The sequence below is a fragment of the Tamandua tetradactyla genome, chromosome 6 (genome assembly GCF_023851605.1).
Source record: "Tamandua tetradactyla isolate mTamTet1 chromosome 6, mTamTet1.pri, whole genome shotgun sequence".
Classification (NCBI taxonomy): domain Eukaryota; kingdom Metazoa; phylum Chordata; class Mammalia; order Pilosa; family Myrmecophagidae; genus Tamandua; species Tamandua tetradactyla.
Genome location: NC_135332.1, coordinates 168,821,732 through 168,965,910, shown reverse-complemented (window position 1 = coordinate 168,965,910; position 144,179 = coordinate 168,821,732). Strand labels below are relative to the sequence as shown.

At 36.5% G+C, this 144,179-nt stretch overlaps 1 protein-coding gene, 1 long non-coding RNA gene and 1 pseudogene across 5 annotated transcripts; 2 read left to right on the top strand and 1 right to left on the bottom strand.

Moving 5' to 3' along the window:
* Positions 1 to 6,892: 6,892 nt before the first annotated feature.
* On the bottom strand, positions 6,893 to 11,985 carry LOC143686495 (uncharacterized). The gene is made up of 3 exons (XR_013177197.1): positions 11,916 to 11,985; positions 11,613 to 11,712; positions 6,893 to 7,043 (listed from the first exon to the last, which is right to left on the bottom strand). It is a non-coding gene; the product is annotated as an uncharacterized LOC143686495 (long non-coding RNA).
* Positions 11,986 to 41,989: 30,004 nt separating this feature from the next.
* TMEM65 (transmembrane protein 65) lies at positions 41,990 to 110,185 on the top strand. Of its 4 annotated transcripts, XM_077167601.1 has the most exons (9): positions 42,044 to 42,221; positions 43,118 to 43,471; positions 74,905 to 74,985; positions 90,765 to 90,809; positions 93,870 to 93,937; positions 98,521 to 98,575; positions 100,100 to 100,142; positions 102,007 to 102,112; positions 108,237 to 110,185. In XM_077167601.1, exons 2-9 carry the CDS (start codon positions 43,174 to 43,176, stop codon positions 108,336 to 108,338), a joined length of 798 nt encoding a protein of 265 aa, XP_077023716.1. In that variant the 5' UTR covers positions 42,044 to 42,221; positions 43,118 to 43,173; the 3' UTR covers positions 108,339 to 110,185. The 4 variants fall into 4 exon arrangements, with proteins under 4 accessions (XP_077023718.1, XP_077023720.1, XP_077023716.1 ...); XM_077167603.1 differs by lacking the exon at positions 43,118 to 43,471 and having other exon boundaries at positions 41,990 to 42,221; XM_077167602.1 differs by lacking the exon at positions 74,905 to 74,985 and having other exon boundaries at positions 42,052 to 42,221.
* An 8,601-nt stretch (positions 110,186 to 118,786) lies between these two features.
* On the top strand, positions 118,787 to 122,765 carry LOC143686494 (axin interactor, dorsalization-associated protein pseudogene; annotated as a pseudogene).
* The last annotated feature ends 21,414 nt before the right edge of the window (positions 122,766 to 144,179 follow it).

The following is a 144,179-nucleotide window of genomic DNA, read 5'->3' as shown; positions in this document are numbered from 1 at the left end:
AAGTTAGTCAAGGTTAAACAGGAGGAGTACTTTCTAAACAATAAGGGGTGTTGGCAATGCTGGGGCAGCAAGCTGGTTCTATTCTACGGCCCCTTTTCAGGGCAATGAGTCTTAGAAGAAAGGAAGAGAGTCTTAAGTTCCCTACAAATAAGCCCATCATACATTGCATGGCTGAACACTTGAGGGGCTGTGACATCAGTTACCTTCACTTGAAGGAGTGCTTCCAGGAGTTTTGATGGCCCTAGCTTCCTGGGCCACCTGGAGAAAGCAGCAGAAGGGCTGGCAAAGTGGAAAGCTGTTGTCCAGGACAGCATGGCTGCCCACAGAAGGACTCTAACTTGGTAACTCAGAACTTCTAATGCAAAGCCTTTTCATCTCTGTTTCTGATGTAACAGGCAGCTAGAGCCATGGAGGCGATAGCAAGGGATCTAGCTGGGCACCTGCAGGGCAGGTAAAGGTCCACTAGTTCCTTGCTTTACTATCAGATGAGTTTCAGACATAATTCACCTTATACACAACCAACAATCACCTTTCTTTTATAGGGGAAAGCTTGAACAAAACCTTAAACCTTTCATACTTCTGTGATAGCTTAAACAGTGTTCCAGGAAGGAAAAGACAAAAGTAAACAGTTTATTTTTTAAACAACCCTAAGATGCCTCCTTCAGATCCCAATCTACTTATCATATGCAAAATGATACACTGTTCCTAACCTTTATAACTTATGTAAACTGCTGTGCCCCAAGAAAATTCTAACCACCTCACTTTTCCCTGGGTGGGAGGAGGGGGGAACCACTGGTGCTGGAGCACTACAGGAAATTCTAACTAAATAGAGCCTGGCCATTTACACAGGCAGGCTGAAAACTTTGCAGTTCCTGGATTTCACTTATCTTCTTTATGAGAAATTGGGCATTTTCCCATCCTTGTTATATGTTTTGGTTTACTGTTTTTCATATTTTCCTGAATGCTTCAATTGATGTTGCTGACATGACCACCTCCACAATTTAGAGAATGTTTTAATTTTCTAGGTTATACTTCATTTATTTTAAATACCTATCTACAACTTGCAGGATTTTATGTCTCCATCCAGGTTCCCTTCCTCGGCAAAGAAAACTAAATTACAGTTCATATGAATTGTAAAACACATACCAGCAACAAACATTCTTAAAGTGTTCTGAAGAATGCCCTTTAAAATATGTTGTACCATCTTCTGTAAAATAGAAAGTGTCCTTGACATCGTGCATGCATCCATTCATACCTGCGTCCACCCAACTGGCGTACCTGTGTGTCTAGGTGTGGGGGGCACTAACCTCGGCTTGGAGAACACCTGGATTACAGAGGCAGTTCTGTCATCGGTGTCCTGAGCAGACACACTAGGATCAGGGCTCTGCAGGGTCCAGCAATCTGTGCAGTCCCACTTGGCACAGGCTGAGAAGGCCCTGCCTTGGCTTAATGCTCTGCTGTTGCTGTTTTGAAATTCTTCATACCTTTTGAGTAAGTGTCTTTTCATATTCAATTTATGCTATGCCCTGCACATTATGTCCTCACTAGAATAATTCCAGAATTGTAATGTGATAAAGGGGTTAGAAAGGAGAACCCACAATCTGGATAAAGTTTCACTAGGCAGTGAGGTTGGATAAGCTCTTCAAAGGAGGAGCTCGCTCGTGGGAAAGATTCCCTTGCCAGATGGCCATTCGGGCAGAGGGAACAACATGCGCCTAGACACAGAGCGGAGAGCTGGGGTGGTTGGACTTCAGACAGCTCAATTAGGGGGTGGTCAGGAGAACAGACAGGTGTGGGTCAGATGGCGAAAAGCCGGTAAGCAATAGAAAGCTTGGCACTTCAGACCAGAAGGTGATGAGGAACCATGGAAGATATTGATCAACAAGTGACAGGACCAGATTCCCCAGGTTCCTTCAGGATCCTGGTTCAGCCACACAGACCTGCACAACTCTTCCCATGTGGTTCCACCAGGAAAGGATTAGAGAGGACGGGGGTAAGGATATATCACTCCTCCTTCCAGCAGTCCCTGCTTTCCCTTCTGAGTACTAACAAATTATGTGAACAATAACATGTAGAGTCTGTGGGGGCTTTTTAACCTGGCCAAGGATGGTCCAGGAGGCTTTTCTGGTGAAACACCAGCCTGGCCCCTGGGTGCCCCTTGGGTTTAGCCTCTCAGGGATCTCCAGATCTGTCATCTCCAAAGTAAGTTTGATGAAACACAGGAGATTTTCCGGAAAGAAACATTAGACGTTGTGCTAGGCTGAGTAATGTTCCCCTAAGATGTCCATGCCCATCCCCAGACCCTGTGAATATGCACCTTCCACAGCAAAAGGGACTTTGATTAAATGGAGGATCTCAGCATGGGAGGATTATCCTGGGTTATCCGGATGGGCTCAATGTAATCACAAGGGTTCTTAGAAAAAGGACAAAGGAGGAGCAGAGTCAAGTAGCAGATGTGAGGACGGAAGCAAGAGGTTGGAGTGATGCTTGGAAGAGGCCTTGAGATGCTGGAAGAGGCAAAGACACTCATTCTCTCCCGAAGCCTGTAGAAGGAATGCGCCTCTGCAAATACCTTGATTTTAGACTTCTGCTCTCCAGAACTCTAAGATAATATATTCTTATTTATTATGCCATTAAGTTTGTGGTGATTTGTTACAGCCGCAAGAGGAAACAAATACAGACCCTTAAAAAATATTTGAATTCAATCTTTTTGAAGTTCTACTTTTGGTTATACTTATAATATGCATAAAGTACTAGTATAATAGTGGGTGCATATACTGTTTAAAAATAAGAGTATACAAACATTGAGGATCTTTTCAATCTTAAGACAGATGCATGCATGCTCAACAATTTTTAGACCTCTGGAATAAAATGAATAAAATAATAGTAAAAGAAATCTCCAATATGAGCCCTAGAACGTGACTCTACATATTCTCAATAATCACAAAAGAAAGAGAATATTGCAGTCAGGCAGCTGGGAATATTTTCCACAATTTGGTGGTTGCCTTAAAGTAGCTCAGAAAAGTAAAAATTCAGAAAAAGAAACTTTCTATTCTAGTCTGTTCTGCTCATTTGGTTAGCAGGCTGTTTGGACAGGGGCAGAACTACTATAATCTCATGGAGCTTTGATTGGACATCAATGTAGGTCTACAGGAAACTATTTCCATTAAAAATCTGTTTTTATTTACACCCAAGGATGTTGTAGTTGTTTGAAATATTGTTGAATGCAAACTCATTTCATTAATGATCACTAAATATAAAGTGAAAAATTAATTTTTCTGGGATGTAGCTTGGCAAAATCTATTACATTTTAATCCATGTGCATGGCCTGGTTTGATTTTAAGGAGAAATGTATGAAAATGGTCATATGCATGCAAAGAAATTATTCCATAACCTTAAAATAATTTAACTTTTTAAAAAAGTGGACAGTATTAGTTATCAAGATCAGAAATCAAAGAAAATAGTAGCAACAAAAAGAAATAATTGTTTAATATTTATTATAACAAAGGCACTGTTATACTATTCTGCATATATCAACTCAATTAATCCTCACAACAAACCTGTCAAGGAAGCATTACTAGTATATCCATTTTTATAGATGAGAAACAAGACTCAGGAAGATTAAGGGACTTGCCCAAGATCACTCAGCTGGGATGAGATAGAGCTGGAATTTACATCCAGGCAGTCTGGCTCTGTAGCTTATATTCTTAACCACTGTACTAAGATACACAGCAAACTGACAGAAAAATTAATGATGTAAGCTATTATTTGAAATTTTGATTGTATCTTAGAATGTGTCCTGTGTTTGTGGCCTTACATTCAGGAAATACACATATGATCAACAAATATAAATAGGCTATACCTCTGAAGGGCCGGTAAGTAGATAGAATAATGATTCAGGACTTGCAAACCTTCAAAACTGGTTCCTTTTATAATTGATTTTGATTCTAAATTTCCTCTGCATAGAGCCAATAAAATAAGCATCAGACAACAGTAAAAAATGCTCAATGATTAGACATTTGCACTTATTTTTCATTCTATTTTCACAATTAAATGTAATTTATATTGCAGGCATACAGCAGGTTTCCATGGTAACATTTTAATCTATAATAACCCACTCAGAAACTGGTTTTAGGAAGTTAACAAGTGAAAACAAGTGGATAGATAATCTTTATGAAATTAGTTTTTACATTGATTTCTTGGATAATCTTTATGAAATTAGTTTTTACATTGATTTTTTGGATTTGAAGAAAAACTTCCAAGTATAATGGCCTAGAGGAAGGAAAGTCAGAAAAATGCATAGAGCTCCATTGGAAGTCACCCTTGTTTTGGAGTGCCAAATTTAGGGAAAAGATATAGAAGTTAGAGTGGTTGCATTAGGAGGTGAGTTTCTTGACCAAGATTCTAATACTGAACGCTTTGCAGAAATTACCATAAATGCCAAGTTTAATCAGAGCAAACTTCCCAATACGCATGTCTGGCTATTTTGTTTTCCGGCTTAAATCCTTCAATGACTGCCCATTACTTATATAATAAGGACAAAATTCTTTGTGTTTGAGGTTTTTATGCTGCAGACCTTATTGGTTTCTCTTCCAATAGCTGGCCCCTCTCCAAATGCTTCAGATGCTGCAGCTGTTTCATCTGTCCAAGCAGCACAAACAGCCTTATTTAGTAACCTTTTAAAATCTGGCTCAAATGCTAGTGCCCCCTCTGAGATGTCATCCCTGGCTGCATCCCCTTCTCCCCAGCTCAAACTGAGCCCAAGTGAAGAGCATTTTTTTCCCCTGAAAATTATTGCTTCTTTATGAGTCCATGGTATTATGTGCCCACGACTCTCTTATAATTATTTCTTTACAGGTCTGCCTCATCCATCAAACTGAACCCCTGGAGAGCAATGGCCTGCTTCTGTTCCTCTGCCTCTGGCAGATATGGACATTCTGAATCTGCCCTTTTTACCTTTCAAAGTACGAATACCAGGATTCTGTACTTGAATGTTCATTTAATGGAAAGCCAGGGACAACTACTATTGGTACTACATTGCATGAATGTAAGATGTTTCCAAGTTTAATTTCTGTCATGCCTGAGAGTTATGAGCACATTTAAGTACCTGTCTCCTGCACAAGATAGGCTTCTTATATTTCTTAAAGTTTAAAAAACTTTTCAGTATAGGAATTCTAATGGTATGCCTCAATAAAGCCCAAATTTAAATTCACCAGGGGAGCTTATTATTGTATAAAGAAAACTAACAATTACAGAAGTGTATCTTTTGTGTAATGACAGACTGTGGCATGTTGGATTTTAACAAGAAATCTATCATGCTTAAAAATTAGAATTGGATTAATGCCTTAAACCAGATACTCTCTGGAAGAAACAAGTCCGAATAATTTTTTGCACTGATATGAACAATTAAAACCATTTATTTATTTAAATTGAAGTGGCTTCCATTTATTGTATTTAGTGTTGCCTCTTAGAAAGAGAACTGCTCAAACTGCACTTACATGAATTGAATAGGTCTTATATTTCCTGGCAGAGGTTGCCCAAGTCAATATTTTATAGAGCAATAATTCTCAGCGAAAAAAAATGCTCTCATTTCAGCTACTCCATAGGGTTTCATAAAAAAGCTAGATGACCACCAAGGTGACTGAAAAACTGCTAGAAGCAATGTTGAGGATTGAATCATGTGCCTCACAAAAGACATGTTCAAGTCTTAATCTGCATTTCTGTGGGTATGAACCCATTTGTAAATAGGACCTCTGAAGAAATTGTTATTGGTTAATGTGTGGACTCATCTTCGAAGATCTTATTTAGGTAAGACCAAATTTAAGCAGGGTGATCCTTAATTCAGATGGCTAAAGTCCTTATAAGGAGAGGAAATCTCAACAGACACAGATGACTGAGCAGGAGAAATAGAATCCATAAACCAGAAGAAGCCAAAAAAATGAGGCAGGGTACTATGTGACAGAGGCAGAGATGCAACACAAAGAACCCCAAGTACTGCTGTCAAGATATCACCAGAATATTGTAGACTCCAGGAGAAAGTATGGCCTGCTCAGAAAATTTTGGATTTCTAGCCTCCAAAACCACGAGATAATAAATTCCTGTTGGATAAGCCAAACCATTGTGTGGTATTTGTCATAGCAACCCTAGCAAACTAAGACAAGCCATTTCTGGTTCTACCACCAGTTCTCTTTTCTCTGTGATGTCCCGTAACTTAGAAAGCTCAGGGATTGTGTTAGTGGATCATAAAGTGAAGCCTAAGCAGTAATTTGGAAACTTTTATATGCCACTGGCAATTTATGACTTGATTTACCATCCCTTCCCTTCAGTTATGATCTTCTTCTATGCACAATTATCACTGAATTTCCTATTTACACCTAGTGAGGCAAAATTTCTCCAGGATGATCACTGAATTACTCACACGAGAGTCATTCGGGGACTTCTGTTAAGGGTGAGTTTCTTGGGCTACTACACAAAATCAGTGAGTCAGAAACCTTGGTGGTGAGGGCACCTCACCCCCCATCATCTTTTGATGAAGCTTTATTAGCTTTGAAAACCAAAATATATTTGAAAAATCATATCTCCAATGTTATAAAGGCTATCAGTGGAATAAAGATTGATCTGTTGGATTTTGCTTTATATTTGAAATAAAAATGTCATATAAGAATACAGCTAGTTATTCTGAATTATATCTTATCATTGATAGCTATTATAAAATCAACTATATTCTTATGTAAAATATTCTGGATAAATATTTAACAAAAAAATTATGGTCATATTATAAGGGTTAGTATTTTCATTTGTTCTCTGTGTAAATATTTTTTTCCTCCTGTACTGCTGTAATCTTGGACCACTTTCAAGCTTTAAGAAAGTCTATAGGACTGGGAATTTCTTTTCATGGATTTTATTTATTCACCTATAGTTGAATAGTACTTAAAAAAATTATAGCAGTTCTGGCCAAAATGGTGCAGTCCCTTCTGGCCAAAATGGTGCAGTCCCATTCCTCCCAGGTCCTTCGAGGTTCTCTCTATTGCAGCTAAAGCACACTGGACATAACACAAAAAAACAAAAGAAATCTTTAAAAGGTAGAAATGAAACCTAAAACAGACAAGTGGCACAGACAAAAACAAATATATATATACTCCAAGTAAAGAAAGTTCCTCCTACCCAAAGGACTGGAAAAAGGCGGGCCCAATAGAACATTAAACCTTTTTGACAATACTCACTCTATTCCAGTCAAACACCAATAGAAACTATCCACCCATGATCTCACTGGGATTACATGGGGAGCTGATCTTTCACCTTCCTTGCACCGCAGAAGCAGGTGGCAGCATTCCTGTTCTCTCCCTGGATGATGTCTATGGGTGTGAGTGGGAAATAATCTTCTATTCCCTATGCAGTGGAATTAGGTGGTTCTCTGAATCCACTGCCAGGGTACTGTCGATAGGGTCCAGTGGGGAATTGAGTCCCCACCCAACCTGGCAACAAAGAAACCTAATGATGCAGTAGGGAAGTAGGCTAGTTTGCACTCCACTTTCCTCTACCCCTGTTGCCAGCTGAACCTCCACCTCAACATAGCACCAATGAGGTGGAATGAGGTGGCAGGAGGCAGGGCAGGCCAACATTCTGCTTCACCTACTCCCCAATGTCAGTGGGGCCTAAGAGGGAGCTAAGTTGCCCCCATCCTCCAGCAAGGAGGCAGTTCAAGTTGGCCCTTTGCTTCCCTTCTCTGATGTCAGGAGAGTCCAGTGGGAAATTGAGCTTATACTCCCACTGGGGTGAGGGTGGGGGAGAAGAATTAGTGTTGTGTTTTCACTGGGAAGGTGTCAGCAAAATCAACAGGTTGCTGAACTTTCAGCCCACATATCTGTGGTAGTGTGGATCAGTGTTCCACTTTTGTTAAGATGGAAAGAATGGACCCCAAAGGGGAAGTGAATATCCACTCCTACTTTTCCCTACATGCCACACCTAAACAGGGTGGTTGTCTACTAAAAAAGTAGATTAGATAGGATTCAGAGTCTCACAACATGATACCCAAAATGTCCATGGTACAATGGAAAAAATGCTTGTCATACCAAGTACCCAGACAATCTTAATGTGAATGAGAAAGACAATCAACAGATGTTAACACTAATATTGGAATTAGCTGACAAGAATATAAAAGTAGGCTTTAACAGAAGTTAGGGACAAAAAAGAAATGAGATTTACAAAGGTCAAATGGCAAAATGGCAGAAGAAAGGACTGTATTATCAGTAGTGACTTCAAATGTAAATGGATTAAACTCTCCAGTCAAAAGGCAGAGATTGGCAGAATAGATAAAAAAAACATGACCAGCTATATGCTGCCTGCAAGAGACTCACCTTAAAGTAAAAGATACAAGTAGGTTGATGGTGAAAGGATGGGAAAAAATATACCAGGCAAGTAGTAACCAAAAAGGAGCTGGGGTGGATATACTAATATTGGATAAAATAAACTTTAAGTCAAAAACAGCTATAGCGACAAAGACAGTCATTACATATTGATAAATGGGACCTCATCAAAACAAAAAAACTTTTGCACCTCAAAGGTCTTTAACATGAAAGTGAAAAGACAACCTACATAATGGGAGAAAACATTTGGAAACCACATATCCAAGAAAGGATTAATATCAGTATATACAAAGAAATAGTTCAACCTAGCGACAAAAAGACAAACAACCCAATGAAAAAATGGACAAAAGACTTAAGCAGATATCTTTCCAAAGAAGATATACAAATAACACATGAAAAGATGCTCAACATAATTAGCCACAAGGAAATGCAAATCAAAACCACATCAAGATAACATTTCACACCCATGAGAATGGTTGCTATTAAAAATTGGAAAATAACAACTGTTAGGATGTGGAGAAATAGGAACACTCATTCATTGCTAGTGGCAATATAAATCATGCAGCTGCTTGGAAGATAGTTTGGTAGTTCCTTAGAAAGTTAAGTATAGAACTACCATTTGATGCAGAAATCCCACTACTAGGTATATACCTCAAAGAATTGAAAGCAGGAGTTTGAACAGATATTTGCACACCGATGTTCATAGCAGCATTATCCACAATTGCCAAAAGATTATGGAAGCAACCTAAGTATCTATCAACCTATGAATGGATAAATAAAATGTGGTATGTACACATAATGGAATATTATTCAGCCATAAAAAGAAATAAAGTCCTGATACATGGGAAAACATGGATGAACCTTGAAGGCATTATATTGAGTGAAATAAGCCCAACAAAAAAGGATAAATATTGTGTGATCTCACTGAAACAATTAGAATAAGTAAATTCATCAAATAAGAATCTAAAATATGGGTTATCAGGGGATTGGGTGGGGACAGGAAATGTAAGTTAAGGCTTAAAATATACAGGGACCCTGTTTGACAGGATGGGAATGTTTTGGTAGTAGATGGTGATGATGGTAGCACAACATTTTAAATGCAATTAACAGCACTGAATTATAAATCTGAACATGGTTAAAAGGGGAAATGTTAGAGTGCATATATGATAGCAGAAGAAAAAAAATTTTTTTAATCCGTGAAACCACACTACAAAACAGTGAACCCTAAATTAAACCATGTATTTAATTAATGGTACAATTATTTAAAAAATTTTTTTTCATCAATTGTAGCAGGTGTTTCACCTCAGTGCAAGTGTTATTTGTGGGTTGATATATGGGAATCCTATATTTTATGCATGATTGTTCTGTAAACCCACAAATTATCTAATAAAAAAAAATTTTTAAGACAATAGAAGAAATAAAATGAAATACTAAAAAAACTTGATTAATTCAAAAGAAGGAAAAAAGGAACAAATAAAAATAGGATAAATAGAAAACAAATAGCAAGATGGCACACTTAAATGCAAATATATCAATGATTATATTAAATATCAATGGACTAAATTTTCCAAGTAAAAGTCAGAAATGGTCAGACAGAAAAACAGACAAACTCTTTGCAAGAAACAACATTTAAATATAAAGACACAAGTACAAAATAAGAACATGGAAAAATATATAAGTGCATATACTCTCACTCTAAGAAATCTGAAGTGGCTATATTAATGTCAGAAAACATAGAAATCAAGATAACAAGTATAGCCAGAGATTTAGAGGGACCTTTCATAATAATTAAATGGTCAAAACATGGCCTCTCTGGCTTTCAGGTCTTATCTGGCCTAGGATAGTCCGGATAAGTCTGATTTGTTTTTCAATTTCTTTAACAGTTGTTGTATGTGGCAATGCTGACTTTCAGAACTGCAGAACTACTTTTATCTGGCTCTTTTTCTAATTATTCTATTCCCTTTCTAACTACTGTGGTAGTGAAAAGTATTATATATTGATCATTACTTGTATTTTCATCTAGAGGTTGTAGGTTTCTGGAAAGTAATTACAGTGCATGGAACCTCTATAGAATCTCAGATATAGCCCTAGGTATTCTTTAGTGTTGGCAGGAATGGTTTTGATTAGGGTTTGGCAAACTATGATAAGTAGCAGTTTCTAACTAAAGCTTGTGTAAGAGTAGCCTACAGAGTAGCCTTTCCATTCTATTTGACTGTCTCAGCCACTGACAGTTAATTTGTTACAGTTCTTTTCCCCCTTTTGTTCAGGAAGGCATTGTCCATTCCACAGTGACAGGGCCAGATTCATCGCTGAGAGTCACATTCCACATTGCCAGGGAGACTTTCACCCCTGGATGTCATGTCCCATGTAGTGGGGAGGGTACTGATTTTACTCAGAGGGTTGGGCTTAGAGAGAGAGAGAAGCAACATCTGAGCAACAAAAGACATCCTCTGGAAGTAACTCTTAAGCACACCTATAGGTAGGTTTAGGTTCTCTGCTACATAATTAAGTTTCACAAGAGCAAGCCTCAAGATCAAGGTCTTAGCCTATTGACTTGGGAGTCCCTAATGTTTGAGATAGTATCAGGGGATTCCCCTGTGGTAAAATTTAATAGTTCCATATTTTTTCTTCCATCCCTCAAAAGACTTTGCCAATACTTTTCAAATGTCTGCTCAATGTATTCTGGGTTATATAGGGGCATTACATTAAGCTATACAGAATTACAAGCCCTCATTTCCATTCTGGGCTCCCTGTGTTTGGGTTGTTTAAATTATCAAGCCAGCCTGGTTGTGTTAGATTACATGCTACAAAAAATTTAGGTTTGGGACAGAATAAATGCCTTATCTTTGAGTCTCTTATAGTAAGTGAAGTTCTAAAATACAAGGTTCTCCTTACTCCTGTATTCTGATTTATCATAGTTCCGACCCAATCAGTTTCATTCCCATCTCTAATTGAAGTCTGATTTGTTTTTCAATTTCTTTAACAGTTGTTGTATATGGCAATGCTGACTTTCAGAATTGCAGAACTACTTTTATCTGGCTCTTTTTCTAATTATTCTATTCCCCATCTAACTACTGTGGTAGTGAAAAGTATTATATATTGTTTATTAATTTTATTTTCATCCTTATGGTAGTATATCAAAATCAGATACAAAGTGCTTATTGAGTCCCTACTATGTACACTCAGGTGAGTGATGTGTATAAAGCATAAGATCCATGAAACAGCACATATGTCTAGCCAACTTACAGTTTTATGTGTTTATCCCAGCTTTGACAGCTTCACACCCCATGAGGCTATGAGCTTCTTGAGGGAATGACTGTGCCTTATTCAGGCATTTCTTTGTTCCCTGAGGTTAAAAATTGTAGCATTATCATTTTTCATGTTTCTCCCATTCCTTCAATTCTACTTGAACTCCCCTTTCTCCTTCTACATCCTCTCACAATGCAACTTTGTGGAAATCCCCTCCATCTTCTCCTTCATTCTCTCTTGTCCTCTCCTCTCCAGCCAGGTGTCCTGTTTGCTTTTCCCATGCAGTTGGCTCCCACTTACCTGGGTAGCTGGCTAGTGGACATTGTAGGGTCACTACTGGTTTCTCATGGCCCCTTATTGAGGGAGTGGGGTTCTGAAGTAATAATCCTTGTAGTACTTACCTCACCAAGTCATTGTGGGAGCAAATGAGCCTATGTCTCTTGGGTTCTTAATTTCTTAGGGTCACAGAACACTTTGAGAATAACCCTCTCTGGAAAAAGTACATACTATCAAAACTTTGTGTAGAATTTTGAGAAAGTCACAGAATTCCAGAACTTCCACAGATTTACTAGAAATTCCACAGACTCCAGGTTACAAATACATGATGTATCTGAAAATGCACCATAAATCATACATGCTAAATTTGGCAGAGGCTACTATCAATCTCATTTCCTGGGAGCCTAATAAATGCAAACTAAAATCCCTTAGTTCCCTTTCCTTTGCCAACAGAGTGTCACTTATTAAAATTCCCTTTTCCTTCTATGTCTTTTCCCTCAATCAAGTCTCAGCATCCTGTTTGGGAATTTAGACAATGGTTGTAGATCAAAGATCAGGGACATGGAGGAAATATGGTTTAGTGATTATGCTTAAGAATCTTGTCATATGTTAAAATATATGTCAACAACGAAATTCAAAAGAAAGCAGCAGTCTGGTTACTTATCTATTATGTGCTGAACTGGAGTTCATGAACCATTTTGAAAACTTAATAGATTATATAGCTAATGTATATTAATATTATTAATATATTTATATTATCATTTCCATGTATTGTTTCTAAAGAAATACAACACACATATATTTTTATAGAAAACTGTTAAGAAAAGGAAAACTTTTCTAAAATAACTTGCTTGTAAGTTAGGGTTTTCTTATTTAAATCCTTGAAGAGATGTCACTGAACTAGAGTTAAACATTCCAGATAATTTGTGATCCACATAGGGGAGGAATGAAAAATACATGGCCCCTGCCCTCTTTGGACTTACAGAAAAGAAGGACTCTTGATAAGTACCTGTTGATTCATAATGCAGTGATTTTTGAGGGCTGGATAACAGCCATTTATGTCACACCTTCCTAGGGTCAAATAGACACCCAAAGGGTAATGATTTCAAAGGTGCCTAATTAACATCTAGAAGCTAGTTTGGACATTGGCAGAACACGGTTCATTAAGTACAGTTTAATCATTAAGACAATATTTATGGTGCTGCTTTAAGGGAAAGATACCCTATCTCTTTACTCGTCTTAATCACCATCTTAAGTATAATTATATTTGAACTTAGGTCACTCAAAGGAAAGGGAGTAATGCTATAAATAGAAACAATAAATTATTTATGCAAGCTATTTAGAAAATACTAGTCAAAACTGAAACCAGGCTTCCAAACACACTGTTGGTATTTGATATTTCAAGGTCAAAGTCAGATCATGCAACTGGTGTTAGGTATTTTTAGCATAGCTACAATTAAGATTAAACAACATTGGTCAGGTCTGGAAAGTTTCGTATGCTAATTACCTAAAATTCATTAAGAGATCTACAATCATAAGAGTTTTGAGACAAAAGATGGAAATATAATATTTTGTTGGGTGCCTACTATTAACCTGTGCTGTACAGCTCTTTACATAGATTCTCTTAGTTAATTCTTAAAACAACTCTGTGACGTGGATTTTTTATCCCCATTTTTTTTTTTTTTTTTTTTTTTAAAGACAGAGAGAAGGAAGGAAGGATAGAAGGAAGGAAGGAAGGAAGAAAGGGAAACATTTTCTTGTTTTTATTGTATTCTGTTTCTCCGTTTTTGTTACATGGGCTGGGGCCGGGAATCGAACCGAGGTCCTCCGGCATAGCAGGCAAGCACTTTGCCCGCTGAGCCACCGCGGCCCTATCCCCATTTTATAGGTGAGTAAACAAGGGGAAATAATTTGCTCTAGATCACATAGCCAGTAAGTTGGCAGAACTGCTTTTTTTTTCAATGCATAAAATAAAATACACAGAATTACAAAGGGAACCAGTTATATTGAATGAAAGTAAAATGTGGTAGTGGTTTCTGCAGCAGGGTGAATAATGGCTCCCAAAGCTGTCCATATCTGATCCTTGGAACCTTGGAACAATCCTTGATTATTACTTTACATGGCAAAAGGGGCTTTGTAGAGGTGACGAAGTTAAGAGTCTTGAGATGGGTGTCCACTAACCATTATCTATATTCATGGTGGGCCCACTAACTTCTACACACTGAAGAAAGGTTCAGAATGAACAATATTCTGAGATATCTAGAAAAATCATATGTGATATAAAGTATCTGTGATTACTACTGGGTAGTCGATGCTAATGCTACTGTGGTTGGTTGCCTCTAGCCATAGTTGAAGGTATTGCTAAATTTCAATTCGAAGTTAGTGGAAGTAAAGATGCAATTTTTTTCCCATTCAAGTTTATGGACTTTCTGAATTTCATCCACGGACTCTTGGGGGATCTGTAAACTCCAGGTAAACCTCTGCACTAAACCAATAAGGAAAATTCTTCAAGGGTCAGTTTTGAGTCTTCATACTATGTATTTAGTTAAATTCAAGGATACAATACTTATTTTAGGGATCAAATCAAATTAGTACTTTAAGCTAAGGGGGTCTCATTTATTAAACATATATTTACTGAGAATCTACCATGTGTCAAATACTGAATTAAGGTCCAGGGTTTCAGAGATGAGCAAATAGACATAGTCTCTGTTCTCCTGGAATCATAATAGAGTACTGAATTAAATTACAGAGTATTGAATTTAGAGTATACATTCCATTGAAAGTAGAACTCAGTCATTGTAATAAAACAACCACTGGGCTCCCTGTGCCAAGACTGTTTCTTCTGTTTCCTACGGGGATGGGCAGTCACAGGGAGCTAGGAGCCCTGGGGACAAACTGTGCTTCTGCCACCGTAATCTTGGATAAGTTATCTAACCTCTACATATCAAACTCCTCTAGTGAAAAATAAAAGGATTGTATTATATGATCATCACAGTCACTCTCAACTCCAACAATACATTCATGCACATAATATTTATTGGAAAATATTGTTTATTTTAATGTTTCTTAGAAGTTCTTACCACAATTTATGAAGTCAATTCTGCCTTTCAGCCTGAGATTTAGATCACTGTTTACTGGAATGTCTGGTAAAAATGTCAGGTTCTTTACTGAAATTGAGTACATTCAAGAAACTACAAGGCAGCCCAAATGTTCTATGTTTTATGCTCTGCTCGGTTTACAGAAACTTTATCCAGTTTATTTTGGCCTATTTAATATTGTGGCAAGGAAGAAAAGATAAGAACCTGAGATTTTTCAAAAACTAAATCCTTAAGTATTGGGGCCACAGAGGATGGTGTAGGGAAGGGGAAGGGATGCTTCTCAGAGATAACTTTCTGGATTTTTCCAACAGAGGCCATGTGAGTCACTGGGACCTGATTTATTAGTTCAGTAATTCAGGTGTGGAGGGGTTTTCCTAGATTTTTTTTTTTTTTTTTTTTTTTTTTGCCTAGTCATGTCAACATCAAGAAGAACTATTTGTTTGAAAAATACACCCCAGGCGTGCCTCATTTACTTAATTAATTTTTAGATTAGTAACAGCCAATGTCAAGTTACAGATTGCCAAAAAAGTGAATATTCACTAGAGAATAATGTTTAGCAGTTCAATGTGAATAGATGGCACTCCTCTAAGCCATTCCCTACGTATTTATAAAGGTTGATATTTTGAATACCTAGTGAATATAATAATTTCAAGTGATATAATTGCAAGACCTAATCCATTCACTTTGGTAATTTGTTCTTTTGTTTTGTTTTGTTTTTAGGGTGCATGGTCCGGTAATCAAACCTGGGTTTTCCACTTGGAAGGTGAGCATTCTACCACTGATGGTGATTTGTTCTTAAAGCTCAAGTAACTTCTTTTGTTTTTAATTTCTTTCCAAAAATATTTTCATATTTGGGGACCTACTATCTTGATTATGTAAAAAAGATCAGTGGGCCAAGCACCTGCCTTCCCAGGTGACAGAGGAGTCCTAGATGCCAGGGGCCTTTCTTAGAACTATAAATTTGTAACTTAATGAATCCCCTTTGAAAAAGTCAACCCACTTCTGGCATATTGCATTCCAGCAGCTTTAGCAAACTGAAACAGATGATGTGTCTAAGGCCACACAAATAGCACAGGCAGATCTAGGACTTGACCAATTCTGACTCAAGAATCAGTGTTCTTTCTATTCCAGTACTTGGTGTTGCCATTTTAGGCTGCTGCTAATGAGGAAGACTTTACAGATTTCTTTTGAGTCTTTTTGGAAAACTGTTCCTAAGCCACAAGACTATTAACAGGAATGCTGTAGTCATCATGCTTTCAAAACAAGTAGTGCAAAGTCCTGCAAAAAGCCCTAGGAAAAGTCAATACTCCTATCAGGTGTCAACTGCACCAGTGCCCCATGAACTCAAATAATTCTCAGTAAGTTCTTATACCTGCTATTCCAAACATGTACATATCATCTTGAATCAGAATTTTATAGCAAAAGGGATCTTTGGGTTCATTTAGTCTCATCTCTTTAGCAACATGGAAATTGATTTTACCTGTATTCCTCTCCAAAGACTCTTTTTAAAATACTCTCTTCTTATTTACATATTTAAAGTGCAAATCTGAGTCTGGAACCCTCAGGATATTTGTTGTTGATGGTAGGAGCATTACAGTCGAACTGTTACCTTAAATCTGAACTGGTTCACTCATTAGGAAAGTATTTAATGATCACTTAGCATCAGCCTATAGTCAGCCTTAGGGGTACAGCAGTGCACAAGACAGACCATGTCAATACAATCATGGAGCATGTGCTCTTTTCCATCGAGTTTCTCAGTTAAACAACCTATGAGAGAATAACGATAAAGAGAACAGAAATGTCAGAAGCTTTCCCAGCCATCTGGATTACCCTCAAACAGCCAGGAATAAAAAAATGCCCTAAGCTGTAGCCATTATGGTGATTGCTATTGGCTCAAAGTTGGATCCCTAAAGTTCTCATGTGTCTGCAGTAAAAATAGTAAAATTTGCCAATTTTATAGTCATTTTACAGTTTATGAAGAGCTTAGACTTATCTTACTTTTCATTAATTTGACAAGCACTTACTGTGCATCCAATGTGCACTGCTAGGCATGGGAGACCCAAAGCTGAAAAAACAGACCCAGTTGCAGCCTTCATGAAGCACAAGCATACCTGGAAATCAGATGCTAATCAAGTAATTAAAACAGTAAAGAGAGCTGGAGGTGGGAGGTAGGTGACAGAGACACCTGGTAGGATATATAATCTTGCTTGAGAGAAGGGAGGACCAGGGAAAGCTCTTCTGAGGAAATGCTGATGATTCAGCTGAGGCTTGGGGGTATGGAAAGAATGAACTGGCCAAAGGAACAGAAGGGTAGGAAAAGAGAGGGGTGTGGTGGGGCTCCAGACATAGTGAAGAGGATATGAGTCTAAGGCAGGATAGAGCATTGGTGGACTCCAGGAGGTGACAAAAAACTAGTGTGCCTGAAGCTTAGCCCAGTAGGAATGACAGGTGAAGAGGAAGAGGGAACTCGGCCAGGTAATGCAGACTCATGGGTGTCATAGCAAGGATTGTGCACCATATCCTGATAGCAATGAGAAGCTATTGATAAGTTTAAGGAAGTGAATGACATAATTATCTTTTATATAAATGACATACTCATGACATATATAAATGACATACTTTTTATATAAATGACATACTCATCTTTTATATAAATAATTGCGGCTGCTGTGGAGAATGGATCGAAGTGTTGGGAGATAAAATAGGAGACCCATATTGTATATCAGTTAGGAAATGACTGTTTAAATTAGAGAAATAGCAGGAAAATGGAAAGAAGTGGACCTGGATAAGAGTAGTTTTGGCTTTGGGGCTGCAGAAGCAAGATCTGGAGAAATTTAAAGAAGAGCCCCTTAGGTTTCTGGCTGGAGCAGCTGGATGAATGGTAATAGAGCCATTCAATGAGATAAAGCAAAAGGTGTGAAAGGATGCCTTTTTCTTAAATTTTCATTGCAACTATCCAGTAAGGCAGGTACTATTTTGAAGACTCTAAAGTCAAGGAATTTAAGGCTCAGAAACCTGAGGTAATTTGCTTGAGGTCATGCAAAGAATTAAGTGATGGGGCTTTTGATACTAAATCCCATGATTTTTCCACTATACCATATCTTGATTATTCTTAAATTCAATGGTCTGAATTCCTCTGTGGTAGAGTGAGGAGAGTGTAGCAAGAAAAGTGGGTTTTTGAGACCAAAGCTGGAGGAGGGCATTTTTGCCCCAGGATTCAGAAGAGAGGACAGTAAGGGTTGTGCAGAGGACTAGGCCAAATCTGAAGGGACATTTCAGTATACCACAAAAGTCAAGACTCGTGGGTACAGAGGCTGTAATCTGAAAGCTAAGAACAAGGAACATGCATTGTGAAGAAAAGGGAATTGGTTTGGGGATACTGGCCAGAGAAGCCACAGCTCTCTGAACTTGCTTTTGCGTCTTAGTGGAGGTCAACCAACTAAAATGAAAAAATTATGCACTACAGGCCTCACTATTCCATTTGGTCATCCCAGTTGCTCAAGTGGTAGAGGTTGGAATAGAAAGTTTTCCCCAACAGCTTCTCATCATAGCATGGCTGTCAAATTTGATCAGGGAAAAGACCGTTTGTTCTATTTATATACAGGCAGTTGATATTCTGCTCTGCATGGCTGTTTATTGTTTATACCCACAGACTGTAAGTTTCTTAAGGGCAAAAGGTAGTGGTTTATGATTTGGATCTTTCATTTATTCATTTATACAATTTTTATTGAGCATCTCTTTTTCAGGCTCTATTGTAAGAGTTAGGATTTAGCAGTGAACAAGACAAGCAAGGTCCCTACTCTCATAGAGCTTACATTTTAGTAGAGAGAAATAGACTATAAAGTATACAAAAAAATGAGAAAGATAATTTCAGATAACAAAAATTATAAAACAGTAAAATAAAGTGACATGATTAAGAGTAAATGGGGGAGGGTCAACTTTACACAGGGTGGTCAGAAAAAGTTTTAAGATCTGAATGATAAGAAGAAGCCAGCCATGGGGAAGTCCAGAAGCAGAGTATTGTATGCAGAAGGAACAGAAAGGGGCAAAGGCCCAGAGACAGGGGCAAGTTCGCCCATTCCAAGAGCATAGAGGACATTTCTGTGGTTGCAGTGTTGATAGTAGAGGAAAGCGTGTAAAGAGATGAGGTCTCAGCTGTGTGTAAAGCCCACTAGGGCTTGGTGAGGAGTTTGAATTTTATTCTAAGTGCAGAGGGCAGCCATCTGGGGGGGTTAACATGATCTGGTTTATGTTTTAAGATCACCATTTTGGCTACTTTAAGGAGTGGAGATTTGAATAAGGCTTGAGTGGAGTTCTAGGGAGGATCTAATGGGGCCTGGACTAAGATGGTGGCAGTAGAGGTGAAGAGAAGTGGTCAGATTTGAGACATATTTTGGATGAGAACCTAAAAGACTTGCTGGCAGACTTAGATGTGAGTACAAAGGAAAGAGAGGGTTAAAAGGCAACTTCTAGGGGCTTTATTTTAACAGCTTTATTGGCATTATTTTAGTATATTTGCAGAATTGAACTATCACCATAATCTCATTTTTGAATATTTTCATTACTTCATAAAGAAACCCATACCCAACTGCTGTTACTCCCCATTCCCCCTCACCCTTCCAGCCTAGGCAACCACTAATCTACTTTCTTTCTCTCAATATCTGCCTATTCTAGACATTTAACTCCTAGAGTTTTGACTCAAGAGTTTGGTAGATGGCATCCCTTTTACCTAATTAGGCTAGGTTGGGGATGAATGGAGTAGAATCAGTTCTTTCCCTATGTCATACTTGAGATGCATATTAGTCACCAAGCAGAGATGTCAAGTATGCAATGTGACACATGAGTCTGGACAAATTATTTGGATATGGAGATTTGGGAGTTGTTCTAGTTTGCTAGCTGCCATAATGCAGCACACCAGAGACAGACTGGCTTTCAATAAAAGGGGGCTTATTTAGTTAACGTATAGTTCTTCAGAGGAAAGGCAGCTAACTTTCAACTGATATTCCTTCTTACGTGGGAAGGCACAGGGCGATCTCTGCTGGTCTTCTCTCCAGGCTTCTGGGTTCCAACAACTTTCCCTAGGGTGATTCCTTTCCGCATATCCAAAGGCCTGGGCTGAGCTGCGAGTGTTGAGATGAGGTGTGCTGAGCGGCTTGGGCTGTGCTACATTGAGCTCTCTCATTTAAGCACCAGCCAAATAAATCAGACATCATTTATTGCAGCAGGCGCACTCCTAACAGACTGCAGATGTAATCAGCAACAGATGAGGTTCACATGCCATTGGCTCATGTCCATAGCAGTAGAACCTTCACCTAGCCAAGTTGACACCTGAACCTAACTAACTAGCACAGGAGTCATTGGCATATAGATGGTATTTATAGTTGTGGGACTGCACGAGATCCCCTAAGGTAAAAGTATAGGTAGAAAGAGAAGGCTGAGGATCCATTCCTGAACATGGCAATATTTACAGGTAACACAGAAGAACCTTTAAAGAAGGCATAGAAGAAACAGCCACTGAGACCAGAGGAAAACCAGAATAATGTTTTCCCAGATGTCAAGAAGAGAGTGTTTCCAGAACAAGGGAGTAGTTCACTATTTCACATACTATAAAGATTTGGAGGAAAATCAGAAGAGGTAAGTGAAAATCAGGCAACATGACCTATGTTAATAACCTGATAAAAGCACTTTTGGGGGAAGTGGTGAGGGTGGAACTCCAGTTGAGTGGGTTAAAGATTAAATGGGAAATGAGAAAGTGGAGGTGCTGACCATGAACATCTCTTCCTAGAAGTTTTATCCTGAAGAGAAAAAAAAAATGGGGCTGTAGTTATAAGTGATATATATTCACAAGATTTGTATTGTTTTGTTTTAGAAATGGAAGATAAGGGAAGGTGTTTTATGTTGGTAGGACTTATCCAGTAGAGAGAAACTGAAGATGTAGGGGATGAAGGTTAATACTAGGAGTACTCTCCCTGAGCAGGCATGATGATTGAGAGCCAAGGAACAACTGATAAGAGTAGGGACGCTATGTCTGCTGTAAAGGGAGTGAAGGCCCAGAGGTGGGAAGGATTGCAGTTTTCTAGCCACATTCTACTGTTCAGATACAGTTGTGATTATCTGGCCAATATGTGGGTTTAGCCAGCATTGACTTATTGCCAAACAAGTAAGATGGAGGGAAGGGAGTGTCAAGTAAGTTAAGAGTGTTTCAAAGGGAGAAATTATAACAGTAGTTCATGGAATTTAGGCTGGGGGTTCAAAGGGAAGGGAAGACAGATGATTGATGGATAAAGTAAAAGTATTATAGTCATTGGATTAGAGATCCCAGTAAGATCCAACAATTGTGGGTATGGAGGATTAGGGATAAATTATCTACAAGGAACGGAAGTGATGGTTGGAAAGTAGAGTGCCTATAAGTGGATTTTAAGGTGTTGAAGTTATTCATGGTGACCAGGTCAGGTCTGATCATGGGGATGGGTGGCTGAAGTGAGGGGAAGTAAAAGATCCTTTCTAACATTTATTATGTTTTGGTTGGTTTTAAGGGACTATGTATTTAATTATATATATAATTTTTCCTTCAAATGATAAATTTTCTAATGTCTTAGAGACAACATTACGTGAAGAAATCATTTGGGATAATATAAAAAGGAAATGATAAGGGGAAATTCAGCTGGAGATTAATAAAGTTATTGAATAAAGAAATTATTCAGTCAACAGATAATTTAATGAAGTAAGTACCAGTGTCTATCAAAAGGGAACACAGACTTCTGATTCTGAGAAAACTTGAAACATGGTTGCAATGGCTCAATGTCTCTCAGATCTGAGGCCAACATGTCAGTGCCTGAGCTCGGCTGCGCCTTTGAAGGGAAAACCTCGAATTCTGGGAGTCACAGAGACCAGAGGCTTGAATCCTATCCATCATCTATTAGCTGTTTATACATTGGGTAAGGTAATTAACCTGCCCATACCTCCAATTTCTCATGTTTAAAATGAGGGTTAAAAATAGGTCTGACAAGGGTGCACAGGTGGTTCAGTGGCATAATGCTCACCTCCCATGTGGGAGACCCAGGACCATGCACCCCCCCAAAAAAAAAAAAATCAACAAGGTCTGACATATAGGGTTATTAGTGAAAATAAAGAGAGGTAATCTATATGAAGGCCTTAGGACAGTACCTGTACTATGTAAGCACTTGATAATGGTGTGCTATAATCATTATCATTTATAAACTGGAAATAACGAAAGATACCTTGCAGGGTTAGAAGGATTAAATGAGATGAAATATACAAAGTATCTAGGACAGTATCTGCCATGGGTGAATACTAATAATGGTTAGCTATTACTATGAAATTAATCAACAGACCTAATTACTTAATTTTTTAGTGCAAATGGGAAGTGATGAGGGAGAGAATAGAGCTTTCCCTCTCCTGAACTCCATGTTGGTTAGTGCTAGTCCTTAAAACTTCTTTCCCAATGGTGGCACAGAGACGCTCATGTAAATGATTTCAGGAAATAGGGAAGAGGAATTTGAGGTTTAAGGAGAGGTTTATACTCCATTATCTATTTGCCAGTCCCTAATGACACACAAAACTTGGAGGAGGAGAAGAGTTAGATTTTATTGTGAATGAAATAGCCTAATGAATGGACAACACCAAAATTCTTTTTCTCTTGCTTGTAGGATCCATATGAGATATGGAAGCAGAAATAGAATGAGGAAGAGGCAGAAACAATAGAAATAAGTGGAGAAAATCTTCATGTTAGTGAAAGGAAACATTCAATTAAATTATACGAACATGCTGAGCCTACCATGTGCCTGGAACTACCCAGGCATTGTGAATTCCAAGAGGAACAAGTAGCTTGCTCAAGGTCATATTGCCAGTAAGTAGTAAAGCCAGGATTTGAACCCACGTATCTTGCTTTCACATTTTGTTTTCTCAACTGATACACTATAAGTTTATACACATCTCTTTTTTTTATTAATTAACGGAAAAAAAGAAATTAACTCAACATTTAAATCATACCATTCTACATATGCAATCAGTAATTCTTAACATCATCACATAGATGCACGATCATCGTTTCTTAGTACATTTGCATTGGTTTAGAAGAACTAGCAACACAACAGAAAAAGATATAGAATGTTAATATAGAGAAAAGAAATAAAAGTAATAATAATAGTAAAAAACAAACAAACAAACAAAAAAAACCTATAGCTCAGATGCAGCTTCATTCAGTGTTTTAACATGATTTCTTTTCAATTAGGTATTATTGTGCTGTCCATTTCTGAGTTTTTGTATCTAGTCCTGTTGCACAGTCTGTATCCCTTCAGCTCCAATTACCCATTATCTTACCCTGTTTCTAACTCCTGCTGGACTCTGATACCAGTGACATATTCCAAGTTTATTCTCGAATGTCCGTTCACATCAGTGGGACCATACAGTATTTGTCCTTTAGTTTTTGGCTGGACCCACTCAGCATAATGTTCTCTAGGTCCATCCATGTTATTACATGCTTCATAATTTTATCCTGTCTTAAAGCTGCATAATATTCCATCATATGTATATACCACAGTTTGTTTAGCCATTCTTCTGTTGATGGACATTTTGGCTGTTTCCATCTCTTTGCAATTGTAAATAACGCTGCTATAAACATTGGTGTGCAAATGTCCGTTTGTGTCTTTGCCTTTAAGTCCTTTGAGTAGATACCCAGCAATGGTATTGCTGGGTCGTATGGCAATTCTATATTCAGCTTTTTGAGGAACCGCCAAACTGCCTTCCACAGTGGTTGCACCATTTGACATTCCCACCAACAGTGGATAAGTGTGCCTCTTTCTCCGCATCCTCTCCAGCACTTGTCATTTTCTGTTTTGTTGATAATGGCCATTCTGGTGGGTGTGAGAAGATAACTCATTGTGGTTTTGATTTGCATTTCTCTAATGGCCAGGGACATTGAGCATCTCTTCATGTGCCTTTTGGCCATTTGTATTTCCTCTTCTGGTAGGTGTCTGTTCAAGTCTTTTTCCCATTTTGTAATTGGGTTGGCTGTCTTTTTGTTGCTGAGTTGAACAATCTCTTTATAAATTCTGGATACTAGACCTTTATCTGATATGTCATTTCCAAATATTATCTCCCATTGTGTAGGTTGTCTTTCTACTTTCTTGATGAAGTTCTTTGATGCACAAAAGTGTTTAATTTTGAGGAGCTCCCATTTATTTATTTCCTTCTTCAGTGCTCTTGCTTTAGGTTTAAAGTCCATAAAACTGCCTCCAATTGTAAGTTTCATAAGATATTTCCCTACATTTTCCTCTAACTGTTTTATGGTCTTAGACCTAATGTTTAGATCTTTGATCCATTTTGAGTTAACTTTTGTATAGGGTGTGAGACATGGGTCTTCTTTCATTCTTTTGCATATGGATATCCAGTTCTCTAGGCACCATTTATTGAAGAGACTGTTCTGTCCCAGGTGAGTTGGCTTGACTGCCTTATCAAAGATCAAATGTCCATAGATGAGAGGGTCTATATCTGAGCACTCTATTCGATTCCATTGGTCAATATATCTATCTTTATGCCAATACCATGCTGTTTTGACCACTGTGGCTTCATAATATGCCTTCAAGTCCGGCAGCGTGAGAACTCCAGCTTCGTTTTTTTTCCTCAAGATGTTTTTTGCAATTCGGGGCACCCTGCCCTTCCAGATAAATTTGCTTATTGGTTTTTCTATTTCTGAAAAATAAGTTGTTGGGATTTTGATTGGTATTGCATTGAATCTGTAGATCAATTTAGGTAGGATTGACATCTTAACTATATTTAGTCTTCCAATCCATGAACACGGTATGCCCTTCCATCTATTTAGGTCTTCTGTGATTTCTTTTAGCAGTTTTTTGTAGTTTTCTTTATATAGGTTTTTTTGTCTCTTTAGTTAAATTTATTCCTAGGTATTTTATTCTTTTAGTTGCAATTGTAAATGGGATTCGTTTCTTGATTTCCCCCTCAGCTTGTTCATTACTAGGGTATAGAAATGCTACAGATTTTTGAATGTTGATCTTGTAACCTGCTACTTTGCTGTACTCATTTATTAGCTCTAGTAGTTTTGTTGTGGATTTTTCTGGGTTTTCGACGTATAGTATCATATCGTCTGCAAACAGTGATAGTTTTACTTCTTCCTTTCCAATTTTGATGCCTTGTATTTCTTTTTCTTGTCTAATTGCTCTGGCTAGAACCTCCAACACAATGTTGAATAATAGTGGTGATAGTGGACATCCTTGTCTTGTTCCTGATCTTAGGGGGAAAGTTTTCAATTTTTCCCCATTGAGGATGATATTAGCTGTGGGTTTTTCATATGTTCCTGTATCATTTTAAGGAAGTTCCCTTGTATTCCTATCTTTTGAAGTGTTTTCAACAGGAAAGGATGTTGAATCTTGTCAAATGCCTTCTCTGCATCAATTGAGATGATCATGTGATTTTTCTGCTTTGATTTGTTGATATGGTGTATTACATTAATTGATTTTCTTATGTTGAACCATCCTTGCATACCTGGGATGAATCCTACTTGGTCATGATGTATAATTCTTTTAATGTGTTGTTGGATATGATTTGCTAGTATTTTGTTGAGGATTTTTGCATCTATATTCATTAGAGAGATTGGTCTGTAGTTTTCTTTTTTTGTAATATCTTTGCCTGGTTTTGGTATGAGGGTGATGTTGGCTTTGTAGAATGAATTAGGTAGTTTTCCCTCCACTTCGATTTTTTTGAAGAGTTTGAGGAGAGTTGGTACTAATTCTTTCTGGAATGTTTGGTAGAATTCAGATGTGAAGCCGTCTGGTCCTGGACTTTTCTTTTTAGGAAGCTTTTGAATGACTAATTCAATTTCTTTACTTGTGATTAGTTTGTTGAGGTCATCTATGTCTTCTTGAGTCAAAGTTGGTTGTTCATGTCTTTCCAGGAACCCGTCCATTTCCTCTAAATTGTTGTATTTATTAGCGTAAAGTTGTTCATAGTATCCTGTCATTACCTCCTTTATTTCTGTGAGGTCAGTAGTTATGTCTCCTCTTCCATTTCTGATCTTATTTATTTGCATCCTCTCTCTTCTTCTTTTTGTCAATCTTGATAAGGGCCCATCAATCTTATTGATTTTCTCATAGAACCAAATTCTGGTCTTATTGATTTTCTCTATTGTTTTCATGTTTTCAATTTCATTTATTTCTGCTCTGATCTTTGTTATTTCTTTCCTTTTGGTTGCTTTGGGATTAGTTTGCTGTTCTTTCTCCAGTTCTTCCAAGTGGACAGTTAATTCCTGCATTTTTGCCTTTTCTTCTTTTCTGATATAGGCATTTAGGGCAATAAATTTCCCTCTTAGCACTGCCTTTGCTGCGTCCCATAAGTTTTGATATGTTGTTTTTCATTTTCATTCGCCTCGAGGTATTTACTAATTTCTCTTGCAATTTCTTCTTTGACCCACTTGTTGTTTAAGAGTGTGTTGTTGAGCCTCCACGTATTTGTGAATTTTCTGGCACTCCGCCTATTATTGATTTCCAACTTCATTCCTTTATGATCCGAGAAAGTGTTGTGTATGATTTCAATCTTTTTAAATTTGTTAAGACTTGCTTTGTGACCCAGCATATGGTCTATCTTTGAGAATGATCCATGAGCACTTGAAAAAAAGGTGTATCCTGCTGTTGTGGGATGCAATGTCCTATAGATGTCTGTTAAGTCTAGCTCATTTATAGTAATATTCAGATTCTCTATTTCTTTATTGATCCTCTGTCTAAATGTTCTGTCCATTGATGAGAGTGGTGAATTGAAGTCTCCAACTATTATGGTATATGTGTCTATTTCCCTTTTCAGTGTTTGCAGTGTATTCCTCACGTATTTTGGGGCATTCTGGTTCGGTGCGTAAATATTTATGATTGTTATGTCTTCTTGTTTAATTGTTCCTTTTATTAGTATATAGTGTCCTTCTTTGTCTCTTTTAACTGTTTTACATTTGAAGTCTAATTTGTTGGATATTAGTATAGCCACTCCTGCTCTTTTCTGGTTGTTATTTGCATGAAATATCTTTTCCCAACCTTTCACTTTCAACCTATGTTTATCTTTGGGTCTAAGATGTGTTTCCTGTAGATAGCATATAGAAGGATCCTGTTTTTTTAATCCATTCTGCCAGTCTATGTCTTTTGATTGGGGAATTCAGTCCATTAACATTTAGTGTTATTACTGTTTGGATAATATTTTCCTCTACCATTTTGCCTTTTGTATTATATATATCATATCTGATTTTCCTTCTTTCTACACTCTTCTCCATACCTCTCTCTTCTGTCTTTTCGTATCTGACTCTAGTGCTCCCTTTAATATTTCTTGCGGAGCTGGTCTCTTGGTCACAAATTCTCTCAGTGACTTTTTGTCTGAGAATGTTTTAATTTCTCCCTCATTTTTGAAGGACAATTTTGCTGGATATAGGAGTCTTGGTTGGCAGTTTTTCTCTTTTAGTAATTTAAATATATCATCCCACTGTCTTCTAGCCTCCATGGTTTCTGCTGAGAAATCTACACATAGTCTTATTGGGTTTCCCTTGTATGTGATGGATTGTTTTTCTCTTGCTGCTTTCAAGATCCTCTCTTTCTCTTTGACCTCTGACATTCTAACTAGTAAGTGTCTTGGAGAACGCCTGTTTGGGTCTAATCTCTTTGGGGTGCGCTGCACTTCTTGGATCTGTAATTTTAGGTCTTTCATAAGAGTTGGGAAATTTTCAGTGAAAATTTCTTCCATTAGTTTTTCTCCTCCTTTTCCCTTCTCTTCTCCTTCTGGGACACCCACAACACGTATATTTGTGTGGTTCATATTGTCCTTGAGTTCCCTGATACCCTGTTCAAATTTTTCCATTCTTTTCCTGATAGTTTCTGTTTCTTTTTGGAATTCAGATGTTCCATCCTCCAAATCGCTAATTCTATCTTCTGTCTCTTTAAATCTATCATTGTAGGTATCCATTGTTTTTTCCATCTTTTCTACTTTATCCTTCACTTCCATAGGCTCTGTGATTTGCTTTTTCAGTTTTTCTATTTCTTCTTTTTGTTCAGCCCATGTCTTCTTCATGTCCTCCCTCAATTTATCGATTTCGTTTTTGAAGAGGTTTTCCATTTCTGTTCGTATATTCAGCATTAGTTGTTTCAGCTCCTGTATTTCATTTGAACTATTGGTTTGTTCCTTTGATTGGGCCATATTTTCAATTTTCTGAGCGTGATCCGTTATCTTCTGCTGGCGTCTGGGCAGTTAGTCAGATTTCCCTGGGTGTTGGACCCAACAGGTTGAAAGATTGTTCTGTGAAATCTCTGGGTTCTGTTTTTCTTATCCTGCCCAGTAGGTGGCGCTCGTGGCACACGTTTGTCTGCGGGTTCCACCAGTAAAAGGTGGTGTGGGTCCGTTAACTTTGGAAAACTCTCACCATGGGGGAGGTTCGCCAGCCTAAGCGGCTTGGAAGAGTGCCAGCCGGCCCGGGGTTCCGAACGCGGGGAGGATCGCCGGCCGCCGCAGCCCGGGAGAGTGCACCGTTCCAGCCGGACCGGGGAGTCACGTGTTTGGAAGGGACCCCCCGGTTACCATTCTCCGCGGTCTGGGGATTTCCGACCCAACTCTCTCAGTTGGTCCGGGGGCCTCGCGTAGTGGGGGTGCCAGCCGCCGTGGCCCGAGGGGACCGCCTGCCCAATTCTGCCAGCTGGCCTGGGAAGGAGGAAGGGAGGGTCTCTGGCCACTTGCCATCCCGCCCGGGAAAGCCCGCGCCCCTCGGCGATCTCACCGGAGCTGGTCCTCCCAGACAGTCAGCCGTTCCAGGATGGGGTACGCCGTCCCTTTGATCTCCATCGTGGCTCCGGGAGCTGCTCTGTATCATCTCCACTCCCCCAGTAGCTGTTCTGGAGGAGGAAAGGTGAGGGTGGCAAGGCTGTCGAGGCTGGTGGCGGCGGAGCCGGTGAAGGCGGAAGAGGGCACAGTGGTGGTTGGAGAGCCACCGGAGCAGGAGGAGAAAGGGCTACACATATCTCTTTTTATATATATACGTGCACATGTATGTGATTAGTTACCAATTGTCTTAGTTTTCCTAGGCTGCTGAGAGCCAATAGCATGAAATGGGTCGGATTAAAGAAGGGGAATTTATTTGCTCACAATTTTGAGGGCAGGAAGATGTCCAAATCAAGGCATCAATTAAGTCATGCTTTCTTACTAAAGACAGGCTGCTGGCCATCCTTGGTATATCAGTCACATATCACGGCACATGACAACATCTGCTGATTTCACCCTTCTGTTCTGGGTTTCACTGATTTCAGTTTCTTGTTTCCATGGCTTTCTTTCTCTCTGTCTGAACTGCATTCTCTTATAAAGGACTCCAGTAATAGGATTAAGACTCACCCTGATTGAAGTGGGATACACCTTAACCTCATTAAAACTTAATTACAATGGATTTACACCGACAGGAATGGATGAGATTTAAGAACATGTTTAGCTTCAAAACCACCACACCAATATAATAGGGCAGTACAGGGCTAGGCAGGAGATTATGGATTTGAGAAATATTTAAAAGGCAAAATTTGCAGGGTTTGGTTCTCAAATCCATCACAGTCCAAACAAGATACAGATAAACAGATAGTACATTCAAAATGAGTAATTTGAGGAGAGTTAAGCATGGGAACTATTTATAAAGGTATGGCAGCACTGAAGGAAACCAACGAGGAATAACGCAGTCCCAGCAAGAAGCTGTGACCACCCCTAGTCCTACCGGAGCAGGGGAGGAAGTGGTTACTGGAATATGGGGATGGTAGATTGTGGAGAGGGCCACCTGGTTGGCAGCAGCTGTAGCCTTTTTAGAGGGATGCACACAACCCATGGTGACACCATGGGAAGAAAGAGTGGGGAATAAAATACTTCAACCGCAAACACCTCCCTCCCTCCCATATCCTGGTAGTGCCTCCCACTGGCTGAGACTAACCTGAAGTCAGCGACCAAAAAGCCCATTGTTAAGTTCAAATAAGCCAATCTCCTGAGGCACAGAGCAGAATGGAGAAGTGTGGGGAGTGGTTCCAAAGGGGCAAATGAGAGAGATCCAGTATACTTATTTGTTGGATAGAGGAAATAAGGAAAAAATATATCAAGAATGACTTCAGATTGCTATCTTGTGTGATCTGGATATTAGCAAATAAATTAGAGAATACAGGAAAAGGACATAATTTGGGGGCAGAAGATGAATTCAGATAGTGGTCTGGTGAATTTGAGGTGGACATTCAGGTAGAGATGAGTGAATTTCTATTCACTGAATGTAAGTGAATGCTGCATGTATGAATTTGAAACTGAGAAGCTGGTTTGAGTTGGAAATACAGATTTGGGAATTATCATCATAGAAGTGATAGCTGACACTACTGTAGTTGTAAGCTCACTCAAGGAAAAGCTATAGAGTGAGAATAGCAGTGTGGCAAATGTGAGCCCTGGACTACTAGCAATTAAGTACCAGGGGGTGGAAGACAAGTCCGTGACAGCATCAAAGGGAGCAATTAGGTAGTAGGAGAGATGAGAGGGAGGTTGATCAAATATCAAAGCAGAAACCTCCAGTATAAAAGTTACAGTTCTTTTACAATACTACAGGACAATGTGGTACTAAATAAGGAATAGACACATAAAACAATAGAACAGAAATGAGAGTCCAGGAATAAACCCATATATTTATGATCAATTGATTTATGACAAGGGTATTAAGATCATTAAGTGGGGAAAGAACAGTCTTTTCAACAAGAGGTACAAGGACAACTAGTTAACCACATGGAAAAGGATGCATGTGGACGCCTACTTCATACCATATACCAAAATTAACTCAAAATGGACCACAGACCTAAATGTAAGAGCTAAAGCTATAAAACTCTTAGGAGGAAACAGGTGAAAATCTGTGTGAGCTTGGATTGTGCAACAGTTATTTAGGTATGACGCCAAAAGCACAAGCATTCAAAGAAAAAAAAACATAAATTGAACATCATCAAAATTAAAAGCTTTTGTGCTTTAAATTATGCAGAAAATCAAGAAAGTGAAAAGACAACCCACAGAATGGAAGAAATATCTCAAATCATATATCTGATAAAAGTTTATAGACTCTAGAATTAGTACTAAGAATGCCTACAACTCAACAATAAAAAAGTAAATAACAATTAAAAATGGTCAAAACATTTGAACAGTGTGCTGGTTTGAAAGGATTATGTGCCCCAGAAAAGCCATGTTTTAATCCTGATCCATCGTGTGGAGCCAGCTGTTTCTTTTAATCCCTATTCAGCACTATAGGTTGGAAATTTGATTAGATTACCTCCATAGAAATGTGACACGCCCAGTTGTGGGTATTAACCTTTGATTAGACTCTACTCATTCCAGGTGAGTCTTGATTAGTTTACTGGGATCCTTTTAAAAGAAGAAACATTTTGGAAAAAGCTTCAGAGCCATGAGAACCACAAGAGCTCACCAACCAGCGACCTTTGGAAATGAAAAAGGAAAACGCTCCCAGGGAAGCATCATGAAACAAGAAGCCTGGAGAGAAAGCTAGTAGACGTTGCCATTTTTGACACGTACCTCTCCAGTTAAGAGGGAAACCCTGAACTTCATCGGACTTTCTTGAGTGAAGGTAACCTCTTCTTGGTGCCTTAATTTGGACATTTTTATAAACTTGCTTTAATTTGGACATTTTTATGGCCTTTGAACTGTGAACTTACAACTTAATAAATTCTCCCTTATAAAAGCCATTCTTTTTCTGGTATATTGCATTCCGGGAGCTTGCAAACTAGAACAATAGACATTTCTCCAAAGAAGATACACAAATGGTCAATAAGCACATAAAAAGATGCTCAACATCATTAGTCATTAGGGAAATGGAAATCAAAACCATTAGATACCATTTCATACTTACTACTGTGACTACTATAGATAAATAAAGAAAATAAAGGTTGGTGAGGATGTAGAGAAATTGGGACCTTCCCATGTTGCTGGTGGGTAGGTAATATGGTGCAGCCTTTGTGGAAAAGAGTTCAGCAGTTCCTCAGAAAGTTAAACATAGAACTATCACATGGTCATATATTTTCAATTTCTTGCCCCACAACACATATACACAACTTCCCCTCCTCCATCCACTCAGTTTATGTATATCATAATTTTTGGTTAAATTATATTCTGCGTTATCATGGTCCTGTAAATATTAGTTACAGGCATTTTAGTTTCCTGGCTGCTAAAACAAATACCATACAATGGGTTGACTTAACAGAAATTTGTTTGCTCATGGTTTCAGAGGTGAGAAGGCTTGCTTCCTCCTGCAGTTGGTATCTTCTGGCTGGCCGGCAATCTCTGGAATTCCTTGGCTTTTTATCACATGGCAATAAACATGGTGGCCTCTTCTTTCTCTTCAAGATTCCACTGACTTCCAGTTTCTGACTGCTTCCCATGACTTCTTTTTCTGTGCCCAATTTTCTTTGCTTATAAGGACTTCAACTAGATTGAATTAAGGCCCATCCTCATTTAGTTTGGGTATATCTTATCTAAGAACATTTTTAAAGGTCTTATTTACAAATGGGTTCACATCACAGGACCAGGAGTTGGGACCCGAACATGACTTGTGTGGGGGATATGATTCAATTCCCAACAAAAGGGAGCCTTATAATTACTATATTTTCTTTATAATGTTATTTTTATTTACTTGAATTAATAATTGCTTCATTTTTTGTTTGCTTCATTTTCTTATTATCACTAGTACATTTCCAAATTCTCCACCAGAAGTGTAATCCTCCTTTTGACACTTTCAAACACATCAGAAAAATCAATTCAGTTAATCTCTTTCTTAGAGGCACTCCTCCCCAAACCCTCCATTGCCTCTCACCTGGATTGGTTGCTCCTGATCAACAACTGACCGAGTTGTTGTCCTGGAACTTCCCTTTGCCACTCTTTCCCTTTTCCTCCATTCTGGGTAGGATTGCAATTCCTGGATCTCTTGATTTATCGTCTCAATTTGATGGAACACATCTTCCAGTTTCTTCCTGATATAATTGTAGGACATAAGTATTGGGACCTTGAAGTCTGAAAATGTTGTAATTACCTTCATACTCACTTGACAGATGTACATTTCTAAGTTGAAAATAATTTTCCTCAAAATTTTGAAGTTATTGCTCCATTGTCTTCTTGCTTCCAGCATTGCTACTGAGATATCTGACACTATTCTGAACTGGGATCCTTTTTCATTTGAATTGCTTCCTTCACATACACCTTCCTCCCACCATTGACTTTGGTGCTGGAAAGCTTTAGGGTCTTCTCTTTGTCCCTAATGATCTGGCATGTCATAATGACATGCTTTAGAGTGAGACTTTTTTCATCTAGTTCTGAGCCCTCAATGAACCCTCTTAATCTGGGAACAAATGATCTTCACTTTTGGGAACTTTCCTTTAATCGTTTGAAAGTTTCTCCTTTGCATTTTCAAAACTGTTTTCTCTTTTTAAAATCTCTTGCACCTCCTGATCTGATTCTCCAGTTTTATCATTTGTCTTCTATTTTATATTTTCTTATATTATCTATTACCTACTTTTTTATCACATCCTTGGCAATACTTTTTTCTGTTTTTTTTTAATTGTGAAAAAACATACCTAGAAAAGAGCAATAAATTTCAAAGCACCCTGTAACAATCAGTTATAGTATTATCTACTTTTAAGGGAATTTTTACCAATGTTATCTTCTAATTCCTTCACTATTTTTTTCATTTTGATAGTCGTATTTTTAATTTTATTCTCTGGATGTTCTTATTTTTATAGACTCCTGTTTTTTTCATAGATGAAATAGCTTCTTATATTTGGAAAAGATGTGTAATGTTATGCATTTTTAAAAATTTTCATTTTTGTTCTCTGTGTCCTCAGAGTTCATTTTTTTAAATGGTGACTGTTTAGGCTTAGTATTTCCATGTTAAGGGCGTTCTTGATTTGACTAGTGATTTTTTTGTTGGGGGTCCATATTTTGTATTTAAGAGGGAGACAATAAAAAGCCGTTTCAAAACCCTGTTGTTGGCAGGGCTGGTTAATTGGTGGGCTTCATTGTAGAATGGTCTGGTTGAGCTCTTTTATTGCACACGCAGGGAAGAATTCTCCAATAGCATGGCTACCAGTGTTGCTGAAGTGGAGGGGGAGAAGACTGCCAGGGGTCTCCTCAGTCAGAAATGGCCTTCTCTTAATCCCCTTATTTTTGGTATGGGTATATACACCCTACACTCTCAGGTGTCCTTGGGGCCCCAAGCCCATTTCTCTCCACTAGTAAACATCTAGACTTCTGCTAGGGTGAGGAAGGGGCAATCTCCCAACCGCATAGGGATAGGGTGTATGTGTGAGTGTGTGTGTGTCTGGGTTTATAACTTCTCCTTTTATATTTATTTTCAACTAGTTCTGTCTTTAGCTCAATTGTATCTACAGCTTCAGAGGTACCTGAAGTCTCAAATATCCTATGCCTTCTTGAGGTTCTGATGCTCAATTAACCTTCTGCTAGCTTACTACACTTTCAGCTTAGTTTTCACTCTTCTCTGGTCCACTAAGTTAACATTTCATCTGCTTTCAATCTTGTATCATCGTGTTGCTGTCATCTATTCTCCCATTAATTCTGAGCGTGTGAAGTTATGTTTTTTAGCCCACTTACATTCATTTTAATGTACTCTTATTAAAGTGACTATAATTATACATGTTCAACCCATCATTTTGAAATGATGTGCTTTTCTAAAAGGCACTTTCTTATTCTTATATTTACTGGATTTTTGCTGCTGTATTTGAAACTACAGAAACTTTCTCATCCTCTGGCTTCTATGGCCACAGTTCCTTTTCCTCTCCAACCTCTCTTGTCATATCATCTCATTTTCTTTCCTCAATTTTTTCTTCTTCCACTGCTTATCCTTTCAATGTTGCTGTTTCTCAGGGCTCCATTCCAGTCTCCTTATCTTTTCTTTTAGAGTCTTTTCTTTTTACTTGCAAGGATGTAACCACTTCCTAAATACTGTTGCCTTCCAAATTTATCTCTAGCTCTAGACTCACTGAAAGCTCACTAATCAGATGGAGGTAAAGAGAACCCTGTCTCCCTATATTTTAATGAGGCAAAACAAATATCCTGGACCCAAAACAGGATGAGTACTTAGATAAAGGAAATAGAAGTGAAGGAAGGCATTCAACTTCATAAAAGTAACAAATAGAAAGGGAGGAAGTCTATTGCTCACAACATGCTAACTTTTGCTGCCATTAATAAACAATCCCTAAATAACACTGACTTAAAAAGTTTATTTTTCTGTTATGCAAATTCTGCTATGGATTAGAGCAAATCTCCAAGAAAGCTCTCCTCCAATACTGGCTCACTATTCCATTCCAGGCCTCTTCAATTTCATGGAACTTCCAGTGGTAGGAGAGATGAAACTGCATAGTTGAGCACAGGCAATTAAATGGGTGCACCTAGAGGTGAAATAGGTCAGTTCTCCATTTCATTGGCCAAAGCATGTGTTCTAGTTTGCTAGCTGCTGGAATGCAATATACCAGAAACGGAATGGCTTTTAAAAAAGGGAAATTTAATGAGTTGCTAGTTTACAGATCTAAGGCCGAGAAAATGTCCCAATTAAAACAAGTCTATAGAAATGTCCAATCAAAGGCATCCGGGGAAAGATACCTTGGTTCAAGAAGGCCGATGAAGTTCAGGGTTTCTCTCTCATCTGGAAAGGCACATGGCGAACGCAGTCAGGGCTTCTCTCTCAGCTGGAAGGGCACATGGCAGACACAGCGTCATCTGCTAGCTTACTCTCCTGGCTTCTGGTTTCATGAAGCTCCCCGGGAGGCATTTCCCTTCTTCATCTCCAAAGGTCGCTGGCTGGTGGACTCTCTGCTTCGTGGTGCTGCAGCATTCTCTGCTCTCTCCGAGTCTCTCATTCTCCAAAATGTTTCCTCTTTTATAGGACTCCAGTAAACCAATCAAGACCCACTCAAATGGGTGGAGACATGTCATCCTCTAATCCAGTTAAACAACCATTCTTGACTAAATCTCATCAACCAGGGAGATGATCCCATCACAGTCCCAAATACACAGCATTGAATAGAGACTATTCTACCTTTAAGAAATGGGATTTATATTAAAACATGACTTTTCTTAGGGGGCATACTTCCTTTCAAACCAGCACAGCATGTCATACAATCACCTCTGATTTCAAGAGGTAAGAAAGTGCAATCCTCTCGGGCCTGTGGAATGCATACTGTTGAACAGTAGTAATGTACAGCATCGAAAATATTAGGCCTTAAATTAAAAATTTGGCCTTAAACAAAGGGTCTTTTTTTATTTGTATACTCCCAGTCCCTAGCTCAGTGGCTGCAACAGAATGTCAATGTATGTTGAATTCAGGTATTTGTTAGGAGATGATCTGATAAGTCTCTTTGAAAAAGGTGTTCAGAGACTCTGAATTAATGCTTTATTTTCATTCCAAAACAAACAGGCATCTTCAAAAATCTTTCCACTGACCTTCCTCCTGGGATCAAAGATGGAGTCATTTTTCAAAAATAGTTCTTGCTACATCTATATCTTTGGAAGCCTCACTAGGACTCAGAGTTTAAAATTTGAAGAGAAGGCATTTCACAGCCTTTTTATTTATCTTGACTAACATCTCTCCTCAACTTCAAACACTAAGGACAACCTGAAAGGGGAAAAATTTACAAAATATCACCCTTAGGGAGTTGTAGGGTGTGTGTGTGTGTGTGTATGTGTGTGTGTGTCCATGTGCACTTTTTACATTGGGTGTTGGACAATCACCATCTTGCTGCCTCTGGGTGTGTTAACGGGAAGATAAATATGAGCTTCATGGAGCGTGAAATTGAGTCCAGGTATTTTTTGCCCCAATTAATAGCTCCTTTCTTCTATTTTCCATCATGCTGCTACGGGATCTTATTTCTTGCTTGTGACGGACACTTTCCAACAGGTAGGTTAAATCTTCTAGTAACAAAGTGCAGCAGGGGTAAAGATGACAGGCAGTACTGAATGATCTGTGTGGAGGGATGTAAAGGCTCTCAAAGAGGGGATTGTCCATTTTGGGTTTATTTAAGATTTCTCAGCTGTTTTTTATACCAAAAGTGTTCCATAGTTCCTTTCTTTAGAGGCTGTGTTTTTGTTAAAATTACAAATCCTTATAAACAATTCAAGCAACACAGACAAGGGCAAAGAAGAAAGTTTTTAAAAAATCATCCAATATCCCCAAAATAAAAATGATCATATTACATCAGATTATTGTCATTACAGGCACCTCCATGGATGCATACAGAGAGAAGGACAGTAAACACCACCACCTCGCTCTGGTTGTCTTCCTACCTCCCTGGCTCCCCTGCCTTTTACAACCTCTCAGTGATGAACAGTGCCAGAGTCAAGCCCAAACCCTCCCCTCATCTCCACGTTTTACTTTATCGCAATGGGAATCCAGCCAGTCCCATAACTTTAAATGATACCTGGATGCTGATGGCTCCCAAATTTATATCTCCAGCCTTGTCCTTTGGAAACTGGACAGCTAGATTGCAGGGAGTGGGGGTGTGAAGGAATAATGAGAAAACAGAGACCCTAGTTGGACATCTAGGCATCCCATATACTGCTAACCCTGACTTTCTAATAGTAATGCCTTTAATACTACCTATCATTTGTTGTGCACCTACTATATGTTACTATTGTGCCATGAATTTTACACGTACTGTCTCATTTTGCTCTCATAATTCTGTGGGGGTAGATTTTAAGGAACCTAAACAAAACCCAAAATCCAAGGCTTAGAGCGATAACTTGTCCAAGTTGATACAGATAGTTGGGTTTTGAACTCAGGGTTGTCCATGCTTTTTCTATTAGAATACACTGCCTCATTGTATTTCAATATGAATTTTAGTATCGGTTTGACAATTTCCAAACAGAAACACAGACCCAGCTGGGACTTTGATTGTGATTTGTACTAAGTTTATAGATTACTTTGGGGAGAATTGACATAACATTGAATATCCAAACTTTATTTGATATTTCTCTCCATTTATTTAAGTTTTCTTTAATTTCTCTAATAAGATTTTGTGGTTTCCAATGTGACACAACAATTTATTTACCTCAACTCTGATGGGACAGGAGATTTCCAGGTGTCAGAATACTAAGGCAGGAACTTGACAGGTAAAAAGGGAACTGCAAACAAGGTGGGCAGAAGGAGTCATTTAAGGTCTCATTGACTAAAGCAATACTTTCACGAATTTTAAAGTGGACATCAGTAGCTGGGTCTGTAATACATCATAAATGGTAGAGAGAAAATAGCCTTTCATCCCCACCAGCAGCAATGATGCCAAGAACTCTGAGAGGAATTACCTAATGCAGCCTACTGTGGACTGATGCTTCACAAGAATTTATTATGAGTTGGAGACTGATTACAAACTGAGGCATGGTATTTGTCATCTTTTTAAAAGTGAAGAGCAGCCCCGGCTGGACTCAGGCCAAGTTTGTGTTCTGGGCCCTCTCACCCTCTCTTTTCCACTTCTGTAACACTCTCAAATCTACTGGCACTATCTCTTCAGCACCCTCACATTTCCTCTGAAAATCTCTTTCCCAGCCACATCTAGCCCTATCCAATGCTTATCCACAGCTCCATAAGTGGTTCCCATATGCCCCCTTATATCCATCTCCTCCATTTATTAGTATTTAGGGTATTCATGTTTTCTGAGAATACCTGAATTTCGGTTTATTCAGGTGATTAAAAGATGTTGTTTTAGTTTCCTGGTTGCTAAAACAAATACCATACAATGGATTGGCTTAACAACAGGAAATTTATGGGCTCATATTTTCTGGGGCAAGATGGCTTGATTCCTTCCAGTGTTGGTATCTTCGGCAGGCTGGCAACCTTTGGGGTTCCTTAGCTTTTCCATTACATAGTGATGCACATGGTGGCATCTACTCCTTTGTCTCCTGGGTTCCATTGACTTCCAGCTTCTGGCTGCTACCTCATGATTCTCTCTCTCTCTCAATTTCATTCTTCTTCTAAAGGACTCTAGTAATCTGGACTAAAACCGATCTGACTGTGAGGCTACACCTTAACTGCAGTAACACCTTCAAGAGATCCAATTTACTATGCGTCCACATCCACAGGACCAGGGATTGGGATTTGAATATGCCTTTTGTGAGGGGCATGATTTAATCAACATATGTCAATGTATTAATTGACAGATAGCTGGGTAGGTATTTCTCAAATTAAGGTTCAAAGACATAATTTTGGAGGCTTGATAGGATCAATGAGAATTTATAGTTTCCTTCAAATAATGGTAGCTAATATTTATTAAGCATTTAGCATGTGCCAGGTGCTGTGTGAAATGCTTTAAACATACTAACTCATTTTGTTCCACTATACCTCTATAAAGCAGATACTCTTATTCCCATTTAACAGATGAGCAATTTTTTTACATGAAAAGTTTGAGTTATTAGCCCAAGAGTATTTATTCAGCTAATAAATGGTAGGGTAGGGACTCAAACCCAGGCACTCTGGCTCCAAAGCTAATACTCTCAACCACTCAACTACAATGTCATCTGGGGCTTGACCGGGACTGGATGGTCCAAATGGCCTCATGAATGTGTCTAGCAGTTTGCTGGGACATTAGCTGAGGTCTCCTCCTTCATATGGCCTTTCTAGCGGGACAGCTCAGACTTCTTCATATGGTAGATGATTTCAAAGTGACATGCAGAAAATTGCTAAGTATACCTCCAGACAGATCATTGCATATATAGGCATATAGACCAAATTAAGAAGCTTGAATTACATTGTTTATGTTGCTGCTTTAAAACATATTCTTCAATTTTTGGCATTTCTCCCACTGAGAGGTGGGGTTTGTATCCCCTTCAATTGAATTTGAGCTGGCCTTGGTGGCTTGCTTGTATGTAGCCAACAGAAGGATGCTTTGTAACTTCTGAGGATAGGTCAGAGAAGGTCATGAGCTACTTATGGTTCTCTTGAGACACTTGCTCTGAGGGAAGCCATCTGCCCTGTGAGAAGTCCAACTACCCTGAGACTGCTATGCTGTAGGGGTTGTGTGGAGGAGCTCTGATTCACAGCCCAAGTTTCCAGCTGACAGCCAGCATCACCTGTCACCCACGTGAGCAAGCCGTGTTGGATGTCCAGCCCAGTAGAGCCCTCAGATGACAGCAGTTGCAACTGACGTTTGATTGCCATTACATGAGAGATCCGAAGTGAGAAGTGCCCAAGCAAGCAAGCTCTCCCTGAATTTCTGAGTCACAAAATCATGAGCAAAATAAACTGGCTTCCTCAATCACCAAGTTTTGGTGTAATGTGTTATGTAGCAATAGTAACCAGAACAGCTTACTAACCAGTTTAAAACACAGTGAGAAGCAAGGGGAAAGAGATGGGGTAAATTAACTAATTTAGGATAGGATCTGATCAAGGTGGAAGGACCCCAGCACTTAAATTCTGTTTTATGCAATGTCCACATGTCCTGTCTCTCTCTGTTGTGTCAGTCTCTGTAGACAATGTGGTTATGAGGACCAGGGAGAAGAAGCTGTTCAGCAGATTGAAAAGGCCTGAAACCAAAACACAGGGCAAGTGCGTCTGCTCATATCTGTACTTGCCTTAAGCCTACTGAATAGCTAAGGTTATCTGCTTTTCTTGGGCAGAGAAACATGAAGCCATAATGGGGCTATAATGGGTGCCATTAATATGTTGCCAATTTAGGGATATCATAGCCACAGGCAGTATGAGTCATGTTTTATTAATCTTTAAAGTTTACCTGGTCTTTCTTCCCCTTTCTATCTCAAACAGCACTCTAATTTGTCTATGTTCAACCGAGATCCACTAATTGTATGTGTACCATGTCTCATGAATGACTTGCTTCTACATTTTAGTTTTTCTTAATTTTTACAGCAGAATTGAATATTCTTAAATACAGAAAATGCATTACACCAAGCCCCAATGAGCAAGCACTTACCAGGTTAAATTTGCTGATGTCCCATTCACTGGCTAAAGCAAGTCACATGGCCAAGCCCACAGTGAACGTGGGAGGGGGCTAGACAACGGAGTGGCTGCCAGAAGGTTTGATTCACTGGGAACCATTATTGAAACAATCAATCACTAACACACAGGTAGGAAATGGTTGACTCAGGGAACAAACTTCCTCTATAGCTCCTCACACAAAACTGCTGTCCTACAAACTGCTGGGGATGGGTTTCTACTGAGAAGCTTTTTCAAACCTCACTTCCCACATCCCAACCCAAATCATTAAATTATAAATGGGGGGTGGTGGTGGTGGTGAAGATTGGTGTGCAATCAAGAGCACCCGAGACTGGGTTTCAAAGATGAGAAAGACAGTTTCTGCACATAAAGAGCTTGCATTTTTCCAGAGAACATTCTTAGTTGTCATATATGACAGAAGCATTGCCCTGAAATTAAAAAAATATATATTTCCATCTTTCTTTACATTAAACCAACGATTTTCAAACTTTTGTGTGCATCAGAATCAACTGGAAGGCTTGTTAAAAGCAGACTGCTGCCCACCTCGCTCACCCCAAGTTTCTGATTCAGCAGGTGTGGGGTATGGGGGTAGGAGTCCATGAATTTACATTTCTAACAAGTAGCCAAGTGATGCTGATGATACCAGTCCAGGGACCACACTTTGAGAACCAATGAATTAGAGAAGTTGAAAGTTTTAGTAATAACATTCCTCCTTTACTCACATTTACATATCGTACTTACATACAAAGTTCTGGACTAGGTTCAGCAGTGAATCTGGTAAGAGTGGGATTAGATCTCGCTTGCAAAGAGATTACATTTGAGCAGAAGATTTTTTATAAGTGGACCTATTCTCTAAACCAGGTTACTTAAATGTCATTAGACAGGCTCAGATAAAGCCGCTATCTCCCTTAGCGAGAGATAAGAGAAAGCTTTATCTGGAGATGGGCAGAAAATCGTGGGCAACTGCAGAATTCTTTCCGCCTTGGCATAAAAAAAAAAAATCGTAAGCAATCACCAAGAAAAGGTCTGACATGCTTGCCTCCAGCTCCAGCATCAACAGTCTGCAGCTATTGGCACCAGAAGTGAAAGCGTGTTATCCGTGCCAAGGTCTCGGTCTCAAACTCTCTTTGGGGAGGGACAGAACTGGCCTCGCCTTTTCTTCGGAGCACCCAGAACCGCACCGGGTCTGTCCTGTCCAGGCCGCAGGAAGCGCTGACTTGGCAAAGGGTGAGGCTCCGGCGCGTCTTTCCTTCAAGGCTTATGCAGGGCGCTGGAAGGCAGGGCCGCTCTCCCGAGCCGCCGGGGTGGTCCTCCCACGGTCCCGGCGGGCGAGGGGGGACCGCAAACTGAGGCACCTTTCAGGACGAGCCCTAGATTTAAGCATGACCCTGGGGCAGGCTGGGTGGCAATTGCACAACTCGGCCGGGCGAAGGGTTCAAAGTTCTTCCTTCCTGTTCCCGTGGCTGGATTTGAAGGTGGCGGATGGCAGGACTTGGGGCGCGCAGCGGGCCGGAGCCGGTAGGGAAGCCGCTGGGTTTTTCTCACCCGCGCGCGAGCGCGGCCCGCGAGCCTACGGACTGCGCCTGCGCGGCTCCGGCCCGCCCCTTTCCCCCGCTTTCCGTCTACCATCCCTAATACCGCCGCTAGGGGCAGCGGCGGCTGCGGCCTGAGAGTGCAGCTGCTTTGGGGGCACCGGAGCCCTACCGAGTGGGGACGCGGGGAAGCAAGAGGGTGGGAAAGCCGGCGGAGAGAGAGAGGGCGGCGCCGGAGGAGGGCGGCGTGTGGCTGACTCATCCCTCTGGAAGATCAGACTGACGGACACACACCGAACCCGCCCGCCCGCCCGCGCCGCCCGCGCCGCCCCTCCTCACCCGGGAGGTGCCGGTCCGCACCGCCCGCCCGCCCGCCCGCTGTAGGAGCTTCTCGGGCCCCGCCATCTCCGAGAAAGTTTTCTCGTCAGAGGGGCCGGAACCGCCGCGGGCCTTTGGGAAGGGAAGTGGGGACGAGAGGGGAGGTGGCAGCCGAGCGGCTGGGGGAGTGCATGGTGCTGGGCGCCTCGGCTGCCCGTCAGGAGGACATCGGGGCGGGGTCGGGCTGAGCCCAGAACCGCCTTCTCCCCTCAGCCTCGCCAGAAATCGCCCTCCCGGACGGCCGTGGGGGGCCCGCTCCTCGGCCCGCCATGTCTCGGCTGCTGCCGCTGCTGAGGAGTCGGACCGCGAACAGCCTGAGGCCAGGCCCGGCCGCCGCGCCCCGCCCGCCGTCTTGGTGCTGCTGCGGGCGGGGTCTGCTGGCGCTCGCGGCCCCCGGCGCCCTCCCCGCCGCCCCCCGGGGACTGGGCACCCACCCCAAGAAGGAGCCCATGGAGGCGCTGAACACGGCACAGGGCGCGCGCGACTTCATCTACAGCCTGCACTCCACGGAGAGGAGCTGCCTGCTCAAGGAGCTGCACCGCTTCGAGTCTATAGCCATCGCCCAGGGTAAGGGGAGCGGGTGGGGGGCGGGCCCGCGGGCCTCGACGCTCTCGCCTTGCGTTCCCGCCCCCCGGGAGCCGTGCGTGGCTCTCGGCCCCTCTCGCTCGCCGGGCCCCGCGCCTGGACGGCGGAGGGGAGAACTTCCCGCCTCCTGAGCGTCCCCGGGGCAGGTAGAACAGGCGCGGGTCGTGCGGAGCAGCCAGGGCTGACGCTAGGCTGTGTCCTCCCCAGTCTCAGAATCGCGAGCTTCTGCCTCCAACGCCACCCGATACCGTTTTGATTTTGTTTTGATTTGCCGGGCGCTTCCCTTCCCAGTCTCCTGCCCCTAACCGAGCCATTGCTGCTTTCCTGCCACCGTGCAGCCTCCTGCAAAGTGCTGCGAACCCGACGGGCAGGCAGAAACTTTTCTTGAATGGGTAGCAAACGAACATCTACTGGTGTCCAAAAGAAGGGGTGTTGCTTTATAAGTCAGGGATGCGCCCAGGTGCTTCCCACTCACCCACCCCCACCCCCGCACACATCGACCTGTATTAGTTTAAGCAGCTGTGGGAAACATTTTCCTGGGAAATGGAAAGAATGGATCAAACCAGCAACTCTAGATGCATACCGCAAGCCCATATAGATTAGGTACTGCACAAGTTAAGCTCCAGTTCTTGTTTTCATTTTCCCAAGGCTTGAGAGAATGGTAAATTCCGAAGGCATTTTTACTGGGAATCTGTGGCTCGACAATAAAAAGCAGACTTCTGCTCAACAGTAATTTAGAAGATGAAAGCCAAGCTATTTTTAAGTCAACATGTTAAAATAGGATATTTTTAAAATGAGAGCAGAATGTGGTAGGTCAGAATTGAGGTCTGGGTGAAAAGGCTAAAAGTTCACAAAATCAAAAGGGTAGAAGAAGGCAAATGACTAAAATGATTCCTAAATCTTAAAGTATTTGTCTTAAAATGTATTTGTCATTTAAATGCTACAATATAGACAATACACGTTGCTGCTCTTTTGTATTAAAGTATGACGTGTTTGAAAGTTTTTTTTTAAGTTTACTTTTTATTCTTTATGCTAACTTTTGTTGGTAGGTACAGGAATATCCCATAGATTCTTACACTTAGAGCACATTGATTTGGAACATGGCATTAGATTTGCCAGACACTTGTTTGTATCTTTGGCCTGTGCTTAATAATGGAGGAAAAAAATGTCTATCTCATAAGGTGAACTTTTTTTATAAACATGACTTGATCTATGCTACTTCTTCTTTAGAAACTCTTTATTGGTTGTGCCTTTTAACCATTTTCCCTCCACCCCTTTCAGTTCAGATTGGAAACTGGTATATTATATTGGATGATTCCAGTCATTGCTTACCCACAATGATTTTACAGGAAAAATATAACATCCCAGTCAACTCAGCCGTTGTGTGTGTTAAAGCATCATGATGTTATATGTAGTCATAATCAGGTACTAACATATTTGCAAGCTGTATGTGCACAGAGTACAATTTTAAAATAATCAATTCTGAAAATAAGCTCCTTGGAAAACAATATAGCTAATCATATACTAGACTATTCGTTTTCTCAGTATTTCTTCATGGGCAAAACTTGGCACACACATTTGGTCTTTTCTAAGTAATTTCTTGGAAATTCTGCATTGTCAACCTTGTTGCAAGATATGAGGGCCCTGTAGATACAATTTTGTGGCCATTCTTGAAAAGCATGCCCTGCGATGCATCCAGATAATTTTCTCTCATACATTGCTGTTTTAATACAAGACTGCAATATTGCAGTAGGGATGCAGTTGTTTTCCAGTGAATATAATATTTTTAAATATTCTGGAAAAAACCTAAAAACTTCAGTTAGTGGAGACTAATGTACATCAGTTAAACTTTACTAATTGTATAAGTTATTTGAGAGAGAAGTTAATAATTTGTTTTCTTTGTTCAAGAGAAACAGGCAAGGATATAGGAAACCATATGGTAGTCAAATGCTTATCTTCTCTTTACATGCAAAATGACTTCAGAGTTTAAATCAGCTGTTTCTGTCAAAGTTTATGACTGAATTATTGCCCTTTGAAGCCAATAGCATAGATGATGTCACTTTAATTTGTAGTGCAGTATTAGTGTTCATGTATTCTTTTCAATATCATATTTATTTTTTGTGGAGATAATTGGAATTATCACTTAGCAAATTATTCATTGATCATTTCAGGTAAGAAATAGCTCATTCTTTTGTTGAAGTCAGCATTTTCCCCCCCAGTTTTCTTAATAATATTTTAAAATAACCAACTGGTACACAAAGTATGTGTGTCCTAAATGCACTTTCTATTGAAATAAATTCCCTGTTAAAAAGGCTATTTCTTGTAAGTGATCTTATGTGTCCTTGGAAAGGGTGCTTCTGTGATTTAATGAAGTGTATTTGATTGGTGTGGAAACATTACAGAAAAACAGTCATTCATGCTTTGACATGGCAATGTAATCTTCTGGTGAAATTTGGTATATTTGCCCTTATCATTCTCATGTGTTTATCTGTATAATCTATCACAAGATAAAGCTGTAGAATCCTTTTTGTAACAGATAAGGCAGACTTTATGGAATGTCTTATCATAGTTAAATAGTGTATTGTAATTTTTAAATTACAAACTGATTTCTTTCCCAATTTTAAAAACGTTGATGTTCCATTCTCAACTTACCTGTTCAACCTGATCTCTCTTCTTTCATAAACAGCCCATATTCTGCTGAGATCACATTTTGGGTCATTGCTTTTACAAGTAGGGCTGGCAAGCTGACACTATTACACTAGTCTTTTGATATTTAGCCAAGATTTTAAAAACAGATTGGGTTCCCAAGTTGTGCAGTTCACACTTGTACATATAATTATTTTTTAAAACTTTTGTAACATAGTAGTTTAGTTTTTTAAGAATGGGCAGTGCAAGTTGTTTCAGTTATCCGTTCCTGCATAACAAATTACTCTCAAACTCAGTGGCATAACACAAACATTTTACTTCATAATGGCTGAGGATGGGGGCCCTGGGGACTGTTTCTTGGTCAGGATCTCTCATGAAGTTGTAGTCAAGCTGTTGTCTGAGGCTTCATCTTCTGAAGTCTTGATGGAGACCAGAGGATCTACTTCCAAAAAGGCTCACTCACATGGCTGTTGGGTGGAAGTATCAGTTCCTTGACCTATGTGCCTCTCCCCACAGCTCCCTGAGTATTCTCAAAACATGGCAGCTGGTTCCCTCCAGAAGGAGTGATGAAAGAGAGAGATAGAGAGCATAAACTGGAAGCCACAGAGTTTTACAACTTAATATTAGGTGTAGCATTCCATTATTTACTCACCAGTACAGTTTGTAAAGAAGGGTGTGAATACCAGGAGGGTGGGAATCATTGGGAGCCATCATTGACAGCCTTCAGGCTGCCTATCCCACTTACTTAAGAGGTTGTAATTAAAGTTCATCGGAGAGTTAAAGAACCAAAGCTGGTTATTGGGGAGGCATTATAAGAAATACAATGTGGAAATAAGGAGCTTCTTAGGGAATACTTTTGTTAAATGTGTACGTAAGGTTTTTAAAAATGGATTTTTTTTTGTTTTTTTTACATATAATAAAGTAGAGGTGATTAATAGTATTGAGAGAAGAACAGTTTTTCAATGTGAGGTCTTAATCAGCTTGCTTGCCTTTTTTTTTGTACATGTTGTACCTGTGCACTTTTCACATTTGTTTTACCATTTATCTATATCCACATAAGTTAACCATCTAATTCTAACCTTAAACTTGTAGTTTCTTCCCTTTTGTGATTGTTTATTTAGGGAAGAATGAGAAGTATCATTTTGAGAACTTGCCATATAGCCTAGAGGCCTTTGGCAAAATGAAGGCGAGAGGATAAAAGCTGATTTTAAGGTGGATTTTAGAATACTTAAATATAAAAAAGATTTGTCATAGAGTACTGGTCCAATAGGGATCTCGAACCTTTGACAAGCGAATCTCCTTTTTTCTTAACCCATCGATGTGGATTATAGGAGAGAGTGACAACTTTGTTAAACTCTTAACTTCTTGATAGATTGGGGGTAATTGTGGTTTTTGCGCAAAGTGAATAAGAAAAAGGGCAAGAAAAACATTTCATACTCCAAGTTAAGATATAAGAATAAAGATAGTTCAGTGCTCTGGTTGAAGTAGTAAAGGAGGAATAAGGAAGGTATAGCCCAGACTAGGCCCACAAAAAAAGGAAGGCCTAGGATGAGGATATGAGATGAAGATATGAAGTGTAAATTGAAGGTAGGAAGAATAAGAGATCTGTTATGAGCTGAGAGCCTCTATACCTTGAGTCTAGAAAATTTAGATGAAGGTTTACTATAATCCGTTATTTTACCACTATGGAAATAATATAATTATAGCAGTTATTCCAACAAACTTAATTCTGAAGACTTTATGTTTATTGATTGTATTGTAGTGGCCCTGTTACTGCTGGTAGTAGGATTACTGCTGATAGAAAACAGATAACTTAGATAGGACTTTTTTTCCCTATTATAAAATGAATATATGCTATTTCATAATATGTAGTCATTTATAACTTGATATGTAGAGTTATGTGTGACTTAACATCTCATGTTAAGTTATATTATGTCTCATGATCTTTATGGAATCGGGGTTACAGGCGACATGGCTAAATGATGTGTCTGTTTCATGTAGTATCTTTAGAGGTCACTTAGTAAACTTTGGCAGATGGACTGGTCAAAGGTTCAAGATAGCTTTATCACATATCTGACACTTTGGTGGAGATTGCTGGAAGGCTGGGTGCAATTAGGATTTATTGACCAGGGCAGAATCACGTGTCCTCACCAGCATGGCATTCTCAGGGTGGTTCTAACACTTAGATGATGGGTCAGACCTCCCAGAGAAAAGTTCCAAGAGTGGGTAGAAGCTGTAAGACTGATTAAGACTTCTTGTATCAGTTTTCTGTTGCTGTTTTAACAATAGAAATTTGCTGTAAGAAATTTCTTGGATTGAAAGAATGCAAATTCTCTTACAGTTTTGAAGGTCAGAAGTCCAGAATGTCTTAAATAATTTAAGGCTAAAATCTAAGTGTCAGGAGGCTGGTTCCTTCTGGAGGCTCCATGGGAGAAGCCTTCCAGCTTCAGGAGGTTGATGGTTTTCTGTGGCTCCTGGCTGCATTACTCCAATCTCTGCTTTTTTTTTTCACATCATGACTTCACCTTCTCATTCATTGACACTGTTGCCTCCCTCTAATAAGGACCCTTATAATTACATTTAGGGCAGATCCAGGTAATCCAGGATAATTTTCTGATCTCAGACTCCTTAATCACATCTGCACAATTCCTTTACCATGTAAGGTAACATATTCACAGGTTCTGGGGATTAAGATGTGGACATCTTTGGGAAATAGGGAGGCATTATGCAACCTACCACAGGCTTCCTATGACTTAGCCTTGAAAGTCCCAGAACATTTCTCCTGTGTCCTACTGGTTAAGAAAGCCAATACGACCAGTCCAGATCATAGGGGAGGAAAATTAACAAAAGGCTTTCCATGTTTGTGGCCATACATAATTAATTATAATTTATTTCTTTATATTAGTACATGTTTGAAAAATTAATCATTTCTGTTGAAAATCTTGTATTTCATTCTTTCTACTCATATATTCAACCTTTCTAAATATATATGTATATATGTATATATATTTAGAAAGGGTGTAGGTTTACAGAAAAAAATGCATAAAATATAGAGTTCCATATACTACCTCTTCCTGTTTTTAAAAGACTATAAACATAGTGTTTTTTTTTTAAGGCTTAGGGCCCATATTTTGAGCATTCATTACTTGTACTGGACCCTAGTACAATGATTCCTTATATATATTGAGATGTATAGAACTATTTTCCTTCTGTCAGGGATTTTTCAATCACAGCATTATTGACATTTTGGACTAGGGTAGTTCTTTGTCCACAGGGTGTTTGGCAGCATCCCTCTACTCTACCCACCATTGCCATCAGCACCTTTCTATGCTGTGACAACTACAAATGGTTCAGACATTGCCAAATGTTGCCTGAAAGAAGGCGCAAAATCAGCCTTGGTTGAAACTACAGCATTATGTGAAATGCTGTACACTGTTTCTTTGGTTGCTTTGCCTTACCTCTCTTTCTCTTCTTCTATCATCCATTGACACTTGCTATTATAAGTGTATAACATTTTTGCTTCTAGTCCATTGCTTTGTTTTCCATTTATTTGCTTCCAAATAAGGGCAGAGAGTAATTCCTCACCTCTCAGATAAGTGAGCTTATGATAACTTTTTCTTTGATTATGGTCTGACTCTACATTGGCTCTGAGGTGAGTTGTGCTTGGCTGTGCTGAGCTCTGCTGGTCTGCTTTCTCTTTCTGCTGACCTCTCCTTTTACACCTCATCATTGCTGAAGGCACTCCCCTTAACCAACCACAGATGTAATCAGCCACAGATGAATTTCACATACTGATGATTTAAGTCCGCAGCAACAGAACAACTAGGTACCATCACCTGACCAAGTTGACACCTGAACCTAACTACTACAGTGTCCACCCCTTGGCCACTTTGGCAACTATATACATCATTTTAAACCATACTTAATCTCTAAATAGAAAACAATGAGACTCTTTTTCCCGTCAGTGCTCATCTATCCTGCACACGAAATCTTTCCATATACAAAATGCATTCATTTCATTACAATATCACAAAAGCCATACATCATTTCAGTAACAATACAAATACAATACCAACTCAAAAATAGTACTAAATCTCATCAAAGTCCATTACAGGCAAGGTCTGTCCTAAAGCAAAAATTCTCCTTTGGCTGTGGACGTGTGAAACTCAGAACAAATTATGTGCTTCCAATATACAAAGAAGGAACACTCATAGGATAATGATCCCATTCCCATGGGGAGAAATTAGAAAGAAAAACAGGAGTCACTGGACATAAACAATTCCAAAAACCTGCAAGACAAACTCCATTGGATTTCAAAGTCTAAGAGTCATTTTTCCTCAGGGCTTATTGCTTATTTTTTGTATGCTGTATGGTGGGTGTCAAATTTCAGTCTTTTTCCATGTGGGTATCCCCTTATTGTAGCACCATTTGCTAAGTTTTTGTTTGTCTGGTTTTTCATTTGTTTGTTTGCTTATTTGTTTGTTTGGGAAATGCATGGGCCAGGAATTGATGGGTCAGTAATTGAACCCAGGTCTCCCGAATGGCAGGCAAGAATTCTACCACTGAACTACACTCCCCCCCCCATTGCTTATTTTTTATAGCAATTTTGACTAGCAGATTTTTATGAACAAACTTGTGGATGGGAAAACTGAAATATATAGTCAGTAATTTGTAGCTCTCACAGAGTGTCAGGTATAATAGAAATAATGGATCTTGAATATTGAAAATGACTTGATATTGAACCATTATTAGTGGCGATTGTTTTCAATCAGTTTTTCTAAAAATTGTCTGATTTCCTTTGACATATCAGAATGTAAAGCCAAATGAAACAAATAGGGATTAAATCCCTGAGTACAAATTTTATTAGCATCTTGCTCAAGTCAGCTGAATTAATTAGTATTCAGGTTTATAGGACTCTAGTCTTGTCTTTGACTCACAGGTTTACATTTGCTTTAAGTTAATAAAAGCAACCAAGTAAAAATAGGTATTATATGTTACAGTATGAAAACCTAGTTACATCCTAACTGATTTAGTATATGAGAAGCTCTTCTAGACAAAAGACTTGGCAGGTAAAAGGAGCAAAAAGACTTGCTCCTTTTAAGCTCTAAAATATTTACTTTGATGGCCTTGATAGCAATATATTTGTACATATTGCATGTTTCTTTAGTACAAGTATAAGGAGCATAACTTAGCACCTGCCAGATGTCAGAGTCCTTATATACTGCTGTTCTAGTTTGCTAGCTGCCGGAATGCAATATACCAGAAATGAAATGGCTTTTAAAAGAGAGAATTTAATGAGTTGCTGGTTTACAGTTCTAAGGCCAAGAAAATGTCCCAATTATAACAAGTCTATAGAAATATTCAATCAAAGGCATCCAGGGAAAGATACCTTGGTTCAAGAAGGCCAGTGAAGTTCAGGGTTTCTCTCTCAAGTCAGAAGGCACATGGCGAACACAGTCACAGTTTCTCTCTCAGCTGGAAGGGCACATGGCAAGCAAGGCGTCATCTGCTAACTTTCTCTCCTGGCTTCCTGTTTCATGAAGCTCCCCGGGAGGCACTTTCCTTCTTCATCTCCAAAGGTCACTGGCTTGTGGGCTCTCTGCTTCTCTTGGCTTTGTCGTTCCTCTCTGCTCTCTCTTTCGCCAAAATGTTTCCTCTTTTATAGGACTTCAGAAACTAATCAAGACCCACTCAAACGGGTGGAGACATGCCATCCCCTAATCCAGTTTAACAACCATGCTTAAGTAAATCTCATCAATCAGGGAGATGATCTCATTACAGTTTCAAACATACAGTATTGAATAGAGATTATTCTACCTTTATGAAATGGGATTTATATTAAAACATGGCTTTTCTTAGGGGGCATGCTTCCTTTCAAACCAGCACAACTGCATTTTAATATAATTTTCTTTTGGACTTCTTCTATTTGTAGATAAACTAGTTATACCAGGTATATCTAGAGCATAGTGCTCTTTCAGTTGGCATTCTATTTAAATTCTGTCATGTGGCAGTGTAATGTGTTGAATTTAGCCTGTCTCCCCTCCCTGACCCTGCTCTGCCCTTAGTGCTCTCAGCGTCAGATTATTCTACTCTATTTTTCTCATTTATCCCTTATGGTCAGGTAAATCCTTTTCTGCTATGTAAGGAGGACGACTTCTTGGTGTCTTTGTTATTGCTTCTAACATCTGTTCTTAGTTATGCTATCTGTCACTTTTCCATAGTGTTTTTACTTTTCTTCTCTCTCATTAAACTCCTCCTGTGCTTGATCTTGAGAGACATTTCAAGGACATAGACCTCTACTTTATTTTGTCTTTCCAGCTAGCCAAATCCATATCACATTGTTACTGATCTTTGTTTTTTTTGCAACGGTTGACAGTGATTTGCTTGGTGGTAGGAGTTACTGATCTTTGACTCTTCATCTCTCACATTGAAAGATCTTTCTTATGAACATTTTTGCTAACATGTAGATTATAGTTGTTGGAAGATGGGTGTTCTGAGCACCTAACGTAGTTCACTGAGGCATTACTATTTATGGATCTTAATGTTTCAGAGAAACTTAAGTTAGAATGAAATTTCTGATTTAGTTTGGATTTCTGCCTTTCTGAGTTTTAGGGTAGATTATTTAGTATTCTGTGTTATAAAGTTATAATTTTTTAAAAAAATCTAGTATTTTATAACACAACTTCTGAATTTCTATTCTATAATGGTTCTTTATAGATGAAATACTTCTGCTACTGCTGTTGATGCTGCTATTTCCATCATTTCTACCATTACTTACCAATTATTGAATATTTGTTATGTGCCAGACATAAGAGCTAAGTGAGTTTTCATGTAAGTATTTTACTTTTCTTAGAGAGAGAAAGAATTACCCTGATTTCATAGATTAAGAAACTGAGCCTAAGTGTTGCTTGCTCAAGATCCTACAACTTGTGTGGCAGAGTAGATCTTTTAATCTGGCTTTCTCTGACCCTATCACTGCTGGTATTTTTAGCACATATTTGTGGAAAAAAGTAATACTACAGATGCGCAATTAAAATCACATATGCTGGATGTGGTAAGAATGTTTGTGTTTGTATATTGTTATGTTGAATAAAAAAAGTACAAAAAAATCACATATGGTGGAAACATATCTTAGTCTATCTTCTGTATGTTTGTATAATATGGAACATTTATACAAAAGCAAATATGGCATTACTACTTGGAAAATCAATGTGCAAAGGAGTTAGTATATTGCTTGGGAACTTTGGTAATGTCACAGAACAGTATTTGGGATTTGTAACTGTCATAAATCTCTAACTTCTAGTAATTTCCCTTTTGATTTTTGGATGTATTTTTAAAAAATATCCAACGTGGTATTTATAGGAATGTTTTCCACACTTTGAACATTTATTCACTTGACAAGTATTTATTACTGTAAGTGCGTATATGTGCTGGTTGGACATGTTTTTTTTTTTTAAATATTTTTATTGACAGATCTTCACACACGTACATTTGGTGTATAATCAGTGGCTCACACTGTCATTGCATAGTTTTATATTCATCACCATGATCATTTTTTCGAACATTTGCATCACTCCAGAAAAAGAAATAAAAGGAAAAAAAACCCTCATACATACCATATCCCTTACCACTCCCTCTCATTGACCACTAGTACTTCCATCTACCCAATTTATTTTGCCCCTTATCCCCCTATTATTTATTTTTTATCCATATTTCTTTATTCATCTTGGACAAGGTGTTTTTATGAAGCCTACATTTTTGTGAAAGGAAAGATGAGATAAACAAGCAGACAAATAAATAATTATATATTGTACGTGCTATAAGAGGAATAAACAGAATGCTGTGACACTTTAGATAACATAAACCAAGATGGCTTTTGTGTAGGTGATTTTTAAGCTGAAAATGAGAAATTAAGAAGCCTGTCATGCAGACAGCTGGGAGAGGAGTATTCTGAGAAGAAGGAAAAGCAAATGCCAAAATCCTGACATAGGAAGAATTTAGCCTAGTCTAGGAATTGACAGAAGGCAAATATGAGTGAAACTTAATGAACAAAGAGGAGAGAGAATGAAATGATATGTCTCTAGCCTTTGCAGGCCTAGAGACGAATCGAAGATATTATGTAGTAATTAAAAAATAAGATAGAAGACAAATTTCCACAGGTTTCTTACTGACGAAATTCAAATAATGATTATTAAGTATAATTTTTTTTTTAATACAGGTGTACTGAGAGGGATGGATTTTTTTTTTTTTTTTTTTGAGAGGATGACTGGTCACTTGATTGGGGTTCATAATTAGTGTTCCTTATTGTCAAATTGATTACAGATGTTCATCTGTTGATTCTGATCTGTAATCAGATTTTAAATATTTCACCTTTGGCAGTTTCTTCACAGAAACATAGTATAAAACACTCATAATCAATTAACGAGTCTGTAATTTTAAATGAGTAAGTTTATTGCTTCATAGGCATTTATAGAATTCTGTTAGAGTCCTTTCTTGTTATTTGCCTTTTAGCATATTATTATATTTGCAGATTAATCCCTTCCTATTGATGGTTAGGCGCAAGCTCCTCAATTGCACAAGTAAATGGATTTTGAAATAGGAAATTTTATTTTCATTTGCATTGAGTTCCAGAGTACGTTGTTGAAACTGTGGTTTGAGCTCAGAAAATATACCGGCTGTAACTTTGTGTGGAAATGAAGATCCTGCTGCTTGTATTAACTTTTGACCACACAGGAAGTGTATAAATCACCTTAACATAACTTATGATTCAAACATTAGCTGTCTTCTAAATGATTTTACTGTGGTATAAGTTTTACATTTAAATGCTATTTTCCCTTGTAACTTTGGGTTGAATTAATTAAAAACACCGAGTTTGCAGCTACTTTCTAAAGCTATTCAGTGTTCCGTAATGGTGATTGAGCACAGTTCTCCAATCATTAAAAGTTTAAAACCGGACTTCCGGAGAAGATGGCGGCTTAGTAAGATGCACGGATCTTAGTTTCTTCTCCAGGACAGCTACTAGGGGAGTAGAAACGACACAGGACAGCTCCCAAAGCCACAAAAGAGATAAAAAAGACAGCGTACCCCATCCTGGAATGGCTGGCTGGCTGAGAGAAGCCGCTCGGGTGAGATCGCCGAGGCGCGCAGGCTTCACCGGGCGGGGCGGCAGGCGGCCGGAGTCACTCCCTTCCCCCTTCCCGGGCCGGCTGGGAGAATTGGACAGGCGGTCCCCTGAAACCGCGGCGGCTGGCGCCCACACCACGCGCAGCCCCCCCGGACCAACTGAGAGAATTGGATCGGAAATCCCCAGGCCGCAGAGAACAGTGACGGGTGGGGGAGGCCCCTTCCAAACCCATGACTCCCCGGGAACGTGCACTCTCCCGGGCAGGCCGCTGCCGCTGGCGCCCTCCCGCCACGCTTGTCGCCCCGGGCCGACTAGGAAATTCAGACGGGCGCTTTCCCGGGCTGCGGTGGCCAGCAACCCTCCCCGCGTTCGGACCCCGGGCCGGCTCAAGCCGCTTCGGCTAGCGAACCTCCCGGACGGCGAGAGTTTTCCAAAGTTAAAGGTCCCACAGCACCTTTTACGGGTGGGACCCGCAGACAAACGTGTGCCACGAGCGCCACCTACTGGGCAGGATAAGAAAAGCAGAACCCAGAGATTTCACAGAAAAATATTCCAAACTTTTGGATCCAATACCCAGGGAAATCTGTCTAAATGCGCAGACGCCAACAGAAGATAACGGATCACGCTCAAATAATTGAAAATATGGCCCAGTCAAAGGAACAAACCAATAGTTCAAATGAGATACAGGAGCTGAGACAACTAATGCTGAATATACGAACAGAAATGGAAAACCTCTTCAAAAATGAAATCGATAATTTGAGGGAGGACATGAAGAAGACATGGGCTGAACATAAAGAAGAAATAGAAAAACTGAAAAAACAAATCACAGAACTTATGGAAGTGAAGGACAAAGTAGAAAAGATAGAAAAAATAATGGATACCTACAATGATAGATTCAAAGAGACAGAAGATAGAATTAGTGATTTGGAGGATGGAACATCTGAATTCCAAAAAGAAACAGAAACTATCAGGAAAAGAATGGAAAAATTTGAACAGGGTATCAGGGAACTCAAGGACAATATGAAGCGCACAAATATACGTGTTGTGGGTGTCCCAGAAGGAGAAGAGAAGGGAAAAGGAGGAGAAAAACTAATGGAAGAAATTTTCACTGAAAATTTCCCAACTCTTATGAAAGACCTAAAATTACAGATCCAAGAAGTGCAGCGCACCCCAAAGAGATTAGACCCAAACAGGCGTTCTCCAAGACACTTACTAGTTAGAATGTCAGAGGTCAAAGAGAAAGAGAGGATCTTGAAAGCAGCAAGAGAAAAACAATCCATCACATACAAGGGAAACCCAATAAGACTATGTGTAGATTTCTCAGCAGAAACCATGGAGGCTAGAAGACAGTGGGATGATATATTTAAATTACTAAAAGAGAAAAACTGCCAACCAAGACTCCTATATCCAGCAAAATTGTCCTTCAAAAATGAGGGAGAAATTAAAACATTCTCAGACAAAAAGTCACTGAGAGAATTTGTGACCAAGAGACCAGCTCTGCAAGAAATACTAAAGGGAGCACTAGAGTCAGAACCGAAAAGAAAGAAGAGAGATGTATGGAGAAGAGTGTAGAAAGAAGGAAAGTCAGATATGATATATATAATACAAAAGGCAAAATGGTAGAGGAAAATATTATCCAAACAGTAATAACACTAAATGTTAATGGACTGAATGCCCCAATCAAAAGACATAGACTGGCAGAATGGATTAAAAAACAGGATCCTTCTATATGCTGTCTACAGGAAACACATCTTAGACCCAAAGATAAACATAGGTTGAAAGTGAAAGGTTGGGAAAAGATATTTCATGCAAATAACAACCAGAAAAGAGCAGGAGTGGCTATACTAATATCCAACAAATTAGACTTCAAATGTAAAACAGTTAAAAGAGACAAAGAAGGACACTATACACTAATAAAAGGAACAATTAAACAAGAAGACATAACAATCATAAATATTTACGCACCGAACCAGAATGCCCCAAAATACGTGAGGAATACACTGCAAACACTGAAAAGGGAAATAGACACAAATACCATAATAGTTGGAGACTTCAATTCCCCACTCTCATCAATGGACAGAACATCTAGACAGAGGATCAATAAAGAAATAGGAAATCTGAATATTACTATAAAGGAGCTAGACTTAACAGACATTTATAGGACATTAAATCCCACAACAGCAGGATACACCTTTTTCTCAAGTGCTCATGGATCATTCTCAAAGATAGACCATATGCTGGGTCACAAAGCAAGTCTTAACAAATTTCAAAAGATTGAAATCATACACAATACTTTCTCGGATCATAAAGGAATGAAGTTGGAAATCAATAATAGGCGGAATGCCAGAAAATTCACAAATACGTGGAGGCTCAACAACACACTCTTAAACAACGAGTGGGTCAAAGAAGAAATTGCAAGAGAAATTAGTAAATACCTCGAGGCAAATGAAAATGAAAACACAACATATCAAAACTTATGGGATGCAGCAAAAGCAGTGCTAAGAGGGAAATTTATTGCCCTAAATGCCTATATCAGAAAAGAAGAAAAGGCAAAAATGCAGGAATTAACTGTTCACTTGGAAGAACTGGAGAAAGAACAGCAAACTAATCCCAAAGCAAGCAAAAGGAAAGAAAGAACAAAGATCAGAGCAGAAATAAATGAAATTGAAAACATGAAAACAATAGAGAAAATCAATAAGACCAGAATTTGGTTCTATGAGAAAATCAATAAGATTGATGGGCCCTTATCAAGATTGACAAAAAGAAGAAGAGAGAGGATGCAAATAAATAAGATCAGAAATGGAAGAGGAGACATAACTACTGACCTCACAGAAATAAAGGAGGTAATAACAGGATACTATGAACAACTTTACGCTAATAAATACAACAATTTAGATGAAATGAACGGGTTCCTGGAAAGACATGAACAACCAACTTTGACTCAAGAAGACATAGATGACCTCAACAAACCAATCACAAGTAAAGAAATTAAATTAGTCATTCAAAAGCTTTCTAAAAAGAAAAGTCCAGGACCAGATGGCTTCACATGTGAATTCTACCAAACGTTCCAGAAAGAATTAGTACCAATTCTCCTCAAACTCTTCAAAAAAATCGAAGTGGAGGGATAACTACCTAATTCATTCTATGAAGCCAACATCACCCTCATACCAAAACCAGGCAAAGATATTACAAAAAAAGAAAACTACAGACCAATCTCTCTAATGAATATAGATGCAAAAATCCTCAATAAAAATCTAGCAAATCGTATCCAACAACACATTAAAAGAATTATAAATCATGACCAAGTAGGATTCATCCCAGGTATGCAAGGATGGTTCAACATAAGAAAATCAATTAATGTAATACACCATATCAACAAATCAAAGCAGAAAAATCACATGATCATCTCAATTGATGCAGAGAAGGCATTTGACAAGATTCAACATCCTTTCCTGTTGAAAACACTTCAAAAGATAGGAATACAAGGGAACTTCCTTAAAATGATAGAGGGAATATATGAAAAACCCACAGCTAATATCATCCTCAATGGGGAAAAAAGAAATACAAGGCATCAAAATTGGAAAGGAAGAAGTAAAACTATCACTGTTTGCAGACGATATGATACTATACGTCGAAAACCCGGAAAAATCCACAACAAAACTACTAGAGCTAATAAATGAGTACAGCAAAGTAGCAGGTTACAAGATCAACATTCAAAAATCTGTAGCATTTCTATACCCTAGTAATGAACAAGCTGAGGGGGAAATCAAGAAACGAATCCCATTTACAATTGCAACTAAAAGAATAAAATACCTAGGAATAAATTTAACTAAAGAGACAAAAAACCTATATAAAGAAAACTACAAAAAACTGTTAAAAGAAATCACAGAAGACCTAAATAGATGGAAGGGCATACCGTGTTCATGGATTGGAAGACTAAATATAGTTAAGATGTCAATCCTACCTAAATTGATTTACAGATTCAATGCAGTACCAATCAAAATCCCAACAACTTATTTTTCAGAAATAGAAAAACCAATAAGCAAATTTATCTGGAAGGGCAGGGTGCCCCGAATTGCTAAAAACATCTTGAGGAAAAAAAACGAAGCTGGAGGTCTCGCGCTGCCTGACTTTAAGGCATATTCTGAAGCCACAGTGGTTAAAACAGCATGGTATTGGCATCAAGATAGATATATTGACCAATGGAATCGAATAGAGTGCTCAGATATAGACCCTCTCATCTATGGACATTTGATCTTTGATAAGGCAGTCAAGCCAACTCACCTGGGACAGAACAGTCTCTTCAATAAATGGTGCCTAGAGAACTGGATATCCATATGCAAAAGAATGAAAGAAGACCCATCTCTCACACCCTATACAAAAGTTAACTCAAAATGGATCAAAGATCTAAACATTAGGTCTAAGACCATAAAACAGTTAGAGGAAAATGTTGGGAGATATCTTATGGATCTTACAACTGGAGGCGGTTTTATGGACCTTAAACCTAAAGCAAGAACACTGAAGAAGGAAATAAATAAATGGGAGCTCCTCAAAATTAAACACTTTTGTGCATCAAAGAACTTCATCAAGAAAGTAGAAAGACAGCCTACACAATGGGAGACAATATTTGGAAATGATATATCAGATAAAGGTCTAGTATCCAGAATTTATAAAGAGATTGTTCAACTCAACAACAAAAAGACAGCCAACCCAATTACAAAATGGGAAAAAGACTTGAACAGACACCTACCAGAAGAGGAAATACAAATGGCCAAAAGGCACATGAAGAGATGCTCAATGTCCCTGGCCATTAGAGAAATGCAAATCAAAACCACAATGAGATATCATCTCATACCCACCAGAATGGCCATTATCAACAAAACAGAAAATGACAAGTGCTGGAGAGGATGCGGAGAAAGAGGCACACTTATCCACTGTTGGTGGGAATGTCAAATGGTGCAACCACTGTGGAAGGCAGTTTGGCGGTTCCTCAAAAAGCTGAATATAGAATTGCCATACGACCCAGCAATACCATTGCTGGGAATCTACTCAAAGGACTTAAGGGCAAAGACACAAACGGACATTTGCACACCAATGTTTATAGCAGCGTTATTTACAATTGCAAAGAGATGGAAACAGCCGAAATCTCCATCAACAGAAGAGTGGCTAAACAAACTGTGGTATATACATACGATGCAATACTATGCAGCTTTAAGGAAGGATAAACTTATGAAGCATGTAATAACATGGATGGACCTAGAGAACATTATGCTGAGTGAGTCTAGCCAAAAACTAAAGGACAAATACTGTATGGTCCCACTGATGTGAACAGACATTCGAGAATAAATTTGGAATATGTCATTGGTAACAGAGTCCAGCAGGAGGTAGAAACAGGGTAAGATAATGGCCAATTGGAGTTGAAGGGATACAGACGGTGTAACAGGACTAGATACAAAAACTCAAAAATGGACAGCACAATAATACCTAATTGTAAAGTAATCATGTTAAAACACTGAATGAAGTTGCATCTGAGCTATAGGTTTTTGTTTTGTTTTGTTTTGATTTTACTATTATTACTTTTATTTTTTTCTCTATATCAACATTCTATATCTTTTTCGGTTATATTGCTAGTTCTTCTAAACCGATGCAAATGTACTAAGAAATGATTATCATGCATCTATGTGATGATGTTAAGAATTACTGATTGCATATGTAGAATGGTATGATTTCTAAATGTTGGGTTAATTTCTTTTTTTCCGTTAATTAAAAAAAAAAATAAAGAGAAGGGGTAATTGGAGCTGAAGGGATACAGACTGTACAACGGGACTGGATATAAAAACTCAGAAATGGACAGCACAATACTACCCAATTGTAGTGCAATTATGTTAAAACACTGAATGAAGCTGCATGTGAGGTATAGGTTTTTTTTCTTTCTTTCTTTCTATTATTGTTTTAATTCTTATTCTGTTGTCTTTTTATTTCTTTTTCTAAATCGATGCGAATGTACTAAGAAATGATGAATATGCAACTATGTGATGTTATTAAGAATTACTGATTGTACATGTAGAATGGAATGATTTCTAATTGTTTTGTTAATTCTTTTTTTAATTAATAAAAAAAAAAGTTTAAAACCATTCTTAGCTCACTGGCAATACAAAGGAATAAGGCTGTATTTGTCTTGCCAATCTTAGTTTGCAGCCCCTGGAATAGAGTATTTAGTATTTGATCATACTTTTTAAATAAACTTTACACCTATTTATAACTTATTTGTTGAAGATTTTAGGCATTAATTATGATATTGTTATAAAGGAAAGTAACTATTTTAATAATAAGAAATATGTATGCATTTTTTTTTCAATTTTATTACGGCATATTCACATACCACACAAACCATCCAAAGTACACAATCACTGACTCACAGTATCATCACATAATTCTGCATACATCCCCATGATTGATTTTAGAATATTTTCATAGCTCCAGAACAGAAATAATAATAAGAAAAAACCACAAATTTTCCCATTCCCCTTATTCCCCCCATTGTTAACCCATAGTATTGGTACAGTACATTTGTTACTGTTGATGAAAGAATATTAAAATATTATTGTTAACTATAGTCAGTAGTTTGCAGTAGCTATATATTTTTCCCATATATCCCTCTATTTTTTTTACATTTGTAATTTTTCATGCAAGAGTTTATTTACATATATGACTTTGAACAACCACTTTCATTCAAATTCCTCTACAATATGTTAGTGTTTCTTGAAGTCCCAAGAACAAGCTACCATCACTTCTATATATTCCCAAACATTTAAATTCAACCTCATTAACAATTCTGTACATATTAGGTTCCACTCCCCCTTCTCTTGTTTCTGTCTGTGTCTAGGTACCCTGAATTCTACATTTTTCCCCCATGCATATCTTTATTTTATTACTCATCTAACCATAAACTGGATAAAGGGGATATCAGTTGCAAGGTTTTGTAATCACACAGTCACAGGATAAAAGCTTTATAATTATAGAATCATTGTCAAAGATTAAGGCCACTGGGCTGCAGTTTGGTTAGTTCAGATATTTCCTTCTGGAATTTCTAATATACTAGAAACCAAAAAGAAATATATGTTTAATGAGTCGGTAGTCATAATCATTTGTTAAATCCTAACTTCTCTGTTACATCTCCTCCCTCTCATTTCATTGATATCTCAGTCTTCAGAGATATTTGGGTAATGACCATTCTAACTTTTTCATGTTGAAAAGGAGTGTCGACATCATCGGGTAAAGGTATGCAACTGGTTAAAGTTCTTGGAGAGACTGGTACATCTGGGTTTCAGGGCTTATCTGGAATAAGAACAATTGGGAGATTTTAAGTTTCTGAAAAAATAAACTTAATAGGGCTGTGTAATGGTGGCTCAGTGGCAGAATTCTCACCTGCCATGCTGGAGACCCAGGTTTGATTCCTATAGCCTGCCCATGCCAAAATTGAAATAAAATAAAAATAAATTTAATAGACAAAACTTTTATAGAGTCTCCAATAGACCCCAGGGTAGTCTTTAAAGTTTTCAGGAATACTGTTGTTTGGGGCTTGGCATACTGTGGCAATTTGCTATATCTGGCTGAAGCTTGCCTAAGAGTAACCTCCAGGATGTCCTCTCAACTCTATTTGAAATCTCTTAGCCACTGAAACCTTATTTTGTTTCATTTCTTCTCCCCCTTTTACTCTAGAAGGCATTGTCAGTCCCATGGTACCAGGGCCAGGCTCATCCATGGGAGTCATGTCCCACGTTGTCAGGAAGACTTATATATGCATGTGTGTTTATAAATACATATGTATACATATTTTTATAAATATGCACACACATATATACATACAGAGGTAGAAGGGAAAGAACATTAGAGTGGTAGAATTGAGTTTTTAAATTATTTTTTTCTTTTCCTTTTTTTTTTTATTGGAGAAGGTATGGGTTTAAGTAACAATTATGCATAAAGTACAGTATTCCCATATACTACCCCATTATTAACACCTTGCATTGGTGTGGTACATTTGTTAGAATTGATGAAAGTGCATTTTTCTCATTATGCTATTAAGTATAATCTATGGTTTAACTTAGGGTTCACTGTGTTTTGCAGTTCCATGGATTTTTTTTAAAAAACTTTTCATTCTAGAAACATATATACAATCTAAAATTTCCCCCTTTAACCATATTCAAGTATATAATTCAATGCTGTTAATTCCATTCAGAGTGTTGTACTTAAAATATCACCACCATCTATTACCAAAACTTTTCCATTGTCTCTAGTAGGAACTCTACATGGTAAGCTTTAACTCCCTATTCCCTGTCTCTTCCCTGTTCCCTGGTAACCTGTATTCTAGAGTCTGACTCTAGGAGTTTGCTTATTCTCATTATTTCATATCAGTGTGACCATACAATATTTGTCCTTTTTTGTCTGACTTATTTCACTCAGCATAATGTCTTCAGGGTTCATCCATGTTGTTGCAGAACATTCCTTTTTATGACTGAATAATAGTGCATTGCATGTATATACCACATTTTGTGTCAAAAGATGGACACTTTGGTTGCTTCCATCTTTGGGCAATTGTGAATAATACCACTGTGAACATTGGCATGGAAATATCTTTTCAAATCACTGCCTTCAATTCTTTGAGTATAACTCTAGTAGTAGGATTGCTGGGTCATATGGTAATTCTATACCTAACTTTCTCAGGAACGAACAAACTACCTTCACATCAGCTGTACCATTTTACATTCCCACCAGCAATGAATGAGTGTTCCTATTTCTCCACATCCCCTCCAACATTTGTAATTTTCCTTTTTTTTAATAGTAGCCATTCTAGTGGGTATGGATTGATATTTCATTGTGGTTTTGATTTGCAATTTCCTAATGACTGATGATGCTGAGCATGTTTTATGTGCTTTCTGGCCATTTGTAAATCGTTTTTGAAGAGATATCTGTTTAAGTTTTTTGCCCATTTTTAAATTGGGCTTTTAGAATTGTTTTAATTTTTTATTTTTTTGTATGCTGTATGGAGGGGTCACATTTCATTCTTCTTCCATGTGATTATCCTGTTATTGTAGCACCATTTGTTGAATTTTGTTTGTTTTTGTTGGTTTCTTTGTTTATTTGTTTGGGAAGCACATAGTCTGGGAATTGAACCCTGGTCTCCCACATAGCAGGCGAGAATTCTGCCACTGAGCTATCCTCACGTCCCCTAGAATTGAGTTTTGTTTTGTTTTTTTCTATCTTATTTATTTATTTATTTAAAATTTTCTAGTAACATATTTAGAACCTCAAATTTCCCCCTTTAACCACATTCAAATATATAATTCAGTAGTGTTAATTGTATTCACAGTTTTATGCTACCATCACCACCATCCATTACCAAAACTTTTCCATCACTGCAAACAAACTCCTTACCATAAAATGTTAACTTCCCCTTCCTGTCCCTAAACTAGCCCCGGGTTATCTGTATTCCAGTTTCTGAGACTGTAAGTTTGCTTTTAATTATTTCATATCAGTGAGATCATAGCATCCTCTTACGTCTGACTTATTTCAATCAACATGGTGTCCTCAGAGTTCATCCATGTTGTTGGATGTACCAAAACTTTATTCCTTTTCATGGCTGAATAATATATATTTATTATATAATAATAATAGATATATAAACACCATGTTTTATGTATTGACTTAGCTGTCGACAGACAAGTCAGTTCCATCTTTTGGCATTCGTGAATAATCCTCTGTGAACATCAGTGGGCAAGTATCTGTTTGATCATATGGTAATCTATACCTAACTTTCTGAGGAAACGCCGAACTATTTTCCACAGCAGCTGCACATTTTACGCTTCTAACAACAGTGAAAGTGTTCCTGTTTATTTCTCTACATCATTCTAACACTTTTTTTTTTAGTAGTAACCATTCTAGTGGATGTACAATGGTGTCTCATTGTGGTTTGATTTGCATTTCTCTAATGGCTCATGATGATGAATATCTTTTCATGTGATTATTGGCTGTTTTATGTTTTCTTTAAATAAATGTCTATTGAAATTTTTCGCCTATTTTTAATTTTTTTATTTTTTACATGGGCAGGCACTGGGAAACGAACCCGGGTCCTCTGGCATGGCAGGCAAGCATTCTTGCCTGCTGAGCCACTGTGGCCTGCCCATTTCACCTATTTTTAAATAGAGTTGTTTGTCTTATTTTTGTGGAGTTGTAGGGTTTCTTTATATTTTCTGCATATTAAACCACTATTGGATATGTGATTTCCAAATATTTTCTTCCATTGTATAGATTGTCCTATTACTTTCATGATGAATTTTATTTAGAAACTGTTTCAAGTGGGGAAAAAACCCTGTCAAGAAAGACCAGATGGAAAATGGGTTCCCAGTAAAATGGAATTTTAGAGTCTAAAAGGCAAAAAAGATAATGGCCACTGTCATTTGAACATTGGCCAGTTACTTGCATTTCTTTGAGTGTGTTATTAATCACTGAATGTTGGTTTTCCTCTGAATTCCACACAGAGCATGCACTACCCAACAATTTTATCCTAAATCACCTCCTTTATACATACTAAGGAAAGCTATCACCAGAAACAAATCAATACAAATACATCAGGGACTGAACTTTCTCAGTAGTGGGTGACCCACATTTTGCAGAACTATGCAAAGGGACTGAATAGGCTGTGGACTAAAGCAAATGAGGGAGAGTTTTGTTTTGTTTTTTAACTTATTTTCTTGTATGATATAACATATATACAAAGCAAGGAAATAAAAAAGCAATAGTTTTCAAAGCACTTGTATTAGTTAGGGTTCTCTAGAGAAACAGAATCAACAGGGAACACTTGCAAATATAAAATTTATGAAAGTGCCTCACGTGACCGTAGGAATGCAGAGTCCAAAATCCACAGGGCAGGCTGCGAAGCCGATGACTCCAATGGATGGCCTGGATGAACTCCAGAGGAGAGGCTCACCAGCCAAAGCAGGAATGCAACCTGTCTCCTCTGAGTCCTCCTTAAAAGGCTTCCCATGATTGGATTTAGCATCACTAATTGCAGAAGACACTCCCCTTTGGCTGATTACAAATGGAATCAGCTGTGGATGTAGCTGATGTGATCATGACCTAATCCTATGAAATGTCCTCATTGCAACAGACAGGACAGCGCTTGCCCAATCAGATGAACAGGTACCACAACCTGGCCAAGTTGACACCTGTCCCTAACCATGACAGTCCACCCCTTGTCAACTTGGCACACACACACACACACACACACACATATATATATATATCACCTTAGACCATACTTAATTTCCAAATGAAAACAAATAAGCACACATTTTTTTCTTTTACCTGACAATACTCAACTGTCCAGTATATAACTGGAAACACATTAAATCTCTCCAGAATAGGGTGCAAATCCTTGGGCAACATTCATTCTTAAAGTTGATATCTTACAACTTAAATAGTATAACACAAACAAAACAGCATTACAGTCCTCGTTTCTGTAACTGATCACGTGGTCGAAGTTCATATTTATCACTGCCTTCTTCCACTACCCATTCCATGTTTCCTTTCACCTCAGCAAGCACTTCAGCTGGCCGTGGTTCTTTGCCTGGTGGGGTGACCCAAACCTTCATTCCTGAAGTCTCAGAGCCTCTAGTGGTCCTGCCTGGATTGTGTTGTTGCAGTTTTCCATTGATTTTAATCACAGGGCATGGTAGTACTAATAGACGCCCCAGGGGATCTCCTATATTCCAAGAAAACTCTTCTTTACCTCCATTATGTAGTTGCAGTCCTACTTCCTTCTGATAGTCAGGGTCAATTACCCCAGACAATAATGTAATCCCCTTTTTTTTTTTTTTTTTTTTTTTTTTTTAAGAGAGAGGGAGGAAGGGAAGGAAAGACAGAGAGAAGGAAGGAAGGATGGGAGGAAGAAAGGGAAACATCTTTAAACATTTTCTTGTTTTATTATACTTTGTTTGTTTGTTTGTTTTTTACATGGGCTGGGGCCGGGAATCGAACCGGGGTCCTCCGGCATGGCAGGCAAGCACTCTTGCCCGCTGAGCCACCGCGGCCCGCCCGTAATCCCCTTTTTGGTGTGTTGATCCAGAGGCATAAGTAGCCCAAAGTGGCCAGGTGGCAATCTTAACTTCCAGTTCAGTGGTATCACTGTTGTTTCTCCTGGAGAAAGCACACCCCGTTTTGGAACTAAAACCTGTAGACCAGCAGAACTCAGGGTAGCAGGGACAGGAAGCAAAAATTTTCCTAGTGGATCACTAGGAGTAATAGTGAGTGGCACCACAGGATTAATCACTCTAGGGCTAATCCCTTCAGGAGGAGGTTGGGTGGCCAATTCCTCAAGGCAGGCTGGAGGTGGGGCGGCTATGTCCTCAGGGCAGACTATTACAGGGTTATCTAAAGAAGTCTCAGCATGGTCTAGGGTTTCAACCTCACCCCCAACATCATTATCAATCCATATGTCACCATCCCATTTTTCAGGGTCCCACTCCTTTCCAATCAATGCCCTCACTTTAACGGCAGACACCATGCAAGACTGAGATTTCAGTTTACGTTGTAAAGTTGCTACTCTAACAATAAGATTATGAGTCTGATTTTCAGAGATCTCAAGTCTACGGCTACAGGAAATAAAATTTTCCTTCAGGATACTCATAGAAACCTCTACATCTTTCAGACGGCACTTAAGCTTCTTGTTTGAAGCCTTAAGCCCATCCCTTTCACCCTTTAATGTAGACAGTGTATCTAACAACAACCAACCAACATCTCTATAACTCTTATTTCTACAAAACTCTGTAAAGGTGTCAAAAACATTATCCCCCAGAGTCTGGCTTCGTACAAGCGAAGCATTAGGAGAATCGAATGATGATATTTTGACTATCTCCTTTGCCAACTCAGTCCATGGATTGGGAGTGTCATTCTGATTACGGGAATCAGAGTCCTTAGTGTCTCTGAGCCCAGTCAGAGTAGAAAACCATTCATAAAAACCCATTTTTAAGATTCTGTTCCTTAAGAACCACTCCTGGTACCAAGATGTATTAGTTAGGGTTCTCTAGAGAAACAGAATCAACAGGGAACACTTGCAAATATAAAATTTATGAAAGTGTCTCACGTGACCGTAGGAATGCAGAGTCCAAAATCCACAGGGCAGGCTGCGAAGCCGATGACTCCTGGATGAACTCCAGAGGAGAGGCTCACCAGCCAAAGCAGGAATGGAACCTGTCTCCTCTGAGTCCTCCTTAAAAGGCTTCCCATGATTGGATTTAGCATCACTAATTGCAGAAGACACTCCCCTTTGGCTGATTACAAATGGAATCAGCTGTGGATGTAGCTGATGTGATCATGACCTAATCCTATGAAATGTCCTCATTGCAACAGACAGGACAGCGCTTGCCCAATCAGATGAACAGGTACCACAACTTGGCCAAGTTGACACCTGTCCCTAACCATGACAGTACTCTTCAACAAGTGGTTACAGGACAGATCTCAGAGTTTCTCATGGGCTACCATATGATCCGCTCATATTTTTCCTTCTAGCTGCTCCAGAATATAGGAGGCTATAGGGTTTAAATCCTTTTTCATCATCACAATCAACTTTTTTTCCTTCTGTTTTTGTGAGCAATAACATATATACAAAAAAGCTATGAATTTCAAAGCACAGCACCATAATTAGTTGTAGAACAATTTCAGACTTTGACATGGGTTACAATTCCACAATTTTAGGTTTTTACTTCTAGCTGCTCTAAAATACTGGAGACTAAAAGAGATATCAGTTTAGTGATTCAGCATTCATATTCATTTGTTAAATCCTATCTTCTATGTATAATTTCACCATCACCTTTGATCTTTCCTACCTCTCTCTGGGGTTGTTAGGGCTATGGCAATTATAAATTTTTGATATTGGAAGGGTCTGTCACTAATATGGGGTAGGGAGATGGAACTGTCTGATGTTCTGGAGAGGCTGAGGTTTCAGGACTTATCTGGGCCAGGGACCCATCTGGAAGTTATAGGTTTTGAAAAGTTACTGTAGTGCATGGAACCCTTGTGGAATCTTATATATTGCCCTAGGTGTTCTATAGGATTGGCTGGAATGGTCCTGGTTGGGGGTTGGCAGGTTATGATATGTAGCAATGTCTAACAAGTTTGCGTAAGAGCAACCTCCAGAGTATCCTCTCAACTCTATTTGAACTCTCTCTGCCACTGATACTTTATTAATTACACTTCTTTCCCCCCTTTTAGTCGGGATGGAATTATTGAATCCATGATGCTAGGTCTAGATTCATCCCTGGGAGTCATCTCCCACGTCACCAGGGAGACTTTCACCCCTGGATGTCATGTCCCACATAGGGGTGAAATGATTTCACTTGCAGAGTTGGGCTTAGAGAAACTGATGCCGTATCTGAGCTACAACAGAGGTCTTCCAGAAGTAATTCTGGGGTATAGCTATAGGTAGTCTAAGATTCTCCGCTACTTACATAATCTTCACAAGAGTAAATGTCATGATTGAGGGCATGGCCTCTTGATTTGGGTATCCCTAAAGTTTGACACAGTATCAGGGGATTCCCTGATGTTAAGGCTTAATAGTTCCACATGCTTTCTTCCCTCCCTCAGGGGTCTTTGCCAATACTTTTTGATTATCTGCTTACTATACTCTAGGATGTTTCCAGGTATTACAATAATCTATACAGGGTTAAAGAACCTCTTTCTTATCCTGTGCTTCCTGTGTTCCAGTTGCTCAAATGAGTTATACAAATAGGTTGAATTAGATTATGCACTACAGAAAATTTCAGTTCCAGATCAAATAAACCTTTCTTCCATTGATCTCAAAGAGTATGTGTGGTTCTAAAATATAGACACTTTCTTCCTTACCCCTATGTTCTGAATTACTTTAACCCCAGCCTGTTCAGCTTCGTTCTTATCTCTAAATATCAGGTTATATATATAAAACAGCCTCTCAAAATCCAGAAATAATCACCACTCCAGACTCAGTGTGTATACTCTAAAAGCTTACAATCTAGGCCCATATTTCCTTATAAGCATTTTCTAAAGGTGACCATATTATTGTTGTTTTTTTATTTCTGGCTTATTTCCCACATGTTCATTCATATCTTGCATGCCTCACGACATTGTTCCTTTTTGTAGCAGCACAACCTTCATTCATAAGTATACACTATCGTTTGCCCATCTACTTATCTGTCAGTGCATCCTTCAGCCACCTTCATTCATCAGGCATCATATAGAGGGCCCAAAGTCCACAGTCCATCAGCATTCTCAATTTTAGATAATTTCATTGTTCTCAAAAGACAGAAAACCAATAAACACACCCTCACTAAATAGGAAATCTAAATCTCCTCTTACTCTTGTCCCTCCCCCCATTATTTACCTCTGTTGTTGCTGTGGTAGTGCTGATGGTTTCCTTTTGAACGTAGCTCATAGCACGCAATAGCAGTTTTCCCCCTGTACCATGGACTTAAACATTCTTTATACAAGAATCATATCCTTGAAGTAATTCTTACGAGAACTCATTCGTATTGCTAGTGTAAGTCAGTGGGACACGTAGGTGCATACAACCCCTTTCAATCTTGTTTGTCTTCAGTATGGTAGTATTACTTCTAGACCACTAGAGAATCATCTATGCTCCTATCTATTCCTTTACATTGGAGTTGAACCTCATTAGCTAACGGTTCACCCATCTCTAGCTTCTCTGTATCTCTAAGTCCCCTGTCTTCTGTTTAATAAGCCTCTGATTATACCTTTATGCTGGTCATAAAAGTGGAATCATACAGTATCTGTCCTTTTGTGTCTAGCTAACTTCACTCAGCATTATGTCCTCAAGGCTCATTCATTTTGTCATATGCTACAGGACATCATTTTGTCTTAGTGCTGCATAATATTCCATCATATGTATATACCACATTTTTTTGATCCACTTGTCTGTTGATGGGCATTTGTTTATTTCCATCTTTTGGTGATTGTGAATAATGCTGCTATGAACATCAGTGTGCAGATGTCTGTGTCGTTGCTTTTAGCTTTTCTGGGTATATATCAAGTAGTGCTATTGTTGTGTCATAGGGGAACTCGATATTTAGTTCCTTAAGGAACTGCCAAAGAGTCTTCCATAGTGGCTGCACCATTATACATCCCTCGAGCAGTGCATCAGTGTCCCAGTTTCTCCACATCCTCTCCAACATTTATAGTTTCCTGTTTGTTTAATAGCAGCCATTATTATAGGTGTGAGGTGGTATCTCATTGTAGTCTTGATCTGCATTTCCCTTATAGCTAGTGGAAATGAACCTCTCTTCATGTGCTTTTGAGCCATCTGTATTTTCTCTTCAGAAAAATGCCTATTCATATCTTTAGCCCATTTTATAATTGGATTGTTTATTCTTCTGTTGTTGAGTTGTATAATTTCTTTTTATGTACAGGAAATCAAACCTTTGCCTGATATGTGATTTCCAAACATTTTCTCCCATTGAGTTGGCTGCCTCCTCACCTTTTTAACTAGAATTGAATTTTAATAAAAGTTTTGTCACTAATGATCCATGTGACTTTGGGCTTACAAATCACTCATTATTTAAGCTTTGCTATAACATTATGCGTTTGATTATATGTTCTCTAAGATCTCTATCAGCTCTGGTTCTGTAGCACATTTAAAAAAAATATGCTGTCTTCTCTTTTTAAAATCTTATGAAGACATTATATTGTAATTCTCTTAAATGTCAGGACCTTATCTTCCTTGAAACTCCCTGTGGAACCTAATAACACAACTTTATAATCATTATGTTTTTTCGACTGGGTAACTAAGTTACAAATTCTCCAGGTGAAATTTTAATGAAATTCAGGCCAATTTTTATCATTCTACTGCTTGGCAGTTTAATAAAAAAAAGTTATTTAACAACCTGAGGTCCTCTTATGTACATGCAAGACATGAGGTATGGTTCTTATTTAAGTTGAGATCTCTAGCTCAGTTGGAGATAGCCAGTTTGATGTTGGGACAGGGTGGAGGGTAGAAGTAAAATATCAAAAGTGACCACATCATTACATTTGCATTTAGAAAGATTACTATGCACAGAGGATAAGAATGAATAGTAGGGGAATGATTCTAGAGGCAGAGAAGCAGGGAGGCAAGGAAAAATTTAGGTAAAATTTTGCAGGAATCAAGGCAAAAGATGTTAGAAGCCTGAACTCTGCTAGTGGAAATAAGAATGGAAGGAAGTAGATAGGTTTGAAAGATTATTTAGATATTAAATAATAGAATATTTAACTAAACAGTAAAGCATTTAATTGATTGTATGTAGGGGCATGAGATAAAAGGAGCAACTAAGAATGAGGCTTGCATTTTTGGTTTGACAATTGACACATGATGGTGATATTCTTAACAAGGCAGGGAAAACCTGGGCAGTGAGGGAGTGTAAGCAGATTTGGTGTGGGAAAAATGAGTTCATTTTTAACTTCTTGATTATTAGATACTTGTGAGTTAACCATATAAAGATATCCAAATAATTAATTGGATGTATGGACCCTGAAACTCCACAGTAAATACAAGTTTGATAACCCTACTCATATATAAATTGTCTTAGTTTGGCAGGTCTGCTATAACAAATACCACAGACTAGTTTACATAAACAACAGTAATTTATTGTCTCACAGTTTTGGAGGTTAGAAGTCCAACATCAGAGTATTGGTAGGCCATGCTTTTTCTGAAGCCTGTTGTGTTCTGATGATGGTTTGTTAGGAATCCATAATTCAATCTTTGACTCCATCACTTGGCATTCTGTCTCCTTTATATATATAGAAAAATAATATATATCTATAATGTATATCACTTCTTATTGCCTATTTTCAGCATTTATCACTATTTCATTAAATACGTAATTTTTGTTATTATAAATAGTTCCCCCTTTACTCAGTCCTAACATGCAAGAATCTAAGTTACCATGTTTTAGTTAAATAACACCAGTCCTCCAACAACCCAATACAAATTTCATTTATCACAGAACATTAACTGAAAATAATTACATAGAGTACACACTTTGCTGCTAGAGCCTTAGTCCAATAACAGATGAGCATCATGATTAGTGACCAATTGCACCACTTCTTTCAAAGTCTGTTATGATTGGTTCATATACAGATAGCAAATTGTATAGTTGTGCAGCCTCCTTGTCTCCTACTGATAAACCCATGTGACATTTTACAAAAATAGATATAGGAGGAGGGAATTGATCAGCAAAGATGAAAGTGCAGCAAAGAAACAAAAATTTATAAGTTCAAAGTGCAATTCCAGTCAAGCACTGGAGTTATAGAAGAAATAGCTGACTGTGAGAATGTTGGCACTGCTGCGATTTGAGAGACTCTAGATATAGAGCCAAAAGAGCTTAGCAAAGGTAATTTATTGATATAAATGAGGAAAATGAGGAGGTTGTGTTGAAAAGGATAATGTTCCAGAAGAAGTGACTCTGGCAAAAATTTAATGCAAAAAAAAATGGCATTAAAGGAACTCTCAAAACTATTTCATGACATTGAAAGCACAAAGGATAAAATGTTAAAAGCTAATCCAGAACTTAGAAAGGAGTATGACAATTCACCAAGGCATAGAAAAGATGCTCATTCTGAAAAGAGGGATAGCACTGTTCAAACTACTCTTGGTAATTTTTTTTCTTTCTGTATGCTTATTTTATTAAGCGACTTTATTTTTAGAGCAGTTTTAGGTTTACAGAAATAATTGAGGAGAAAGTGCAGAGAATTACAATATATCACCCCCCAACGCACACAATTTCTGTTCTCCCCCTATTATTAATGTCTTGTATTAGTATAATGTATTTGTTGCAATTGATGAACCAATATTGATACATTATTATAAACTAAAGTCCATTGTTTACATTAGAGGTCATTCTTGTGTTCTAGTTAGAAGGGTTTTGACAAATGTATAGTGTGGTCTCTACCATTACAATATCATACAGAATAGTTTCACTGCCCTAAAAATTCCTGTGTTCTACCTATTTTCTCTCCCTTCTTTGCCTTCTTTCCCCTGGCCCCTTGTAACCACTGCTCTTTTTACTGTTTCTATAGTTTTGCCTTTTTTTCAGAATGCCTATAGTTGAAATCATGTATCATGTTGTCTTTTCAGAGTGGCTTTTTTCACTTAGCAATATACTCTTAAGGTTCTTCTGTGTCTTTTTGTGGCTTGATAGCTTATTTCTTTTATTGCTAAATAATATTCCATTGTACGGTTGTACCACAGTGTGTTTATCCAATAAAAATTTTTTCACAAAGAAATAAAATACTTTCTCAATGTTTCTAATGTTTTAAATTACTGTATCCTAAATATGTACTAGCTTTACTATTTTTTTTTAATTTCCCTATGCAGTGTAACTGACAGTAACATAATTTTAAATGTTTTGACAAACATTTTTAAGGGCCCTGGAACAATCCTAATTTTATTAAGATTGCTTTGCATGGTTTCAGTGCGCAAAAAATAGTCATTTTTATGGCCCTACAGTATGTGGAAATTGAGGACTACTTATATGGTACTTCAAAATCTCATATACATTTTAAATTTTAGTACCTTTTGTTTACATTATTTCTTTAATAAATTTTGATTTTGAAATATTTTTAGCATGCAGATATCCCAAACCTGAGATTGCCATTGTGAAGCATGCAAAGGAGATATCATCAGCAGAGACCCCTGATAGTTTGGGTACAGTACCGTCTTATAATATTGATTGTCAGATGTTTAATGCAAGTAGCAAAGCATCTATTTTGATAGAACTTCTTGCTTATTTGAAAGAGAATGCTTTGGTTATGATGATAATTTTTTGTTTTTGCATCACTGCTTTATTATTTAATTCTAGATTTTGGGGATATGATAAACTAACAATTGCATACTTAATTAACTGAAGGATTTAATTTCTGACCTTAGAAAAGACTTAACCCCAACATAAATCACTTATATTTAAATTATAAATTTTGAAGATTGTTGAAATAACCACGACATGGGAGCATAAGAAGCAACAAATGCTATGAATTTCTTTAAGATGAATGAATAGGAAAAAGAACCACAAACACAGGGAAGCTTCCAGAATATTACAGAAATGAATTGTATTTAAGTAACTTGGTATAATGTAAACAGTAAGCATTCAGTAATTTAAAAATACATTCTTGAATAATTTGAAAGACTTATATAATTCATTACTTAAGGACATCAAAGTTTTTTATGATTCAGTTTCCATACAGTTGAATATAATAGCTTACTATCTAACTTAGGTTGCATGGTGTGGTAGTGGTGGTGGAATTGTGTCTATGTGTTATGTGTGTGGGCATTGTGTGTGAGAGAGAAATAGAAGAGGGGAGGTGGGAGGTAGAAGGTAGGGAGAAAGGTGAGTAAAAGTTAAAACTAAAATAAATATCTCTGACCCTATTTTATTTGTTTCTCATTAACTATTTAAATTAGATATATTTTCTAAGAAATATCAAAATATATGAAAATGAATAAGAAATGTTTTATGGACCAATTGCAATTTTCAAAGGATAAAGGTTTAAATAGACCTTAGTTTTCTTACATTGTATATGTAGTGTTAGGGGTAAAAATAGGCTTAAGAATGTCAGAGAAATGTAGATTCATAGTGTATGTGCACACACACACAACAATGCATATATTAATCTATTTGTATATGTCTGCAAAAATTCCCCAGTATATAACTCTACTTTACCAGTCCTAAAGTAATTCTAAATATTAAAAATTTAGAATTTTAGCTTACTTTGTATGAGGAAGTTAGACATGTAATCCAAATATCTTTTGAAGAATAAAGTTTTTATTTTGAATTATTCTGGATTAGGTAATTAGCTATCATTTTTTAGAACTATGTAGGGAAAAGGAATGATCCTTATTCTAGAAATGATGGAAAACTATATCACTAGGAGGTCAGGTGCTGCTGCAGGATAACAAAACTAATAGTAGAATTTAAGTGTCAGTGATCATCTTTCTCAGTTTTTAGCTATTTCCCTGTTTATTGTAGTGTGCTTCTTTAGGAATCCTTATGTGATACCCCTCTATTTTATTTTATTCTGCTAGTTATGCCTTAAAGAAAAGAGGAAATATAGAATGAGAATCTTAGAGCTAGAAGGGATCACAGAGACTTAAACCCCTCATTATATGTAACGTGAAACAGAGATAGAGTTCTGTGTCATGTTGAAGATTTGGCACCTCGTTATCAGAGCAGAGATTGGTATCAAAGCCTTTGAATTTTTAGTTCAGTGCTCTTTTCACTATAATAATTTCCTCAGAATTTGAAGTGGCGATAAGCCCTGGACTACAGTATGCTCAGTTCTGAAATCATCAGAAACCTTGTACTATTCGCATTTGAAAAGTGTTTTATTTGGTAACAATAGTATATCATTTGATTTCTTCCCCTTTCTTCTAACTTTACTAGTTTTTTGAAAATGATGTATCTGAAGGAGAATTTGTCTTAGGAGGAAAAAGAAAAATAAGTTGAAAAGGATATTAGCATTTTAGTTAATTGTAGCTTTATTTCAATTTCAAATACTACTGCTTAGCCAATGATTAGGCAGTGTTTTGTATACCTGCATATCATTGATTCTCTGTTCCTTTGTGTTTTTCTGTTGAGAATTTATTAACTGAAAGAGTGGAACAAGAGAATGGGTTCTAGACTCAACTGTATGTCCTTGCTCTGGGCTGCATCTTAAATTTGAGAATTGTCATTATTTCTCAGTGGGCATTCTCCCAGCATCTAGGCTGTGTAATTTTTCATTATAAAGTACTGTCTTGTGTAGTGTAGGATATTTAGAAATCCTAACTTCAGCAGCAGTTTCCAGTAATTATTACATATACAAATAACCTTATTTTCCAAACATCTTCTAGAGGAGGTACTACCCCAGGTTGAGACCCACTGGCAGATGATTTCTAAGGTTCCTTTCAGCTCCTTTCAGTTCTAACATTCTGTGAAAGAATTCTTATTTGGGGAATAATTAAAAGGGGAAAAGGTAATATATGGACTGAAAAATCTCTACTGCTTCCTAGATACTAAGCAATTTTACTTTAAATGGAATGTCTTTTAGGATATTTGTAGCCATACTCACAGACAGATCTAACACTTATGATGGCCCAACATGAATTATTATTTTTTCTATCCTACTTGAAGGTTTCTGCTTATAATATTATGCATAGTTATATTGTTTTTTAAACTAAAAACCTAATAAGTAAATATAACAAGATCTGTCTGTACTTTTTATCCTTTTTTTTCTCATGGGCAGGCACCAGGAATCGAACCCGGGTCCTCTGGCATGGCAGGCAAGTGTTCTTGCCGCTGAGCCACCGTGGCCCGCCCTGTCTGTACTTTTTAAAAGTTATACTGTAGTTTAAATATCAGCCTTTTTCTTTTTGTAAAGAAACGTCTTTATATATAGTTATTATTTTCTTTGACTATCTTCCTTTGTTTTGAAGGAAGGAAAGGAATATAGTCTCTTATGTTAAGTAACATATATAATTGTGTCAAGTACACAAGTTAGACATGTAAAAGCAAATAAAAATCAATAGTGTGCTTGTTTATGCTAAAAACACATGAAATGAAAGATATAAGGAAAATGATTGTTTTATCTCTAGTATTTTAATGCAAGTTTAGCTAGAGTGGCTTTTTTAAAAGACACATTTTCAATAAACAATTGATGGGTTGGTACATTAATATGTTTAATAAAAGTGTTAATTAATCAGTCACCACAGCCTTATCATTACTACTGGCCAACTCCTATCCCGAGCTATGTCATGTCACTGGCTTGCACCAGCTCAAAAATCAGTTAGCGGCCTCTTGGTAAACTGGATGCCATTCTACATTGCAGTGAATCTGTAGGTCACATAGGAAATTCCTCAGAAGGTTAATGAGGTGACCCTTAGTTCTTATAAATCTAAGGAGAAATTTCTTTTCTACATAATGTACTTGTTGCAGCAATCACTTACAAAATCACACTCACATACTTTTATTGCTCTTAGATAAGCCATGTAATTTAAAAATTAAGTCCTTTTATAATCTTAATAGTACTTATTTTAAAAACCTATTAATTGAAATTTACTAATTTTAAAAGTTTACATCCTTGCTATTTCTAAAGAATGTTTTCATTTTGTAATTTTGCATGTCAGTTTTTGTAAGACTATTACTTAACTGTATTTGTTTGTTTAAAAAAATATTACCCTATACCTTTGTAACCCCCTTTTGATGTTGTATAACTTTGTGGCAATTCATATGATTTGCTTAAATTATTTTGCATTCAGCATGGTTTGCATTTTAACTTTGTACTCTTTAATGTGTTCCATATTTATGATAATTTTCACCATACCTCATTTGAACTTTTGTTCTATTAAAGTCTAAGCTGTTATTCATAATGTTCAGGCATATGGGTAACTGGAACCCTTAGTTCCCAAATTGTTGCTTAAACCACAGTATCATATCTGTTCTTTTCATAAATCTCTTATTAGGTCAGATTGTGGTTTGTGTTAACAGGTCTACTTACTGTACTTTCTTGAGGAAGACACTGAGATGGGCCCTGGAGCAGATATTAGAGGGTCAAAAGATTGGAAATTGGTAATTAAACATTAAAAGCATATTGAGTTATATGTAAGTAGAGGTGTAGTACATACGTGAAACTGTTCCTTTTATGTCATCTTGGTGTGAAGTTGCTTTGGTACTTTTCTTATTAAGTTTATTATATTTGATTTTGAATTTTTCCCTTGATTTGTGATCTCATGTTGATGTTTATATCTATGGTATGAGACTGAAACACATTTTCATATTTAGAATGGCCATATCCATGAAAGCATAAAATAATAAAATAGAAAACATGACTCTTTTTCATTTTGTTTTTCACATTTTCTGTTTCAAGTTTAGACTTACACCTTGCGTGGTTAAATTCAGTGGGGTGTTCAAAAATGAAAATGAAAAATTATAGTTTCTAGTAAATAATAGACTAGACGTCACTATATACTGTGAGGGCTCAGTTCTGCTTTCTAGTACCACGATTGTAAACACATTCCATAATTTTAATGGAAGTTGAATGTAGAAACGATAGGCTTTCCATGAATATTTCTTCTACTGAAGTCTTTTGATTAGTAATTTATTTAAAAAAGAAATATTTTAAGCATACCTTATCCTAAAAATAAATCCTGGATACATTTGTTAATGTTGGACTGAAGATTGTTATAAGAAAGATATTTTAAAAGGAAAATAGAAGAGAGCTACAGATTCAATTTTGTAGTAAATTTCTTGGACCTATCCTACCAATTTCTTGTGTTAGAAACTTGTCATTTAAAATAAGTTGGCAATTAATTTGGGCTTGGGCATTTCGTTCAAAGATTTTATTTTAGTTGTATTTTTTTTATAAGTGGATTAGCTTCTTACAATTAGATTATATAAATTAAGCAGTATGTAGACCATATCCCTATAAATATATATTTGGTTTTTTTTTTTTTGCAAACACTCAACTCCCCTCTCATCTCTCCCACTGTAACTGCTAGTCTGCTATCGTTCAAATTTGCTGTTCTCAGTCTTCTCTTATACGTGGTATCATATAATATTTGTGTTATACACCTAGCTTATTTCACTGAAACAACTTTTTCAAGGTTCTTTCATATCACAGCATGTCTCATAACTTCTTTTTCTTATGGGCAAACAATATTCCGTTGTATGAAGTGCCACATTTTGTTTAGTCATTCATTTATTGGTGTACACTGGATTGTTTCTACCTTTTGGCTATTGTGAATAATGCTGCTATAAATATTGGTGTACATGTATTTGAGACCCTGTTTTCACTTTCTTTGTGTATATACTTAGAAGTGGAGTTGCTAGGTTACATGATAATTCTTTATTTAACTTTTTGAGGGTCTGCCATGATGCTTTCAACAGTAGCTGTACCATTTTATATTCCCACCAACAATGAACTAGAGTTCCAATTTCTCCACATCCTCTCCAACACTTGTTATTTTCAGTTTTTTAAATAATAGCCATCCTGTGTGTATAAAGTAGTATCTTATTGTGGTTTCTGTTTGCATTTTCTACTGCCTGTTGATGTGAGCATCTTTTCATATGCCTATTGGCCATTCATATATATATATTTAAGGAATGTTTATTCAGGTCTTTTGCCCATTTTTTAATTGGGTTGTTTTCTTTTTGTGTAACATTGTAAAAGTTCTTTATATATTCTAGATTTTAAGCCATTGTCTGATACATGGTTTGCAACAGTTTTCTCCCATTCTGTAAGTTGCCTTTTCACTTTTTTGATAATTTCCTTCAGTGCACAAAAGTTTTTGAAGCAAAAGTATTGCTGGAATTTTGATAAGGACTTCATTGAATTTGTATATTGCTTTGGGCAGTATTGACATCTTAGCAAAATTAACTCTTGTTCATGGCTGGGATGTCTTGCCATTTATTTAGGTCTTTAATTTATTTCAGCAGTGGTTTTTTGTTTGTTTGTTTGTTTTGCCTGGGCAGGCACTGGGAATCGAACCGGGGTCTCCAGCATGGCAGGTGAGATGAGAACTCTGCCTGCTGAGTCACCGTGGCCCGCTCTATTTCAGCAGTGCTTTGTAGTTTTTGTTATAGAAGTACTTTGTATCCTTGGTTAAATTTATTCCCAGATATCTTCTTTCAGATGCTAGTGTAAGTGGAATTTGTTTTCTAAATTTCCTCCTCTAATTGTTCATTGCAGGCATATAGAAACACAGTTGATTTTTGTGTGTTAACCTTATACCCTGCCGCTTTGCTGAACTTGTTTATTAGTTGTAGCAGTTTTCTAATGGATTCCTTTGGATTTTCTCTATGTAATATCATGTCAACTGCAAATAGAGGTAGTTTTACGTCTTCATTTACAATTTGGATGCCTTTTATTTCTTTTTCTTACCAAATTGCTCTGGCAAGAACTTCTAGTACAATATTGAATAGCAGTGATGGAAGCCAGCATCCTTGTCTTGCCCCTAGTCTTAAGGGGAAAGCTTTCAGTTTTTCACTATTGAGTATGATGTTAGCTGTGAGTTGAGTAAGTTCCATTCTATTTCTAGTTTTCTGAGTATTTTTATCAAGAGAGGGTACTGGATTTTGTAGAATGCCTTTCCTGTATCTATTGAGATAATTGTGTATTTTTTTAAAATGGCATTTTCCTTACATTCTGAGAACATGACAATATTTTTCAAATAATGTAACATTTAAAAATATAAATCCATCAAATTATGGAATAATTTGGCGTACTTTTTCTGAGAGGATCTTTGCAGGGGTTTTAAAATTCATAAATTTATGCCTTTTAGGTTTTAATTTTTTAGACTCAGTAGTGCTACTTATTGGGATCCAACCTAAGGAACTTTCAGAGGAACACAGAAAGATTTAGGTGTAATTATATTTATATTAGTATTATTCATAAATGTGAAAAATAATAAATAGCTTAAATATCTAGGAGTAGAAGATTAAGCTATTGTACATCTGTAGGATGAAATAAAGTGCCACCTGCAACGTCATTAACTTGAAAAACATTTAAAGATGTGGGCAATATTCACTATATAATGCTTTGCGAAAAAGGTAGAATACAATTTTGAATACCCATCCTTACAGAAAAAGATTGAAAGATAATGCATCAAAATGTTAGTTCTTGGGGGTGCAGGGGTAGTTGAGGGGTAGAATTCTCGCTTGCCATACAGGAGACCTGGGTTTAATTCCTTGCCCATGTACCTCCCCCGCCAAAATAAACAAACAAGCAAAACAAAGAAAAATTCAATAAATGGTGATGCAGTAGTAGGATATTCATGTGGAAAAATAATGAAATGTGACCTCGCCACACAGCATACAAAAAAAATAATAAAAAAAGTTAGTTCTTATTTCTGATAAGTTATGAGTGACTTTAAATTTTTATTTGCTTGCTTTTTTGAATCTATTTAACTTTCTACAATAAACTTGTATAATCTTTATAGTTGAAAAGTGTAACCTATTCCTTTAGATATACAAAAAATTAGTACTTTAAATGTTATTTTCTAATTTTACTTCAATATTGCTTTTAAATAAAACCCCCAACATCCTCATCTTTTTATATATGTACTATTTATATATAAATTGTATGTGTGTGCTTGTAGATGGATTCCTTAACCTAGGAGAATGTTTGCAGTAAATTCCTAATATAGCAGTCAGTTGGGAAACATAGGCTTTGTTGACTTCATGAAAATTGGTGTTTTACTCAAATTTATGGCTGTTTGAGTGATGTCTAGGTTGCCAGTTCTCCAGAGTTTTAGTTTCACCTGCCCAAGTTACTGGAAAGAAGAGCTAGAACTCAAAATGAGTGAATTTTGTTATAAAAGTTAAATTTGGTGAGGAAAGAAAGGAAATTAAAAATGTTGCTTTCTTTTTCTCGTTCCCAGTTAATATAAATAATCAGGAGTGGCTATATTTGATATTTTAAAATATTTTATGTTTAATTTTGTGTAGTTTATTTTATTAATCCTTTGTTGTGAAGGCATACTTATGAATTTTATTAGTTTTTAAAAACAGTAAGGCAAATGATCTTTCTCGTTTTGAATAAATTATTTTGGAAATCTACTTTCAAGAAACTGTTTACCTAAGTGGGATAAGGATTTGGTAATTTCATAAATAAAATTAATTCCTAACCTAGCCTAAAAAGTGATGCAGTGGAAGGCAGATCTAAGAACCAGGAAACCTGGGTTTTACTCTAAGCTGTGCTACTTATTTTTAGTTTTTGTCAGACTGAATCATAATTTCAAGGAAAAAGGATTATTTGTATATGTTGATACGTTAGATTTTTTATAATATTAAAGTTAGATGTGGTATGTGTTATAATTTTGTAAAACGTATGCACACTGTTTTCCTATGTAAAACTGAGTTAAATGTTAGCTCAGTTATCACTATGAAAACCAGTTCCATAGAAGTTGTCATCCCAGGTCAAAGCCAGGTACAGCAAATGCCAGAACTTCTGTCTCCTAAAAACTGGACATGATTTTGTATGTGCCTGTGTGTGTGTGTGTGCATGTACGTGTGTGTATGCTTAATTTGAGAATTTCTTTTTTATACTTTTGGTTTTCTTTGGGGCCTGAGTTTCCCTTGAGAGGGGAAATAGTATCTCAGTATCTGGCAAGTTTTTCTGTGAAATTCCATCCATCTCCCTTGCCAGAAAGAGAGTGTCAAGCCTGTCGGCATGCATATGATGTTTGCTGTTGGCCATAGATTCTTGTTATAGGCATAATTGTTTTTAGTTTAGTCCCTTATAGGTAAATCATCTAGAGATATGTCAGTTAAAATCTGGAAAATTTTCCAACTTTCAATTCTGTTGTTTGGTGTTCTCAGAGAAACTGTTAGTGTAATTTTTTCTCACATAATAACGAAGTAATGATTGGCATGAATACTTTAATTGATGCTTCAGCAGGCTGCTGTTAAAATATCTAACAGGTATGACATTCCCAGAAAACTTTATATTAATGCTAGTGCAGTAGAACAGGAATTTATAATCTTACCATCCAGTACCTCCATGACAGGCATTGAATGCCAGTTTCGGTATTTCCTGATAAAAAGTTAAGAGCATGGCCAACCCAAACTTTAAGGAATGGAGAGTGTCGTAAAATGGCCGTAGCTACAGATAAAAGCTAGCACAAGGCATTTGTATGATTAGACTGCAGGCAATTGCTGTATTCCCAGAGGTTCTATTCTAAAATTTGTATGTTGTATATTCCTGAAGATACAATTTAAAAGAGTTTTCTATTTTATTCTAAGCTTTAATACAAAAAGGTTAATTTTGATATGCTATTAAGAGTGATACAGATATTTTAATATATGTTGTATTTTGGTTATGAAGTGTTCTAAAACGTGATTTTGATGAAATTTAGGATTTCCCTGGATTACAGCAAATGTGAGCTATAAAATGGTAATATTTTATCTTCTATGCTTAGAAGTCATGTGATCATTGCAGTAATATAGGCTTGGTTCTAGGAGCAGAGACCCAAATATGTATCCTAGGAAAAGTATCTAGAAAAACTATTGTTGGTGACCTACCCATACAAGAGAAACGAAAAACCTGGCTAACCTGGAGTTCAGTTTATTAGAATCGTCAATTAGCTGTTTTCTTCTCCTACCAGATGCCACTACAGGTTGGAAAGCAACTACAGAGCCAAAAGACAGTAATAAGTAAACAGTTGGTCAAGGATTTATTTTAAAATAAACTTACAGAACATGGCCGGGGTATGGAAACCATCAGTCCTGTGTCCTAAAGCAAAATCTGGGAATCTCTAATGAACAAAGCAAATAGAGTAGAGGAATTCTGAAAAAAAACATGTCTCAGCCCTCATTGCCCAAATAGGGATTCTCTTTCTTTATGTGTCACCTAAATTTCCCTTTTTAAAAATCTCAGTCTCTTTTTTAATCTCTGTATTTAATCTTCTTCTGTTTTTCTTATCTTGTTATCTTGTTCTGTTTTTTTTATTTCTCCCTTTGTCTTTCTCTTCTTAATCTGATTCACCCTTTCTTTAAGTGAATACAGTATAAAACAAATATTTATACTTTGATTTCTGTAACAAAATATACAGAGCAGTTGAAATGGCTGAAAATTCCTAAAATGGCAAGCTCAATTTGTGTTGTCTTCTGATTTCTTTTTTATATATCAGCACCGCCTCAGTTTAATATTTCCTAAATACATTACTAATTGAGCTTTTAAAATGATGATTCTGATATACTTTAATATTCTGAATCATCAGAGAAATATTCTCTAGAAAATTCAGTGTTACTTGGGAATTTATACAAACTATAAGTTTTCTGGTTTTGTTAGTTAATTAGAAAACTAACTGGAATACCTCATTCTTTGTACATTCCAATAGATTAGAATTTCAATTCATTAAAATAGTAAAATTTCTTTAAATTTTTTCCCCCTGTATCCCTGTTTTCTGAAGCAAAACAAAATGTAAGTGTTGAGAAGTGTTATGTTTAAGCATGCAAAGGTTTTTCTTATGCTTTCAGGATTTGTGATGACTATCTAAGATATTTTATATTAGGAAAAGTTTGTCTATATAATTGGCAGTTTTTAAATTCTCAAGGACAGCTAGGAGGAAGAGGTAGAACCATTTCAGATTATTTTCATTTTAGAAGAGGATTTGACCAATTAGCACTGTGTAGCAACTGTCTTGTCTTAATTTATCTTCCAGGGAGGACTTTTAAGAATATGTGACAACAAAAGGAAAGAAGTCCCATATGTAAATATTATCTTCTACACTCTTACAGATTATTTTCCTAACCTACATATCTCTAAACCTAGAATCCTATACAGAGTAAGTTCTCCTTCAAATAGTAAGAAATTTCTAAGAAACAGAAAAATATAAGAAATCTAGGTTATAGTTATTTTTTTGCCTCTTATTATGAATAAATACTTTTACTTCAGAAAAGTAAAAAAGCCATCATTCACTGAAGTATTTTTGTGCTGTTCATGAGGGATTTTGGTCTACAATTCTTTGTTTCTCTTTCTCTGTTTTGTAATTTGTTGGTTAGATTTTGTTTTTAGGATTATTCTGAGCTTACAAAACTAGTTGGAAAGTGTTTCCTCTTTTATTTTCTGAAAGAGTTTGTGATTTTTTTTTCTTCTTTAAATGTTTTGATAGAATTCACCAATGAAACTATGTGAGTTTGGAAGACATTTAGTAACAAATTCATTTTTTTTTAGTAAATGTTCATATTTTTTGTTTCATCTTATGTCAGTTTCAGTAAGTTGTATTTTTCAAGGAATGTACCTATTTCATCCAAATTTTTAAGTTTGTTAGCACAAAGTTTTCATAATATTCTTTTATCATTTAGTGTCTATGGGATCGGTAGTGATGTCCCACTTCCTGATTTTAATAATTTGTGTTTTCTTACTTTTTCTTGATCAATCTGTCTGTGAGCTTATTAATTTTGCTGATCTTTTCAAAGTACTCTTTTGGCTTTGTCTATATCCTTTATTGTTTGTTTTATATTTCATTGATTTTGGCTCTTATTGTTATTTCTTCTTTCTCCTGCTTACTCTGGGTTTACCTTGCTCTGGTTCATTATTTTTCAATCCTTTTGTCAACCTTCGTATTGGATAATTTTTGTTGATCTATCATCAAGTTCACTAACTCATTTATCATCTACATTCTACTTTCAAACCTATCCAGTTAATTTTTAAATTCTAGTTATTGTGTTTTTCAGTTCTAGAACTCCTATGTGGTTCTTTTTTTTAATAGTTTCTCTTTCTCTGCTGAGATTTCCTGTCTTGTCATTTATTTCAGCATATTTTCTCTTATGACTTTGAATATCATTCTAATTGCTGCTTTAAAATCCTTGTTTGCTAATTCTAACCTTGAGTCTTTTTTTTTTTTTTACTTTTTTATTATATATGCAAAACAAAGGAAGAAAAAAACACTCTTCAACAAGAGTTACAAGACAGATCCCAGAGTTTATCATGGGCTACCATATGATCCTCTCAGATTTTTCCTTCTAGCTGCTCCAGAATATAGGAGGCTAAAAGACTTAAATATTTTTTTATCACCACAATCAACTTTTTAAGTTTCTTTTTTATGAAAAATAACATATATGCAAAAAAGCAGTAAATTTCAAAGCACAGCACCACAGTTGTAGAACATTATTTCAGAGTTTGACGTGGGTTACAATTCCACAATTTTAGTTTTTACTTCTACCTGCTCTAAGCTACCGGAAACTAAAAGAGATATCAATTTAATGATTTAGCAATCATATTCATTTGTTAAATTCTATCTTCTTTGTATAATTCCACCATCACTTTTGATCTTTCTATCCCTTTCTTTAGGGGTGTTTGGGCTATGGCCATTCTAACTTTTTCATGTTGAAAGGGTCTCTCACTAATATGCGGTAGGAAGATGAAACTATCTGATGTTCTGGAGAGGTTGGACCCTCTAGGTTTCAGAATTTATCTGGTCCAGGGACCTATGTGGAGGTGGTAGGTTTCTGGAAAGTTACACTAGTGCGTGGAACTCGTGTGGAATCTTATATATTGCCCTAGGTGTTCTTTAGGATTGGCTGAAATGGTCCTGGTTGGGATTTGGCAGGTTATGATAGGTAGGAATGTCTAACTGAAGCTTGTGTAAGAGTGACTTACACAATACCTGAATACTTGAGTTATCTTAATATTTGTCTCTATGAATTGTCTTTTCTCCTGAAAATGGATCACATTTTCCCTTTTCTTTGTGAAGTAATTTTGGATTGTGTCTAGTTATTGCTTTTATTATTAAGTTGTAAAAATTCTGGATTTTCTTATACTCTTCTGAAAAGTTTGAGTTTTTTTTTTAGCTGGCAATTAATGGTTAGACTCCAATCGCAAACTGTATCTCTTGGGTTGCAGATGTCAATCTAAAGTGTTTTTTAAAACCTTAACTGGGATGTTTGGAGTTTTCCTCTCCTGGTTGGAAGGTCAGCTGTTGATTTGAATTGAGTTTGTATGCAGAATTTATGGCTTCTTCTTTCTGATTCCATCCTTGCCAAGATTCCCCTCCAATTTTGTAGCGGCTTTGATTACCTAATGCTCTGCCTTCTGGTTCTTCAGGCCAGAAAAACTGAGAGGTTTTTTTTTTTGTTTTTTTTTTAATTTTTTAATCAGTTTTTTAGTTACTCTGCATGTTGGAGAGTAGGGTCTGCCCTCAGGCTAAAATCTGCAACAAGCTGATAACATATTTAAGGCCATTCCCCTCTTCTAAGTGATCATTCCCCTCCAGAATCAACCTGGTTTTTGTCATTTTCGAGTACTTTCAGTAGTCCATCCATCAATCCTTCCTCTCTCCCACCCTCCCCTCCTTCCTTTCCTTCCACCTGTGGTTGCATGCTTGTTATATGCAAGAAGATTGGTCTAATAGGAGGTTATTCAGTCAGTATTGGAAAGAGAACCAGAATTTCTTTAGCCCAAGAAAAGCTTGGTAAATGTGAAATGGTAAGTCTTAATGGATAGCTCATTGTTTTAAAATATCCAGAAAAGGAAGAGAGAAAGTATGATCTCTATATATGTATAAATAAACACACATGTACACATATGCATACATTTATATGCAATTATATTTACATTTATATGTATGATAAACATATTATCATAACTAAAGAAACTTTTTCTAATTCCAAAGTCTGCTCAATAAAACATTAAAATACATTTCTAGTGTAAGTATAGATAAATAGTTTACATGTGTCAGAAGAAAATTCTCAAAGTCAGAATATATGTGTGGGGAAAATAAAGCTTCTGGGGTTCATCTTCATTGTTTTCAGGGAGATTATATTAGCAGCCATTACAATTTAAAACCTGTATAGATTTGCTGAAACCTTGAGCTTATTTTCAAGATTGAGTTCTGTTGTTCATTATACATCTAATATTTTTTACTTCTGATGTGCTATGTTCAGTTAAATAATAAAGGAAATAAATTACAATATGAAAGTCCTCAAAATTCTGAATTTATGACCTAAAAAATTTCTGATGCACACTTTCCAGGAAAATTTCCATTTTCTAGGAATGTTCCTTTCATGATTCCTCTTGTTACACTGTGTAGGTCCTTTGTGAAACAGGAAGCAGAATCTATGCTTTGATTTTTATTTCTTCTGTGTGCCAGTGGATTTCCTCCTTGCTCTATCTCCTTTACTTTATATACGTTTTCCTCTCTTTTTTAAAAATATTTTCATTGCCTTTAATTTTTTAATCTTTATGTGTAGTAGAAAAGAAAGGTTAGGACTACTTATTACATTGTATGAATTTTTCTATTTACTATATTACACATTATCCCACATTATCCATTTAGCCCTATCCTTTCTTAGGGTCTGTAGAATATTTAAAATATTTTTCTCAATGTGTTGAGGGTTTGAATAAGTAAAAGCAAGGACTCTGTATACTCTCATTCTATTGGGAAGGTCCTGCTTATTGAATTTTTAGGTATTTCAAGATGTTCCAGTCAACTGACAAGAATTCCTCCTCACAGTGTCAGAACTGTAGTGATGATGAGAGTAATGCAGCTAACAAATAGTGCTGGTATGTAATTACTTTTGCATGCTTACTTCACCAGAAACTCTGTGGAGTGCAGTGGTAACATATTCCCTGTTAAAAAATTTGGAAAACCATTTGCATGCTTTCAAGGTTAGATTTTGATGTGATAATTCTAGTCAAAGAATGGAGAATATGGTTTTATTTTACTCAGATATGAAATTATACCAAGTCTAATATAGCTCTGTTTTTTAACTCTTCTAAAATAGAAAACTTAATTTGCATCCTAAGAACTTTTTAAATAATATGATAGTTGGTTAAACTCTAGGTTTTACTGTATTTCTTACTGTACAGCCATTATGATATACTATATGCTCTTTTTTAGTAAAATACCAGTCAAAGATATGAACCATACTCCTTTTGCATATAGCTTATCAGTGGAGATTTATTTGCTTTAAAATTTTTTACATGAATTCTTTAGCTCTTATGTTGTCTTAAGCCACAGATAATTATTATAGAGAATGTATATCCAGTTTAATGTTGGATATAACATATACAATGTTACAATAGGTTGTACTAATTTTTTGGAGTAAAGTGACCTTGTGTACAGGTTCTTCTGTGTAAATTATCAGTTAATTCTTTCGGATTAGTTGAGGGTAAAGAAAATAGAATTCTCTGCCATTTTACCATAGTTTACTCATACAAATGGAGAGATGGTTATTGTTATGAGACTAAGTAGGTTGCTACTTTGTAATAATTGAGTTTTGTTAGATAGGATGAATGGTACTTTAAAAATACTCTGATTTATACTTGGAAAAAAATGTAATTATGGTATGTATTACAAAGCATATATTTTATGTTGTTACTTGTGATTTTAAATAGCACCTTACTTTTTTTAGGTTGTTCTATTGTGTAAAATAAAGATGCTTTACTCTCTATTATCTAGGAGTATAGGTTTTAAAAACTGATACTCAGTAAATTATCGAGGGAGATTATGGAACACAGCACATTCCAGGAAAATCGTTGTTGTAGCAAGTTGCTTATTATTATTAGTGTGCTATTTTACTTTGTTTAAAGGGCATCTAGAGCTATTTGAACCTTCTTTTTTTCTGCTACCTATGATGTGTATTTGTAGATAATTTAAAAAGTCATGTAGGGTTTCTGTCTTAACAATGGCTATATTCTGAAGATGTCATTTTTGGAATTTTTCTATTGTTACTCATGTGTACAGTTTCATTATATGGATTCAAGATCTTAAGAACAACAAAATAAATGATTTAGCTTGGGCCACAGGGTCTAAGGTAGGCTTATAATTAAGGTTTAATTTTGTTTTCTGGCCTTGTAATTTAAAGGCATACCTATTAATATTTTCCGTATTGTTAATGTTGATCTATTAACCTAATATGAACAATTAGGCTTTTTATAAATCGTCATTGTAATAAAAATGATCATACTATAGTAACTAATTCTTGCCCCACACCCTTTTTCCACCTTTAGAAAAATTGGAAGCTCCACCACCTACCCCAGGACAGCTGAGATATGGTAATGGTTCTATATTTGTTAAATATTTGTGCATCTAGCTTTTGGACTTGAAATAACTGTATCATTTATTGATATTACAGAGGAGTCAGTGAATTAAATCTCTCCAGATAGAGTAGATCATCCTATTTATTATACTGAAGCACAATATTTATAAACTTGCTTTAAGAAATATTAGTGTTATAGAATATCTTATATTGTTAAAATATAGTAACCATATAGAAATAGAATTATACTTATGACAGAGGTTTTCTTAATTCCCAGGAAAAATGATATTTACTTTAGTTTGCATTTAAGTTAGGTAACTGCAGAACTAGAATTTCTAGGCTCAAGGCTAGCTAAAACTATTCTCTGGTGAAGAAATTACTTCTGACTAGCTATTTGCAATAATGAAAAAAGTGAAGTTCCTTTAAAACTGTCAGGAAGATGCCTTACAATAATATTACTGGTGTGCTTTCTTTACTCATGTGATAGGAAAAAATATCCAAGGGAGTACCAAAGTAATATAAAGCAACTTGAAATTCTATTATAAAGACAAAGGAAGTAAATAATTAAAATAAATTTGAGTTGACTGTAAATTAAAGCTAAATATTAGAGTGATTTGCTAATGACTGTTAAGTTATCTAATAGCATTTTCAAATGGAAACACTATATAATAGTTATATACTGGAGAACAAACATATAATTAAAAAAAAACCTGTTTAATAGTCAGTTCCTTTTCCTCTGAGTAGAAGATAATTTATTTTAGAAATTAGTAACTTTCCCCCAAATACCAAAGCAATTTAAGAATCCTTTAAGGCTTCTCTTCCACAGGTAATCTTCCCTGACTCTCCCTAGATTTATATAATTTTTATCAGTAGCGCCATATATATATATATATGTATATACTGTTATTGTATTTGTAAAAGTTGTATTGGAATTAACTGTTTGACTTATTATGCCTAAGTTCCTGGAGGGTTGGAAATTAAGTTTTATAAATTTTTTTTTTTTTAACATGGGCAGGCACCAGGAATTGAACCCAGGTCCTCTGGCATGGCAGGCGAGCATTCTTGTCTGCTGAGCCACCGTGGCCCACCCGGTCTTAGAAATTTTTGCATCTCAAGTGACTAGTGGACTGTTTGACACATATGAACATCCAGTACCATGTTTATTTAAATTCTTGAGAATTTATATTTATTCCTTTGGGTTAAAAATGAGTTTTTATTCTTGGGACACATTTATTTAGGTCTAAACATAAAAACATGATACATTTTATAATTAAATGATTATTATAGCAATATGCCTCATTTGATGCATTTTTTTATTAGGATAGCAGTTAGTCTAATCTTAATTTAATGAATTTAACATTTAATTTAAGATATTTGTCACTGGTCAAATTTAGAGATGCCATCAAATTAACCCAAAAATGTTATTAAGTAGCTCTAAGGATTTCATATTTACTCTACCGTATTTATGTTTCAAAGATGATTGTAAAACATAATTGGAAAACTTCTTTCCAAAGATATATTTAAGTAGCTTTCTCATCACTTTACTGTTTCATTTAGTAAATTTTAAAAGTCTTTTAACTTATCAAATCTATACTTTGTTTTTGAGAATTGTGATTGTGAATGTATTTTGGCAGCTGCTTATAAAACTTTGAAGGTCTTGTAATTAAGTAACTAGCCTTGAGCTAGTCAGAGGACCAAGGCTAGGCCAGTTTCATTATTGCTATTTGATTTTATAATCTTCAGTAGCTTTTAAAATTCTATTCTTGATAATTAAAAAGATGCTGCTTTTTATCTTAGACATCTTACTTAGTAACATAAAGAAATCTGAAATGACCTAGGTCTAAAGCCGTATTACTCTGAATGTGCCCAATCTTATCTAAAATGACCTAGAATATATAATATTTTCCCTTGAACTGAGTCTTTCATAGTGATTGTGGGTAGAAACATATTTTTACTACTTCATTTTATCCTTCCATGGTTGGGACAGATTTATCATTGTAATATCAAACTTTTATAATTTCTGGATTGTATTTTAATTATGTCCTCTGGACTGCATTTTTAAAAAAAATGTTCACAAAATGTACCACCTCTGGTGGTAGTGAACACGCATAACCAATTGGCTTAAAAGGACTATTTTTTTTTGATATAGTGTAAAACTCAAAGTTTTGATATTTGTCTAAAACAGTCCTCAGTTGAACTGATGTTGACTATAATTTGGCAGTTTTATAGATTAATTAGAATAAAATATTTTTACTACCCCCAGTTTTTAATCTGTTGCACAGTCTGCTTTCAATTCCTTCAATCTATAATTCTCTTCCTTTCCAGGTTAGTGGTCCTCAACTTAATTAACTGATATCTATTGAATATCTGCTATGCACTGGTCATTCTGCAATGTGAAGATGCAAATAAGAAAACATTGAGGCTACATGTATAAAAAATGTATAGGTATTAATTTATCCTAGTTACACTTGTATATACTCATAGGTAAACTAAAGTGTGCTTTTGGTAGGAAGAGTCCAAGTTACATCTAGATTTGAATCAAATATTGTTTGTTTATAGAAAAAGCATTTATGGATAATGATGGTATGAGGAGCAAAAGGGCTGCACACAGGTGTCTAATATAGATGAGATAATCACATTTTCCCAATGTTTGTTAAAAAGTCAGTAGTGAATAAAAGTGACCCGAAATTTGATTCAAATGATTTTCGTTATTTCAAATACTGAGATCAGTGTTCATACCGAGAGGGAAACAGGTTGATGACAGTAGCAAATAACAGGTAAAATCTGATGCTTACTTACTTGTTCCCTTGTTAATTGTATGTCTGAGAGTGTGTGTTGCCAGTAAGAAAACACAAAAGCCTAATATAATTTTCCTATGATTAAGTAGATTTGTTGGTCTTCTTAATATTATTATTTTCCAGTATACCTTAGTAAGATCTTTCGGCTATGAGAAATGAAAAGTAAATTCCAAAAATTCTCAAGCCTGTTTAGGAGACCTTAATCTTGTGGTCTCTTTCTGTCATTCTAAAGTTTTAGAATTCTTAAAATATATTTTTCTGTTTTTGATGTTTTTCAGTATTCATCCACAATGCGATACCTTTCGTAGGGTTTGGTTTTTTGGATAATGCAATTATGATTGTTGCAGTAAGTTCCTTTTCTCACTCCTTCTATTTTGAGCTAATAAAGAAATTGTGTTCTACATTTCCCTAACAGTTTGCATACTGTATGTATAAAGGTTTAATTAATATAATGAACAAAGCTAATGTTTACTGTATTTCATATTAATTAGGCTATATAAAATTTTAAGGTACCGAATATATTAATCATAAAGATTTTTGTATGGCATTTAGTCTATCACAAATACATTTTTATATTATCCTGTTCTAATTACAACACTCTTATTAAAGAAAAAAAGCATGTAAACTTTTTCTGATGTTCTTCAATTATATAGGCAGTTCTTGTCACATATGTAGTTTATTTGATTAATTCGTTCTTCAGTTTTCTCATGCAAAGTGTTTTAAAGGGTGTTCTGATATACAGTATAGTCTTCAGTCTAGGTATTTAACCCAAAGGTGTTTTAAGTTTCAATCCCGAACACTGAACATATCCCCACTTCGCCTTTGTTCCATGGTATTAAAGTTGTTCCCTTTTGCTGCAGTCTTTTTAATGTAAGAACATTCCTTAAAAATGTTGTTTAGTTCAGAAATGGCTGATTTACCATTCTTAGTGTTACACATAGCACCTTTTGTTAGTGGATACCAATATTGAGTCCAGATTCAAAAGTCAGAAATAGGTTCATGATTAAAATGCAAGTCTTCTACAACTGCCTAATGTTTATCCACTTCTTTTCTATTTTATCTGAATAAAATAAGTTGATCATAGTCTAGTTAAGTAGGCAATGGTCCACTTTCAGTATATATTTTTAAACTTGTTATGGGAAGTCTTTCCTTTCAGATACTAGGAGTTAATGGATTGAAAGTCTATTACTTATGTCCTGGGAGAGAGAAAATGTATCAATTATTTATTTTTTTTGACACCAAGATAGGAGTTGATTGCTCTTAGGTGGAATTTCTCTTAAACCCATTCGAGAAAATAAAAATTCTTTATAAATAGAAACTTTTCTGAGTTAGAGCTGAGAGAATTTGTTGTCACTCCTTAACTGATTCTAACTTAAATTTTTTTTCTATAAATGATAGTGATAGTGTAAGAGACTGCTCAGTTTTTAAAAAATGGAAGGATTTTATTATAGCTGTTTTAGAGGATTATTAAATATGAGGGAATACATATGAGAGGTATGTTTTTTTTTTTTTTTTGTATTTGGGAGGCTTACCTGTGCTGTAAATAGACTATAGAGGATTTCATTCAAAAATAGGGAAAGAATAAAGATTATAAAATTAGCTTAAAGAATACCTGAAAAAAATGGCTCATTCAAGAATGGTTTCATTTGACCTTATCTCCAGGTTTATGGGGATCAGACATCTAGACTGGCTAAGCAGTCACCTGGTTGAGGAAAGTACGGGGTTCACACAGCTTGAAAGTACCTTGCTACATAACCAATCCTAGAAGTCCCTCTAGTCTGTAAAGGTCTTGAAGATGGTAAGCACCCAATGGAGAATTCCTTAGCAGAATAGTCTAGCAAGACCAGATTTCTAAAGGTAGGCACAGATTAAATCAATGTCCCTAAAATACAATTTCAAAATGAAAGTTTTGGGACTGATTTCGTTTTCCTTTATGTATACTAGAACTATTTAGAATCATATTGTCTTACCTAGAACTACTAAAATCTGAGTTGACTGGATTATTTAATAGTTAATATAAAGCAAGTCAAAGTATAATGAAAACTTCATTTTGATGAGTAGTTAATGTATAAGCTATAGTTAACTCTTATGTGTTCTTGAATAGATTGTCTCAATTAATGCTTCTTTGTGGCAAATATTTCTTTCAGTTTTATATGACTTCATTTAACATTTTAGATTCTTTATATTGACAGCCAGTACCCATTTTACCATGTTAATAACCACTTTTTTTTTCCTCTCACTGAGGCCAACCTTAGATATTCAAAAGCTATAACAACTTATCTTTGCCACAAGAAGGTGTTGGGATGCGATATTTTACATAAAGAAAATTGGAGGAAGATTTTGAAGAAATCAGAATAAGGAAGCTGGGTAGCTTTTTAGATCCTGAATATGACCTTTACCATATGGTCTTATTATTTATTTTAAATAAATACCTAAACTAGCAGATATGCATTTAAATACAGCTTACCTCCCCCTCCAAAAAAAAAAAAAAGCAAAAATGCATTGTAGGTCCAATTATTGTAGTATTGTTTACTATTTTGAGTTACCCAGGCCTCTTTCATTATAATGCAACTGAGAGTACACTATTTTTTTTTAGGCTCAAGATGGTTCACTTCAAATTAGTAATACTTGTTACTCTAGTTTACATTGAAATTCAGTTTCAAGAACTTTTCACCAGTTTTTGCTTATATAATACTGAAATAAATAGTTTAAACCACTAACCACATATCTGATTTAAGAAAAGTGTGGCAGACCTGTCCTCTGATAGCTACAAACTAATCAAAGCAGTTAATTTTCCAGAGTGGCTTTGTAATAGAGTGCTGAGATTAAAACACATAAAAATAAGTTACTGTAGAATCCATACTAAAGGAAACAAAGAATCATTATTATCATAAGACTGTTTTTTACCTTTTTAATTTTTTTAACTGCCTCTTAACATTGTGGGACAGTTATGACTGATTTGAAATAGGAAGTTAAGGAGATCTTGAGTCTTCTATTTTACCACAGACATCTGAGTTTTTGTCCTTCCTGTTAGGTGTACTCTCCTGGCTGCTACCCAAGTTGTAATAATAAAAGCAAATTTCTAAATAGCTTCTTGAAATAAATTTGACCTTTACTGTTAGCTGCTGTTCATACTAAGTTTTGATTTCATAGCTTTTTATTACATTTTTATATTATTGAGTTCCTTTTTATAACAATTCAGCACTGTTTTTTAAGACTATTTTGCTTATAATTTAATTAGGATAGAATTTTTAGAATTTTGAAATAGACTAATTGTTTTAATGTGCTAAGCCAAATATGAGTTTAAGACAAATATTAGATTTATTTATAATTTCTGCCTTACCTTTTAACATAAAATTTGATATAACTTTGGAAAATAGTAAAGAAATAGGTAGTCCATTGCCTTCAAACCATCTTTGGCTTTATATGAGGTTTTTTACGCTGTTAGAGGAACTTCAAGTTTTTAAAATTCAGCCAAATTTTAAGCACTTAAATATATATATATATATATTGCAAATAGACTCTTCTTGCATTGTTTCCAATGATTTACTGCTGTTCAGGAGGCTGTATTTTTTATAGACTGCAGCTATCAGGCACCTCTCTTCTTTATTGGTGCTGTAGTTCTTTTGCATCCATATATAAGGATACACAACTTCATTACATTTCTCCAGGCCTGTTTTTTGTTTGTTTGATTGGTTGGTTGGTTTTTCCTTTTCAGCTTTCTTTCTAACTATTCCTCTTCAGTAATCCACCTTTTTTGGATAGCTTCATAGCCTTGTAATTTTGAGTGCCTGGTAGCCTTTTGTGCATCAGCCTCTTTGGTCCATATTAAATAAGATTTATGTCTTAAAGAGGTGAATCTCAAAGTCCTAGGGGAAAGAAAATCAAGGAAAACTTAACCCAGCTTCCTCTTCAGTTTTGTAAAGACCTGATGGGTACTACAATATTTCTACATGCCAGATAGACTATATTTTTGCCTCCACCAATGCTACTTGAAATTTTAAATTTTTCTATGCATTTTAAAGCATTAGTTCTCAAGAGAGCTCTTGGAAATTAAGTCTACATATGCAGCATTGCCCAGGGATTAGAAGTGGTTAAGAAACCCCAGGATTTCTTCTTATTGTACTTACTAAAATAGTTTAGTCTCTTCACTTCAACTACCTCCTCTTTAAAGTGAAGTAAAAACACTAGCTCCTCTTTTCTTTGAGGAATGATAATAGAGGTATAGAATGTCTTAAACTGTCTCAATAAATAAAATAATTCAGTTGAAAGGCAATGGGTCCTTCTTTTAACTATGAATTTATTGTACTAAATGTTGTTGCTGCTTATAAATGAACCATATAATATCACTACTCTGGTCAAAGAATTAATTATTAGAAGGATAATTTTAGAAGCTTATGATCTTTTGAGTCCCTAGAGACTAGTTTAGTCTGTCTTTTTTATGGAGTAAATAACTGGTATAAGTGTATCATTCCAATTTTTTTTTAACAATCAGTTTTCACGTAATTGTTCAAGTGCATCTTTTTTTCAGGTAGTTACAATGCATAATTTGGAATAGCCAGCTAAGGTTCAGTGAGTTACTTGAAATATTCCAAGTATCAGACATATTGAGAAAGCTGTAAGATTTCTTGACCCCAAACACCCTAAGCCAAAATCCTTAGACTCTGAATGTGCCAACTGGAACATATGCTAAGATCCTATTAAATTAATCCTGTATTAAATTTAATCCTATTTAAAAGTTAAATAGGATTGAGTTAGTCTTTGTGTGCAAAGAGCTTTAAAGCATCTTTCTCTGTGATAGAAAAATATAGATTCTAGAATCCTAATGATCTTGCTATATATGTTGCTATCTGTTTTTGCGTATGCATTGTTATTCTTTCATAGTCATTTTAGCTTTTTAAGATCAGTTTCTTTTTCATCATTTTTCAGGGAACCCATATTGAGATGTCTATTGGAATTATTTTGGGAATTTCAACTATGGCAGGTATTTAATAATAGTAATGTTATTAATGTTATTGGTTATATGTTTATAAAATATTTAAGCAGTTTAGGTTTGGAAGAGCATAATTTATTTGAATGGATTTACTCACTGAGGTATCTATTTGTCCTTAATCCTATTCTTCCTCTTAATTTGATATATGTACCACTTTCTTTCTGAAAAATTGTTGATACTTTATTTTAACTAATGGGGAGTGATATTCTGTTATATTGACTGTGTTAAAACAAGTATTTCTTTTAATGTAATATGTTACCCCCAAATCTCCCTAATTCTGTGTTTCCATTAAATTATGTGTTTTCCAATTGGGTAAAAAAATTTTAAGAAAATACAAGCTTGAAAATCTAATTTGGTTTTGTGCCCTCTCCCCCAATTACCATTCTGTTCTTGATGGTGGAGAAATTTGAGAATGGTTCTGTGTTGTGCTTATTAGAAAGCATGAGGTAGATGAATTAGAGACATTTCTTTTCTGTTTCTTGAATTTCAGAACCATACATGAGCTTTGCTCCATACCTTCCAAATGATCACATTCCCTTAAATGTTATCTGATAGATACAACTACAAAATAGTATAGATGTTTTAATATTTAAACCAAAATGGAAACTGACTGCCAAAACAGAAAAAAAAACAAAAAAACCTACCTCTAAATGAAGATAGAATACTATACTCTCAGAAGAATTGTGTTCTATTTTAAAATCTTGAGGTTCAGAGATAATCAGTTATTTTGGATATACAGTTATCCCTTCCACTTTGTGACTTTCTCCATCATGGTTTGATATATCTTGGGTCGACATGAAAAATTAAATGGGAATTTTGGGGGCATTTTGCAAAAGTCACAAAACAGCTGCCATGGGATTGGCTGCAATTAAGGCATTATTAATGAGTTGACCAGCATTAATGAGTCAACCATAAGGCATATCAAGAAGTAAGAGAAGGAAATGCACGAAGCTATTGCTGCAGCTATACCAACAACTGCAAAACTTTTGCATTAAACCACGAGACTCGCATTTCTCTCAAGTAGAAAGTGCAATATTCTTTTGAGTGTAGAATTGTTATAAGAAAGGCATTCTGGTAGACACTGGCATCATATGAGAAAAGGCTAAGTCCTTATATAACTTCCTGAAGGAAAATGAAAGTGCAGGGTCTACCCTTAGGGATTTTCAGGCCAGCCAAGGCTGATTTGAAAAATTTTTAAAAATTAGCCTATGCAGCTACCAATCAAAAGGCAGCTAGGGAGTTTCCTGAAAACTGATTGGAAACTACTTCTCTGGTGTGAAGGGACAGCCAAAAAATTTTATCTGGATTTTCCAGATCACAGGGCCCGCACCCTTAACCTCTACAATGTGGAAGGAATAACTGTATAGTTTGAGAAACATATATATTTAATTATGTATTTATAAATAATTTTTATATAATACAAATCCAGTGTTTTATTGATTACATAGTGATGTATTATAAGACTTTTTATGACTTTTATGTAACCATTCACTTTTCCATTTTTCAATATTTTAGCTGCTGCTTTGGGAAATCTTGTATCAGATTTAGCTGGACTTGGGTAGGTTCATTCATTTATTTTGTGTGCACTCTGTTGTCTCCTTTCTCCTATAAGAAGCATGAAAAAAGAGGACATGTATTTTTCTTTGCATTCTAGAACTGGAAATTTAAATGTAATATTCTAAATCAGTAATACTAAATCGTTATGTGCATCAGAATTACTCAGGGAGCTTGTGAAAATATAGACGCCTGGGTCGCCTGACAGACTTACAGAATTGGTATCTATGGAGATGAATAGGGCCCTCCCATTTGTGTTTAATAATCTTCTCAAATGGTTATGATATATACACATTTTTTTCTAAAACTATCATAATGTAAGCAAAATTAAATTTTCATTTACTGAAGTATTTATATGTATTTTGTGGACTTCTCCAGAAGTAAGGCAGGATTAAAAACAAGAACGTCTAAAATCATTCTACCTCACCCACTTTCCATTAAGTTCAAAGATAAGAGATCCAAAGAGTGGAACTTTTAAAGGGAATAATGGCCAAAAAATACATCTTGGGTTTGGCCCTTTTTTTCTCTCTTTATTCCTTGTGGCAAGAATGATAATGAGGAGTCATAATGAGGATGTCTGCTTCCTCAGAAGGTCCAGCTTTCCCCTTTCTCTTTTTACATTCTTTCTTCCAAGTGGCAGATAGCCTGGGGCTGCTTCCTGGGCCTGGGGAAAGCCTGCAGTATATAAATTAGACAAGTTGGCATTAATTATTGTGTAAACATGCACTCTCTTGCTCTGTCTTTAGTGTTGTTTCTTCCTTCGTTGGTTCATTAGAGAGGTAAATTTTGAGAATTTGGATTTGGGCTTGGTAAGCATCTCTTTACCGCAGTAGTCGCAAAGGTAGCTTTATAAGTCATCTAACCCTATATATTAGACTTATTTCCTGGATTTAAGGCCAAAGCTACTGTTAAAAATAAAGTTTCTATTGAAACAGGTAAAAAAAAAAGTTTCTTTTCTTCTGGACCAAGGCAGAAATTTTATGTTACTGGGTTTCCTGGCACAAGCTTAGCATATCACCCCTTAAACATTCCATTTCTGTAAACATTCCAATTTTGTTTCCAACATTAAAGGTTAATAATAATGTTAAAGCTACTGTTACAACTTTCTGACATATTTAATAGCATCATAAAATGATTATTTTTTTATTAGAAATGAAAATTTTGTTGTTTGTATTTTTAAGAACTATTCTTTACCTTTTCTTTGATATCATTAAATAACAAATATCACATTTTATCGATTCTTAGATGTATGTTTTTTCATAATTTAATACCTCTGATATTGGGGTCCATATTAAAATTGATAATATGCATAGTTTAATTTGAAATATTTTTTCTTTATTACAGTTTATTAAATATATTGTTCATTAAGTAATATCAACTTAGAATTAATAAGATATTTGAGATTGCTCTGAAAATTCTAGGCTGTTTTTCTTAGTACATCAATATTATGAATTTTGGAAACTTTTGCTTTATGATACCAATTATTAATTTATATCATATACTAAAGTGTTTTGCCTTGTACTTGGAATAAGTGCAGAAATTATAATGTTTATAAAATAGTTTTATATCCTTTGAGTTAGTTGCTTTTTAGGAATGGTAAGAATAATTGCACTGCACCAATTAATCAAGTATATAAATGAATAAAATATATTTAAATGAGGATATTTTATAAACTGGATATATTTATGCACAATGCAAAATGAAAAAAATTGTAAAATGATTTTTAAGCCAATTTCTGGAGCCAAGTACAGATATAACATTGTCTTCTTTACATTTGTAATGATTAGTTTTTTACTGTTTGAGAACATTTGTGTGTCTCTTTAAAAGCCTATATTATATTTTGCTTTCTTGTCTTGTTTTTTTTTAAGACTTGCAGGCTATGTTGAAGCTTTGGCTTCTAGGTTAGGCCTGTCAATTCCTGATCTCACACCAAAGCAAGTTGATATGTGGCAAACACGTGTTAGTGCACATTTGGTAAGTACTTTATATAGTTTATGGTAATAAATTTGGGTAGCTAAAGCAAGACACTGTTATTTGTCAGTCCCTTGAGAAATTTGAGAATAAAATTAAGTCCTTATTTTGTATAGTTTTACATGCCTTTTTTTTTTTTTTTCTTTTAATGCTTTATACAACTCATTTTATGTCAAGGAGTATTTGTTATGTGTTAGAGATTGGAGGACATGAAATGAATAATAAACTATACTTATTTTTTGGGGAACGCATTTAGATGGAGAACCAGGCATTTAAACAAATTTTAGTTAACGCAACATATGCACTAATAGAAGTGTGCATAAGATAGAACACAATACCACAAGCAAGGGAAATAACACTGTGGAGAGAAACGTTTTCGATTTCTTGGTGATTATTGGATTTAAGCTGATTTTTGAATTATTGATGATACATTTACCAGGGGAACAAGAGCATTCTAGATATGTTGACTAGCAAATACAAGGCATGATAAAAACAAGGTATGTTCAGAAAAATCCAGGAAATTAGGTATTACTGTAAGATATGCAGGAATTGTGAGTAGAGGAAGCAGTAGAAAACAGCATTGAAGGAATATACATGGATCAAATAGGAAAAACATTGTATTTGCTATGCTAAGGAGCTTGAACCTCACATCTAGGTGATAGCTAGCCAGTGAAGAGTTTTTCAATTGGAAAGAAACTGGATGGATCATGATGCCACCAATTAAGACTAAGAGAAAAATGAGAGATGAGCAAGCTTATAGGAAAGTTAATGAGTGCTGTTTTGGACATGTTGAATTTGAGATGCCACTATGGCCTTCAACTGTTGACTTCTAGTAGGCACCGGGATTAAAAAGCTAGAGGTCTGAATTAGAGATAATGGGTATCCTCATTCATTCATTCAACAAATATTTATTTACTTATTTTTTACTAGGTATAGACCTAGGTATTTTGAATACATTCGTTAACAAAACAAGATCTTTTCCCTGATGCATCTTATGTTACAGCAGGAGGGAAACAGACGATAAACAGATGACTTATTTACTGTGTTGGACGTTCCTAACTGTTACAGGGGGGAAAAAAAAGGAGATCAGAGTAAAAGAGGTTGAGAACGCTAGCATGGAGGCATGTTGCAGTATTAAATAGAATACTGAATACTCACTGAAAAGACATATGATAGTTAAAACCATGGGAGAAGGTGAGATTACTTAGGGAAGTAGTTCTCAAAAGTGTGGTCTCAGAGCCAGCAGCATCAGCATGACCTGGGAACTTGTTAGAAGTGCATATTCTTGGGCTTCACCTTATGCCTTGTATTAGTTATCTATTGCTGTGTAATAAATTACCACAAATGTAAAAACTTAAAACAACACATATTTATTATCTCATAGTTTCTCTGGGTCAGGAGACCAGGCACTGCTTAGCTAAGTTCTCTGCAACAGCTGCAGTCAACATCCAGGACTTGGTTCTCATCTGAAGGCTCAGCTAATGTTGTATCTAGTTCCAAGTTCCTTCCTGTAGCTGGCAGAATTCCTTTCTTTATGCCAGTGAAGGCCTCAGCTTCTTAGGAACCTTATTTGGTTTCTCAGTAACAAGAGAAACTGATTACACTCATTGTTTCTTAATCTCAAACTTTTTTTCTTCCAAGCTTTCTTTCTTTGGATCTTCTTTATCTGCTCCCTCTTCAGTGTTGAGGGAGCCCTCTTTCTCTAGGGTTCTTATTTTTATTCTGCACATTCCCTCTGAAGCAATAGTCCTCAAATTTTAGTGTGCAGTAGAATCACGCTGAGAGCTTGTTAAAATGCTAATTTCAGGGTCATATGAATCTGTGGCAGATAGATTCATGATGGCTCACATGATCCCTACTTCTTGGTACTCCTCAGTTTCTGTTGGATTTGGCATTGTGTTGTTCATTGATAATAATTTCTGAATAGTTTCCATGGACTATTGAGACAGAAAATATCAAATGACAATGGATTGATAGTTAATAGAAGGTAAGGAATGAGAGACAAATACAAAGATTAATCTATGTAAATTAAATTAAACTCAGTTTGTTTATGAATTCATTGTTGAAAGTAAATAGAATATGTGAATAAAAATGTGTCTGTAGAAATATACACATAAGTAAGATAGAGTTAAAATCAACATGCATAGGGTTTCAGTTCTAGCATGACAGCAGTAGGACCCGATCCCTAATGAAACTGATGAAAATTCTTTAAAAAAAAAAGTGCTGATTTCAAATCTCTGGAAATGATCCTAAGGGCATACAGCAAAGGAAAAGAAAAACACCTTTATTCAAGATTATCTGCTAAAATTTGATAAGAAATGTGAAACTCTGTAGTATTTGAGCCAAGACTTGGTTCCTTCCTCCTCACTCCTAGCTTAGTGAGTGGAAACTCCACTCCAGACTGTTAAGGTCATGAATAAAGGGCTTCCTTTCCCTTCACCTCCATATCAGAGGGCTATCTTTGCAGTATACTCAGGACATAATCATTTTTCATTTTGTTCCCAGCTGCAAGGTGCTGAGGCTAAGTTCTGGGTGAGGTCTGGGGTCTTTCTTCTGCTGCTCAGCCGGCACCTGTAGGATAGAGGCGCTGCCTTGGGCATGGTGTTGCTGAGAATACTGAGGCACTGATCCCTCTTGCCCCAGCTCATGGGATAGGGTGGGGCTCCCCACTGAAAAAGGCAAGCCAAGGAGTTCTGGGCCTGCAGCCCCTGCCACCCCCAAGCGCACAGTTTCTAAAAATGGGTATCCCTCAGAAGAGTGAGCCATCGTCCCTATCAGAGCCATGGCGCAAAGATTTTGCCTGGGGGCAGAAGGCGGCCATGTAACTGAAAACTCAAATTACCATATTAATAAAATAGTACACCAGGTGATCTTACAGGAATAAAAAGGATCTAAAAGGAATATCGTGAACAATTGTCTGCTAATGCTAGACAATTTAGATGAAATGGACAAGTTACTGAAAAGACACACAGTACCAAAACTGACTCTAAAAGAAATAGACAATCGTAATAGATTTGTGACAATTTAGTTGAAATGGACAAATTCCTGCCAAGACAAACTACTAAAACACACTACTAGAAGAAATATAGAATCTGATAGATCTGTGACAAGTGAAGACATTGAGTTAGAAATCAGAGAGCTATCCAAAGCATGGAGCAACAAAAGACAAAATAGATAAATTGGACTTTGTCAAAATTGAAAACATTTGTGCTTCGAAGGACACTGTCAAAAAAATTTTAAAATGCAACCCATAGAATGGGCAAAATTATTTGTAAACCATGTATTTGTTAAGGAATTTGTATCTAGAATGCATAAAGAACTCTCATAACTCAATCATAGACAAGTCGCTCTTATTACATAATGGGCAGAGGATCTCAATGGACATGTCTCCAAAGAAGATGTACAGATGTCCAGTAAGCACATGAAAATCAAAACCACAATGAGATACCATTTCAAATCCACTAGAATGGCTATACTAAAAATGTTATGTAACAGATATTGGCAAGGATGTAGATAAGTTGAAACTCTTCTGCACTACTTTTGGGATTGTAAAACCCTGCAGCCACTATGGAAACAAAGGTCAAGTGGTTAAATTTAAGAGTTATCATGTCTCAGAAGTTCCACTTCTAGATATACTCAAGAGAAATGGAAATATATGCCCACACTAAAACTTGTATGTAAATGTACATAGCAGCATTATTCACATTATCAAAAAGTGGAAACAACCTTTGTCCATCAACTGATAAATAAACAAAATGTGGTATATCCATATAATGGAATATTATTCATCCATAAGAAAGAATCAAGTACTGATAAATGCCACAACATGGATGAACCTTGAAAGCATTATGCCAGGTTAAGGAAGCCAGTCACAAAAGACCACGTTATTCCGTTTGTATGAAATGTCCAGAATAGGCGAATCTATAGATGTAGAAAGTAGATTAGTGGTTGCTTAGGACTAGGGAACTGAGGAGATAAGGGGTAATAACAAAAGGGTAGGAATTTCTTTATGAGATGATGACAGTGTTTTAAAATTGACTAGTGATAGTTATACATAACTGGGAATATGCTTAAAACTATTGAATTGTACATTTTAAATGGATGAATTGTGTGGTACGTGAGTTATCGCAATAAAGCTCTTATAAAAAATCACTTATATCAAAGTCTAATTGAACATTTAAAATTAGAGCAGGTGTTCCTAAACACAACATTTTGGACTTTATATTATAATACTTTGCATTTTATTTTTGTCACTTATGTTAATCAACATTAAGATTCCTTTTATATATTACTTATAGTTTTAAGAATGTTGTATTATATGTCGCGGGATGCTGATGGTAGTAGTTAATTGTTATTTTTCTTAAAGGAAAAGTTTGGATTTTTAAATCTGAAATCTCAATATAGTTAACTACGTTAAGCTGACTAACTTGAGTACCTCTGTAATATTGTTCTGTAAGAAAATATTCTCTTTAAAAAAAATATTTATATATATATATTTTTTTTTAAGCATGGGCAGACACCCAGAATTGAGCCTGGGTTTCCGCAGGTTTGCCGTATGGCAGGCGAGAACTCTGCCACTGAACCACTGTGGCTCACCCTTTCATAAAAATTTTGAGTAGAAGGGCCATTATTGTATTAAGTGTTTAATTTTCCAGAATGAGGACCTGTTACTGTTTGCTTATTAGGATTTTTCTTTATAAGAGTGAAAGTCTTTTAAGAAGCTAGAATATTACATTTTTACTTTTCCTCTTATTTTAAATGTGAACATATCTTGCAGTTTGTAAATAAATTGAAGTGAGACTAGCTAGCTAATATTAGTCAGAGCTGTTAGGAATAGAAGCATTCTAACATTCTAGCAATTTGGCTTAAAGTTTTAGCAGTATAATTAGGATCAGAAGTATATTTTCCCATGTTACTCTTTTCTCACATACTTGTTAATTCTATTTAATTTCTATTTTATAAACAGGTTCATTTTCCCCCTTCTGTGAGAAAACAACCTTAATTGCTAAACTAATATTTATTTATTCACTCAAGGCTGTAGATCACATAGCTGTTATAGCACCTACAATATTTGAGAGTACTTATTTTGTTTATATGCCTTTCCCTGTACACTTAACTAGAGGTTCCTGGAGGAGAGGGAAAGACTACATCAGATTAATCTGTCTACTGGTACCTAGCATAGAGTTAACCACATAGTAGAGTTTCAATAAATGTTTGTATGAAAAAAATGAAATTTTAAAAAGTATTTAACCTGAATAGTGATCATAGGAATGCAAAATAAACTAATTATTGTAAGCACAGTCATTTTATTTGCAAAAATAAAATTCAAAAATGTTAATTATGTAGGTGAGGTTTCAGAAATATATATGTATATATTTGTAACCATATATATTATGTTTGTATCATAATTGATTCATATATATGTGTAATTTTGTTAGGAGTAGGCAGTATGGCAATACCCTGTGAAGATGTGTAATTAGTCATATATTTGATTTTTAAACAAATTGGTAGAGGAAAACTATACACGTAAATGTTGACTGTTATAATTTACAAAGATGAGCAATTTGCAGTGGTTTTTAACAGTAGGGAGCAGTTTAGTACATTATAGACCCATCAACTCAGTGGAATTTAGAGATCTTTATATTAAACTTATGTAGCAGTTTGAAAATGAGTTTATTATAACACGTGGCAATGGGGGCAGGGGGAGGCAGAAAACAAAAGAATATTTACATAATAATGATTTTACTAACATATAATCAGATATGCATGGGCTAAACATGAATAAGAAATATATGCAATGGCAGCAAATATTTTGAGCGTAGTGAGGTTTTCTCCCACCATCTTCTGTTGTTAAAATGCTTTTAAAAGTAGTTTGCTATTTGAATTTTTTCTCTTTGATGTATTTTTATGACAATTAGAAGACAATTTTCCTGGACAATTTTGAGCTTAATTTTTTCTAGAACATTTTTGTAGTTTATTTTTATATTTAGTAATAATTATGATCAGAAGAAATGCAGACAGTTAAATGGTATAGTATGTAATAATTGTCTATTTTCATAATTTAAGCAATGCCACATCTTTGAGAGATAAAGTAACTTTAAAAAAATGTTCTCTTTTGTTTCTTTAGGGCAAAGCTGTTGGGGTGGCTATTGGCTGCATTCTAGGAATGTTTCCTTTGCTTTTCTTTGGAGGAGGTGAAGAAGATGAAAAACTGGAAAAGGAAAATTAACCCACTTAGAATACTATAAAAAGATGTAAACTAATGTACCTCAATTATTAAATATGCTGTCACAACATTTAGGAATTAAGACAATAACAGTGTATAGATACGGGATCAAATAACTCAGCATGTATTAGGGAAAACACTAACTTATTGTGGCTTAGGTCTTCTTAGGACATCTTTTTAAAAACTGTTTAGTAACATTTTATGTAGATTGTTGAGATGTTTTTTCATCAGTGACAGTCAATATTTTACCTTTTCCTTCTCTTTCTTTATACATCAAAAATATTATTTAAGTATCAGTCATTGATGTACTGTACTGACTTGGGGATTGCTTATTTAACACATATACATGCATGAAAGCATTGTTTTGTTGTTCCTTGGTAGTTAAAATTCAAACTTAGGATTTTCCAAATTACTCAAGATGTTTAATATCAGTTACAAGATTTTTTTATTCTATTTTAGGCAACATCAATTTTGTACTGTTTCACAGTCAGCATTTCCAATCATATAATTTCTGTCATTTTCTTAACTCACACTCTATTAAAAATGGACACAATTTTTAAAGTACTTCTATCTAATACTCATGTTAATTTTCTGACCTTACTGTCTTAGAGCCAGACGTTAATAAGAATGAACTTCTATGTTCTCCTTACTACACAAATGCATATATCTCTGTATATGTTACCATAAATATTTATTACTAGTTGATTTTTTTTTTACCTTAAATTTCTCAGTTTTGAATAATTATGGGGTGGGAAGAAAATTATTATTTTAGGGTCTTTTTAAGGGGACTGCAAGATTAGGATAAATTAATGAATTTTGCAATGATTACTTGAAAATTAACAGGCTAAAAATTACTTTTAGAGAAACAGAAAATTGGAGCTGTAAAAAGGTTTATGGTTTTAAGAGGTAAATTTGAAAGGTGTTTTCAAGGTTAATGAGATACAATTATGTTTGGAAGGATTTTGTTGTTCCCTTCCCCTGCCCAAAATGCTTTCTTCTCTGAACTGAATGAGTCTGAATACTCCATATGAATAATCTATAATCTTGATATCATTATATCTTGTTTAGTGGATTTTATTTCTGAATAACTTCTTTTGAGGTGAAAACTAAATATTTTACATTTTGCCTTTTTGCTATATAGTCTAGTAGTTAAAAGTTAAATGAAGAGGCATCCTTCCTTTTTTGGTCTTTTCTTTTGTGGTGTTTAAAGAAAATTCTAAGTTGAAGAAAGTTTTTCTAGTCTTGTATATCTGACAAATAAATATAGTCATATGTGAATCATTAGTTTTAAATTCTGAATCCTTAAGGATTTTTAGCATGCAGCCTGTTATAAATGCTAAAAAATTATTCTTACTTATAAGACATCATGGAGAAGAGAAACTAAAATTAAAATTATTATTTTGGCCACTATTCTGCTAAAGAGACACAAAAGAATCGAAATTTATGGGATGACTATACTTACAGCAATCTTATTTTAAAGTTTCATTTGCACATATTTACTTGAAGCTCTAATTTTCAGAGGAGCTACTTTTTTTCCCCACAAAACAATTTGTCATAAATTCCCTCCTGAACACTTAAAAATGATTTAGTGCTATCTTTTCATTTATAGATTTTAAGGGAAAAAAAGGAAATAAATTATACAGAATAAAAATATATCTATAAAGTTCTTTTTGATGCACAAATGATCTGACAGTCCCATTTAATCAAATTATAGTTATAGAACTTGAGAACCTACCCAGAAGTGTGGTTTGTATTTTCCACATAATCACCCACTCCTACCCCCAGAATTTTTTTATCATTTCAGATAATAGGATTATAGTGTGCGCATTAAAAAAAAAATGTAAATGTTTAATTGCTTTTGTCTCTAACTTGTATGTTGACGATCTTTCTGTTTTCTAAAAAAATACTTTATTGTGGTGCTTAAACTTTTTTTCTTTTTAATTAAATCCTATATCCAGAAGCCTTGCCTTTGAGTTTAGAAAGGGCTTTTGATTATTGGTTTCTTTTTTTGGCTCTTGAAAATAATCCAGTCCTACAGAATCTGTCAATTGAATGTCTTCGGGATTATTTAAAATCTCAAAACATAGACTATATAACCTTCATATTGAAAGATATTTTAATTTATGGGCACAATAAAAAATTTAATCATTCAGGTAGTTAAATTAAAAAAAGAAGCAGAGCCCTTTTGACCTTAATTGAAAGTACACATAAGGTCTTATTCTATTCTAGTATGGTGCTCTGCACAGAATGATTTCTGAAAAATGGCTCCCTTTAAGATAGTGATTTCTTATAATCATTTTATGTTTTTGACACAGAGAATCTTATTTCAGATTGAAACTGGAACACTCCGTTCTCATAGTAGTTATTTCTCTATTAGAAGCACTAGACCTGTGGTTAAATGCAACATGAGCAACTTCAGTACTGTTTATTTGAAATTCATGTTGTCTGTGTATTATGATTTATTTGGCTTGTTGATGCATGTAAATTGAGTGCATTTTGTTGCCACTGTATGTCAAATGGTGACCAATGTTTTTACAAAGATGAATTGAACAAAAAATATCTTTTAAGAAACTTGGAATGTGGTTTTGATTTTGAAATTTTATTTTAATCCTAATCTCGGAGGGCCCTGATTATTCTGTCACTAAAGGAAATAGGATTAATAAACACGGATTAGTTTCAAGGGTCATAGCAATATCGCTGAATCAGTAATATGAAACTATTTACCAATTTCCTGAAATTCACATTTGAGATACAACATTACTGAGTATGAAAGAAGAGTGATCCCATGCTGAGGTCATTTGAGCTTTACTAGGACACTTAAAAAAGACCCTTGATAGGTTGGCATAAACCACCCTGATGGCTGTTAACAGCAGAGATAGCCAAGTCATTTATATTCTAACACTTCTTTACTTTATTCCTTTCCTTTAGAAGGTAAGTTTTGAAAGTAATGGAATTTTATACTTAAGACACCGAAGGTTTGTTTAAACCATTTTGAAGTAAGTCTTACTAATTTTAGAAATATATTTTCTTGCTATCTTAAAACAGGGTATTAAATGTAATGTAACTTTTTTCTTAATGGCTAAGCATCATCTTCATGAACATTATTGTGCTGTGATGCAATGCCTTGGGAATCTAGTTTTCATTTTCCTCTCACATTTTGCTACTCTTGCTTCTGGCAACTGCCCTATCTCCCTAATTTGCTATTTCTCAGCAAATTAATAACTAGATAGCCAGTCTTACCACAAAGATAAGGAAATTACCACAAATTAGGGAATAACAGAAGATAGGTTGGTTCTGGAACCAAAGTGTTATCCTCTGAGTTAATACATCATCATCATCATTATCAGTAATGTTTGCTCCTTTTTATTAAGCACTTATTTGTTGCTATGACATGAAGTGGTTTAGACAATTTATGTCCTTTAATCATCTTAATAAGTGTTAAGTCAGTGCTCTTATGATCCCCATTTTATGCTGAGTAAATCGAGGCATGGAGAAGCTGATTTGCCCAATACCTCACTGCTAGTAAGTGTCAGGGCTGGGACTGGAATCCAGTGTTGTCTGTGTACAGCCTGTGCTCTTAACTACTATGCAATAGGGGCATCAGTGGCATGGACTTTGTAATATCTGTTCTCTGCTTAGATATTTTTACCTCCAGTTTCAGAGTCATTTTCTCATCTATAACCTAAGGAAATTGTATTTATAATCCCAAATTCATTTGGGATTAAATGAATCCCAAAGTTCATTTAATAAAAACCTATGTTTTGATGCATATTATGAACAAGGGACTCATTTTAAGGCATTTAGGATGTGTCAGTGAACAACCAGAACATCCTATGCTAATGAAACTTATTCAGTCTGAAGTGTGGGTAAGGAAAGAACACAAAGAAAAACAAATTTACCCTCAAACATTTTTTTTATGACAGACAAGGCTAAGTGCGATAGAGATAAATGAAACAAGGTAAGGGGGAATAGGAAGTACTGGTGGTCATATGTAGGAGTATGTTTGCGTAGGTTGGTCAGGGAAGAGCTGAAGAAGTGAGAGCATAAGCAATACAGGTTATTTGGGGATAGAAAAGATCATGGTAGCTTCCAGAAAATTGATGTTAAAAGAAACTTCAGACATGCAATATATTTTACTTTGGAATGGATTATAAAGTGCTTGTTGGTTTTGTATTACTAATATTTTCTGGATTAAGCGTAAAGATCAGTACTTTTGTATTGAGACTATTACTTAATCCCTGCACTTTTCTTGACAGTAGTAGAAGGAAATGGCCCAGAAGCATGGGGAAACTACATTGGAATTTAGTCCGTGGATAATTCATCAGCAAATAATCTAGGATTTGTTGTGTGCCCAAAATGAAACTTTACTAACAGATCATTTGTTTTTACCAAAATAATAAATGCTGTTGGTATATCAGTTGTAGCTAACACTAATATTAGTTTTTTCATTTCTAGCCTTTACATGTGGAATAGGCATTAAAGCAAGAACATGTACCATTTTAATTTTGAACTTTCAGGACTTTCAGAGACTACTATTTTTATGCTGATAATCATATGGAGCACAGGGTTTTTGTATTGGCTTTCATATGAAATTTTATGCCATTAAACAAATGTCTGAATAACACTGACGTGATTTTATTTGTAAATGAAATTCAAGCATTTTTTTAATGGCATGAAGGTTGAAAAGCTAGACTATAATTTCCGCTACAACCACAAATGAGAGTTTTTGTTTAAGTAAACTATGAGAATGACAAAAGATTCAACTTGAACTGCTTTTGTGGGGAGATGGGGAAAACCCTGAAAAACTTTAGCATTAAGGTCTTTACTTTTATTTAGTAAAGACCTGCCATTTGCTAGTAATATAGAAGCTATACATTTGTATAGTGGTTTACTAATTATAAAACTCTTAAATAGAATTTAAGAGAGGCAATTGAGTCAAAGAAATCTGTGAAACATTTTTTTAGAGTTAGGGTTTTATCTCTTTGTAGGTTACCACCACTATTCCACCTCTGTAGGGTATTGATTTTTTGTAGCATTTTCCCTTATGTCTCAAGTGCATTACTCCTCTTCCTTATTTTCTTTTTTTCCTCCTACCTCAGACTGATAGAAATAAAGTTTTATATGCTAAAAGCATGTGAAACCAAACCTCTCCTTTCTTCCCTACCTCCACTTGTGAGGAGAACAAATCTAAATTAACTTAGTTTATTCTTTTATGTGTTAATAGTTTTGGGGGGGTGAGGGGGGCAGTGCATGGTCCGAGAATCAAACCGGTTCACCTGCATGGAAGGGGAGCATTCTACCACTGAACCACTCATGTGCCCCTATGTGTTAATACTTTTAACTGTTCTTTCTCCCATACCTACTCAGGTAAAGAATTCACAATATCAAACTGGGAAAATAGGTGTGGCTATGTTTTAAATGTAAACACCATAAAGGAGAAGATCTCATCTGTCTAGAAACTTTTTAAATCCCAAATGCATCATACAGTGCCTGGCACACAGTGGTTGTTTAATAGGTATTTGTTTAACAAATGAATCATTGCTACCTACATCACTATGATTTACTCTCTAGGTATTTGAATTCTGGGTTGATGCCTAGCCCATTCAGTGTCAGTACCAAAAACTGCATCACATTCTGTATTACTTCTGAACTTGATCCATTTTTACTTCAGGCAAACTGGTTCTTCTTTTACTGACAGTTCTCTAGGCCATTGTTTTGACCCATGTAACATAGGCAGATGCTTCATGGGAAATACAATATGTGTATATATACCCTATTCTACTAATTAGCAAGGAAACACATTGCTTGGTTTGAAATGATTTATTCCTAGTGAACTTGTGTTGGGTCCTAAAAGTTACCACTTTACGACTTAATGTTTTAAAATTTTTGTCCTGAGGATTAATATCAAATATATTGATTTACAATTTTTAGAATCTTATCTGCCCCTCACCCCACTTTTTTTAACGTGATATAATTTACCCAACTTTTTTCTCCTCATGATTTCACAAACAGGACAGCTTTGTGATTATCTCTTAGATTCTTTCAATATTCTAAGTCAAAGGTTTTCAAACTTTTTGTTTCAAGTCCTCTTTACACTCTGACATAACATTAATGTCCCCAAATATTGGCTTTTGTTTATGAGGGTTATGTAAATACTTAGTATATTGGAAATTATAACATTTAAAATATTAATGTATTAATTCATAAAAAAGCCGTTTCATGTTAACATAACTAGTACATATTTTATGAGAAATAATTATTTTCAAAACATTTAGTGAGAAGAGTAGCTTTGTTTTACTTTTTTTTTGCAAATTTAAATCTGGTTTGACGGAAGACAGCTGGATTTTCATATCTGTTTTTGCATTCAGTCTGCTTGAAATGTTACTTGGTTTGAAACAGATGAACAAAATCCAGCCTCAGATAGATTAGTTGGAAAAGGGAGGAATGCATTTATTTAGAAATGCTTTTTGAGACGATGGCAGATACTATTCTTTGACATTGCACCAAAAGTGAACAAATGGCAGTTTCTAGAAGGTTAGTTGCAATGTAGAATCAGAAACCTATCAAGAAATTTGTATTGGGTTACATTAAAATCAGTCGGTAGGGCAGTGTGACGGTGGCTCCATGGCAGAGTTCTCGTTTGCCATACCGGAGACCCAGGTTCAAGTCTCACTGCCTGCCCATGAAAAAAAAGAAAAAATCAATTGGTCTACTTTGAACTTTGATATTTTTCTGTGCTTGATTTTGTAACATCATGCATTTATTTGGTGTTTGGAAAATACTGGTTCATTGAGTGAGAAAGATCTTCCAAATGTTAACAAATTTTATTATACAGAATTAAAAAATCATGTTTATTAATATCACTACCAGTATGTTAAATATTAAAAATCTGTCGAGCATAAATGGTAGGTATGTTTTCCAAAATTCTAATTTTCCCTCGAAAGCTTAAGTTTTATCTTTAGCAACAAATACCAGCAGTTATTTTCTTTGAAGTGACAGCTCATTTCATTCATTTTTGAGAAAATGCCTGCCAAATACCCAGTCTGCCACATACCCAAGTCTGAAAAAACATAGTTGAGCTCACAACGGGAAACAAGCTCATAAGTGCTTTCCCTTGAGACAATTATTTTTGTATCCCAGAAGTGTTTTGTGCACACTTCCATTTCTTCACACAAAATATCAAGAAGACATTTACTCAAGGGTCAGCATTTAAGAAAATAATTTTTACTGCTTCATCAAGGGCTGAATGAAATTTTGTTAAAAAAATTAAGAATGCATGACAATGAAGGGTGTGATTGTTAGTGCCTTGATTCATTCTGAGGTGCGGGCGCTTTTTCCCTTTTTTTTTTTTTCACTTGGCTTAGTGTATTATGAAAATAGTTTTAACCTCCCAGATTCCCAAAAAACATCTTAGTAACCCAAGGTGGTCTGCAGAATCCACTTGCACACTTTAAGAACTGTTGCCCTGAGCTCTCTATTTTAGTTTAGATTTAGAGTTAGCTCAAAGTAACAAAACCCTCAAAATAACAGCTAAAACAAGATAGAAATTTACTTCTCATGTAACAGTCTTGGGACCTGCTGTCCGGGACTGGTAAAATGATTATGTTCCAAAGTGGTTATAGCATTACATATCTTGCTTCATCATATATAGCCTTCATTTCAAAATAATTTCATGATCTAAGATGGCTCTTACAACATCAGCTATCACATAAATGTTCTATCCAGGAGGATGGAACAAAAAAGGAAGGAAAAGAGCATGCACCATCTTTTTAAAGTTTCCATATGACACTTACACTTATCTGTTTGTCATATCTCCATCACATGAACACATTGAACTGAAAAAGAAGCTTGGAAAGTCTCCAAGTGTATATCCAAAAATTGGAGAAGGAAAGGATATATTGGGGAACAATTAGCTGTTTGTCACGATCTATCTCTTTGGGTAGTTCATGCCTAACCTAAATATGGAAGACACTCACCCATCTAACCTTGGGGAATGAGCCCCAAGGTTCCATGCAGTGACTGTTTCCAAGCCTGGAAATGTACCATTCTCTTAAAGTGACTCATGGTATCTAATGGCCTAACAATGAAAAGATAAAAGTGTCTGGGGGTGGTGCAAGGATACTTCAGTGGTAAAATTTTCACCTGCCATGCGGGAGACCCAGTCCGTACACTTTCCAAAAAAACAAGTGAAACAAACAAATAAATAAACAGTGCTGCAATAATGGGATACGCACGTGGGAAAATAATGAAATGTGACCCCACCATACAACATACAAAGGAAAAAGAAACATAAAAGTGTCTGTTCCCACACACCCAGTAGACAATAACAATTTCCACTCTGAAATGGAAAGAATGGTTAATGTAATTCATTAGTTCCTTGCAGTAAACAAATCCACCTCTAAAACTACCTAGCCTAAAAGCTGAATAAAACATAGAATTCAAGTATTTGAAGGCAGTGAAAACATGCCTAAGCAAGACTCCAGAGAATAGTGAATGAACATTTTACAGGTTAATTGATTTCTGCCACGCTTGGAGCCTGGGGGGCATTAATTCTGGTTGAATGCAGGAGGCTGATGCTTTTGGTTTCTCACTTTCAAGGCTTCTAGGAAACAGAAACAGAATTTTGGGTAGCGATATGGAGGATCCATATCTCCATGTGGTAATTTCCTCTCAAAAGATTAGCAAAATTGTGTAGCAGTTTAGGACAGAAAACCAATTAAGCAAAAGCCTCATAAACATAAAAATTCAGGACCTAACAGAAGGAGCAGCTCTAGAGAATATCCTAGGCTATCACTAGAAAACTCTTGACTCCAGGGGTAAATCAAAGGTAGAATGAGCTTTATACCAAGATTTGCAACTCATCCCTGATTTAGCATGATTCTGGTTTGGATTAAGGTGATCACTCGATTGTCCTAGTAGAAAGAAGAATGAGCCCTCCTTGGAGAATGATATTACCAGACGCCTCTAAAATTTTTACACATAACACTTGTGATTAATTGAGTACTACTAGACATGCCAAAAGTCAAGACCACATGTCCAAAAACCAAGAGTGAAAAAAAGATACAAGAGAAACAGACCCATAGCTGATACAGATATTGGCGTTATCTAATAGTGATAAAATACCTAATTTTCCACTTTAGGACACTGGAAAAAAGAACAGAAAACTAAACCTAAACAGGGCAGGAGGAAGGAAATAATAAATACTAGAGTGGAAATTAATGAAAAAGAAAATATAAAAATAATAAAGGGAATGAAACCAAAAGCTGGTTCTTTGAAAAATCAACAAAATTGACAATCTTAGCTAGATTGAGGAAGGAAAAAAAGAGAATACTAGAATCACTAATGACAGAGGAGACATTAGTCTGACCTTACAGAAATAAAAGGATTATAAAGGAATACTATGAACAATTATATGTCAACAAATTAGATAAAAGATGAAATGGATAAATTCCTAGAAAGCACAGACTACTGTAACAGACTCAAGAAGAAATAGACAATCTGAATAGATTTATAACAAATGAAGACATTTAATTAATAAAAAAACTATTCACAAAATCCCAGCCCTGATGGTTTCACCAATGAATTCCACCAAATGTTTAAAGAATTAATAACAATTCTTCACAAACACTTTGACAAAAATAGAGGAGGGACAATCCTTAACTCATTCTGTGAGGCCAGTCTTACCCTGATAACAAAACCAGACTAAGAAATCAGAAGAAAACTACAGACCTCTTAAGAATATGATCTCTTAAGAATATGAACTAAAAACTTAACAAAATATTCCAGCATTACATAAAAAGAATTATACAATAAGACCAAAAGGGACTTATCCCAGGAATGCAAAGTTGGTTTAACATGTGAAAGGCAATTAATATAACAATCACAGCAACAGAATTTTAAAAGTCATATAATCATCTCAATAGATGCAGAAAAACATTTGAAAAAATCCAACACCATTTCATGTTCAAGCACAACATACTAGAAGTAGAAGGGAAATTCCTTAATCTGATAGAAGGCATCTATCTATGAAAACCCGTAGCTAACATCATACTTAAGAGTGAAACATGGGAGGCTCTCCCCTTATTATCAGGAATAAGACAAGGATGTCTGCTTTTGCTACTTCTATTAACATTGTACTATAGATTCTATCCAGGGTAATTAAGCAAGAAAAATAAATGAAAGACATCCAGAGCAGAAAAGAATTAAAGATAAATTCACCAATGACATCACTTGTATAGAAAATATCTTAAGAAGCCATTAAAAAACTTAGAGCTAATAAGTGAATTCAGTAAAATTGCAGAATACCATATCAATATACAAAAATCAATCAGGGGTGTCCATCGCGGATCCTCATTGTCCTGTTGATGTTGGGGCCAAACCCCGGGAGGATGGAGCCCCAGAGCCCGGCCTTGCTGGGGAAGGGGTGGGAGGGTATGGGGTGGGGACCGGCCATGTCGGAAGTGACCAGGATTCAGCGCTGGGGCACCAATTACTGGACAGGTGCCGACTTCAACTCTTGGGGTCAGCTGGTGGAGGTAATAGAAGAGTATCATATATTAGTAAAACATCTACAAAAAGAGGCCCAAGCTCAACATAATAATCCCAAATTCATAGAACGAAAGTCCTGAGGAATATTCTTACATATAATAAAGAATCCCCATTTGATGCTCAGCCTGTCCCATTAAGAAGAATTTTAGCACCTGGTGAAAAGAATTTAGAATTTGAAGAGGATGAAGAAGAGGGAGGTGCTGGAGCTAGGTCTCCTGATTTCTTTCCTGCTAGAGTTCATGGTACTTTATTACCAAGGTTGCCCTCAGAACCAGGTATGATGTTACTCACTTTTAGAATTGAGAAGATTGGTTTGAAAGATGCTGGGCAGTGCATTGATCCCTACATTATAGTTAGTGGGAAGGATCTGAACAGCATAGATTTTAACTCCTGTGCAGGATACTCCTGTGGCTTCAAGGAAAGAAGATACATATGTTCATTTTAATGTGGACATTGAGCTTCAGAAGCATGTTGAAAAATTAACCCAAGGTGCGGCTATTTTCTTTGAATTCAAACACTACAATCCTAAGAAAAGATTTACCAGCACCAGGTGTTTTGCTTTCATGGAGGTGGATGAAATTAAACCTGAGCCAATTATTATAGAACTATACAAAAAACCCATCGACTTTAAAAGAAAGAAATGGCAGTTATTGACCAAGAAACCACTTTATCTTCATCTGCACCAAACTTTGCACAAGGAATCATCCTGACATGAATGTCATGTTAACTTCTGTGAATTTTACCATTCAGTAGAAACCATCATAGCTCTTTGTAGCCTACATATCCTCCAGTGAGCAGAAAGCAAGCCATGCCCATGCCAGTAGGCCAGAGTAAGTCTGAAACTCAGATGTACCACAGAATTTTAAGTCCAGCACATCACTGACATATAAGACAGCTTTGGATATCGGGCTTAGTATAGATTTGGAGACATGTTTTTACTTTTCTATTAATTGTGCAATTAATAGTCTATTTCTAATTTACTATGATTCCTACCCTGCCTCTTAGAACAACACTGTTGTGGGTAGGTAGGGCATGTTCATTTTTAACCTCAATACAGCAAAAAGAATGTGCTAGTTTACACATCTGCTCACTTTTTTGGTTTTGAGTTAACTTCCAACTTTGGGTTGCTATGGGTAGGATAATATGAAACTGCCTTGAAAAGAATTAATTGGACCAGTTATGCTGTCTAAGAAGGTCAGTTAGTAAATTTATAAGCTGTTCCTCAGAGATGGCTTAAAGTCATCCTGATCTGAGTGTTCCTGCCTAGAAATTGGGTACCTTGGCCAGATCAGTGTCCCCTGTGGGTGTGTGACCCAGATTGTAGGAGGATTTTTCCAGATGACCAGACTGTTTTTTGAAAAGTGAGCATATTTTAGTAATGATTATTAGCTGTTCTTCTACATCATAGCTTGTTCTGATAATGATTCTAGGATTCATGTTGGAATCATCTCAAAATAATTACAAATTTTTTATGAGCATTCAGCCACCATAAAGTAGCTGACAGGTGGTTTTATAATGCCTACTAAATCATGTAACCTAAACATAATGCACCAGATGCTGACAAGATACTGCAGGAATAACTGCAGTTTTTCTGACAACTGATTGTGAAACCTTAAAACCTGCACACCTCTTCCTATGGTGAACAGTATCTGGAAGGATACTCTATTTTCCTATCTGATATAGGTAGATAGGTTGCCATTTATTTCTCATTTAGATACATTGACATTCAACCATATGAACATATGCAGGTCATTAGCTTATAATTTGACTATTTACATTACTTTTGACTAAATAAAACTTTCATAGTATACATGAGGTGGATATTTGATGCACAGAACTTTGTTTCATGGTGGGCTTTCTGTGGGTTAGATGTAAACCCACATATTTTAATATTCACTGTTTCAAATGAACAATGCTAGCACAAGAGGAATGCAGTGTCAATACTTGGCCTATTTTTAAACTTGTGTAACCCTAGTTATACAATTCAATATGTTTGCTTTTTAAATTAAGTAACCATGGCAAGTTGTTTTGCCCTTGCAATTCAAGAGATCTAGTCTTTACTTTCAGTTGTCTGTTAGGTCAATTCTGTTTACTAGATGGATGTTAAGAAAAACTATATGTAGTTTTTATCTACGGTATGGACAGATGAGTAAAAAATATGGGTTAAAAATAAATAAATAATAGGGGGAACAAATGTTAAAATAAATTGAGTAAATTGAAATACTAGTGATCAATGAAAGGAAGTGGTAAGAGGTATAGGAAAAAAAACAGGGGGAGCAAAGGTTAAAATATATTGGGTAGATGGGAACACCAGTGGTCAATGAGAGGGAGAGGTAAGGGACATGGTATGTATGAGGTTTTTCTTTTTATTTCTTTTTCTGGAGTGATGCAAAGGTTGTAAAAAATGATCATGGTGATGAATATACTACTATGTGATGTAATTGTGAGCCATTGATTGTACCCCATGTGTTCTGGTTTACTAGCTGCTGGAATGCAATATACCAGAAACAGAATGGCTTTTAAAAAGGGGAATTTAATAACTTGGTAGTTTGCAGTTCTAAGGCCGAGAAAATGTCCCAATTAAAACAAGTCTATAGAAATGTCCAATCTAAGGCGTCCATCCAGGGAAAGATACCTTGGTTCAAGAAGGCTGATGAAGTTCAGGGTTTCTCTCTCTCAAGTGAGAAGGCACATGGCAAACACAGTCAAGCCATCTCTCTCAGCTGGAAGGGCACATGGCGAACACAGTGTCATCTGCTAGCTTTCTCTTCTGGCTTCCGGTTTCATGAAGCTCCCTGGGAGGCGTTTTCCTTCTTCCTCTCCAAAGGTCGCTGGCTTGTGGACTCTCTGCTTCATAGTGCTGCAACTTTCTCTGCTCTCTCTGAATCTCCTCCATTCTCCAAAATGTTTCCTCTTTTATAGGACTCCAGAAATGTATCAAAGACCCACCCAAACGGGTGGAGACATGTCGTCACCTAATCCAGTTTAACAACCACTCTTGACTAAATCACATCATCCAGTGACATGATCTGATTCCAGTTTCAGACATACAGTATTGAATAGGGATTTTGATTAAAACATGGCTTTTGTAGGAGACATACATCCTTTCAAACCAGCACACCATGTATGTTTGTATGTTAAGAATGCTCGTGTTTGTATGTTGCTTTGGTTTGTCAATAAAACAACAACAACAAAAAGACGCCATATGTGCCTGAAAGAGTTCTCAACTAAATCTTGTCTTGTCTCTTATCTTAGTTGGATTAATTCCAAATTCTAAAATGGTTTAATCCACAATAGTACTAGAGAATGAAGGATTTGCTTTAAAAAATCACTTTGTTGTTCACTCAACATTTATACTGTCAGTTGTCAGGGCCCTAGATGGTGAGCAACTCAAGGGGCAAGAACCATATTTCCTCCACGTCATACAAATTTTCTAAGGTGCTTGGCAGCACCCTGTACCCATTGGAGTACTCAGTACCTTTTATTTGATGTAGCTGAGGAGACCTATGAAATAATCCCTTAAAAAATCTATTGAAATGTAGCAAAACTAAAAAAAAAAAAAAAAATCAGTCAGGCTTCTATATGCTAACAATAAACAATCTGAAAATGAGAGTAAGAAAATATTTCCATTTACAATATACTTCATCAGCCTTCTTGAACCAAGTGCAAAATTTATAGTCTGAAAACTCAAAACTTTGAAAGAAATTTAAGGTTAAAAAAAAGGAAAGTCACCCCATGTGCATGAATTAGAAGACTTAAAATCGACAAGAGGACAATAATCCCCAAATTAAACTACAGACTCAATGCAATCCCTATCATAATTACAGCTGAATTCTTCGTTGTTGTGTTGTAGGGATTATTTCTTGTTCTGGATATTAAACTCTTATATGATTTCCAAATATTTCACTTATTTTTTTTTTTGCACTTTGCAAATTTGGGTGTTTTTATTAGAATGACATAATAGTTTAAAAATAACCTCTTTTCAGCTCTTTGTGGCCTTTTTGGAATTGTTAAATGTATAAACAATTATCCTCTTCATGACAGGATTTTTTTCTTGGTTCAATAAATGTTTTTGAATACATTCTGTAGGTTTTCTTTGCACTTTCTTGATAATGTCCTCTGATGTTCAAACGTTTTTAATTTTAATGAAGTCCAATTTATCTTGTTTTTCTTTTGTTGTTTGTGCTTTTGGTGTCTTATCTAAGAATCCATTGCCTAATATAAGGTCCTTGAGATTTTCCCGTATGGTTTCTTCTCATAATTTTTTTTTTCGATTTATTTAAGCATTTTTTATTGTGAGATATATACACAGAAAAGTGATAAATGTCAAAGTACAGTTTAACAAGTAATTATAGAACAAATTTCAAAGTATAGTATGGGTTACAGTTTCATAATTTCAGATATCCTTCTGGCTATTCTAATACACTAGACATTAAAAAGTAATATCTATATAATGATTCAGTAGTTATAAGTCCTGACCTCTCCGTTACACCTCCTCCCACCCATTTGGTCCACCTCTCAATCTTCAGTGGTATCTGTGCAATGACCATTCTCACTTCTTCATGCTGAAAAGGAATGCTGACTTCATGGAGTGGGGGTGGGGTGGGACAATCTGCTTTTTTTTTTTTAACTTTTTTTATTAATTAAAAAAATTAACAAACAAAACATTTAGATATCATTCCATTCCACATATACAACCAGTAATTCTTAATATCATCACATAGTTGCACACTCATCATTTCTTAGTACATTTGCATCAATTTAGAAAAATAAATAAAAAGACAACAGAAAAAGAAATAAAATGATAATAGAGAAAAAAAGACTATACATACCATACCCCTTACCCCTTGCTTTTATTTACCACTATTTCAAACTGAATTTATTTTAACATTTGTTCCCCCTATTATTTATTTTTATTCCATATGTTCTACTCTTCTGTTGATATAGTGGCTAAAGGGAGCATCAGACATAAGGTTTTCACATTCACAGAGTCTCATTGTGAAAGCTATATCATTGTTCAATCATCATCAAGAAACATGGCTACTGGAACACAGCTCTACATTTTCAGGCAATTCCCTCCAGCCTCTCCACTACATCTTGAACAACAAGGTGATATCTACTTAATGCATAAGAATAACCTCCAGGGTAACCTCTCCACTCTGTTTGGAATCTCTCAGCCACTGACACTTAGTCTCATTTCACTCTTCCCCCTTTGGTCGAGAAGGTTCTCTCAATCCCGTGATGTTAATTCTCAGCTCATTCTAGGGTTTTTCTCAGTCCCTTGATGCTGAATCTCAGCTCATTCCAGGTTCTCTGTCCCACGTTGCTAGGAAGGTCCACACCCATGGGAGTCTGTCCCACGCAGAGAGGGGGAGGGTGGTGAGACTGCTCGTCGTGTTGGCTGGAGAGAGGGGCCACATCTGAGCAACAAAAGAGGCTCTCTTGGGGGTGACTCTTAGGCCTAAATTTTAAGTAGACTTGTCCTATCCTTTGTGGGGTTAAGTTTCATGTGAACAAACCCCAAGACTGGGGGCTCAGCCTATAGCTTTGGGTGTCCACACTGCTTGTGAGAATATCATGAATTCAACTTGGGGAAGTTGAATTTCTCCCCACTCTCACCATTCCCTGAAGGGGGCTTGCAAATACTTTTCCAGTCACTGATCAAATCATTCTGGGATTCATTGGGGGATCACTCTGGACAAACCAACAAAATCTCATGTGCTACCTGAGATTCCAAGTACTTATGACATGCAATCAAACTATCTACATGAGCTATATTAGGAAATGCTCTAGTCAAAATCTAAATTTTGTAACAAATAAACATTTTTTGCTTTAGTCTCACACATAAGGTGACATTTTAAAGTATTAATTATCATCTATTTTCAGCACCCTGCAATAATGACATTCCTTTCTTCTTCCTCATGCCAAAACATTTTTAAAATTTGTACATTGTACATTTCACTATTATTATACACTCTAGGCATTCCTAGATTTTACCAACTCGATCTTTAACATCTATCTTTCTTTCTGATTTCATTTATGTCCCCAGCCCTCCTCCCTCTATCATTCTCACATGCAGCTTCATTCAGTGTTTTAACATAATTACATTACAGTTAGGTAGTATTGTGCTGTCCATTTCTGAGTTTTTGTATCCAGTCCTGTTGCACAGTCTGTATCCCTTCAGCTCCAATTACCCAATATCTTACCCCATTTCTATCTCCTAATGGTCTCTGTTACCAACGACATATTCCAAGTTTATTCACTAATGTCAGTTCATATCAGTGAGATCATACAGTATTTGTCCTTTTGTTTTTGGCTAGTCTCACTCAGCATAATGTTCTCTAGGTCCATCCATGTTGTTACATACTTCATAAGTTTATTCTGTCTTAGAGCTGCATAATATTCCATTGTATGTATATACCACAGTTTGTTTAGCCACTCGTCTGTTGATGGACATTTTGGCTGTTTCCATCTCCTTGCAATTGTAAATAATGCTGCTATAAACATTGGTGTGCAAATGTCCATTTGTGTCTTTGCCCTTATGTCCTCTGAGTAGATACCTAGCAATGGTATTGCTGGGTCATATGGCAATTCTATATTTATTTTTTTGAGGAACCACCAAACTGCCTTCCACAGTGGTTGCACCATTTGACATTCCCACCAACAGTGGATAAGTGTGCCTCTTTCTCTGCATCCTCTCCAGCACCTGTCATTTTCTGTTTTGTTGATAATGGCCATTCTGGTGGGTGTGAGATGATATCTCATTGTGGTTTTGATTTGCATTTCTCTAATGGCCAGGGACGTTGAGCATCTCTTCATGTGCCTTTTGGCCATTTGTATTTCCTCTTCTGAGAAGAGTCTGTTCAAGTCTTTTTACCATTTTGTAATTGGATTGGCTGTCTTTTTGTTGTTGAGTTGAACAATCTCTTTATAAATTCTGGATACTAGACCTTTATCTGATATGTCGTTTCCAAATATTGTCTCCCATTGTGTAGACTGTCTTTTTACTTTCTTGATGAAGTTCTTTGGTGCACAAAAGTGTTTAATTTTGAGGAGCTCCCATTTCTTCCTTTCTTTCTTCAGGGCTCTTGGTTTAGGTTTAAGGTCCATAAAACCACCTCCAATTATAAGATTCATAAGATATCTCCCTACATTTTCCTCTAAATGTTTTATGGTCTTAGACCTAATGTTTAGATCTTTGATCCATTTTGAGTTAACTTTTGTATAAGGTGTGAGATACAGGTCCTCTTTCATTCTTTTGCATATAGATATCCAGTTCTCTAGGCACCATTTATTGAAGAGACTGTTCTGTCCCAAATGAGTTGGCTTGCCTTATCAAAGATCAAATGTCCATAGATGAGAGGGTCTATATCTGAGCACTCTATTCGAATCCATTGGTCAATATATCTATCTTTATGCCAGTACCATGCTGTTTTGACCACTATGGCTTCAAAATATGCCTTAAAGTCAGGGAGCATGAGACCTCCAGCTTCGTTTTTTTTCCTCAAGATTCTTTTTGCAATTCGGGGCACCCTGTCCTTCCAGATAAATTTGCTTATTGGTTTTTCTATTTCTGAAAAGTAAGTTGTTGGAATTTTGATTGGTATTGTGTTGAATCTGTAAATCAATTTAGGTAGAATTGACATCTTAACTATATTTAGTCTTCCAATCCATGAACATGGTATGCCCTTCCATCTATTTAGGTCTTCTGTGATTTCTTTTAACAGTTTCTTGTAGTTTTCTTTGTATAGGTCTTTTGTCTCTTTAGTTAAATTTATTCCTAAGTATTTTATTCTTTTAGTTGCAATTGTAAATGGAATTTGTTTCTTGATTTCCCCCTCAGATTGTTCATTACTACTGTATAGAAACATTACAGATTTTTTATTATTAAAAAAATTAACTAACACATTTAGAAATCATTCCATTCTACATATGCAATCAGTAATTCTTAATATCATCACATAGATGTATGATCATCATTTCTTAGTACATTTGCATCGATTTAGAAAAAAATAGCAAGACAACAGAAAAAGAAATAAAATGATAATATAGAGAAAAAATAAAAATAAAAATACAAAAAATATATATAAAAAACAAACAAACAAACAAACAAAAAACTATAGCTCAGATGCAGCTTCATTCAGCGTTTTAACATAATTACATTACAATTAGGTAGTGTTGTGCTGTCCAGTTTTGAGTTTTTGTATCTAGTCCTGTTGCACAGTCTGTATCCCTTCAGCTCCAATTACCCATTATCTTACCCTGTTTCTAACTCCTGATGGTCTCTGTTACCAATGACATATTCCAAGTTTATTCTCTAATGTCGGTTCACATCAGTGGGACCATACAGTATTTGTCCTTTAGTTTTTGGCTAGTCTCACTCAGCATAATGTTCTCTAGGTCCATCCATGTTATTACATGCTTCATAAGTTTATTCTGTCTTAAAGCTGCATAATATTCCATCGTATGTATATACCACAGTTTGTTTAGCCACTCGTCTGTTGATGGACATTTTGGCTGTTTCCATCTCTTTGGAATTGTAAATAATGCTGCTATAAACATTGGTGTGCAAATGTCCATTTGTGTCTTTGCCCTTAAGTCCTTTGAGTAGATACCTAGCAATGGTATTGCTGGGTCGTATGGCAATTCTATATTCAGTTTTTTGAGGAACGGCCAAACTGCCTTCCACAGTGGTTGCACCATTTGACAATCCCACCAACAGTGGATAAGTGTGCCTCTTTCTCTGCATCCTCTCCAGCACTTGTCATTTTTTGTTTTGTTGATAATGGCCATTCTGGTGGGTGTGAGATGATATCTCATTGAACACTACAGATTTTTGAGTGTTGATCTTGTAACCTGCCACTTTGCTGTACTTGTTTATTAGCTCTAGTAGTTTTGCTGTGGATTTTTCAGGGTTTTCGATGTATAGTATCATATCATCTGCAAACAGTGATAGTTTTACTTCTTCCTTTCCAATTTTGATGCCTTGTATTTCTTTTTCTTGCCTAATTGCTCTGGTTGGAACTTCAAGCACGATGCTGAATAACAGTGGTGATAGTGTACATCCTTGTCTTGTTCCTGATCTTAGGGAGAAAGTTTTCAATTTTTCCCCATTGAGGATGATATTGGCTGTGGGTTTTTCATATATTCCCTTTATCATTTTAAGGAAGTTCCCTTGTATTCCTATCCTTTGAAGTGTTTTCAACAGGAAAAGATGTTGAATCTTGTCAAATGCCTTCTCTGCATCAATTGAAATGATCATGTGATTTTTCTGCTTTGATTTGTTGATATGGTGTATTACATTAATTGATTTTCTTATGTTGAACCATCCTTACATACCTGAGATGAATCCTACTTGGTCATGATGTATAATTCTTTTAATGTGTTGCTGGATTCGATTTGCTAGAATTTTATTGAGGATTTTTGCATCTATATTCATTAGAGAGATTGGTCTGTAGTTTTCTTTTTTTGTAATATCTTTGCCTGGTTTTGGTATGAGGGTGATGTTGGCTCCATAGAATGAATTAGGTAGCTTTCCCTCTACTTCAATTTTTTTGAAGAGTTTGAGCAGGATTGGTACTAATTCTTTCTGGAATGTTTGGGAGAATTCACACGTGAAGCTGTCTGGTCTGGACTTTTCTTTTTGGGAAGCTTTTTAATGACTGATTCAATTTCTTTACTTGTGATTGGTTTGTTGAGGTCATCTATTTCTTCTTGAGTCATAGTTGGTTGTTCATGCCTTTCTAGGAACTTGTCCATTTCATCTACATTGTTGTATTTATTAGCATAAAGTTGTTCATAGCATCCTGTTATTACCTCCTTTATTTCTGTGAGGTCAGTGGTTATGTCTCCTCTTCCATTTCTGATCTTATTTATTTGCCTCCTCTCTCTTCTTCTTTTTGTCAATCTTGCTAAGGGCCCATCAATCTTATTGGTTTTCTCATAGAACCAAATTCTGGTCTTATTGAATTTCTCTATTGTTTTCATGTTCTCAATTTCATTTATTTCTGCTCTAATCTTTGTTATTTCTTTCCATTTGCTTGCTTTGGGGTTAGTTTGCTGTTCTTTCTCCAGTTCTTCTAAGTGGACAGTTAATTCCCGAATTTTTGCTCTTTCTTCTTTTTTGATATAGGCATTTAGGGCAATAAATTTCCCTCTTAGCACTGCTTTTGCTGCATCCCATAAGTTTTGATATGTTGTGTTTTCATTTCATTCACCTCGAGATATTTACTGATTTCTCTTATAATTTCTTCCTTGACCAACTTGTTGTTTAAGAGTGTGTTGTTGAGCCTCCACGTATTTGTGAATTTTCTGGCACTCTGCCTATTATTGATTTCCAACTTCATTCCTTTATGATCTGAGAAAATGTTGTGTATGATTTCAATCTTTTTAAATTTGTTGAGACTTGCTTTGTGACCCAGCATATGGTCTATCTTTGAGAATGATCCATGAGCACTTGAGAAAAAGGTGTATCCTGCTGTTGTGGGATGTAATGTCCTATAAATGTCTGTTAAGTCTAGCTCATTTATTGTAATATTCAAATTCTCTGTTTCTTCATTGATCCTCTGTCTAGATGTTCTGTCCATTGATGAGAGTGGGGAATTGAAGTCTCCAACTATTATGGTAGGTGTGTCTATTTCCCTTTTCAGTATTTGCAGTGTTTGCCTCACGTATTTTGCAGCATTCTGATTCGGTGCATAAATATTTATGATTGTTATGTCTTCTTGTTGAATTGTTCCTTTTATTAGTAGATAGTATCCTTCTTTGTCACTTTTTTTTTATATATTGAATATATTTGCTATTTAAATATTGGTTAAACAGGTCACAGTATTCAATGTGAGAGCAAATTACATAGAGGCTTGCAGAATTGTAAACAAGCATCATAGGAACTCATGTTGGAGCCCAGCTACTGCAGCCTTCAGCTGCTTCAGCCTGGCCTGTGTATACTCTGACATGTCCCCAGTGAACATGTCATGCCTGCCTGCTTCCATGGTCCATTATTTCACACTAGTTGATAGTAAAGCAACTGGTTTAGTGCAAATATGATCTGAAAGCAACTAGACTCAAATGCATAGGATATGTTGAGTTGTTAATATCCATCTTCATTAATTTTATCCTGAGTGCACAATTAGATGTTCTGGATCCAAGACAACTTTCTTTTTAATTACCTTACAGAGGATAATAAATGTGCCATCTCCCACCCCTCTTAGTCCTGGTTTTAACTCTTAGGGTGATGCAATGGGAACTGATGGGAGTTTTTCCTCCATAACTGGCCACATACCCTATATGTGAGGGACAGGAAAAAAAAATATTTTCCCCACTTATAAAGGTGCAGGAGACAGCTGTGCCCTTCCCTTCCTGAAGGGCTTCCCCCTCTATCCAGCCTTTTTATACAGAGACAAAATCTCTGGGAGCCAAATAGCCCTGAGTGTCTCTGGCTTTACCACCAAGACATATCACCAAACTCCAAGGCTTCATCCCTCCCCACATGTAAACACCTAGGAAGGTCTAGTCTTCCTGGCATTTTGGGGGTACTACCTGGGTCTCAATCTGGGCTGTCACTATTTAGGGTTCTTGGGGAGAAAAGATAAATTTTTTTTTAAATTTTTTTATTAATCAAAAAAAAAGAAAAGAAATTAACACAACATTTAGAAATCATTCCATTCTACAAATGCACTCAGTAATTCTTAGTATCATCACATAGATGTATGATCATCATTTCTTAGTACATTTGCATCGATTTAGGAAAAGAACTAGCAAAACAGCAGAAAAAAAATATAGAATGTTAATATAGAGAAGAGAATTAAAATAATAATACTAATTATATATATATATATATATATATATATAAAGGAAAAAGAAAAAAAACAAAAACAAAAGATACAAACACACAAACAAACAAACAAAAAACCATATTTCAGGTGCAGCTTCATTCAGTGTTCCAACATAGTTACATTACACTTAGGTATTATTGTGCTGTCCATTTTTGAGTTTTTGTATCTAGTCCTGTTGCACAGTCTGTATCCCTTCAGCTCCAATTACCCATTATCTTACCCTGTTTCTAACTCCTGCTGGTCTCTGTTACCAATGATATATTCCAAGCTGATTCTCAAATGTCGGTTCACATCAGTGGGACCTTACAGTATTTGTCCTTTAGTTTTGGGCTAGACTCACTCAGCATAATGTTCTCTAGGTCCATCCATGTTATTACATGCTTCATAAGTTTAGTCTGTCTTAAAGCTGCATAATATTCCATCGTAGGTATGCGCCACAGTTTGTTTAGCCACTCGTCTGTTGATGAACATTTTGCCTGTTTCCATCTCTTTGCAATTGTAGATAATGCTGCTATAAACACTGGTGTGCAAATGTCCATCTGTGTCTTTGCCCTTAAGTCCCTTGAGTAGATACCTAGCAGTGGTATTGCTGGGTCGTAATCCATTCTGCCGTTCTATGTCTTTTGATTGGGAAATTCAGTCCATTAACTTTTAGTATTATTACTGTTTGGATAATATTTTCCTCTACCATTTTGGCTTTTGTATTATATATATCATATCTGATTTTCCTTCTTTCTACACTTTACTCCATACCTCTCTCTTCTGTCTTTTCGTATCTGACTCTAGTGCTCCCTTTAGTATTTCTTGCAGAGCTGGTGTCTTGGTCACAAATTCTCTCAGTGACTTTTTGTCTATAAATGTTTTAATTTCTCCTTCATTTTTGAAGGACAATTTTGCTGGATATAGGAGTCTTGGTTGGCAGTTTTTCTCTTTTAGTAATTTAAATATATCATCCCACTGTCTTCTAGCCTCCATGGTTTCTGCTGAGAAATCTACACATAGTCTTATTGGGTTTCCCTTGTATGTGACAGATTGTTTTTCTCTTGCTGCTTTCAAGATCCTCTCTTTCTCTTTGACCTCTGACATTCTAACTAGTAAGTGTCTTGGAGAACGCCTATTTGGGTCTATTCTCTTTGGGGTGCGCTGCACTTCTTGGATCTGTAAATTTAGGTCTTTCATAAGAGTTGGGAAATTTTCAGTGATAATTTCTTCCATTAGTTTTTCTCCTCCTTTTCCCTTCTCTTCTCCTTCTGGGACACCCACAACACGTATATTTGTGCGCTTCATATTGTCATTCAGTTCCCTGATCCCCTGCTCAAGTTTTTCCATTCTTTTCCCTATAGTTTCTGTTTCTTTTTGGAATTCAGATGTTCCATCCTCCAGTTCACTAATTGTAGCTTCTGTCTCTTTAGATCTACCATTGTAGGTATCCATTGTTTTTTCCATTTTTTCTTCTTTGTCCTTCACTCCCATAAGTTCTGTGATTTGTTTTTTCAGATTTTCTATTTCTTCTTTTTGTTCAGCCCATGTCTTCTTCATGTCCTCCCTCAATTTATTGATTTGGTTTTTGAAGAATTTTTCCATTTCTGTTCGTATATTCAGCATTAGTTGTCTCAGCTCCTGTATCTCATTTGAACTATTGGTTTGTTCCTTTGACTGGGCCATATCTTCAATTTTCCGAGCATCATCCATTATTTTCTGCTGGTGTCTGGGCATTTGATCAGATTTCCCTGGGTGTGGGACCCAGCTGGTTGAAAGCTTTTTCCGTGAAATCTCTGGGCTCTGTTTTTCTTTTCCTGCCCAGTAGGTGGCACTCGTGGCGCTCGTCTGTCTGCACGGCAGTCGGCCCGGGAAACCGCGCGTGGAGGTGGGGGTCGCTGGCCACCGCAGCTTGGGAGAGTGCCGGTCCTAATTGCCCAGCTGGCCCGAAACGCCAAGCGTGACGGGAGGGCCCCGCTATCCAACGTTCCCAGTCAGACCGGGGAACCACGTGTGTGGAGGGGACCCCAGTCGCCAGCCGCCCCAGCCGGGAAAACGCGCGCCCCTCGGGTAGCTCACCGCAGCAGATTCTCCCTGCCCGTTCCGCTGTTCCAGAATGGGGTACGCTGTCTTTTTGGTCTCTGTCGTGACTCCGGGAGCTGTTTCGTATTGTTTCTGTTTCTTTAGTTGCTTTTCTGGAGGAGGAACTAAGACCCGCGCGTCTTACTAAGCCGCCATCTTCTCCGGAAGTGAAAAGATAAATTTTAATACCCTTTTTTTTTTTTTATTTTTTTATTAATCAAAAAAAAGAAAAGAAATTAATACAACATTTAGAAATCATTCCATTCTACAAATGCACTCAGTAATTCTTAGTATCATCACATAGATGTATGATCATCATTTCTTAGTACATTTGCATCGATTTAGGAAAAGAACTAGCAAAACAGCAGAAAAAGATATAGAATGTTAATATAGAGAAGAGAATTAAAGTAATAATACTAATAATAAATATATATATATATATATATAAAGGAAAAAGAAAAAAAACAAAAACAAAAGATACAAACACACAAACAAACAAACAAAAAACCATATTTCAGGTGCAGCTTCCTTCTTTGTCACTTTTAACTGTTTTACATTTGAAGTCTAATTTGTTGGAAATTAGTATAGCTACTCCTGCTCTTCTCTGGTTGTTATTTGCATGAAATATCTTTTTCCAACCTTTCACTTTCAACCTATGTTTATCTTTGGGTCTAAGATGTGTTTCCTGTAGACAGCATATAGAAGGATCCTGTTTTTTTTAATCCATTCTGCCAGTCTATGTCTTTTGATTGGGGAGTTCAGTCCATTAACATGTAGTATTATTACTGTTTGGGTAGTACTTTCCTCTACCATTTTGCCTTTTGTATTTTATATGTCATATATAATTTTCCTTCTTTCTACACTGTTCTCCACACCTCTCTCTTCTGTCTTTTCATATCTGTCTCTAGTGCTCCCTTTAGTATTTCTTGCAGAGCTGGTCTCTTGGTCACAAATTCTCTCAGTGACTTTTTGTCTGAAAATGTTTTAATTTCTCCCTCATTTTTGAAGGACAATTTTGCTGGATATAGAATTCTTGGTTGGCAGTTTTTCTCTTTTAGTAGTTTAAATATATCATCCCACTGTCTTCTTTCCTCTATGGTTTCTGCTGAGAAATCTACACATAGTCTTATTGGGTTTCCCTTGTATGTGATGGATTGCTTTTCTATTGCTGCTTTCAAGATCCTCTCTTTCTCTTTGACCTCTGACATTCTGACTAGTAAGTGTCTTGGAGAACGTCTATTTGGATCTATTCTCTTTGGGGTGCGTTGCACTTCTTGGATCTGTAATTTTAGATCTTTCATAAGAGTTGGGAAATTTTCAGTGATAATTTCTTCCATTAGTTCTTCTCCTCCTTTTCCCTTTTCTTCTCCTTCTGGGATAGCCACAGCACATATATTTGTGCGCTTCATATTATCATTCAACTCCCTGTGTCCCTGCTCATATTTTTCCATTCTTTTCCCTATAGTTTCTGTTTCTTTTTGGATTTCAGCTGTTCCATCCTCCATTTCACTAATCCTAACCTCTGTCTCTTGAAATCTACCATTGTAGATTTCCATTGTTTTTTCATCTCTTCTACTGTATCTTTCATTCCCATAAGTTCTGTGATTTGTTTTTTCGGACTTTCCATTTCTTCTTTTTCTTCATTCCTTGCCTTCTTCATGTCCTCCCTCAATTCATTGATTTGGTTTTTGATGAGGTTTTCCATTTTTGTTCGTATATTCTGAATTAGTTGTTTCAGCTCCTGTATCTCATTTGAACTATTGGTTTGTTCCTTTGACTGGGCCATAGCTTCAATTTTCCTGGTGTGATTTGTTATTTTTTGCTGGTGTTTGGACATTTAATTACCTTAATTAGTTTATTCTGGAGATTGCTTTAACTTCTCTTACCTAAGGTTTTCTTGCTAGATGAGTTTGTTGTCTATCTGTTCTTTGACCTTCAGTTCAGCTTTTTTCTGGGCCTCTAGCTTAAGTTTTGTTTAACAGAGGGTCATTTTTCAGTTCTTGTTTTCTTGTTTCTTGTCCTGCTTGTAAGGTGCCTCTTCCCTCCCCACCCTTAGGAGGGTCTACATAGGTATTACAGACTCCAGCCGGGTTTTCCCGGACTAAACTGTCCTCCTTTCGGGGGGAAGGAGTCACCTGCGTCAGTTTTCCCTGAGGGTGAGACCCAGCAGATTAAAAGACTTTCCTGTGAAGTCTCTGGGCTCTGTTTTTCTTATCATGCCCAGTATGTGGCGCTTGTCTGTCTGCAGGTCCCACCAGCAAAAGATGTTGTGGCTCCTTTAACTTTGGAAGGCTCTCCCTGCTGGGGGCATGGTGGAGACAGAGGAGCGGTTGTAGGCTGGTTTTAATGGTTTCAAATTGCGAAGCTCTGGGGTCTGAATTCCTTGAGAGAGGGATTCCACCTAAGCTGGGCTTCACCCTTCCCCTGGGGAAGGCACACGTGGGAGATAGCAGTCTGTTTCTGCCTATTCCTGGGGCAGTTGCAGCCCGAGTAGTCCCACCACTGAATCCAGAGGCAGCCAAGCCTCCGTAGAAACAGCCACAAAAGCCTGTTTCATCCCCTTTCCTCTTTTTCAGTTAGCCCAATAAGCGACCTCCGCCTTGACCAGCTTCGTCTGAGCTGGGGGCCTATTTTTAGTAGTCAGAATTTGTTTATTAATGCCACAATTGGTGTTTGATTGGACTCAATCCCTGCTACTGTTAGAGTCTCTTTCCTTTCCCTCCGGGAAGCCGCCTGTGGGGGAGGGGCACTGGGCGCCGGGCGCTGCAGCTTGGCTAACACTCACGGTTCCGGAGACTCGCAGCCGGTCCAGCTGGTCCAGACTGGGTTACGCTGTGTGTCTGGTCACTATCGTGGCTCCGGGAGCTGTTCGGTACTGTTTCTGGTTATTTAGTAGTTGTTCTGGAGGACGAACTAAAACGCTCACATTGCTAAGCTGCCATCTTGGCCCGTCCCCCCAATAATTTGTTTTTAACTTCATATTTAGATTGCTAATTCATTTTGAGTTAATTTTTGTATATGGTATGAGGTAAGGGCCCAAATTTATTCATTTGCATCTGATAGTCCAGTTTTCCCAGCTCCATTTATTGAATAGACTGTTCTTTCCCCATTGAGTGGCCTTGGCGTCATTGACAAAAACCAGTTGACTATAGATGTGTGGATTTATTTCTGAACTCTCAATTCTATTCCATTGGTCTATTTTGTCTGTCCTTATTCAGTACCACACTGTTTTGATTATGTAGCTTTGTAGTACATTCTGAACTTAGTAAGTGTGAGGACTCCAACTTTGGTCTTTTTTAATCAAAGTGGTTTTAGTTTTTTGTCACTCCATATGAATTTGGTGATTGGCTTTTCTATATCTGCAGAAAAAAGGCTGGTGGAATTTTTTTCAGGATGGCATTGAATCTCTAAATCACTTTGGGTAGTATTGACATCTTAATAATATTAAGTGTTGCAATACCGGACATGAGCTATCTTTCTATTTATTTAGGTCTTCTTTAATTTCTTTCAACAATTTTTTTTCTGTATGCTATATGGCAAGGTCACATTTCATTATTTTTCCATGTGAATATCCCATTTTTGTAGTACCATTTGTTGAATTTTTTGTTTGCTTGTTTTGGGGGAAGTGCATCCCGGGTGTCCCACATGGCAGGTGAGAATTCTACCACTGAACTACCCTTGCACCCCCTCAATGATATTTTTAGTTTTCCATGTACAGGTGTTTTACATTTTTGGTTAAATTTATTCTTAAGCTTTTTGTTTGTTCGCTTGTTTATTTTTAGATGCTATCATAAATGTAATTGTTTTCTTGATTTCCTCTTTGGATTGTTTATTGTTGGTATAGAAACATAACTGATTTTTGCATATTAATCCTGTCCTTCACAACTTTGCTGAATTCATTTATTAGTTTTAGAATATTTCTTGTGGATTCTTTATGATTTTCTAAATATAGGATCATAATCGTCTGAGAATAGACATAGTTTTATTTCTTCCTTTCCAATTCAGATGCCTTTTATTTCCTTTTCTTACTTAATTGCTCTAGCTAGAATTTCCTTTACAATGTTGAATATACCTGTGGTAAAAGTGTTATCCTTGTCTTGTTCCTGATCTCAGGGGGAAAGCTTTCAATCTTTCACTGTTAAGTATGATGTTGGCTGTGGGTTTTTTCATAAATGGTCTTTACCATGTTGAGGAAGTTCCCTTCTATTCCTAGTTTTCTGAGTTTTTATTTTTAAAAAAGTGTGCTGGATTTCGTTAAATGCCTTTTCTGCATAAATTGAGATCATGTTTTTCTTCATTTTATTCATGTGGAATATTACTTTGATTTTCTTATGGTGAATCAACTTTGAACTCCTGAGATAAATCCCACTTGTTCATGTTATATAATTCTTTTGCCATGTCATGATATTAGGCTTGCTAGTATTGTTTTAGGATTTTTGTATCTATATTCATAAGAAATATTATTCTGTAATTTGCTTTTCCTGTGATGTCTTCTTTTGGCTTTGGTATTGGGTAATCTTGGCTTCATGGAATGAGTTAGAAAATGTTCCCTCCTCTTTAATTTTTTGGAAGGGTTTGAGCAGGATTGGTGTTAATTCTTCTTGAAATGTTTGGTCCTTTAAATGATTTTTTGTTCTTATTCTTATTCATTTATCCTGTTTCTGATCAAAAAAGGAAGAAGATAAAAGGGGCAGGGACAGCAGCCAAGGGAGGGGTGGAAGGAAATAAGAATCACTACTAATATTGACAGGCTATCCAGCAACTAAAATTCCTCTGTCATATAAATTATGAAACCATGTTGCTAAAAACAAACAAAACCTGGGATGGGTGGGTAGGGGGAAGAGAAAGGAGGGGCAGAATATATTAATTTTTTAATGTAAAACTAAGTTTGCATTCCTGATCTGAAATCTACTTGATAGTGGTATGTTGTTCTTTTTATATATTGCTGGGCTCAGTTTGCTAAAATTTTGCCCAGGATTGCCCAGTATTCATGAGAGAGATTAGCTTGTAATTTTCCTTTCTTATAATAAACTTGACAAGGTTTGGTTTCAAGGTAAGCTGAAATGATAAAATGAGTTGTTGCATGTTCCTTCTTTTTCTGTTCTCTGGAACAGTATTTTGTAATATTGATGATACTTCTTTCTTAGGTGTTTGGAAGAATTCAAGCAGTGAGGCCTGGGCTTGGGAATATCTTTTTGGGAAGCTTTTAAATTAAATATTTAATTTTATGTATATGTAGGACTATTTATGTTTTTCTGTTTATTGTTTCAGTTTAGTAATTTGTATTTTTCCTAGGAATTTGTCCACTTCATTCAAATCTTCAACTTCATGGACAGTTATTTTTAATATTCTTCTATTATCTTTTTATGCCCCTCTTTTTATTCTTGATATTGGTAATTTGTCTTTCTCTCTTTTTAGAAAGATTCATCTCCCTTTGGTTTACTTTGCTTCTAAGGAATAGTTCTCAAGCGGTCCGACTGAGAGCCTGGGGTTGGTCTTGGGTTCCCTACTCCAGCTGATTCTGAACCTCAGTCCTTGTTTCTTCAGCACCATGAGATGGCCAAAACACCGCTCTGCTTTTCAGAGACTGTTTTTTGTACTCGATGTCTTGACTCCTGCCCCAAACAGCTTCTGAATTTGGCAAATTCATTGAGCTATAAAGTGGCCAGGAATCTGCCACGCAGTTTCTTCCTTTCATGTCTCATCAGTGTTCCTGGCCTCTTTATTCCTGTTTTTCTCTAACCCCACAACACTTTCCAAAGTTTTGCTGATTTCTACCTTTCAGTAGCAATATTATACTTTGGCCCTTTTTATGGATCCTGAGCTAAAATGTGCTAGAATTGCTAAAATGTGCTAAGGGAAAAAATGATGGCAACAAGTTTTCATCTCTCTAAAGTTCCTGGTTTGCTAAATGTTATCCCATCAAATCCCAGTTGCTAAGAAGCTCCCTGGTGACTTCAAGAGGATTTTTTTTTTAAGTTTGGCTTTTTTTAGTTGATTTTTCCATGGGTGCATTCATCTCCTGCAAACTGCTACATCAATTGTTCTCAAACTGGGGGCAATTTGCACACACACCCTCCTCCCCAGGAGACATGTGACAAGGTCTGGAGACATTTTTCTTTGTCATCACATGAGGGGATGCAACTGACATCTAGGGCACAGAGGCCAGGGATGCTGCTAACCATCTAGAGTGCACAGGACAACCCCCACAACAAAGAATTATCCAGCCCAAAATGTCAATACGTTGAGAAACCTTGTATTATAATGTTTGGGTTTAATTTTTTTTTAATTCTGATTTCAGATCTCTTTCTGGTTTTACATTTTAAAAATCTTAAGTGGATTACAAAAGATATAAATTCAAGTTGAGAATCCCACCTAGTTCAATGTAAGCTAATTAAAGAGAATAGGTATTGGATTCTTTATACGACACTTACTTATCTCTCTGGAGATACATGGAGGATATACTGGTAGACAAAGTATAGTTATAAGCTAGTAATATTGATCTTGATTTCAGATGAGAATTTGGGATGAAACATACATGCTTGGACATTATTTACACACAGATGTTAAGTTGAAGCTATGGTAGTAGCATTTTGCAGAGGAAAAGAGAGGCACACCAACTGACAGACCCCTAAACATGGTGGGGGGAGTGGGTGGGAAACTGCAATGTTAACCCGATTTCTCTAGCTAATCATTGCAATAGATGTAAAAGAAATGGACAAAATCCAACATCCACACATGATTAAAACTTCCAGCAAACCAGAAATAGAAAGGAATGTTCTCAACCCAATAAAAACGATCTATGAAAAACTTACAACTAGCATCATTCTTTTTTTTTTCACATGGGCAGGTACCGGGATCAAACCCGGGTCCTCGGGCACGGCAGGCAAGTGTTCTTGCCTGCTGAGCCACTGTGGCCCACCCTAGCATCATTCTGAAAGACTGAATGCTTTCCCTCTAAAATTAGGACCAAAGCAAGGATGTGCAGTCTCACCATTGCTGTTCAACATTGTACTGCATATGCTATCCAGTGAAATAAGGCAATTAAAAATAAAAATATAAGACATTCAGATTGGAAAGAAAGAAATAAAACTCAGTTTACAGATGACATGATTATGTAAGGAGAAAATTCTAATTAATCTACCAAAAAGCTACAAGTACTAATAAATGTGTTTCTCAAGACAACAGTATACAAGGTCAGTATAGGAAAATCAGTTGTACTTCTACACAGTAGCAATGTGAGCTGTCAGAACTTAAAATAAAAAGTAGCATCAAAGCTATGAAATTCTTAGGCATAAATCTGACAAAAGTTAAGTGAGACATGTTCACTGAAAACTAGAAAACATTGTTGAGGGAAATTAAAGAAGTCCTAAATAAAATAGAGATATTGTATTAATGTATAGGAAGACTCAATAGTCTTAAGATGTTTTTTAACCTTAAATTGAACTAAATATATACGATACAATTTCAATGAAAATTCTAGCAGACTTTTTTAAAGAAATTGCCAAGTTGATTCTAAAATTTATATGAAAATGCAAAGCCTAAAATAGCAAAACAACTTTGAAAAAGAATAAAGTGGAGGATTTACACTATCTGATTTTTTTTATAAAAACAGACATATACATCAGTGGAACAGAATTTGTCCAGAAATAGACCCATGCATATGTGATCAATTGATTTTCAACAAAAGTGCCAAGTCAATTCCATGGAAAAATTATAAACCTGATTTAAAAAAAATCATGCTAGAACAATTGGTTATCCATTTGCCAAAAAAAGAACTTCAATCCTTACTCACACCAAATAAAAATTAATTCAAACTGGATCCTAGGCCTAAATGTAGGAACTAAAAGTATAAAACATAGAGGAAAATCTTAGCAACGTTGGGTTTGGCAAATGTTTCTCAAGTTGGACACCAAAAGAAAAACTATAAAAGAAAAAAAATCAATAAAATGGACTTTATCAAAATAAACTTTTGTTCTTTCAAGGATACTGGTTTGAAAATAAAAAAGCAAATGAACATGTATCCAAAAATTCTAGACTTACAGATTTATTTTTCAATCCAATTTTGGAACTCTAATGGTAGCATTAGGTTTGGTGATTGAAAGGGGTAGTGGTGAACAGTTCAGGGGTTTACAATTTACAGAGTAAGCATGTACCGGTTGGTACCTTTCTTTTACTATTTCTATTTCCCTGTGTAGAAAACGAAAGATTTTAGAAGAACAACATTTAAGGGGCTTAGAGTAAACTGCCCTCATGTATTTCAAGTCCTCTCCTTTCCTGAGATTTTGAGAGAAAAATATGGCGTAGAACAGCTCTGCCAAAAGCTTAGTCCAAATTCTTTCATTTTTCCTCCGGAATTCACAGCCATTGTTTTGTCTATCTGCTATTAACACAGTACCCTTGCCATGCCATCTGATATTTGGCATATTTTATAAACAAGCTGAAAATCTAGGCTAGATCCTAGCTACACTCAAGTTTTATAATTACATGTTCCTGTAAATATTCTTCCCACTCACACAGCTAATAAATAATGTAACTGGCTAATATAACATTCAGCTTTTCTCTTTTCTCTGCAAATTTTAGAAATTCAATTCAGAAAAAAAAAAAAAACCCTATTTTCTGCACCCATTCCTACTATTATGCATTTGGTATCCAGCAATGAACCAAATTATGAAGGGGGATGGGCCAAAAGAATCATGAGATTCTTTCCCTTGCCTTGAGGATCTTGTAGTATCAGAGAAACAGGCACTGTGTGGATACTTTGCAAGTTCCAGATTCTGTGATTCTAAGCGAATGACCCAGATAATGCACAACATTGCTAGTAAGTTCTTGTGATGCCTTGTATTATACGTATTTTTTGTTTTTACATCATTCCACTTATTGGGAAATAAACTGATTTTGACACTATTCATATTAGACTTGACTCAGCAATAAGATTTGATATCCTTAAAGTAACCTTTTAAATAAAAATGTTGAATATTATTTGCAATGCAGAAAAACTATGAATGAAGGATGGCAACGTTAGAAGTGCACTCGGTTTCTATTGGTGAGGGGCCAGTTTCCCCGCGGGCCCTGGGGATGCAGACAGCGCGTGCTGTCCTCGGGTCCAGGCGCGTCTCATTACTCAGCTCCCGAAGGGCAAAGTCTCTTCGTTGTTATCCCGTTGGTGTTGACCAGGATACCATATTATAGGATATCCCTCTTCCTAGTTGAAATTCTAATTTTTTTTAAAGCATCAGTAGCAATTTTGAACTTCCAAAGTTTTGACAAAAAACTGTAAACTCATTAAAAATAATTGGGGGCGGGCCACAGTGGCTCAGTGGCAGAGTTCTCGCCTGCCATGCGGAGACCCGGGTTGGAGTCCTGGTGCCTGCCCATGCAAAATAATAATAATAAATAAATAAAAATTAAAAATAAAATAAGTGGATAGATTTAAACTATTCACCCATCTTCAATGCTTATTTTAAGCTTTCAACGTCTGTCTCTGAAAGAAATGTCTCCTGCGGACAGACCTGGCAGTCCAGTCATATGGGAAGAGACACTTTCACAGCTTAAGTCTTGCTTTTCTAAAGCAATGTTTAACGTCTTTGTCTTATGGAGTCAAATAGTTCTAGGTAATCAGTTCCTAGCTATGGTAACTTCCGATGCTTAACCTCTCTGGGCTCTCCAAGGGGGTCTAAGTGTATATACCTCTCCTGCAGAGCTGCAAGGACTGAGATGAGATGATATGTGTCGAGGGCCTGATGACATGCTTGGCATATACAAAGTGGTTGTACTGAAGATAGTTGTTTCAGGAGACTTTCTTCTCCCTTCAATTTGTTGGTAAATATATATATATATATATATATATATATATATTTTTTTTTTTTTTTTTTTAATTGGCCTTGCAACCTATTGAATGCTTTTGAGTTGAGGAGCAATGGGGAAATGACCGCATTCCACTTCTACTCTTTCTGGGTGTTTATAGGGTGATTTAATTACTTTGTTGTATTGCGATCTCAGACCACCAGACACATCTCCAATGAAAGTTAAGTGCTAACCAAATGATAACCCAAATCAAACCCATGTGGTTTTGGAGTTATTTGTGTGATCACTAGGAGTAGGTAGTAGTGACTACCCTGGAAATAAGTACCAAAGTGCAATAATCTGGATTGTCCCAATATTTTTTTCTTGTGTGCTGTGAAAAGCTGATAAGGCCCTATGAGACACCTGTGGTATTGTTGAGCTATTTAGAACTAAATCCAAGGTCTCCTATTTATTGTTTGATCCTAATGCATATGTAAAGTGAGTATGAGGCAGTATTATTATATTCAGAGAGAGACCCTTAATTTACACAAGATTCCTGTGATGTGGTGGCTAGGGCAGCTTAATTTAGGGGTACTGAATTAGGAAGTCCATTGTTGCTGCACAGCTAACCCATATTTCTACCCTAGTCTTTATCAGCAATAAGCCTGCTATTTTTATCTTCAACTGCCTACCTTATTTGTTTCTCAGAAAATTCAGAATTCAAGTGAGAAAAAGGACCATTTTTTATCACTCCATGGAAAAGTAAGTGTTAACTTATCTGAGACTGATTCCCCACAGGCTAGCCTTTGAAAAACTCCAAGAAATCAGCTCCAGCTGAGAATTTAAGACAATCAAACCAACGTATGGTAAAATTCTGAAGTGGCAATTAAGTGGACTGGTGCTCCCCCAACTGTGCATGCCAAGGTAGCATTCTCAGCTGCGTGCTGAAGCTTTGCCCGATTATACAGCTACAACCCCAAGGCTTTGACCTTGGCTTTTGGATCTTGCCAACTGATGAAAACTGAGGTGATCCCCTAATGATGGGACCACAGGTTTGGACGCCAGCTCTTGATTACACTACAGGAGGGGCTTGTACTCTCAATCATGCAAAGATCGCGTTTCTCTTCCAGTGCCCGCAGTTAGGCCCGGCTGGATCCTTGTGTGCTGTTTGAATGCAGTGGGCCTCAGGAGACTCACGCACCTGCTGTGGCTCTTGTCTCTTTAAATTTCCCCCCACCTAATAGATGTTGTTCCAGAAGGCCTGTGAGTGTGAGTGCTCTGTGGCCATTTACCTTTGGTTATTGTCACCCCTAAACGTTAATATTACCTGCTTAAAAATACCAATTATAATTTGTCTAGAGTGTTCTAGTTGACAAAGAAATTTCACACAGATTATCCCATTGACCAGCACAGCAACCCTTAAGACACAGACCCCATTTTATCAACAAGGAATTCCAATGTCAGAGAACCTCAAGTCACAGACAATGAATGACAGAGGTAGTTCTCTGAGACCCAGGTTCTTGGCCTCTGTATCTCATGCTCTTTGTTTTATAACCATTTTTTTGACGTTGGCTGTTCCACAGCCATCTGTTGGGTCACACAGAAATGCCTGATT

What these genes read in the sequence shown, in the direction of transcription:
- TMEM65 (XM_077167601.1), top strand. Translation starts at nt 43,174, where the DNA reads ATGTCTCGGCTGCTGCCGCTGCTGAGGAGTCGGACCGCGAACAGCCTG. An exon ending in CCCAGGACAGCTGAGATATG is followed by an intron (nt 90,810 to 93,869) that starts GTAATGGTTCTA and finishes GATGTTTTTCAG; the next exon opens with TATTCATCCACAATGCGATA. An exon ending in TCAGATTTAGCTGGACTTGG is followed by an intron (nt 100,143 to 102,006) that starts GTAGGTTCATTC and finishes TTTTTTTTTAAG; the next exon opens with ACTTGCAGGCTATGTTGAAG.